The 144,179-nt window shown below is 38.3% G+C and overlaps 2 protein-coding genes and 2 long non-coding RNA genes across 5 annotated transcripts; 1 reads left to right on the forward strand and 3 right to left on the reverse strand.

The window, feature by feature from the left end:
• Nucleotides 1–41,279: 41,279 nt before the first annotated feature.
• LOC129395578 (gamma-taxilin-like) lies at nt 41,280–60,392 on the reverse strand. Its single transcript, XM_063602018.1, is given in 10 exon segments — nt 41,280–47,285; nt 48,775–48,870; nt 51,250–51,342; nt 51,519–51,874; nt 52,436–52,523; nt 53,418–53,492; nt 54,952–55,071; nt 57,495–57,689; nt 59,125–59,295; nt 60,327–60,392. Coding segments are annotated over 7 exon segments (795 nt in total). The 3' UTR covers nt 41,280–47,285; nt 48,775–48,870; nt 51,250–51,342; nt 51,519–51,794.
• A 561-nt stretch (nt 60,393–60,953) lies between these two features.
• On the reverse strand, nt 60,954–63,674 carry LOC134728411 (uncharacterized). 2 transcript variants are annotated; one of them, XR_010111369.1, is made up of 4 exons: nt 63,554–63,674; nt 62,412–62,519; nt 61,456–61,547; nt 60,954–60,990 (listed from the first exon to the last, which is right to left on the reverse strand). It is a non-coding gene; the product is annotated as an uncharacterized LOC134728411 (long non-coding RNA). The 2 variants fall into 2 exon arrangements; XR_010111368.1 differs by lacking the exon at nt 63,554–63,674 and having other exon boundaries at nt 62,412–62,565.
• Nucleotides 63,675–63,720: 46 nt separating this feature from the next.
• On the reverse strand, nt 63,721–83,736 carry LOC134729866 (uncharacterized). Its single transcript, XR_010111367.1, has 3 exons — nt 83,496–83,736; nt 82,151–82,307; nt 63,721–63,851 (listed from the first exon to the last, which is right to left on the reverse strand). It is a non-coding gene; the product is annotated as an uncharacterized LOC134729866 (long non-coding RNA).
• A 164-nt stretch (nt 83,737–83,900) lies between these two features.
• On the forward strand, nt 83,901–95,748 carry LOC129395620 (protein fantom-like). The gene is made up of 3 exons (XM_055107084.2): nt 83,901–84,086; nt 92,976–93,092; nt 95,584–95,748. The coding sequence occupies exons 1-3, from the start codon at nt 84,005–84,007 to the stop codon at nt 95,676–95,678; spliced, it is 294 nt and encodes a 97-aa protein (XP_054963059.1). The 5' UTR covers nt 83,901–84,004; the 3' UTR covers nt 95,679–95,748.
• The last annotated feature ends 48,431 nt before the right edge of the window (nt 95,749–144,179 follow it).

The raw sequence follows: 144,179 nt of genomic DNA on the forward strand, positions 1-144,179 counted from the left end.
CACAGCATGGCTGCTCTACAAAAATATAGCTAGACTTCTTCTTTAAGTGGGTCTTAACTTCCATTTCTCCTCAATGGGCAGGACTCTCAATTCAGGCCTCCAGTCATCCCTGCCAGTGTCTTCAGCTTATGCACATTTGAAACTTCCCTGAGACCCAGCTCTCAGAGAGATGGTCTGGCTGCCATCTTTGCTGTTTGGGCAACTTACCCATTCCAGCTTTTGTGCTTTGGAGACTCCAAGTTTATCTCTTGTGGAAGTGATTTATCAGCACAGCACAGATGTTCTGTGAAAATGTGGCCAACCTGGTTTTTTAGGTAGGTCCCTGATTCCACGTTGCATTCACATTTTCAAGCACCTTTATAGCAATGCCCCACTTCTCTGGTACCAGCTTCTCTTTTCTCCTCTCCAATAGCATGACCATATGGGTGATTGGAAAGTCCTTAACCTTTTAGTTTAGTTTCCTTGGGGAAACTTGCCGTTTACTCACAATCATGCCTTTTTAATTATGCCTGGGAATCTCACTCCTTTACTAGGTAGACATATTTTAGTTAGTATTCCAGCTAGCCTATATGGGATATTCTAGCCATCATCCTTATGGCTCCAGGACAGACTCTTTGTCTTCCCTTAATAGAAACCAATATTAACCCAGAGGTGCAAGTCAACATAAAATTGGCCAGTCTGCAGCTGTTCCAGATTTACCTTAAGGATTCCACATTCTTCCATAACCAGAAGAAGTACCCCCCAAAGCCAAAGCTAGAAAAGAACTAGAAGCCATTATTAATCATTTTAAAGCACAGGACCTTCACAAATCTTGCAACAGCCCTTTCAACAGTCCAATATTAGGGTTACAGAAACCCGTTAAGGAATGGAGGAGACTAGTTCAGGATCCTCATCTCATTAATGACTCTGTAGCTCCAATTCATCTGGCCATTTCTAATTCTTATTCTTTGCTAACTCAAATACCCGAGGCAAATAAATAGTTCACTTTTGGACCTAAGGAATGCCTTTTTTTGCATACCATTGCACTTTGACTCTCAATACTTACTTGGTTTCAAGGATCTCTCCAACAATGCTATCCAGTTGATTTGGGCAGTACTGCCTCAGGGATTCTGAGACAGCCCCCACTTGTTTGGGCAAATATCATCAAATGACTTCTATGAGTTTTCTCATCCTCAGGTAGAAGTTTTACAATATGTAAATGATATTCTCCTCTGTTCCCAACTGAGGGAGTTTCTCAAAGACTCTGAGGCACTTCTTAACTTACTAGCAGGTAGAGGATATAAAATTTCCAAATCTAAAGCAAAGCTTTGTAAAACTTCAGTAAAGCACATACATCTCGCCTTGTTAGAAGGGAGCAGAACATTAGGAGATGAGAAAAATAAGCCTATTACCTCCTTTCCCCTTCTCAAAACCCTCAAACAGCTAAGAGAATCTTGGCTCATTACAGTTTTTGCAGATTGTGGATTCCTGGGTACAGTGAAATAGTTCATCATTTATATCACTTATAAATAAAAAGCTAAAAGTCATTTATTCACATGGGAACCTGAGGCTTGGAAGGTCTTTAATCAGCTAAAGCAAGCCTTACTTAAAAGACCTGCCCCCAGTCTTCCCATAGGAAAGGCATTAAATCTTTATGTCACAGAAAGGAAGGGAAGAGCCCTGGAGGTTTTAACTCAAGTGCAAGATTCAGCACAACAGTCAGTCAATTACCTATGCAAGAGCTTTATTTGGTGGCTACAGGATGGCCAGCTTGCCTCCAAGCAGTTGTAGTGGTGGCTTTACTGGTGCCAGAAGCCACTAAATTAACCACGGGGAATAACTTGACTATTTATGCCACCCATAATATAGCAGGGCTGTTATCTTCTAATGGAAGTCTTTGGCTAACAGATAATCACCTCCACAAATATCAAGCATTGCTGATGGAGGAATGTGCTGTTTACTAAAAGACATGTCCTTGCCTGAATCCAGCCACTTTCCTCTAAGAGGAAACCTAAACATAATTTGGAACAAATTGTGGTGCAAACCTATGCAGCCAGAGAGGACCTCAAGAAAACTTCCCTAGAAAATGCAGACTGGATTCTCTTTACAAATGAACTATTTAGTAGAATAAGAAACTCATAGGGTAGGGTATACAGTTATCACCCTGGATGACATCATTAAAAGCACACCTCTCTCATCAGATACAAATGCTCAATTAGCTGAAATAATCATCCTCACAAGGGCTCTTGAACTAAGCAAAGGAAAGGCCATTAACATACCTACTGATTCTACATATGCTTTCCTGGTTCTTCATAATCATGCCGTTATTTAGAAAGAAAGACATTTCCTGACTGCTAATGGGTCTCCCATTAAATACCATCAGGAAATAGATTGTTGTCTTAGTTTTACTTCCATAGGAAGTGGCAGTAATACATTGCTAAGGACACCAGAAGAGGATGGATGGAATAGTTGAAGGATATAGGTTAGCAGACCAAACAGCTAAGTCATTAAAAAGATAACCCGAAAGTTCAAGTGCATTTGAAGTCCTTCTAATTTGGGAGGTCTCTATAGGGAAAATAAATCCTCAGTATTCCCCAGCAGAGATAGATTGGGCCGCCTCTTGAGGAAACACTTTTCAATTCTTAGGATGGTTACAATCAGAGAATGGCAAACTATTTGTCAGCCTCTAGTCAGTGGAAAGTTATAAAATCTTTCACCAATCTTCTCATTTAGAAAAGGATAAAACTGGGGCCAGGCGCGGTGGCTCACACCTGTAATCCCAGCAATTTGGGAGGCCGAGGCAGGCAGATCACGAGGTCAGGAGATCAAGACCATCCTGGCTAACACAGTGAAATGCTGTCTCTACTAAAAATACAAAAAATTAGCTGAGTATGGTGGCAGGGGCCTGTAGTCGCAGCTACTCAGGAGGCTGAGGCAGGAGAATGGCCTGAACCTGGGAGATAGAGTTTGCTGTGAGCTGAGATTGTGCCACTGCACTCCAGCCTGGGTGACAGAATGAGACTCCATCTCCAAAAAAAAAATAATAATAATAATAATAATAATAAAACTAATCAACTAGCCGACAAATTTTTGGGTAACAATTTACCAAACACAAATGGATTGTTAATGCTTGTGAGACACGCCATGGAAACAATTCCCTCAACAGACAGCTTGTCCCCACCCAAGTCAAAAAATGAGAAGTTTCCCAGGGGAGGACTGGCAAATTAATTTTACCCATATGGCAAAGAGAAAAAAGATTCAGTATCTCCTGGTGTAGGTGGATATCTTCACTAATTGAATAGAGGAATTTGCATGTTGAATAGAAAAGGCCTCTAAGGTGATGAAAGCATGAGTCAATAAAATAATTCCTCACTTTAACTCCCTAAATACCTCCAAAGTGACAATGGCCTTTCATGTAAGGTGACTGTTACCCAGAAGGTCTCAAAAGCACTGGACATACAATACCATCTTCACTGTGCTTGGAGACCACAATCTTCAGGGAAGGTGGAGAAAACAAATGATATCACTAAAAAGCACCTCCAGAAGTTGTCTCAAGAAGCAGTCCCATAGACTACCCTCCTCTTTACAGCCTTAGTGAGTGTGAGGAAGACCCCTTTAAATTTGAGGTTGAGCCCTTTTGAATGATATATGGATGGCCTTTGCTTAGTAATGATTTTATAATAGATCAGGAAACTTCTGAATTGGTTAAACATATAACCTCCCTGGCCCACTTCCAGCAGGAATTAAAACAGTTATTAAAACTCCAACCCCAATAACTAGGATCACCTCCCTTTAATCCAGGAGACTTGGAACTGGTGAAGGCTCCTCCCTCTTTTTCCCCCTCTTGAGGTCGCAAGTGTTAGAGACCTTACACCATCCTTCTCTCCAACCCCTTGGCAGTGAAGATTGCAGGACTCCACTCTTGGATTAATCACACTCATAGCAAGGCCTGAAATGCAGAGGGAGAAAGAGTTGACAGCTCAGAGGAGCATCCCAGATATCAGTGTGAAGATGTCAGTGGTTTCAAACTGAAAATTACAAAAGATAAGTAAATGAATGAGAACTATCTGTTCAGCTCTACCCCATGCTTATCTTACTAATACTTTTAGTAAGATTTTAAATGAAACTTGATTATACCATACTTGTGGGAATTGTGGTACTTCGCACTTTGCAGTACGACTGCATGTTGTGGCACCTTCTGAGTAAAACATCCGGCAAAACGTCTCAATTGTCATAATTTTTTGCTTAGTTATTATTCTTATAGCAGGCATAATAGTCACAGATAAAAGATAAAAATGACGGTTTTGTTACTATCGTGTTTATTAACATTCACTGTTAAATGTAGCAATGCCTCCCATCATTTTTCCCTTACAATATTAGCCATTGCCCAGATGGATTGCTGGGTTTTCCCTAAATGATTTCCTCAGTTTAATAACATCAAAGGACACTTTGATGACCCAGAACTCACTAATTTAGTGTTCCATTTGCTGGCTTTACCTTTAACCATTAAGTAACCATTAAGGATTTAATAGGTGTAAATGGAACATGGTATGGGTCCATTTTTAACCTCACCCAGAGAGACACACTCCCTGAGGGTAAAACTCCCACCCTTAAACTAGGTAAATTTAATAGAATGATACCAAATGCTTTAATCTGCTTTAACAGCAGAGGAAAAGGACTATACTTGGGAAACCTTAAATATTGTAACATTATGCTCATAATTGGTAAAGGCACAGAAATCTGGAGACTAAACAGGAACAAGATTAACACCAAACATTGGGAAAGACCATGGAAAAAATTTAACAATCTAGGCAGACCTCCTGGGTGGAATTCCCAATGGGAATAGCTACCCCGGGCAAAAATGTTGCCACTTGACAACTTCATTATCAGGTAATAAATAATGCATGGTCCTTCCCAAACATCCCCATACATGGAATTCCAGAACTTTGTATAATATTTAACAATGGCAGCTATCTGCAAATTTGTAGACAAACAAGGAATTTCTGGACCAATAGCCCCTGTAAGGAGGGTTGTCTAAGATACCTGCCAGGACCTATTGTGTCCCTAATTTTTGAAACTCTTTTTGTCAAAAAAAACTCTTCCCATCCAGCATGTAAAGTTCTAAATGGTACTGGGGATGACTACAATTAGTATCAATATCATTATCCTAAAGATATTCCCATTAGATGTAGGGAAGGCAACCTTATAAGGCCTAGACTAAATCTAGCTGGAACTCTTATAAACTACAACTATGAGAACCATCCCTTCAGGAGATGGGGACTTACTTTCTCTGTGGTTCCTGGCTACACTAATATTCCACAGACACTGGAAAGAAACATGCACTATAGTAGCAGTGGTACTAATCTGTTATTTTAAAACCCCACTGACATGATAACATCATCAAGTGACATCTCCAATTTGGGCTTTTTTGAAGAATGTATTTTCTTATGCACACCAGGAGATTATATCCCATGCATGGCTCAGTGGGTCCCATGTCCATGGAACTTTGCTCATTGCTAGTCCCAGATCAAACTGCAAGGCGGCAAGCCTGACTGTGGGAAGGGTGTCTGCCATTGCTGAGGCTTGAGTAGGTAAACAAAGCAGTTGGGAAACTCAAACTGGGTGGAGCCCACTGCAGCTCAACTAGTCCCACCTGCCTCTGTAGATTCCACCTCTGGGGCAAGGCATAGATGAACAAAAGGCAGAAGAAACTTCTGCAGACTTAAATGTTCTTGTCTGACAGCTCTGAAGAGAGCAGTGGTTCTCCCAGCACTGTGTTTGAGCTCTGAGACTGGACAAACTGCCCCTTCAAGTGGATCCCTGACCCCTGTGTAGCCTAACTTAGAGACAACTCCCAGTAGAAGCTGACTGACACCTTATACAGCCAGTTGCCTCTCTGAGATGAAGCTTCCAGAGGAAGGATCAAGCAGCAATATTTGTTGTTCTGCAATATTTGCTGTTCTGCAGCCTCTGCTGGTGATACACAGCCAAATAGAGTCTGGATCAGACCTCGAGCAAACTCCAACAGACCTGCAGCTGAGAGGCCTGACTGTTAGAAGGAAAACTAACAAACATAAGAGAATAGCATCAACATCAACAAAAAGGACATCCACACCAAAACTCCATCTGTAGATCACCAGAGACCAAAGGTAGATAAAACCACAAAGATGGGGAGAAACCAGGGAAGAAGAGCTGAAAATTCTTAAAACTAGAGTGCCCCTTCTCTGCCAAAAGATCGCAGCTCCTTGCCAGCAATGGAACAAAGCGGGACAGAGAATGACTTTGGTGAGTTGACAGAAATAGGCTTCAGAAAGTCGGTAATGATGAATTTCTCTGAGCTAAAAGAGGATGTTCAAACCCATCACAAGGAAGAAAAAACCTTCAAAAAAGATTAGACAAATGGCTAACATTTAAGGTCTTCTCTACACCTGATGGAGCTGAAAACCATGACATGAGAACTACATGATGATGCACAAGCTTCAGTAGCTGATTCGATCAAGTGGAAGAAAGGGTATCAGCAACTGAAGATCAAAATAATGAAATGAAGCAAGAAGAGAAGTTTAGAGAAAAAAGAGTAAAAAGAAACAAACAAACCTAATAGATATCTACAGAAGTTTTCACCCCAAATCAACAGAATATACATTCCTTTCAGCACCGCACTGCACTCATTCCAAAATTGACCACATATTTACAAGTAAAGCACTCCTCAGCAAATGTAAAAGAACAGAAATCACAACAAGCTGTCTCTGAGACCACAGTGTAATCAAATTAGAACTCAGGATTAAGAAACTCACTCAAAACCACATAACTGCATGGAAACTGAACAACCTGCTCCTGAATGACTACTGGGTAAATAATGAAATGAAGGCAGAAATAAAGATGTTCTTGGAAACCAGTGAGAACAAAGACACAAAGTACCAGAATCTCTGAGACACATTTAAGGCAGTGTGTAGGGGAAATTTATGTCACTAAATGTCCACAAGAGAAAGCAGGAAAGATATAAAATTGACACGCTAACATCACAATTAAAAGAACTAGAGGAGCAAGAGCAAACACATTCAAAAGCTAGCAAAAGGCAAGAAATAACTAAGATCATAGCAGAACTGAAGGAGATAAGAGACACAAAAAAACCTGCAAAAAAATCAATGAATCCAGGAGCTGGTTTTTTGAAAAGATCAACAAAATTGATAGACTGCTAACAAGACTAATAAAGAAGAAAAGAGAAGACTCAAATAGATGCAATAAAAAATGATAAAGGCTATATCACCACCAATCCTACAAAAATACAAATTACCATCAGAGAATATAATCAACACCTCTATGCAAATAAACTAGTGAATCTAGGAGAAATGGATAAATTCCTGGACAAATACACCCTCCCAAGACTAAACCAGGAAGAAGTTGAATCTCTGAATAGACCAATAAAGACTCTAAAATTGAGGCAATAATTCATAGCCTACCAACCAAAAAAAATTCCAGGACCAGACAGATTCACAGCCAAATTCTACTAGAGGTACAAAGAGGAGCTGGTACCTTTCCTTCCAAAACTATTCCAATCAATAGAAAAAGAAGGAATATTCCCTAACTCATTTTATGAGGCCAGCATCATCCTGATACCAAAGACTAGCAGAGATACAACAAACAGAATTTTAGATCAATATCCCTGATTAACATCCATGTGAAAATCCTCAATAAAATACTGGCAAACCAAGTCCAGCAGCACATCAAAGAGCTTATCCAGCAAGATCAAGCTGGCTTCATCCCTGGGATGCAAGGCTGGTTCAACATATGCAAATCAATACACGCAATCCATCACATAAAAAGAACCAAAGACAAAAACCACATGATTATCTCAATGGATGCAGAAAAGACCTTCAACAAAATTCAACAGCCGTTCATGCTAAAAACTCTCAATAAACTAGATATTGATGGAATGTATCTCAAAATAATAAGAGCTATTTATGGAAAACCCACAGCCAGTATCATACTCAATGGGTTAAAATTGGAAGCATTCCCTTTGAAAACTGGCACAAGACAGGAATGCCCTCTCTCACCACTCCTATTCAACATAGTGTTGGAAGTTCTGGCCAGGGCAATCAGTCAAGAGAAACAATAAAGGGTATTCAGTTAGGAAAAGAGGAAGTCAAATTGTCCCTGTTTGTAGATAACATGATTGTATATTTAGAAAACCCCACCGTCTCAGCCCAAAATCTCCTTAAGCTGATAAGCAACATCAGCAAATTCTCAGGATACAAAATCAATGTGCAAAAATCACAAGCATCCTTATGCACAAATAACAGACAGAGAGCCAAATCATGGGTGAACTCTCATTCATAATTGCTACAAAGAGAATAAAATATGTAGGAATCCAACTTACAAGGCATGTGAAGGACCTCTTCAAGGAGAACTACAAATCATTGCTCAACAAAAATAAAGGAGGACACAAACAAATGGAACAATATTCCATGTTCATAGACAGGAAGAATCAATATCATGGAAATGGCCATACTGATTTATAGATTTATCAATTCAATGCCATTCTCATCAAGCTACCAATGACTTTCTTCACAAAATTGGAAAAAACTACTTCAAAATTCATATGGAAACAAAAAAGAGCCTGCATTGCCAAGACAATCCTAAGCAAAAAGAACAAAGCTGGAGGCATCATGCTACCTGACTGCAAACTATACTACAAGTTTACAGTAACCAAAACAGTATGGTACCAGTACCAAAACAGAGATATAGACCAATGGAACAGAACAGAGGCCTCAGAAATAACAACACATCTATAACCATCCGACCTTTGACAAACCTGACAAAAACAAGAAATGGGGAAATGATTCCCTATTTAATAAATGGTGCTGGGAAAACTGACTAGCCATATGTAGAAAGCTGAAACAGGTTCGCTTTCTTACACCTTATACAAAAATTAATTCAAGATGGATTGAAGACTTAAATGTTAGACCTAAAACCATGAAAACCCTCGAATAAAACCTAGATAATAGCATTCAGGTCATAGGCCTAGGCAAGGACTTCATGACTAAGACACCAAAACAAATGGCAACAGAAGCCAAAATTAATAAATAGGATTTAATTAAACTAAAGAGTTTCTGCACAGCAAAAGAAAGTACCATCAGAGTGAACAGGAAACCTACAGAATGAGAGAAAATTTTTGCAATGTACCCGTCTGACAAAGGGCTAATATCCAGAATCTACAAAGAAATTAAACAGATTTACAAGAAAAAATCAAACAACCCCATCAAAATTGGGCAAAGTATATGAACAGACACTTCTCAAAAGAAGACATTTACACAGCCAACAGATGCATGAAAAAATATTCATCATCACTGGTCATCAGAGAAATGCAAATCAAAACCACAGAGATACCATCTCACACCAGTTAGAATGGCAATCACTAAAAAGTCAGGAAACAACAGATGCTGGAGAAAACAACAGATGTGGGGGAAAAGGAAGGTTTTTACATTGTTGGTGGGACCTGTAAACTAGTTCAACCATTGTGGAACACAGTGTGGCGATTCCTCAAGGATCTAGAACCAGAAATACCATTTGACCCAGCGATCGCATTACAGGGTATATACCCAAAGTATTACATATCATGCTACTATAAAGACACATGTACACATATGTTTATTGAGGCACTAATTCACAATAGCAAAGACTTGGAACCAAGCCAAATGTCCATCAATGATAGACTGGATTAAGAAAATGTGGCACATACACACTGTGGAATACTATGCAGCCATAAAAAAGGATGAGTTCATGTCCTTTGCCGGGATATAGATGAAGCTGGAAACCATCATTCTGAGCAAACTATAACAAGGACAGAAAACCAAACATTGCATGTTCTCACTCACAGGTGGGAATTGAATAATGAGAACACTTGGACACACGGCAGGGCCATCACACACTGGGGCCTGCATGGGTTGGGGGAATAGGGAATAGATAGCATTAGGAGAAATACCTAATGTAAATGACAAACCCACATGGCACATGTATATGTATGTAACAAACCTGCACATTGTCCACATGTACCCTAGAACTTAAAGTATAATAATAATTAAAAATAAATTGACAAGAAAGAATTGTCTGTATGGCATACAAAAACTTATAATAATCATAATTATAATTGATAACATATAACAAGACAAAGTAATTTTCGGAATCTTTTACAATTTTGGAACACATGCTAATGACGTATTTGTAGAAACATAAGTCAAAAAGTTAAACATTTTTTTTATTTGAAAAGGCTTTCCATATGATTTTAACATACCAAGTAAGACTAACATATCTCTTTTGGACTTTTAGGAGCCCTAATATATAAGAAGCTAATTTAAGGTTCACAAACATAAATGTATAATTTGAAATTTCATTTTGAAAAGTTTGTCAGATATCAAAGGTTTAAAACACTTGCTAAAAATTGTATCACAGGTAACTGTAAAATGATTGTCATTTAACCAAAATGATAAGTTAAAGATTTTGAAAAGCATAGGCATTTACACTTTGATAACTAAGAGGTTCAGTTTCTCAACAAAAGATTTAATAAAGTGTAGTGACTAAATGTATCTCTTCCTATCTCTCCTCATTTTTTTTTTTCATTTAACTCAAAAGTTTTTAAAAAAATATTTCCTAAAGAGAGGGTCTGACTCTGTGCAAAGGCTGGCGTGATGCGGTACAATCAGGCATCACTGCAGCCATGAACTCCTGGGCTCAAGCAATCCTCCCATATGAGCTTCCTGAGTAGTTGTGAATACAGGCACGCTCCCTACACCCAGTTACTTATTTTTATTTTTTGTAGAGATGGGGTCTTCCTGTATTGCCTAGGCTGGTTTTAAATTCCTACGTTCAAGGGTTCCTTCTGCTTTAGCTTCCAAACATGCTGGGATTATACATATGAGCCACCACACTTGGACCAAAAATTTTTTCTAGGACAATTTTATTCTAAAGAGAAAAACAAATTTTATGTCCATATTAGTGCATTATTAATATATTAAAGGTAATTTCAATAAAACTTTATAAGCAAATTTAATCTCAGTTAGCTATTGACCACAAAAAAATTGTATAAATCTTTTAACCTCATCTTTTTTATTTTCCTACTTAATGTTTACTTAGTTTGAACCAGAATTTTCTTTTTATTTTGAAACATTTCTAATATCCTATGAACTACATTTTTAGGTTTCCAAGACGGTGCATTGAAAGCATTCTATTAGCATGCCTCTCCAACACGGAAAGACAAAATAGTGTATAGATATTCATGCTGAATTTTTTTTTCTAGAAGTAACACAGGAATTTAACAGAAAAACTGAATAACACCACAAAACCTTGGGAAAAAAGTGGTGGGCCTACATCATGAGCCACGAAAAAAACTTTGAGTCTCCAGAGGATAAGAGGCAGAGGGACTGTCACCATAACACACTCCCAGTGGTGAGCTTGGCAATCCAGACCATGAGAGAAGGCCTTAACACTACCTAGTCCTGAACCTTATTTAATGAGTGGTGGGGAATATGTGAGGAGTGGCATCAGCACATGCTTTATGTGCACTCACAGACTTCAATGAGCACAGAGGGAAGCCACTCCTGATCCTAACTATCAGGGAGCCTAATGGAAGTTTGCCGGCTAACTCGGGTAGTGGTCACAAGTTGAGCGAAGCCTTCAACTAATACTGATAATATAATCTTGAGTAGGAATGAACTCCCTTTGCAGAACCAGGGGGTGAGTAAATAGTGTGCTACAGCCACAGGTACAGATGCTGGGCACCCCTGCTTCATGGGTGAAACAGGAGGGCATGACATAAAAGCTATGGTTTTAGTCTTAGTTGGAGTGACTTATAGTCTGGGGAAATTTTGAGTTCTAAGGATAGATTGCCTGGATGGAGCTCAGCTAATTGTTGCTATGGAAACATTATGAGTCTAAGACCTGCCGTGACAACTTCATTGCAGCTGACTTTGGCTTACTGCCACCTGCTACCCCACTTCCTTGTGTGACTTCTTTTGTGCAGCAGAGGCATCTGTGATGCACATTGGAACATTTCCCTCACAGTCAGTTGTACTGTCCTCTGATTCCCAGTGGAACTGGTACTTGCACCTGCACATAGGGAGCCAGAGTACAGACTTTATGGCTCCATCTATTGCTTGAGACACCAAAGTATATACACTGAGTAACATAACAAACAGAAATTCCACCATTATTATCACAGGTGGTGCTGTTTCGCAAGGGCCATCTCCTGGTCGGATGCCAACCAGCAAAGTCCATTACACCTGCAGGGACAGTAACACAGAACCAAAGTGCTGGGATTATAGGCGTGAGCCACTGCACCCTGCTGTTAGAAATTTCTTGCAGCAGAGGCACAAGTGCAGTGCGGGGATTGGTGAAGAAAGTCTATGGCGTTATCCCAACAGGCAGCCCTGATGCTTGTGAAAGGTCTTGGAGAAGGAGACTTTTCCCCGTCACCCGCCACTGCAGTCAGAGCTGGAACTTCTTCCATAGGAGTTTGGCGTGGATTCACTTGTAGTCAGACTTGCTGAAACATTTTAGGGTGACTGCATTGCCATAAAAGGAGTGCTATAAAGATTCAGGCTTGCATGAAGGTGAGTCGCAATCCCTCTCGACATGGAAAATTAACATGTCTGCAGATAAAAAGAAGTACCTGTCTGATTTGAAAAGCTGGAACACTGGGTTAGGAGTGTGACTGGGAGGTGGACTGCATTCTTGCTGACTCAACACGGGAGTTGAGGTGCCTTCCTTTTTTGTTTCTGAGAAGTCCCCATTGTGTTTCACTGAGAGCTCCTCTGGCTACCTCTGTCAACTGGGACTTCTGCCCACCATTTGGTATTGCATTTACCCACCTGCTTTAGATGCAGCCGATTCTTACCCATGGACACTTTCTACTTTCCTGAAGCCTAAACTGTTTCACCCAGTAAATGAAACACTGGGGGAAAAGGAAAAAAATTAAAAAATAAAACTATTGTGGAGCTTCAAGAGACCTCTGTTATTTCAGCCACAGAGAAAACAGTAAACCTGCCCACAAACTGAGCACATCACTGCTATAACCAGCATCTGAGAAAGCCATCACAAAAAGATAATCTATAACCAAGAAACTCATATAGAGTCTTTACCACTGAAAGCACCCAGAGCTGAATCTAGGTGATGGTAAGTGGAAAACATTAAAGGCACAGCCTCAATGGGAAAAAAAGAAATTTAAAAAAACACAGTTGAATAAAAAATAAATACAAAAATAATTATAGAAAAATGAGAAGAAAACAAAAAATCATTCTGGGAATATGAATAAACAGAGTTCAATAACATCCATTATAGGACACATTAGTTCTTTCACAATGAATACAAACCAAAAGGAAGTCTTTGAAATACCAGATAAATAATTCCAAAGTTCATTTATAAGTTACATAAGGAGCTACAAGGGAAAGATAAAAACTAACAAAAGAAATTTCAAAGGAATTCAGAATATTAGTAAAAAAGTTTCTAGGTATAACTATTTTAGAGAAAAACCAATCAAAACTTATAGAAATCAAAGACACATATCAGAAATTTTAAAATGCTTTGGAAATTTTTAACAAGTAGAAGAAGGAATTTCAAATCTTAAAGAAAAGCCTTTTAAATTAGCCCAGATTAAATGAAGAAAAAATAAATTTCTAAGAAATACAGAATTATGTAAAATGGCAAATCTAAGACATATAGCTATTCCTGAAGAAAAAGAAGAAGAAAAAAGTTGGAGCAACCCACCTGAGAAAATAATTAAGAAAATCTTTTCTGGCTTTGCTAGAAATTTAAACGTAAAAATACAAGCAGCTCAAAAAACTTCTGGGAGATATATTGCAAAAAGGGCATTAACAAAGCATGTATTGAATACACTATTTAAATGCAACACGAAGACAATAATTCTAACAGCAGTGAAATAAAAGCATTAGGTAATATAAAAAGGAAAGTTTTTCAGACTAACAGCAAAATTTTCAGTGGAAACATTACAAGCAAGGAAAAATTGGGGTCCTATCTCAAGTCTTCTTAAGCAGAATAGCTAATCAGCCAAAGAATTTTGTATCCACCAAAACTAAGCTAATAAATGAAGGAGAAACAGTCCTTCTCTGACCAGCAAAAGTTGAGAGGATATTGAGGGAGTTTGTCAATATCAGGCAAGCCCTGTTAGAAATGCTGAAATGAGTTCTAAATCCAAAACAAAAGTTTGGTATGAAACAGAGTGGAAATACCTCAAAGCATAAAATTCAAAAGGCTTAAAAAATAAAATGCTATGAATAAAACAAAGTCACTAAGTAAGAATCAATGCAATGAGTGGAACAGTACCTTGCATTACAGTATTGATGTTGAACGTAAATTATAATAATGCTCAATTTAAAATATATGAATTTACAGATTGCATAAAAAATTTACAAACCAACTATCTGCTGTCTTCAGGAGACACACTTAACACGTAAAAATTCTAATTCTTATAGACCCAAGGCAAAGGTGTGGCAAAAGATACGTTATGCAAATGGAAACCAAAAATGTGTGGGAGAATCCATTCTTAGATAAAACAGACTTTCAAGAAATAGTGTAAAAAGACAAAGAAGGTTACCATATAATGATAAAAGAATCAACCCAATGAGACAATATTACAGTTCTAAATAAATATACTCTGAACTATGGAACTCACAAATTTATAAAACAATTAGTAATAGACCAATTAAAATAGACAGACAGCAATACTATAATATGGGAAGACTTCAGTGCTTCACTGACAGCACTAGACAGATCATTGAGCCAGAAAATTAACACAAAAATATCTGGCCTTAAACTGCACTGTACAACAAATGGATGTAACAGGTATTTACAAAATATTCACCGAAGTAGAAAAAAAGGATTCAACATGTGCAATTAGAAATTCGAGACCATCCTGGCTAACACGGTGAAACCCCGTCTCTACTAAAAATACAAAAAATTAGCCGGGCGTGGTAGCGGGCGCCTGTAGTCCCAGCTACTCGGGAGGCTGAGGCAGGAGAATGGCGTGAACCCGGGAGGCGGAGCTTGCAGTGAGCCGAGATCGAGCCACTGCACTCCAGCCTGGGCGACAGAGCGAGACTCCGTCTCAAAAAAAAAAAAAAAAAAAAAAAAAAGAAATTAAAATAGAGGCCATACAGCCAACATTACAAAATACAAAGTATTATTAGAAGCTACTGTGAACTTATTTTGCACACAAACTCAAAAATCCAGAGGAAATAGATACATTTTTGGAAACATACAACCTTCCTAACTTAAAATCTGGAACAGAAATATACTTTCTTCTCATTAGTAGACATAGCATTCTCTGAGATAGACCATATGATGGGCTAGTAAATGTCTCAATAAATTTTGAAAATTGAGATCAGATCAAGTTCGCACACCACACTGGAAAAAAAAAATCAATTCCAAAAAAGAAATACCTCTTAAAACTACACAAAAACCTGAAAATTAAACAATGTACTCAAATATGATTTTGGGATAAACCATAAAATCAAAATAAAAATTAAATTTTTTTTCAAAATGAAGAATAACAGTGACACAAGCTACTAAAACCTGTGGATGCTGCAAAAGAAATGCTAAAAGGAAAGATTATAGCACTAAATGCCTACATCAAAAAGTCTGAAATATCACAAATTGACAACATAATACCACACCTCATGAAAGTAAACAAAGAATAACAAACCAAATCCAGTGCTAGTAGAAAAAAAAAGAAATGACAAAGATCAGAGTGGAACTAAATACAATACAGAAAGAAAAACCAAAAGACAAATGAAAAAAAAAAGGTTTTTTTGAAAAAAAAAAGAATAGAATTAGTAGGCTACTAGTTAGACTAACAAAAAAAAGATTCAAACAAGCTTCATTAGCAATGAAAACTGTGACAATACAACAAACACTATAAAATACAAAATATCTTTAGAGACTACTATAAACATGTATTTGCACACAAACTCAAAAATAGAGAAAATTGATAAATTTCTGGAAACATTCAAAATTCTTAAATTAGGAATAGAAATTCTAGACAAACCAATAATAAGCAGTGAGTTAGAATCAGTAATGAAAAGGAAAACCCAACAACAATAAATGCACATGTCAAAATGAATTCACAGCTAAGTTCTATTAAGATCAGGCTTTTGGTGGAGCCAAGATGGCCAACAAGGAACAGCTCCAGTCTAGAGCTCCCAGTGTGGGCGACGCAGAACACAGGTGATTTCTGCATTTCCAATTGAGGTACTGCGCTCATCTCACTGGGGAGTGTCAGAAAGTGGGTGCAGGACCATGGTTGCAGTGCACCCAGTGTCAGCAGAAGCATGGCAAGGCCTCACCCAGGAAGTGCAAGGGGTCAGGGAATTCCCTTTCCTAGTCAAAGAAAGGGGTGACAGATGGCAACTGGAAAATCAGGTCACTCCCACCCTAATACTGCACTTTTCCAGGGGTCTTAGCAAATGGCACACCAGGAGATTATATCCTGCACATGGCTCAGAGGGTCCTGTGCCCACGGAGCCTCACTCATTGCTAGCACAACAGTCTGAGATCAAACTGCAAGGTGGCAGCAAAGCTGGGAGAGGGGCGCCTACCATCGCTGAGGCTTGAGTAGGTAAACAAAGTGGCCAGGAAGCTCAAACTGCGTGGAGCCCACCTCAGCTCAAGGAGGCCTGCCTGCCTCTGTAGACTCCACCTCTGGGGGCAGGGAATAGCCAAACAAAAGGCAGCAGAATCCTATGCAGACTTAAATGTCCCTGTGTGACAGCTTTGAAGAGAGCAGTGGTTCTCCCAGCACCAAGCTGGAGATCCTAGAATGGACAGACTGCCTCCTCAAGTGGGTCCCTGACCTCTGAGCAGCCTAACTGGGAGGCACCCCCCAGTAGGGGCAGACTGACACCTCACACGGCTGGGTACTGCTCTGATACAAAAATTCCAGAGGAATGATCAGGCAGCAACATTTGCTGCTCACCAATATCTGCTGTTCTGCAGACTCTGCTATTGATACCCAGGAAAATAGGGTCTGGAGTGGACCTTCAGCAAACTCCAACAGACCTGCAGCTGAGGGTCCTGAATGTTAGAAGGAAAACTAACAAACAGAAAAGACACCCACACAAAAACCCCATATGTACATCACCATCATCAAAGATCAAAGGCAGATAAAACCACAAAGATGGGGAAAAAACAGAGCAGAAAAACTGGAAACTCTAAAAATCAGAGCAGCTCTCCTCCTCCAAAGGAATGCAGCTCCTCATCAGCAATGGAACAAAGCTGGATGGAGAATGACTTTGAAGAGTTGAGAGAAGGCTTCAGACAATAAAACTACTCTGAGCTAAAGGAGGAAGTTCGAACCCATGGCAAAGAAGTTAAAAACCTTAAAAAAAATTACATGAATGGCTAGCTAGAATAACTAATGCAGAGAAGTCCTTAAAGGACCTGATGGAGCTGGAAACCACAGCATGAGAACTATGTGATGAATGCACAAGCCTCGGTAGCCAACTTGATCAACCGGAAGAAAGGGTATTAGTGATGGAAGATCAAATGAATGAAGTGAAGGAAGAAGAGAAGTTTAGAGAAAAAAGAATAAAAAGAAATGAACAAAGCCTCCAAGAAATACGGGACTATGTGAAAAGACCAAATCTATGTCTGACTGGTGTATCTGAAAGTGATGGGGAGAATGGAACCAAGTTGGAAAACATTCTGCAGGATATTATCCAGGAGAACTTCCCCAATCTAGCAAGGCAGGCCAACATTCAAATTGAGGAAATAGAGACAATGCCACAAAGATACTCCTTGAGAAGAACAATTCCAAGACACATAATTGTCAGATTCACCAAAGTTGAAATGAATGAAAAAATGTTAACAGTAGCCAGAGAGAAAGGTTGGGTTACCCACAAAGGGAAGCCCATCAGACTAACAGCTGATCTCTCAGCAGAAACTCTACAAGCCAGAAGAGAGTGGAGGCCAATATTCAACATTCTTAAAGAAAAGAATTTTCAACCCAGAATTTCATATCCAGCCAAACTAAGCTTCATAGTGAAGGAAAAATAAAATCCTTTACAGACAAGCAAATGCTGAGAGATTTTGTCACCACCAGGCCTGCCCTAAAAGAGCTCCTGAAGGAAGCAGTAAACATGGAAAGGAACAAGTAATACCAGCCACTGAAAAAACATGCCAAACTCTGAAGACCGTCGAGGCTAGGAAGAAACTGCATCAACCAATGAGCAAAATAACCAGGTAACATAATGACAGGAACAAATTCACACATAACAATATTAACCTTAAAAGTAAATGGGCTAAATGTGCCAATTAAAAGACACAGACTGGCAAACTGGATAAAGAGTCAAGACCCATCAGTGTGCTGTATTCAGGAAACCCGTCTCACGTGCAGAGACACACATAGGCTCAAAACAAAGGGATGGAAGAAGATCTACCAAGCAAATGGAAAACAAAAAAAGGCAGGGGTTGCAATTCTGGTCTCTGATAAGACAGACTTTAAACCAACAAAAATCAAAAGAGACAAAGAAGGCCATTACATAATGGTAAAGGGATCAATTCAGCAAGAAGAGCTAACTATCCTAAATATACATGCACCCAATACAGGAGCACCCAGATTCATAAAGCAAGACCTTAGAGACCTACAAAGAGACTTGGACTCCCATACAATAATAATGGGAAACTTTAACACCCCACTGTCAACATTAGACAGATCGATGAGACAGAGGTTAACAAGGATATCCAGGATTTCAATTCAGCTCTGCACCAACCGGACCTAATAGACATCTACAGAACTCTCCACCCCAAATCAACAGACTATACATTCTTCTCAGCACCACACCACACTTATTCCACATAGTTGGAAGTAAAGCACTCCTCAGCAAATGTAAAAGAACAGAAATTATAACAAACTGTCTCTCAGACCACAGTGCAATCAAACTAGAACTCAGGATTAAGAAACTCACTCAAAACCGCTCAACTACATGGAAACTGAACAACCTGCTCCTGAATGACTACTGGGTACATAACGAAATGAAGGCAGAAATCAAGATGTTCTTTGCAACCAACGGAACAAAGACACAGCATACCAGAATCTCTGGGACACATTCGACACATTCAAAGCAGTGTGTAGAGGGAAATTTATAGCACAAAATGCCCACGAGAGAAAGGAGGAAAGATCTAAAATTGACAACCTAACATCACAATTAAAAGAACTAGAGAAACAAGAGTGAACACATTGAAAAGCTAGCAGAAGGCAAGAAATAACTAAGATCAGAGCAGAACTGAAGGAAATAGAGACAAAAAAAAAAACCATCAAAAAAAATCAATGAATCCAGGAGCTGGTTTTTTGAAAAGATCAACAAAATTGAATTGACACACTGTTAGCAAGACTAACAAAAAAGAAAAGAGAGAAGAATCAAATGGACACAATAAAAAATGATAAAGGGGATATCACCAAAGATCTCTCTTTTTTTTCCAAGTCTGGTTAAAGATTAGACAACTCCATTTATATTTTCAACACAACCAACTTTTTGTTTCATTGATCTTTTGCATTTTTTTCATTTCAAATTCATGTATTTCTGCTCTGATCTCTATTATTCCTTTTTTCCACTGATTTTGCATTCTGTTTGTTCCAGCTTTTCTAGTTTTTCAAGATGAATTATTAGATTATTTATTTGAGATTTTCTTATTTTTTGATGTAAGCACTTAGAGCTATAAATATGCTTCTTAGTACTGTTTATTGCTCTATTTACTTTGCTGTCTTTATTGACCCACTGATCATTCAGAAGTATGTTGTTTAATTTCCATGTGTTTGCATAGTTTGAAAAATGTTTTTGTTATTCTAGTTTTATTCCATTGTGACAGATAAAATTCTTTATTACTTTAATGTCTTAAGACTTTTTTGTGACCCTACATATAATTTATTACTGAGAATAATCCATGCACTGAAGAAAAGATATGTATATTCTACAGCCATTGGACAAAAAGTTTTATAAATATCTATTACCAAAATTTGTACTAAAGTGCAGATTCAGATCTATATTTTTTCTTCATTATTTTTCTTGGAGATATGTCCAAATGCAATGTGGGGTGTTGAAGACTCTAGTTATTGTACAAATTAAGGTGTATCTCTCTTTCTCTGTAGCTCTGCAATACAAATTAATACAGGTTGAAATCTATCTCTCTCTTTAGCTATAATAATATTTGCTTTATATGTCTGTGTGTTCCGGTGTAGGATACATACATACTTACATATACATGTATAATATAGGTGCAATTATAATATTCTCTTGCTGCATTGACCCATTTATCAGTATAAAATGATTTTCATTGTCTCTTCTTAGAGTTTATGTCTTAAAATATATTTGGTCTAAGTATAGCTATTCCTGCTCTTTTTTATTTTTTGTTGCCATAAAATATCTTTTTTATTCCTTTATTTTCAAAGTATGTGTATGACTATAGGTAAGTGTTTATTGAAGACAACAGACTATTGTATATTGTTTTTTCTTCTATTCAGTCACTCTATGTCTTCTACTACAGCATGTGGTCTATTTACATTCAATGTTATTATTATAATTAAGAACTTACTCTTGCAATTTTGTTGTGAGTTTTCAGGTTGTTTTGTGGTCTCTTCTATCATTCCATTCTGCATTCCTTTTAGTAAAAGTGATTTTCTCTGGTGGCATGCTGTAATTTCTTGCTTTTAATTTTTTGTGTATCCATGGTATGCTTTTCAATTTAAGCTTATTGTGAGGCTAGTAAATTGTTAAAATTTTTAATTTAAAAATATGTATTTAATTTAAATTGCACTAAGTAAACAAATTTATTTTTTATAAATTTAATCTTATTAAAATTTATACAAATTATTTATAAGACTTATTTATGAGGAGGTGCTAAGATGGCCAAATAGGAATAGCTCCAATCTGCAGCTCCCAGCGTGAGTGACACAGGTGATTTGTGCATTTCCAACTAAGGTACCCGGTTCATCTCCCTGGGCTTGTGAGACAGTGGGTGCAGCCCACGAGCAGGGTAGGGCATCACCTCAACCGGGAAGCTCAAGGGGTCAGGGAATTCCCTTTCCTAGCAAAGGGAAGGAATGACAGACAGTAGCTGGAAAATTGGGACACTCCCACCCTAATACTGTGCTTTTCCAATGGCCTTAGCAAATGGCACAACAGGAGATTATAGCCCATGCCTGGCTAGGAAGGTCCCATGCCCACAGAGCCTCACTGACTGCTAGCACAGCAGTCTGAGATCCAACTGCTTGGCAGCAGTGAGGCTGGGGGAGGGGCGTCTGCCATTGCTGAGGCTAGAGTAGGTAAACAAAGTGGCCAGGAAGCTTGAACTGGGTGGAGCCGACATGAACTCAAGGAGGCCTGCCTGCCTCTGTAGACTTCATGTCTAGAGGCAGGGCATAGCTGAACAAAAGGCAGCAGAAACTTCTGCAGACTTAAACGTCCTTGTCTGGCCGCTTTGAAGAGAGTAGTGGTTCTCCCAGCACAGTTTGAGATCTGAGAATGGACAGTCTGTCTCCTCAAGTGTGTCTCTGACCCCTGAGTAGCCTAACTGGGAGACATCTGCCAGTAGGAGCCAACTGACACCTCATACAGCTGGCTGCTTCTCTGAGATGAAGTTTCCAGAGGCAGGATCAGACAGCAACACTTGCCATTCTGCAATATTTGCTGTTCTGCAGCCTCTGCTGGTGATACCCAGGCAAACAGGGTCTGGAGTGGACCTCCAGCAAATTCCAACAGACCTGCAGCTTAGGGTCCTGACTGTCAGAATGAAAACTAACAAACAGAAAAAACATCCACACCAAAACCTCATCTGTACACCATCATGAAAGACCAAAGGTAGATAAAACCAAAAAGAGGGGGAGAAATCAGAGCAGAAAAACTGAAAATTCTAAACATCTGAGTGTCTCTTCTCCTCCAGAGGAATGCAGCTCCTCGCCAGCAACAGAACAAAGCTGGACAAAAATGAGTTTGATGAGTTGAGAGAAGGCTTCAGACAAAGGGTAATAACAAACTTCTTCAAGCTAAAGGAGGGTGTTCAAAACCATCACAAAGAAGCTAAAGACCTTGAAACAAGATTAGATGAATGGCTAACTAGAATAAATAGTGTAGAGAAGCCCTTAAGTGAACTGTTGGAACTGAAAATCATGGCACAAGAACTACATGACACATGCACAAGCTTCAGTAGCTGATTTGATCAAGTGGAAGAAAGGATATGAGTGATTGAAGATCAAATGAATGAAATGAAGCAAGAAGAGAAGTTTAGAGAGAAAAGAGCAAAGAGAAATGAACAAAGCCTCCAAGAAATATGGTACGATATGAACAAAGCCTCCAAGAAATATGGGACTATGTGAAAAGACCAAATCTTTGTCTGATTGGTGTACCTGAAAGTGACGGGGAGAATGGAACCAAGCTGGAAAACACTCTGCAGGATATTATCCAGGAGAACTTCTGCAACCTTGTGAGGCAGGCCAACATTCAAATTCAGGAAATACAGAGAATGCCACACCTCGAGAAGAGCAACTCCAAAACACATAATTGTCAGATTCACCAAAGTTGAAATAAAGGAAAAAATGCTAAGGGCAGCCAGAGAGAAAGGTCGGGTTACCCACAAAAGGAAGCCAATCAGACTAACAGCAGTTCTCTCAGCAGAAACTCTACAAGCCAGAAGAGAGTGGGGGCCAACATTCAACATTATTAAAGAAAAGAATTTTCAACCCAGAATTTCATATCCGGCCAAACTAAGCTTCATAAGTGAAGGACAAATAAAATATTTTATAGACAAACAAATGCTGGGAGATTTTGTCACCACCAGGCCTGCCGTACAAGAGCTCCTGAAGGAAGCAATAAACATTGAAAGGAACAACAGGTACCAGCCACTGCAAAACATGCCATTGTAAAGACTATCGATTCTAGGAAGAAACTGCATCAACTAACAAATAAAATAACCAGCTAATATCATAATGACAGGATCAAATTCACACATAACAATATTAACCTTAAATGTAAACGGGCTAAATGTGACAATTAAAAGACACAGTCTGGCAAAGTGGATAAAGAGTCAAGACCCATCACTGTGCTGTATTCAGGAGACCCATCTCACATGCAGAGACACATATAGGCTCACAATAAAGAGACAGAGGAAGATCTACCAAGAAAACAGAAAACAGAAAAAAGCAGGGGTTGCAATCCAATTCTCTGACAAAACAGACTTTAAACCAACAAAGCTCAAAAGAGACAAAGAAGGCCATTATATAATGGTAAGGGGCTCAATTCATCAAGAAGAGCTGACTATCCTAAATATATATTCACCCAATACAGGAGCATCCAGATTCATAGAGCAAGTCCTTAGAGACCTACAAAGAGACTTGAGACTCCCACGCAATAATAATGGGAGACTTTAACACCTCACTGTCAACATTTCACAGATCAATGAGACAGAAAGTCAACAAAGATATCCAGGAATTGAACTCAGCTCTGCACCAAGTGGACCTAATAGACATCTACAGAACTCTCCACCCCAAATCAACAGACTATACATTCTTCTCAGAACCACATAACACTTATTCTAAAATTGACCATATAGTTGGAAGTAAAGCACTCTTCAGCAAATGTAAAAGAATAGAAATTATAACAAACTGTCTCTCAGACAACAGTGCAATCAAACTAGAACTCAGGATTAAGAACCTCACTCAAAACCACTCAACTACATGGAAACTGAACAACTTGCTCCTGAATGACTACTGGGTACATACGAAAATGAACGCAGAAATCAAGATGTTCTTTGAAACCAATGAGAACAAAGACAAAACATACCAGAATCTGTGGGACACATTTAAAGCAGTATGTAGACAGAAATTTGTAGCACTAAATGCCCACAAGAGAAAGCAGGAAAGATTTAAAATTGACACTCTACCATTACAATTAACAGAACTAGAGAAACAAGAGCACACACATTCAAAAGCTATCAGAAGTCAAGATAAAACTAAGATTAGAGAAGAACTGAAGGAGACAGAGACATAAAAAGCCCTTCAAAAAATCAATGAATCCAGATGTTTTTTTGAAAAGATCAACAAAATTGATAGACCACTAGCAAGACTAATGAAAAAGAAAAGAGAGAAGAATCAATTAGATGAAATAAAAAAATGATAAAGGGGATACCACCACCAATCCCACAGAAATACAAACTACCATCAGAGAATAATATAAACACCTCCATGCAAATAAACTAGAAAATCTAGAAGAAATGGAAAAATTCCTGGACACATATACTCTCCCAAGACTAAAAAAGGAACAAGTTGAATCCCTGAATAGACCAATAACACGTTCTGAAATTAAGCCAATAATTAACAGCCTACCAACCAAAAAAAAGTCCAGGACCAGATGGATTCATAGCTGAATTCTACCAGAGGTACAAAGAGGAGCTGGTACCATTACTTCTGAAACTATTTCAATCAATAGAAAAAGAGAGGATCCTCCCTAATTCATTTTATGGGGCCAACATCATCCTGATACCAAAGCTTGGCAGAGATACAAAAAAAAAAAAGAGAGAATTTTAGACCAATATCACTAATGAACATCAATGCAAAAATCTCAATAAAATACTGGCAAACCGAATCCAGCAGCACATCAAAAAGCTTATCTACCATGATCAAGTTTGGTCCATCCTTGAGATGCAAGGCTGGTTCAACATATGCAAATCAATAAACATAATCCATCATATAAACAGAACCAAAGATAAAAACTGCATGATTATCTCGATAGATGTACAAAAGTCCTTTGACAAAATTCAACAGCCTTCATGCTAAAAACTCTCAGTAAACTAGGTATTGATGGGACGAATCTCAAAATAATAAGAGCTACTTATGACAAACCCACAGACAATATCATACTGAATTGGAAAAACTGGAAACATTCCTTTTGAAAACTAGCACAAGACAGGTATGCCCTCTCTCACCACTCCCATTCAATATAGTGTTGGAAGTTCTGGCCAGGGCAATCAGGCAAGAGTAAGAAATAACAGGTATTCAATTAGGGAAAGAGGAAATCAAATTGTCCCTGTTTGAGGATGACGATTGTATAATTAGAAAACCCCATTGTCTCAGCCCAAAATCTCCTTAAGCTGATAGGAAACTTCAGCAAAGTCTCAAGATACAAAAATGCAAAAATCACAAGCTTTTCTATACATGAATAACAGAAAAACAGACAGCCAAATCATGAGTGAACTCCCATTCACAATTGCTTCAAAGAGAATAAAATACCTAGGAATCCAACTTACAGGGGATGTGAAGGACCTCTTCAAGGAGAACTACAAGCCACTGCTCAATGAAATAAAAGAGGACACAAACAAATGGAACAACATTCCATGCTCATGGATATGCAGATTCAATATTATGAAAATGGCCATACTGCCCAAGGTAATTTATAGATTCAATGCCAACCCCATCAAGCTACCAATGACTTTCTTCACAGAATTGCAAAAATCTACTTTAAAGTTCATATAGAACCAAAAAACAGCCCTCATTGCCAAGACAATCCTAAGCCAAAACAACAACGCTGGAGGCATCACGCTACCTGACTTCAAACTACACTACAAGGCTACAGTAACCAAAACAGCACAGTACTGGTACCAAAAGAAAGATATAGAACAATGGAACAGAATAGAGCCCCTGGAGATAATACCACACATCTACAACTATCTGATCTTTGACAAACCTCACAAAAACAAGAAAAGGGGAAAGGATTCCCTATTTAATAAATGGTGCTGGGAAAACTGACTAGCCATATGTAGAAAGCTGGAACTGGATCCCTTCCTTACATCTTATACAAAAATTAATTCAAGGTGGATTAAAGACTTAAATGTTAGACCTAAAACCATAAAAACCCTAGCAGAAAACCTAGACAATACCATTCAGGCCATAGGCATGGGCAAGGACTTCCTGACTAAAACACCAAAAGCAATGGTAACAAAAGCCAAAATTAACAAATGGGATCTAATTAAACTAAAGAGCTTCTGTACAGCAAGAGAAACTACCATCAGAGTGGACAGGTAACCTACAGAATGGGAGAAAATTTTTACAATCTACCCATCTGACAAAGGGCTAATATCCAGAATCTACAAAGAACTTAAACAAATTTACAAGAAAAAAATCAAACAACCCCATCAAAAAGTGGGCAAAGGATATGAAAAGACACTTCTCAAAAGAAGACATTTATGCAGCCAACAGACAGGTGAAAAAACGCTCATCATCACTGGCTGTTAGAGAAATGCAAACCATAATCACAATGAGATACCATCTCATACCAGTTAGAATGGTGATCATTAAAAAGTCAGGAAACAACAGGTGCTGGAGAGAATGTGGAGAAATAGGAATGCTTTTACACTGTTGATGGGACTGTAAACTAGTTCAACCATTGTAGAAGACAGTGTGGTGATTCCTCAAGGATCTAGAACTAGAAATACCATTTGATCCAGCTATCCCATTACTGGGCATATATCCAGAGGATTATAAATCATGCTGCTATAAAGACACATGCACAAGTATATTGATTGTGGCACTATTCACAGTAGCAAAGACTTGGAACCAACCCAAATGCCCATCAACGATACACTGAGTTAAGAAAATATGGCACATATACACCATGGAATATTATGCAGCCATGAAAAAGGATGAGTTCATGATATACCCCATGTAAAGGACGAGTTAATGGGTGCAGCACACCAACATGGCACATGTATACATAGGTAACAAACCTGTATGTTGTGCATATGTACCCTAGAACTTAAAGTATAATTTATAAAAAAAATTTATAAAAATCAAAATAATTAAATTAAATTAATAAAATTCTAATTTAATATTATGCAATTAAAATTTTAACTTAAAATTGTTAAAATTATTTTAAGCTGACAACTTAATATTCATTGCATAAACAATCATGCAAAAAGTAGTCTAACAATAGCTGTACACTTTATCTCCTCACTTTTCTTTTTTGTTTGTTTTTGTTTTTCTTTGTCTTATTGTAATGTCTATATTTTGGAAAGTTGTAGGTATTATTTTTTATTAGTTCATTATTTACTATTTCCATTTAAGATAAGAGTAGCTTATATAGCACAATTACAGTATTCTAATGTTCTCCATCTTTCTATTCTATTCCACGTGTGCTAGCTACTACCAGTGAGTTTTGTTCCTTCTGTTGGTTTCCTGCTCATTAACATCCTGTTCTTTCAGATTAAAAAGTCACTTTTAATATTTCTTTTAGAATCTGTCTGCTGTTTATGAAATTCCTCAGCTTTCATTTGTCTGGAAGTCTTTATTTGTCTTTCATGCTTGAAAGATTGTTTTAACCAGATACAGTATTTTATGTTATTTTTTTTCCTTCATCACTAAATATGTTACAAGTTAAACATGTAATGGCTTTCCTGCTGTCCTGTAAGGTTTCCACTCAAAACCTATCAGAAATATTAAAGGTCCATTTTGTGTTATTTGTTGTTGTTGTTTTTTTTTCAATCTTGCTGCTTTTAGGATACTTTATCCTTTTTAGCCATGATCCTTGAGATTTTGCCTTTTAAATATCTTGACGTAGTTTGAGTTAAGATTTCTTGGTGTTCTATAATCTTATTTTTCTTTAATATTGATATCTTTCTCTAGATGTGCACCATTCTCTGTTATTCCTTTGAATAAGCTTTCTCTTCTTCTTGCTCTACCTCTTTTTTAAGGCTAATAACTCACATATTTGCCCTTTTGATGCTATTTTCTAACTATTGTAAGCACAGTTTCTTCTTCTTTTTTTTTTTTAAATCTCTTCTGACTGTGTGTTTCTAAATAGGCTGTCTTTAAGCTCACTAATTCTTCTGCTTGATCAGTTTTTCTCTAAAAGGCTGAGGAATTCATCAATATGTCAACTGCATCTTTCAACTTTATTATTTTTATTTTTGCTTGATTCTTTTTAATTATTTCAATCTCTTTGTTAAATTTATCCAACAGAATTCTGAATTTTTTCTTTATGTTATCTCAAATTTCTTTGACTTTCCTCTAAAGGCTATCAAATTCTGTCCAAAAGGTCACATATCTCTGTTTCTCCAGGATTGTCCCTGGTAACTTTTAACTCCTTTGGTGGTGTCATGTTTTCATGCTTCGTCTCAATGCTTGTAGATATTCATTGGTCTCTGGACATTAAATAATTAGGTACTTATTGTGGTCTTCACAGTATGGGCTTATTTGTGTGCCTCCTTCTTGAGAAGAGTTTTCAGGTATTCAAAGGGACTTGGGCCCCAAGCCCAATAATGTTGTGTTTTTTGCAGATTCATAGGGGTACTATCTTAATGGTTTTAAATAAAATTGGGAATAATTATTTATATTATCCAGCAGAGGTTGTTCTTTTCTCTCACTTTCTACCAAAAAACTGATGGCTTTCTCTCACTGTTGAGCACCATAGAATTGTGGATGTAATGACACAAGCACTCCTGTTGCCACCACCGCTGTGACAGCACTGGGTTAGACTTGAAGCCAGTACAGCACTGACTCTCACCCAAGGTCTGCTGTAACCACTACCAGGCTACCACCTATGTTTACTCAAGTCCCTAGGGCTCTATGATCAGCAGGTGATTATGTCAGCCTGGTTTGTGTCCTTCCCTTTAGGGTAATAAGTTCCCTCAGGCTGGTCCAGTAATGCTTTCAATCCAGGCATTGGAGTATAAAACCTAAGAAATTTTATTATATGGCAACTAAGCTGGCATGGAAACCACAAAACCAAGTTCGCTCTGCTCTTTTATTTCCTTTTTATAAGCACAGAAGCCTCTCTCTTGGACCACCAACACCACAAGCCCATAGGGGTCTTTGCCAGGCTACTGAAGATGTTCAGTTACAGACCAAGGGCTCTTTAGTCAGCTTGTGGAGAACACTTCCAGGACTGGGACTCATTCTTCAGAGAAGTGGGTTCCCCGCTGGCTCAGGGCAAGTCCAGAAATGCTGTCTGGAAGCCTACACTTGCCCTCAGGGACCCCAAGAGCCTACTTATTTCTCTACTGCACTGCAAACAACCTGATACCTAAGATAAAAGACAACATCCCCTTTATTTTTCTTTCTGCTTTTCTCAAATAAAGAAATCTTTCACCATAGCCATTAGAGCTGGGAATGTGCTGAGTCACACCTGAAGGCAGTACATTTCAGATCCCAAGGTTTATGGTGTACTATTTGAGTATCTCTGCTGGTTATTCAAGGCCCAAGGGCTCTTTAGTAAGCAGGTGATGAATCCTGCCCCTACAATGTGTGATTCATGACTCTGCTTCATGTACTATCCTACTGTGCCTGAGCTGGTATACAGGTGCAAGACAAACTCCTCTTTACTCTTTGCTCTCCTTTTCTTAGGCAGAAGAAAGAACTCCCTTTCCTTGCTGCAAGCTGCTGTACCTGAGGTTGGGGAAGGGGTGGCATAAGCACTTCCTTAGTTGCCTCAACTAGTGTCTCTCTAGCTTATGTAGCTAGTCTGCTAGCTCTAAGCTCAACTCAGAGCTTTATGTGTTGCCCAGGAATGGCAGTCATTGTGTCCTAGACTGCCTTTCAAATTTACCCAAGATCTCAGAACCCTTTGCCCACTGGCAAGCCTTTCCTAGAAACTGAAGCTCTAACTGCTAGAATGAAAAATACCTCTGTCTGGTTCAAATCCTCTCTCCTTTTATTGGTGCTGGTTGAGCCCAGCATAGCTTTGCTCTCCACTGTGACAAGGTAGCACTGAGTTTAATATAAAGTCCCCCAGTCACTGCTCTTTTTTTTCCCCAAGTGTGCAGACTCTTTCTGTACTGCTACTGGGTCATGGGGAGGACTGGTGTCAGTGATACAAGACTGTCTTTCTTACCCTGTTCAATGCATTTTTCAGTAATATGAGGTTAAAACCAGGTACAGTGGTTGCTTGCCTAATATTTTGGTTCCTGTGAAAGTGCTCTGTTCTTGTGACAGTACAGATTGTTGTGAAAATTTGGTGTTCCTGGGGGGAGACAAATAGTATAGGCTTCCATAATACTATCTTTCTCCACCCTCTCTATGTAATTTTGGAGACTAGAGATCTGAATATTCAGGCTGGTAGTTGGTAATTAACAGGTTGAACTGATGAGTGGCAAAGTACTACAGAATTTAATAAGAAATTGAGAAAGGTATTAGTGACAGCCAGAACTCCAATTTTATCTAGGGAACAAACTGACCTGACAGCATTACCAGTGCCTCCTATAATCATAAAGGAAACTAAGAGGGCCATACTGGTGAGTCAGAGGTGAGGAAAGGAGTATTTGAGACAGATCTAAGTATATGGAAGTTGAGAAAGGGGATGGAAGTATTGTAGGAGAAAGAAGAGCTTCGATGGAAGGAGTTAAGAAAGAGAACAGGTAGAAGAGGTAGTCCAAATGAAGAAAGAAGAGTCAACTCCATACATTTTTTGCATGTTCCATTTTCTCTTTTTCATTTATTCTCTTTCAGAGAAGCTAGAAACAATTCTTGGTTTCTTTTAGAAAGCTCAAAGTACAAATTGTAAAATGACATTATATTTGTAAGGTTCAATATCTTCCATTCCATTTGAGCATGCAGACAAATTCACCTAGTGATATCATAAGATCACCATCATGGCCAGCAATATTTGGGGTCATTTTTGCTAATTTTATTCCAGAGCTTAAGTAATTTCATAGTATCATGACCATGAAAGTTAGCCATATAATAATCAGGGGTGCCAGAAAGAAGTTGAATATCTGAGCAGACCAATAAAAATTTCTGAAATTGAGGCACTAATAAATAGCCTACCAACTTAAAAAAGCCCAGAACCAGAAAGATTTGCAGTTGAATTCTACCAGAGTTATAAAGAGGAGCTGGAACCATTTTCTCTGAAATTATTTCAAACAATTAAAAAGGAGGAACTTCACCCTAACTCATTTTATGAGTCTAGTATCATCGATAATACCAAAATCTGGCAGAGATACAACAAAAAAGAAAACTTCAGGACAATATGCCTGATGATCATCAATGCAGAAATTCTCAAATAAAACACTGCGAACCAAATTCAGCAGCACATCCAAAAGCTTCACCACCATGATCAGTCAGCTTCATCCCCAGGATGCAAGGCTAGTTAAACATACGCAAATCAATAAGTATAATTCATCACATAAATGAGTGAGTTTCCTTTTGGGCCCATCCTTATGTGTAAAAGGGCTATGGCTAGGAGGGAAACCCAGGCCTCTGAGGTCTCCTTACATGGCTTTTCTAATGTCCTTTTAAAACATGATTAGCTTTTCTACCTTACCTGAGAATTGGGAACTCCAGGAGGAGTGAAGATGATAGGTACTGCTTAAGGATGAAGAAAAGCTGCTGGGTCACTATAGGTGTGAAGAATGGTCCATTATCACTCTGCAGGCATTTAGATAATCCAAACCTTGCAGTGATCTCTTTAAGTAAAAACTAAACACTTCTAATGCCTTGTGGGGTAAATCTCAACCCACTTGGTGAAAGTGCCTATAAATATTAGCAAATATTATCATCCCCTATAAGGTAGTATCTGAGAAAAACCTATTTGCCAGTTGTCCCAGGGCAGGTACCTCAATGTTTTTAAAATTTGAGTAGAAGTGGAGGTATGGAGTGGCTTCCTGGATCATGACAGGAACAAAGTTCACAGGACCTGGTGACCCTCCTTACAGTCTAGACTAGTTTGTTTCCACAGAAGATTTGGAAAATTCAATTGAATAGTGAAAATTCAATTGACTCCACTCCAAATGTAAGGAATCATGAAAATGCTTAATTATTTTTCATTGGTCAGCCTCAGGGTACAAGAGTTAGTTGCATTTTAGTAACCATCCTGATGAATCCTTGTATAAACCTTTCTGTTCTGCCCATTTAAATTCCTCAGGGGTATATAGTGTGGTGTTCCTGACATGGGTGCAGTACCTGGCATTAGTCAGTGACCTATTACACTGGTATCTCTTTAGCTGTAGTCTTAGCTGCTCTTTCTGCCAGAGCATTTTCTTTAATAATAGAGGCACTTCCCTTCTGATGTCCTCTACAGTGAATAATTGCTACCTCCTTTTGGAGCTGGACATCATCAAATTTAAGTGATGTTGTATTGGGTATCCTTTAGCTGTTAGTTCTCTCATTTCTTTTCATATAACAGCATGAGCATAGAGCATAAGAAACCCATATTTGGAATCAGGAAATATATTGACGCTCAAGTCTTTCCTAATTGGAGAGCTCTGATTAGAACAATTAATTCTGCTTCTTCAGCAGAAACCTGGGGAAGTAAAGTTTTTGCCTCAGTGACCTCTTGTTGGCTAAATACCGCAAAACCTGCCTTTCTTATTCTCTCATGTATAAAGCTACTCCCATCTGTAAACCACTCATCAGGAATAGACAGAGGCTAATCTTTCAGGTCAGACCTGCTATAATTTCCACACAGGAGGGAAGTGAGTTGGGAGTCTGTTTATTAGGATGTGAAGTGTAGCAACAGGATATCAGAGTTTAATACTCAACATATTATAAGGGTTACATCTGGGGTGTCAAGGAGAAAAACCTGTTATTAAATAAGTGACCTCCTGTTAGCCATTGATAACCTTTTGCTTCTAAAACCCCCTGTACTTGGTGGGGGTTATGACATCTAATTATTATCCCAAGGTAAACTTACTGGCTTCTTCTACTAATAGAGCAGTGGCTTCCACAGAACACAAGGATCCTGGCCTTCCAGCTGCCATCTGGTTTCACTGTTTAGAAAGGTAAGCCACTGGTCTAGGGCTATTCCTGGGCCTTCGAGATTGGACATTCAAACCATTCTTTGTTTTTTGGGCACATAGAGGGTAAAGGTTTTTTGAAGTTACAGAGTCCAAAAGCAGGAGATGTTTTAGGTTTTATTTTAGGGTCAAGAATGCCTGTTGGCAATTTTCATCCCAATTCAAAGGATCATGATCACTCCCTTTTAGAGCCTCATGGAGTGGCTTTGCTCTAAGACCAAACCAGGGAATCCAGATCTCACAGAATCTTGCCATTCCCAAAAGGGTTCTTAACTGTTTCTTAGTCAGAGGGGGTTGGGGGACCAAGAGGGTCTCACTTGGGTCACTTTGACCCAAGATGTTTTCACTTTGGGGTCAAAGTCCTTGTCCCAAGAATGAATACATATTCCAAATATTTAATCCTTTCACAGAGATCTGGGCCTTGTGGGGGTACATTATATTCTTGCTTTTCCAGAAAATTAAGGAGATGAATTGTGGTCATGGCAGAGTATTTTCTGGTAGATCTAGATATTCATAAGTTATCTACATATTGCAAGAGAGCCCATTAGTTAACTGCAGTTTCCTTAACTCCTTGGCCAATGCATTGCCAAAGAGATAGGGAATGTATCTAAAACTCTGGAGAAGAACTGTTCAGGTAAGTTGAGATGTAGCATGAGTGTCTGGATCAGTCCATTCAAAAGCAAAAAATATACTGGGAGTGCGGGTATAAAGATAAACAAAAGAAAGCATCCTTCACATCTAACAATGTGAATCAATGAGCATCTTCAGGGACTTCAGTCAGTATTGTACAAGTATTAGGAACTAATGGGTGAACCAGGACTACTGTCCCATTTAATTCCCTTAGAGTCAAAATAAATTTATATTCCTCAGTTGATTTCCTTACAGGTGGAATGGGGTGTTACATGGAGACTCACAGGGCTGTTATATTCATACCTTTAGGCTATCATTATTGAGGGCTGGATGTCCCTCTGAGCCTCAGGATTCAAAGGATGCTGTTTTGTTTTGTTTTGTTTTTTTCCCACGGGTAATTAACACTGGGTTTTAGGACAGTCTGGACTGGGGGTACATTAACAGTTCTACTAGAAACTTCCATGTCTCAAACAGAGGGGTCTACTAGAGAAGCAATATGTCATGGAAGGCAGTTCTTCTCCATATCTGTGTAAAGGCAAGTATTTGAAGCTAGGAGAACTGTTCCTTCTGGCCTGTTGCCCTCTCACAGAGCACTTTAAAGTGAGCTGTGATGTGTAACTTGGAAAACAGGTCTCTCATAATAGGATAAAACACTCAGGTATAATATTAAAAACCTATGGCAAAATATATGGTCCTTTACGAAGCAACAAAGTGGGTGGGTGAATCTCCTCATTCTTGGCTGGCCATCAATTCCTGTTACTGTACAGGAGTGGGAAAACATTAGCCCTGGGAAATGGATTAAAACTGAGTAGGCATCTCCTGTGTCCAATAAGAACTCAATATTTTTGTCTGCTATATCAAGGGTTACTTGAGGCTCCTCTGTGGAGATGGTAAGGTGTCCAGTGGGAGATATAGAGAATGTTAGGCCTTATAGGTTCTCTACTTTTTTGGCCATTATGAGTCTGAATGTCTCAAACTCCCTTTTTATCCTGGTGCAATCCTTCCAGTGACTTTCTTGCAAACAGAAGACAAGTGCTGTTTTTGACCTAGAGGCTGGTAAGTGAGGGACTCTCATCTGAGCACCCTAGATGCCAATGTCACACATTTCTTTGAGGAGGGTAACTCTGAGGCAGGAGTGGGCCTAAAGTTGCCAGTAACAGTTGTGATGTCTAGACAGTTCTTTTGATTTTTGCCTCTTCCTCTGCCCTATCCCTATTTTTGTAAACCCAAAGGCAATGCCTAGGAGTGTCTCAGGGGTGTTAGGGTCAAACTGCTACTTCTTGCTTTATCCAAATGTCAGGGGGCAGACTGAGTAATAAAATGCACCCCCAGAAGAGCTCACACTTCCAGGGAGTCAGGGTCTATATTGGTATATTTCCTGACTGCCTCAACCAAAAAGCCCTGAATTAGACTGAGATTTTCCTCTTTTTCCTGAGTTATTTTTCTTACTTTATCATAATTAACTGGCTTAATTGCACACATTGTCTTATAACTAAACAAGTTAGTATGTGATTTCTGCATTTGAGATCTTGAAACCTTTACTGGTAATCCCACTTAGGTCTAGATCTGGAACTGCCTCTCCTGCTACATTATAAATGGCATGGCCTGGGTTACACACAGCCATTCTGTATGTATGTTTATAAGTAGTACCTGGAATTCTTTGTTATTCATCTACAGTACAAGTGGATAATAATATTTGCATGCCAAGCCAAGTTAAATCAGAGGATACTGTCAACTTCACAAACTCCTCTACAAAATTCCCTAAATCCTCTGAAAACTGAGCAATTTATTCCTTGCATACAGCCAGATCAGACGTGAAAAAAAGCACATATACTTCTATTGTTCATCTATCTCCATCAGCTACTTCCCACAATAGACACAAGTTTGATTTTGGGGACTAATGTGGGACCTCAATCCTGGCAGTACTGGTTGGGCTTACTTCATTAGACAGTGGAGGATATAGGCCAGGGCTTGTTGGATAAGGTGAAGGAGTGACTTATGACCTTGTGGTGAAATCCTGCACTTAATAACTAGTGTGCTCCCTCAGAACTAGGGCACTGAGGAGACTCTGAAGGGAAGATCATACACATACCAGGGGAGCAGCTACTAGGAGGTCCTGTAGCATATCTAATGCAGCTTCTGGATGTCTGAGAGTATCACAAGCCAGACACATTCTACAGCGAGCCCTTAGGTTAAGATCCCGATAGAGGGCCAAAAAGCCTGCACATAATAAAGTTCTTCCCATCTTATCTCCTTTCTACAAAGCAAATATGATTGTACAATATCATTATAATATAAAGAACCATGCCTAGGCCAAATCTGTTGGATTGCAATTTTGTACTGAACCCAAACGTTATTGAAATAGTAAATGGAATTTATCGTTTTCAACTTATCTAATAATTTGCATTTACTCCATTTGTCTAAAAAACACTCTAGTGCCAAATTCTTCAGGATGGTTGCTGTCGGCCCTACGTCTAGTAAGAATCTCTTACAGATCACCTGTAAAGATCTACAGGGGGTTTTAGTTAGCTTCTCTTTAGCAAATATTTCATTGCTTTTTCCTTTTAAATTCCCACTTTCCACAAAATATACACAGCAAGGCATCATGAAAGTGGACTATGAGCTACTAATGGGCAATTGGATGTTGAACCTAAATTCCACAGAGAGCAAGGGTTGGGCAGAGAGCATGGCTAAACAAATGTGACTGAAGAAGGGAGGAAGACAAGGGTAAACAGTGTTGCCCAAGGGAAGACCTCAAAGGCCCATACTTGCCAGCAAATCTACATACTTGCCAGTGAATCTACCCCATAGCAGAGATACCATAAAAATATTCAGATGGCCACTTGTATACCACTGTAGGTAACCATACATCAGGCAAGGGAACTGGAAACTCCCAATGCCTTTGACCACGAGGGGTTTGAGAAAGACAGCAGTAAGCAAACAAAAAGGCGCCTGCAACTGGCTTTTATAAAAATAACTTCTAACTTCAGAAAGAAAAAGATGAGATCAATATTCCCCCAAACAATGTCTACAAAACTCACAATCCTACATGGAATGTCAATGCTGAAAATCCCAGGGCATGTGAGAGGGCAACCAATATCAAAACTGAAAACACAGAGCCTGAATTTCTGCCAAGGAGTGTCCCCAAATGCCAAGAACTCTGGGGCACCAGTGGGGTAGCAAACAGTGAACCCAAGACCAAGTTGGGGTCACTGAACAACATGACTCTGGCATCCCAGAGTCAAAACAATAGGGGACCTCATACAACCAAGTGTCCTGCCTTGGACACTTGCACAAACAGTTAATAGAATGTCAAAAGCAAATATAACATTGCAAAGAAAATATCCATTTTAGAACTGAAAATAAAATGTCTAAGGAAACAATAAAATGGAGTCAGAGAAGAAAGGATTATGGGGAAGAGGTGACTCCGGGGCACTCTAATGATGAGGAACTTCTAACTGACCACTTAACCAAAGGCTTTTATTCTGTAGTTATGTCGATACTATAGAGGGGGTGGCATGCAGAAAGAATACTTACCCATCCACAGAAGCCAAGATGGTACTGACTGATCTATGTGGAACCTGGGTTAAGGTCTCTCCAGGATCCCTCAGCTTCATTATAGGCCACCAATAATGAAGTTTGGGAATTTTCTAAATAAAAAACTGAGTGGGAACAGGTGCCACTGAGGGAGGGGCCAGTATGAGGACTGGTAACCCAGAAGCCTGCCAGTTAGAGCAGTGGGTCCCACATGAGGTAGCAGCATTGTTCCTGTCTCACTAGAGACAGCAGCACTATGCCTGTCCACTTGGCTCTGCTGCCTGCCAGGGAAAATGATTGTTCTACAAAGAGCCTTTGGTTTTTGTTACAGGTTTTAAGTGTTAACAGAGAGCTTTTGGAGACTCAATCACCAATTGCTTCACCACATCTCACTGTTTTTCTTCTCATAGTCTCACTGATTGCCTTACTCTCACAAATTTGCCTTCTCTTGACATCACCTCACTGATGATGCCATCACCAACTTTCACACTGTCATCTTCTTTTTTGTCCCATGTTGCACACCAAACTGATACAATGCAGGTGAGCCCCAAATTGGGGCTTAGTCTGGGAGTGTTCTTTGCTTTGCCCAGAAAAGAATTCAAGGGTAGTAACTTTTGGGTCGTCAGGTAATTGCCATTTTGTTTGTGCCCTGCCCCCAGAGGTGGAGCCTACAGAGGCAGGCAGGCCTCCTTGAGCTGTGGTGGGCTCCACCCAGTTCGAGCTTCCCGCTGCTTTGTTTACCTAATCACACAACGAACTCGGCAATGGCCGGCACCCCTCCCCTAGCCTGGCTGCCGCCTTGCAGTTTGATCTCCGACTGCTGTGTTAGCAATGAGTGATGCTCTGTGGGGTAGGACCCCCCAAGCCAGGTGCGGGATATAATCTCCTGGTGTGCTGTTTTTTAAGCCCGTTGGAAAAGTGCAGTATTAGGGTGGGAGTGACCCGATTTTCTAGGTGCTGTCTGTCACCCCTTTCTTTGACTAGGAAAGGGAATTCCCTGACCCGTTGTGCTTCCCGGGTGAGGCGATGCCTCGCCCTGCTTCGGCTCACGCACAGTGCGCAGTACCCACTGTCCTGCACCTACTGTCTGGCACTCCCCAGTGAGATGAACCTGGTACCTCAGTTGGAAATATAGAAATCACCCGTCTTCTGTGTCGCTCACGCTGGGAGCAGTAGCCCGGAGCTGTTCCTTATTCGGACATCTTGGCTCCTCCCTCCTGAAAACGCTTTTTCAAAATGTTGTATGAATAACAAATGAAAGTAGTGCATGGGTTGCTGATATATATGTTATTATACACTTGCAAATAACTTTTGAAGATACCTGCCTTGCCTTTTTCTCATGAAGTTATTGAAGTGCTGGGAGAAAAACAGAGAAGTGAAATGAGTAAATACATTCCCCTCCAAACAAGTCCACAAGTCCAAACCAAATTTCCAATGCTAGCATCATTTTTGAATCAATTTTAGTGAATAATTAACCAAATAATTTTGGAACAACTAATCAAAAATATGATTATACACAGTTGTTATATGCTGTATTTAATCTGGACAAACATTCAAACCGCATTGCTCTTGAATTAATTTTATTATCTCTAGGCTGAAAATATTTACAAAGATGAAGAGCCAGACATCAGAGGATTGGAACCGGGTTATCAAATATCTTCAACCTAAAGTACAAGGAATTATTTCTCAGTGTTTGGAATGACTTGACTTCTTTGAAAATATTGTTGCAGAGTTGGGGACTACTTTTAAAATATCCTCCATTGAATGTAATTCTACATGAAAGCTTTATTTTTCAAGTGCAAAATGCAAGTGAGAAATAAGGCACATCATTTATTAAACCCTAATTCCAGCACTTTTAAATGAGCTACTTTCTTGTATAATATTTTAGCTATTAAGGAACAAATTGTTGCTTAAGAAATATATCTATCTTAAAAATGCAAGTAGCAGGAAATTCCCCATTAAGTTAACCATTAAGGTCCTTATTTTCTTAAAATTCTTGTTTGCAAATATTCAAGAATAACTTTTATGTTTGTTCTCTTGAGTAGTTCTTGATTGTCTTTGCAAGAAATAAAATATTAATAAAAATATTATTTTCATTTGCATTTTCCTAATGATTACTAACATTGAACATCTTTTCATGCAGATTTTATGCAGAAATCTTTCAAGTTATTTTTTCCAATTTGGTTTTTGTTGTTTTTTATATATATACCATATTCTTATTACATACATAACACAGAAATATTGTCTAATTTTATAGAGGAGACATAAATATTTTGAGACATAAATCTATAAAATGAGACAAAATATTTACAAATATTTATCTACTTACTTTCTAATTTTTTGATGCAATAAACTTTTTAATTTTGAGGTCCAATTTTATTATTATTATTATTTGCTCATGCTTTTGGTGTCATAACTAAGAATTTAATGCCAAACTCAAGGACATAAAGATTTTATTCTTCAAGTAGTTTCCTATGTTTAATTCTAAATTGTATAGTTTTAGCTGTTGCATCTAGGTTTTTGAGCCATCTTAATTATATAAGAAACAAGCATGATGTCATTCTTTTACATAGAGCTCTTCTTTTCTTCCAGCACCATTTCTAGATTGCCAACGCCCAATCAAATTATCTTAGGCACCTTAGTTGAAAATCAATTAGGCATAGAGAGACAAGTTTGTCCTTAATTATCAATTCTATTAAATTGATTTATATGACTATTTTTATTCTATTGCACTATTTCAATTACTGGCTTATAGTAGGTGTTGAAATCAAGCAGTGTGAGTCTTTCAACTTGATTATTTGGGATTCCTTGCAATTCTATATAATTCTGAGGATGGGCTTTTCCATTTTTGCATTAAAAGCCTTTAGACTTTTAATAACACATTTTATGAATATGGCATATCTTTCTATTTACTTAAGAACTTCTTTAATTATTTTCAGCACTATTTTGTAGTTTTCTGTGTACAAGTAATTTACCTCTCAATAAATTTGAGTATATGTTACTCTCAAAACATTGTAATTAAAATTATTTTCTAAATTTTCAATTTTGAAAACTTGCACCAATTTCATTGCTGGTATATAAAGACACAAATACCTGTTATATGGTAATGTCATGTCTTTTTCTGGCCTCTTATGGCTTGTAAGTCTCGTAAAATACTCATAAAATACTGTATGTCTTATAAAACTTAAAAATGGGTATCCTTTACAGGAGGCTCCTCTGGGGACTGAGAGGGTGAGGACAGGAGAATGATAACAATTTTGTTAGTTACATTTTTCACTTATTGCAGTAATAGTGATTCTTATAAAATCATGTAGTGTTTGTGTAATTTTTAAAACCTTGAAAATCAGTAAAATACTAAAAAATAAGAGACTTTTCTTGTTCTTAACCTCAGGGGAAGACTGTTGTTCAAGTACTTTAATTGTGGTTTTTACATTTTTTTTTTGTTATTGCGTAGTAGGTATATATATTTATGGGGGGTACATGAGATGTTTTGATATAGGTATGCAATTCACAAGGTACCTATAGTTAGTAATAACTTAAATGTTAATTGTGTTTTCTAAATGCTCTTAGCCAAGCATGGTGGCTCAGGTCTACAATCCCAGGATTTGGGGAGGCTGAGGTAGGAGTGTCACTTGATTACAGGAGTTTGAGACAAGCCTGGGCAACCAAATGAAAGCCAGTCATGGTGGTGCATGCCTGTAGTCCCAGTTACATAAGAGGCTGAGGCAGGTGGATTTTTTGAGCCGAGGAGGTCAAGGCTGCAGTGTGGCTTGTTTGAGGAAGTCCTTTATCATGTTAAGAAAGTTCCTATGTTCCCCTTATTTCTAATTTTTGAGTGTTTTTAGTCATGGAAGGATGGTACTTTAAAATGACTTTTCTGTATCAGTCTATATGATCATGAAGATTGTTTTTATCAGAGTAGTGTTTTATAGAATGAGGTTGGAAGTGTTCACTCTTTTTCCATTTTTTGGACATTGAAGCTATCAGGTCTTAGTTTGTGTAAGGAGTATTTTTTGTTTTTTGTGTGTGTATTTTTGTGAGAAAGGGTCTCACTCTGTTATCCAGGCTGGAGTGCAGTGCTGTCATCTCAGCTCACTGCTGCCTCATCCTCCCACGCTGAAGAGATCTACCCACCTCAGCCTCTGAAAAGGCTGGGATTATAAACATGAGCCCCGGGGCCCAGAAGTGTGAGTGTTTTGATTACTGATTCAGTCTGTTTCTTATAGCTCTGTTCCAGATTTTCTGTGCTAGATCATGTGGCGATTCCTCAAGGATCTAGAACTAGAAATATCATTTGACATAGCAATCCCATTACTGGGTATATAACCAAAGGTTTATAAATTATGCTACTATAAAGACACATGCACATGTATGTTTATTGTGGCACTGTTTACAATAGCAAATACTTGGAACCAACCATCAATGATAGACTAGATAAAGAAAATTTGGCACATACCATTCAGGACATAGGCACAGGCAAAGACCTCATGTCTGAAACACCAAAAGCAATGGCGACAAAAGCCAAAATTGTCAAATGGAATCTAACTGAACAACAGATCTTCGGCATAGCGAAAGAAACTATCATAAGAGTGAACAGGCAACGTACAGGATGGGAGAAAACTTTTGTAAGCTACCCATTTGACAAAAGTCTTAATATCTAGAATCTGCAAGAAACTTAAATTTACAGTTAAAAAAACAAACAATGCCATCAAAAAGTGGGCAAATGACATGAACAGACATTTCTCAAAAGAAGACATTTATGCAGCCAAAAAACAGAAAAAAAGCTCATCATCACTGGCGATTAGAGAAAGGCAAATCAAAAACACAATGAGATACTATCTCACACCAGTTAGAATGGCAATTATTAAAAAGTCAGGAAACAACAGATGCTGGCGAAGCCACTGAAAAATAGAAATGCTTTTATGCTGTTGGTGTGAGTGTAAATTAGTTCAACCATTGTGGAAGACAGTTTGGCAATTTCTCAAGGATCTAGATGCAGAAATACCATTTGACCCAGCAATCCCATTACTGCATATATTCCCAAAGGATCATAAATCATTCTGCTATAAAGACACATGCACACTTATGTTTATTGCAGTCCTATTTGCAATAGCAAAGCCTTGGAACCAACCAAAATGCCCATCAGTGATAGACTGGATAAAGAAAATGTGGTACATATATACCATGGAATAGTATGCAGCCATGAAAAAGAATGAGTTCACGTCCTTTGTAAGGATATGGATGAAGCTGGAAATCATCATTCTCAGCAAACCAACACAACAACAGAAAACCAAGGCCAGGCATGGTGGCTCATGCCTGTAATTCCAGCATTTGGGGAGGCCGAGGCAAGTGGACCATCTGTGGTCAAGAGATCGAGACCATCCTGACCAACATGGTGAAACCCTATCTCTACTACAAATACAGAAATTAGCTGGGCATGGTGATGCAGGCCTATAGTCCCAGCCACTTGGGAGGCTGAGACAGAGGAATTGCTTGAACTTAAGTGGAGGTTGCAGTGAGCTGAGATCGTGCCACTGCCTGCTTGGTGACACACTGAGACTCCACCTCAGATAAAAAGGGAGGGAAGGGAAGTGGAAGGGGAAGAGGTTCTCACTCATAAGTGGGAGTTGAACAATGAGAACACATGGACACAGGGAGGGTAACATCACACACCAGGGCCTGTTGTGGGGTGGGAGGCTAGGTGACGGATAGCATTAGGAGAAATATCTAATGTTGATGATCGGTTGATGGGTGCAGCAAACCACCATTCCATGTGTATACCTATGTAACAAATCTGCACATTCTGCACATGTACCCCAGACTTAAAGTATATAAAAAGAATGTATACATTTCATCAAAATTATCTAATTTGTTGGCATACAATTGTTCACAGTATTTTCTGTTTTGAGACAGTGTCTCCCTCTGTTGCCCAGGCTGGAGTGCACTGTCAGGACATGACTCACTGTAGACTCCAACTCCTGGGCTCAGGGGATCCTTCTGCCTCAGCCACCCAGGTAGCTAGGACAACAGGCATCCACCACCACTGGCTAATTTTGTATTTTTTTATAGAGACAGGAATTTGCTATGTTACCCAGGCTGGTCTTGAACTCCTGAACTCAAGCGATCCACTTGCCTCAGCATACCAAAGCGCTAGGATTACAGGTGTGAGCCACCACACCTGGCTCCATAGTATTTTCTTATAGCCATTTTTACTGTGGAGTAGTAATGTCCCGACTTTCATTTCTAATTTTACTTATTTACATCTTCTTTCATTTTCGGGAAGTCCAGTTAAAGGTTTGACAACTTTGATCTTTTTCCAAGAAGGAACCATTGGTTTCATAGATTCTATTATTTTTATCTTATCTGCTTCACATATCTATACCCTAATATTGATTTCCTTCCTCTGGTAGCTAGTAGTTTGCTTTTTCCTTTTTCCTTAAGGTATGAACATGTTATTAATTGAAGATCTTTCTTATCTTATAATGTATTTACAAATATTCATTGCTCTGAGTTTCCTTTTACTACACCCACAAATTTTGATATCTTTTTTTAAAAAATTAACTTCAAGTTATGTTCTTATTTCATTCATATTGTTAAAGCCAGTATGCTATACCAGTAATGTGGGGCTGCTGTCTCCACAACTATTGCCAAGGTGGACAATATAGGATAATAGGCAGGTAGTCAAATGCCACAATCCTTAGAGAACTTTAGCAGCCTCTTCATTCTAAACTAAGTAGTACCCTGGGGTCTCTGTTTATATTAGATTCCAGAGTTCCAAAAGAGTTGATGTTTTTGCCTATTTAATGGCTGTTTCAATAGAAACTGATTCTTGGCTCTCCCTATTTCTATTTTCCATTACATTACTTCTTGATCTCTTTTAAAAGTGCCTCAACTTTTCCTTCATTGTTGTCTAGAACAGCAGTCCCCAACTTTTCTGGATGCAGGTACAGGTTTCATAGAAGACAATTTCTTCCACAGACAGGGCAATTGGGCTGGAGGGAGGAGGATGGTTTGGGAATGGTTCAATGCATAATATTTATTTTGCACTTTATTTCTATTATTACTACATTATAATACATAATAAAACAATTGTACAACTCACCATAATATAGAATCAGTGGGAGCTCTGAGCTTGTTTTCCTGCAACTAGACAGTCCCATCTTGGGGGACAGATCATCAGGCATTAGATTCTTATAAGGAGCATGCAAGATAGATCACTCACATGCATAGGGCACAACAGGGTTAGTGCTCCAATGAGAATCTAATGTTGCTGTTGATCTTACAGGAGGTGGAGTTCAGGCAGTAATGTCACAACGGGGAGTGGCTGTAATAAAGATGAAGCTTGACTTGCCCACTTGCTGCTCACCTCCTGCTGTGCATTCTGGTTCCTAACAGGCCATGATCACTACCAGTTGGGGGTTGGGAACTACTGGTCTAGAAAGTAAAAGCTATCTAATTGTTTACATAATGTTATATTAACTTTTGCTCACCCATGACTAAATAACAAGACACTGAAATTCTTTATACAAGTATCACCTGCTATTTATATCTATTCAGTTCCCAGTAAATTTGGATAGGCTAAGGTTAACTGATAGTAGAAAATTTCTTGAATACTGTGATTCTTAAAAGCCTTGCCAGAAGTTAAACTACAGAAATCTTAAAGTCACCTACTTTAAAAGGGGTAGGTCACCTATTTTGAATGGGGGTTTGGGAGTGGCCATGCTAACAGAGATCTGACTGAATGAAGTTATTTTTGCCAACTAACCAGATGGTAACGCATCTTTAAATTGTGCAATTAACTATGTTTTTTAAGACCTTAAAAATAGCAACTTTTTCCAACAGTTATTTTTGAACTTCACTGTTACACAGTTGAGGTGACATTCATTATAAAGAATACACAGAGGCTACTATATTAACCATTATATCTATATCTTTAGTTAACCTGAACGAAGTTGAGTAGATAAAATAAGATTCACATTAGGTAAAAAAAAACAAAAAAAAAAAACAAAAAAAACACAAACTCTACAGAAGTCTTGAAAAGCAAAAGAGAACTGCCTCTTATAAAATCATATCCTTAAAAAAGAGGTGAGATAAAAACAAAGCAGTGTTTTTATCAGTACTGCATCCTTTTTTTCACAGTTATTTTCATTTACAGTTTGAAAGAGGTAGATAATTCTGCAACAGACAAGAATTGAACTGTGATTATCAGGTGTAATAAAATAGTTCCATTAACTTAGAAATATTGGTCTCATCAAGAAATATATTAATACACATTTGAAGATGACACACTCTGTCATTCTAGACTCATGTTTTTTCTATAGCTTGGAATCCCCTGCCACTATACATATTACAACTCCAGAATGATACAACAAAAAAATTTAATTGATCTCAACATTTAAACATTTTCTTGGTCAGCTACAGTGTCCAGAAACAGGGCCAAAAAACAGGGTCAGATTGTATACATTTATGGACATGTTCAACTCTGCAGGCTTGGCAAACAGAGAGGTTTGCCAACTTCTATTCTAGAACATTGCAGATACTGGGCAAGCCACAGGGCCATTTACAAGGGAATCTTCTGCAAAGGGTTCCTTTGGGTTTTGTTGTTGTTGTTGTTTCCACTGCTAGCCAGAGCAATAATTCTGAAAGGAAACCAAATTCCAAAATACAATGCAGATCTTCGTAATATTGTATTGTAACACAGTGTATCTAACATAAACAGTATGCCGAAAACAACAGAACAAGTTCTGTTTTTCACATTGCTTTCTCCCCGAAATTTACCTTTCACACAAAACAAGTACCACAAAGAAGTGTCACAGACTAAGAAACTGCCTTAGTATAACATTAAGAGCTTACATCCAGCTTTACATCTGATAAAATATGACTGCTGGTATTAACTTTAGGGCATATAAGGTATCTTCATCTCTTCTGAAAGAAGTGGGTCCAGTATTTTGTTTGGTAGCTGAACTGAATATTTATAAAAAGTTGGGGGGTGAGCAGGGGAAGGTGAGTATTTTTGTTTTGCTAATTTTGGCAAAGTAATAAAATTTGTCAAATTTCATGTTAACTTATTTTCCTCTGCTATCTGCCCCCTTGATTATCACAGTCACTAGGGGAAGTGTATATGTAATTCACATCCTAGACTTCTTCCTAAGTACCATATTTCTAAGTACTGGGAAAATTTCCATTTTCTACCTCTAACAGACCACAAATCTGACAAGAGAATATATGTAAAACCATTTAGCTCTATGAGAAACTGAAATAAAAGAAAATTAAGGAATAAATAGTTCAAAATTTTCCATGCCAAGTGCAGAGATCTAGATACTGATTTTTTTTTCTTTAAACATAATTGTAACCTGAAACTAAAGCAGAACAATTGTCAGTTTCATAAATATTAAGCCTATTGGTCCAATGACTTGCCTGCATATGCTACTGTTTTGGTTTTTCTTAACATCATTTACATTTAAATGATCTCTGTGTGTGTGTGTACATATATATATATATATATATATATATTCTGTCAATTTTGAGGAATTCAAAGTTTACAGTCACATCAATTTGGAAAGTCATACAAATATTGTCAAAAAACTGATCTGAATCAAATATGCCATGCTTGTTTCTTAATCCATTGAAGTTTTACTTATCATTTAAATGACTTGACAATATTAGTCAGTTTATATTTTCTTTTATGTAGATATTATGGGCTCCAGAGTTTAAATTAGTATTTGATTTCACATTACGAAACCATTATAAAAAAGTCTCAAATTAAGATAATTTAAGGTGATGAACACACAAACGTACACTTTGAAAGGAGAAGGCAATGAAAACATGCATTCCAATAAAGGGGGAAAATGAAGCTGATGTGCAACATAGTTGGGGAAATTGGTAAGAAGCTTTCTGTTACCACACAGTTGAGTAGTTCTAAAAAAACAGAGATATGGTAGAAAAAGGAGAGGAAATTTTCATTACAAAATCAATAGTTACAACTAAAAGAGAAGCATGTACACAAAATATATCCATCAGTACAATGATCACACTTCATCTTAATCAATGCCTAGAGGAGATCCTGTGGAGAGGGCTTTTGAGTAGCATTTTACTTCATTCACTCCTTTGGGGTCAGCCTCCAGATGGACTCCTGGGGCTCTTTTAGAGGAAGTGTTCAGCATATTGGAAGAATCCAGGTCAGCACAGGAATGCATCACAGGCACTGCTAAATCTACATCAGCTACTTTCACAGAGACCTGCCCTTTCAGAATTCCCAGTTTCTCACTGAGTTCATTCCTTTCTATTTGAAGAGCCTTGTACAGCTTCTCTAACCGCTCCAATTTTATTTGAAAGACCTTATAATTTTTATCACGAATAGTTTTCTGTAAGAAAAAAAGATAAGATTTATGTAACCTTATTAAATATCATTAGGTTACTATATCCAAAATTGAGTAAATTGAGCCATAATTAAAAAAAGTTGCTTTGTTTTCATGTCTTAAACCTCACGATATAGTGCTATGTTAAATATTTAAAATTATTGTTATGCAATGTGATAAAAATTATCTGTCATTTTCCTTAAAGTAATCAAAATGGACCTTTTGACTTTAAGTATGACTTATGAAGTATGAAGAAAATCAAGGCTATTAATCAAAAATACCAGCAAAACTTTTCCTATAGAAGCAAAGATAATATGTTATAATTGTTAATTTCTTTTTTATATAAAATAACTCACCAAGGGAATGCACATCTATCAGCTTTCTGAAAAAATAATTTCAAACTGATAACTGTCAATTTTAATTATCTTAATTAAAATAAGCCATATTATGTTTTTCTATCATCTAATAAGTTCTTTAGTGAAGAGCTAAAAATATATATAAAGAACATAAAATCATATCCAACTATTAAGGGAAGATGCTATTTTCATCTACTTGCAGTTTTTCTACCCAAATATAAATAATTTGTTTTAGCCATATTATCTCATTACTGAAGTATCATAGGATGACTGAGTAGACTGCTCATTGTAAAATCTAACTGAATCAATTCATTATACATTATAATATCTACCATTAAATGATACTTATTGCTATACATATTATCATTGATATAATAAAAATAACTTGAGAAAATGTTTTAAAAATGCCAGCAGTAAGAGTTCATTAAAGTTATTTTTACATGGGTTTTTCTTCCTTTCTACCATTTTTGAGAAGAGAATGTTCCAACATTTTCTTATGAAATGTTATAATTAGTCCAATCAAGTTTACAAAATAAAAACTTAAGTGACTGCAAATGGTAGGCAACTCAGCTATATTTACAGCAAACTTGGTAAACTCTACTTAGTTGCCTTTTGGAAATGAATAAATCAAGGTAGAAAAGCAATTGAGATACTAACTCATGCTCTCAGGGGAAAATCTGAATAAAGCTATCTTTTCTAACACAGAGCAAGTGACTCTCAAAGTCACAGTATCTGAACTAGCAATATCAGCATCGCCTGAATACCTAGAAATGCAAATTCCTGGGCAACACCAGAATCCAACAAAGCAAAAAACTATGGAGGGAACAGGGAAGTCGGTTTAATAATACTGAGTTTGTGCAACCTCAACTTTGCTTTATAGGAAAGCAAAAATCTCGATATGATAAAGTTTTCTTCAACAAAACTCTGAGATAACTATGTTGAGGGAAAGAAGTTTATCACATGCAAGAAAATCTAACTCGCTGCAGGAAAGTGTATAAATAAAACTTGTTGTTATTAGGCACACATTCTGAAGGTAAAGACACACTTCCAGACGTTATTTAGTTAAGACTAAATAATGACTTAGTCTTCGTACTGAAATAAGTAAGTACTCATTATTTAGTCACGTAAAACCTTCTTACCTCTTCAGCCATTTGCAGAAGTGTTGTATTATTATTTTCCCATTTGGTACACCATATTACCATTTCTTTTTCCAGTTTTTAAATTTTCTTTGTCAGCTGTGAATCAACATAATCATAAACTTAAATTCTAAGTTTCACTTCCTGATCCACCACAGAAATCACTTCACAATGTTCTTCCCTTCCTCCATCACTGCATTCTTCTCAACCAGCTGACACTTGTGTTTTCTTTATAAGAGTAAGTGGTATCTTTCTTTTGTTAGTAAAGTTTATCTCAGAAGCTCCTACGGTAAAAGCAGCAGTAACCAAAGCAGAAGTTTCACATTAAAAGAAAACAAAGTTGTTGTCCTTAATTTCAAGGGAATCAGCACATGGTAGCTGAATTCTCTCAATTAAGACTGGTGTGTAGCTCAGCTCAGGTGTGGACAGTAAAGCTGAGACCTCCTGCTCCTGAAGTATATGAAAAAATGTCCAAGAGTTTTCTGGAGAAATGATAAATTACACTAATCCATCAGATTATTTTATATACTGTCAGCCCCAAAGTAGCTCAAGAATCTGAAAGGAAATCAGTGTAAGAGCTAGAGGTAGCATAATTTAGGGAACTAATCAGGAAAGAGGTATTAACATTTCTGAATCCTTAGTTTCATTTATCCTTTCAATTCACAAGATTGCTTTATTTCACATTTTGATAAAGACCAAAATGGTCCAAAAATAAGGGGAGGAAGAACCTATACTACAAGAACCGAATTCCCAGACACTCAGGATAAACTTTAGGTATATCCTTCAATCAGCTTTGTTCCAAATACAGGTAACGAGCCAGGCAATGTTACGGAAAATAAGGGTAAGATAGAGCAAATATCCTGTGCTTTGGTTAACAAACAAAACTGTATCACAAGTCAAACTCCTACAAAACCCAGGAGAAGAGGTCTGGAAGATCTGTTAGGTGCTGAACTACAGTCACCTTTACACCCACTATGTAGCATATGCTACAGTCCATCTAACACTTTCACTGTGCCTAACAGTTCTGCTTCCACTGCAGTCATAACTGAAAGGATAGGCAGGAAGAACTTATTTGTTACTCAATGAATTCTCCAAACTACTAAGTCTAAAAAGTAATGAAGGTAGTAATTTGAGTATTTAACACAACCAATTGACTTAAGTATATTAGATGTTTTTGCTGTTTTTATTTTTAACCATGAGAAAAGAAAGACATGGAAAAGTTAAATAACTTGTTCTATGGTCATCTATAGCAAAAAAAGATCTAATAATAATCAAGACTAACATATATTGAATGCTTATGAATTTCCCAGACACAGCTACTGTACTATCTCCAATCAGCACATTTTAAAGAAATCTCAACTTAAATAGGGAAATGCCAAGGTAAATGACTCACCCTAAGGAAGTCACGAAGTGCAAGTTAGAGATCTCAGTTTCAGAGTTTATGCTCCAAACCGCAGTGCTATGTGTTTATTTGGGGAGAGAGATAATTCTGCTCTTTAAAATTGCTATTTTAGCCTGTATGCTGAATGGGAATAACCCATAACATTTTTCTACATCTAATTTTAAAAAATGGTTTAAATTTTGTATTAATTAAGAATACATCTTGTATATTGTGTGAATACATATATAGTTTATATATAATATATATATCGTTTATATATAATTAAATTTTGTATTAAGAATACATCTTGTATATTGTGTGAATATATATATATATATATATAAACTATACATATATGTAGTTTAAATTTCAAAGAGTAAATATATTTCAGGTTTAGCTAGGTCCTCAGAAATAAAGCTATTCCTACCAAGATATATTATTACTTTCCTTGGCTTGGATTTTTAAAATAATTTTATATAAAATTTTTAGTTTACATAAGGCTATGTGAAAGAACTGGGTAATTAAAAGAGGTGACTAAACAAAAATCATCTACAAATAAACTGTCCTTAATGGAAGAATTCTCTTTAATTATAATAGAAGTCTCAGAATACCATGATAATTAGTATTCTGGGGCAATTTTAGGGCAAAATACCTGAATAAGCTGGTGAAAGAAAAAAAAAGATACTATCAGATTAATATAAACTCATATAAGTGCAATTATGTTTTTTGTTTGTTTGTTTTTTTCTTTCAGAGACAGGGTCTCCCTCTGTCACCTTGGCTGAAGTACAGTGACATGATCATGGATCACTGTAGCCTCGACCTCCTGGCCTTAAACAATCCTTCTACCTTGGCCTCCAGAGTAGCTGGAACTACAACTGCACACCACCCCGTATGGCCACTTTTTTTTTCCCACTTTTGTAGCAATATGGTACCCAGGCTGGTCTTGAACTCCTCTTGTCAAGCAATCTTCCTATCTTGGCCTCCCAAAATGCTGGGATTACAGGTGTGAGCCACGACGCCTGGCCACAGTTATGCTTAAAATAACCTCTTGTATCAATTACTTTTTACATAATATTCTATTAAAAATATGTAAATACCTTTTCCGTTTCCTGCTTGAAGGCTGTAAAAAGTTCATTGGTTTTTGCCATGGTAGTCTGGAATTCTTCAAACTTATCCATATAAAGGAAAAGCTATAGAAAAAAATGATCAAATATTCAGAGTTTCAGAAAAGCAATTTAAAACCCCAAAAGATTTTAAAATAACATAATAACTTTCAAAAAACTTAATATAATTAAACATTAGGTTTGATACATGACTGAAAAACAACAGAAACACACACCCAATCCCTGGACTGCAGAATACATACCTGAAATTTTTATAACACACTGAAATGCACTGAAACTTCACTCTCTTCATCATCTTTAACTGTAAATGTTAAAATGTAAGGCTGGACATGGAAGCTCATGCCTGTAATCCCAGCACTTTGGGAGGCCAAGTTGGGTGGATCACAAGGTCAGGAGTTCAAGACCAGCCTGGCCAATATGGTGAAAACACATCTCTACTAAAAACACAAAAATTAGCCGGGCATGGTGACAAGTGCCTGTAGTCCCAGCTATTTGGGAGACTGAGGGAGGGGAATTGCCTAAACCCAGAAGGCGGAGGTTGCAGTGAGCTGAGATTGCACCACTGCACTCCAGCCTAGGCGACACAGCGAGACTCTGTCTGAAAAAAACAAAACAAAATAAACAAAAAGTAAAATCACTTATTAGCTCTACTCCATCAGTTGTAATAAAAATTGAAGTACAGTGGTATAGCTGTGAATTTCATATAACCATAATGCTTTGGGTATTACTAAGTCTTCTTACATTTGAAAACCTTTTCTTGTAAAAAGGGCATCCCTTTAGAGTATTTAGTTTAGTTGAGGGTATCTAGTTCTTAGTTTAATTCTAAGGCTAACTCTTTGCTTTATGTATGCAGAAAAATAAACCAGAAGCCAAATAGTTTGATGGGGTATAAAATTAGTGGGAGTACAGTTAAGAAAAAGATAACCTAAAAGAGGTCGAAAAAGCAATTTTCTATTAATGCCATCATCATAGACTTTTTATTTTAGGTGGGAGAATAACGGCAGCAAGCCACGCAGAACATTACATTTAGTTACCTTTTTTCATAACCAGGATCACACTGACAATGGAAATGTTCATTGCAAACCCAATCTCTCTGCAATTTGTTAAATCTTGTTATATTTATTACACTAACATATCTGCATCCTTGGAATCTACATACCTTGTGCTGACCACAAGTAGTCACAGGTTCTGTATAGGTCCCTCATGTTTTGAACCATTTCTTGCATGTGCCGACAAACATACGTGACCTCCAAAGTAAGTATATTGTATATCAAAGTCTGTCATTGATACTGGTTCTGAATGTGTCCAGTGACGGACAATCTTTCCACAAATGATATCATAAAAATGACAACAGGAACCACATTTTCCAAATTTGTCATTTAGAAAATTCACTTCTTCTGTACACAGAAGATTAGCAGACTTAGAAAATTTTCCAAATAACTGTGCACACTGTCTATCCCTATCTCTACATACTCCTTTAAAGCAATAGCTAGTCTTATTATTGCAGTATCCTAAATCAGGAGCTTTCACATCAAGTACACAAAGTGCAGATGTTCCATTGCGATTTTCTGGAAAATCACAGATATCTATGTTTTTTCTGCACAACATTTCTGATATCTTTCCTTAGAAAGTGAACATACAGCATCTGTTTCCTTTATCTCAAACAATAAAAGCACACAAAGACTAGAATGGGACACTATAGGGGTCCAGACTGAAAAATGTAGAGAGCCCCAATATTTTTTTAGAAAGCATACACACACACACAAAATCTTATGGTGAAGTAGAACTGTCTGGCCATTTGTAATATTTTAAAATTCTATGTAGCTAGCCATAAGACAAAATTCTAAAGGTTTTAGAGAAAATATCTGGGACAGAGGAAAGCCAACTTTCAAAATAGCCATCACAACCAGCCATCACAATCAACCTGGAACTAGGGGTGCCAAAATGAATAAAAATCATTTATGGTTTTTATGGTGCCATAAAAATGCCAAAAAAAAAAAAAAAATCAAGGCAAATCAGAATTAATTGGTCACCCTAAAAGAAGAGAAAGTTTCCAAGAGGACAAGAATCAAATCCTCTGTTCTAGTCTGTGGCTGGGAACAAGAAGACACAAATTCTGCTATTCTCTGTTGTTAAGTTACCTGCTCTTTCAGTTGTGCTTCTTCTTGTTTCATTTATTCATATTTGTGCCTCGATTCTGTTGCTTCTTTTAATAACTAGAAAACAGAAACATTCTGACAGAATACTAACAACAATTATAAACATGGTCAAAATGTCTAACAGATAGGCTTAATCTTCCAGTAATTAACCTGGCAACAATGACAGGTCAACCCAATTATCTCAATTTCTAACTACTTCTATCTCTTATCTGTTCCACTGGTTAACACTTAGGAATGTAGGAATAATTGCTTAAAGAGAAAAAGTAACCTAGAAGCACAATAAAGTTTATAATACTCAGGGTTGAAATGTTGTGTTTTACATGAGGAATAACTAGACATCTACACTTTTAGACAGAAAACGCAGCTAAGAATCTTGACATTGTCTAGGTTATTTAGAAAGCCCCTCAACTCTGTAAAAGATAAAAGCAGGTTAAAAGAACATGCAGCAAAGCAATGAAAATAGAGACCTAGTTTCTGGTCACTTTTTTAAAACCACAGGAAAGGAACAGCTAAGGGAAGAAAAGAGATTGGTTAGTATTTGAGTTTTTCAGAAACATAGATAATAAAGATGCATGGGAAGCAGCTGTGAAATTCAGTCACTGAATTTCTGAGGTAAAATGTCACATATTATGTAGATAAGCCTTAAACCACAAAATACACACATAGATATACATAGATACATACAAAATTTATACTCCAAGTTGAAAGGTGCAATTAAGTTTCTTTAATTGTGCACTGATATCTGTCAGCTTGCACTGAAGAGACATGCTGTGTGAAACATCTCTCCAAACCCTAGACTCATTCAATATGAGAGGCTTGAATGAGAAAACACTAAGGAACTAAATATTCATAACATGCTCTACTCAGGGCCTACATTACTTGAATGAAGAAAATGTAATACACCACATTATTAAAATCATTTTTCATTCATAGAATATAGTTTCATTTCCATGGGGGTAAATGGGTATAGTCAAATTAGATTTTTTCTGTGTTCTCAATTATGGACAGACAAAATCCGAATACATATTCTAGCAACAATGCTGACCAAGACACAGATAATTTTGTCAGAAAATTATACCAGAATATAATCAAAGTAAACAAATCATTTACCAATTTTTAAATTGCTTATTTAAAAATGAAATGTAACACTAGGTAGAAGTCTCATGTTCACTAAGTTGGTGTAAAATTTAACTGTCCCTAAATCTCAAAGCCTATCTTGCCTAATAACTGGCACAATTCTTTAACTTGGTGACCACTACATAGAAAGCAAAATTATCTTGTTTTTCCACTAATTTAATCTTATCTCCAGTAAATTTCATAGGAAATTTCATCAGAAACAGAAAGCTTAATACACACACACACACACACACACACACACACTCACATATCCCACATCCAGAGAGTAAGAAACAAAATTGCATGCCCTGGCACTATGTTAAGTGAGGAGTTTGTTTTAAATGGCTTTGGTTACAATTTTGGCGATCTTTTTTTTTTTTTTCCAAGAAGTAGAACTTACAAACTCTCTCTCTCTCTGATGTCTTTCATCAGCTTCTTTTATCAGCTGTGCTGTTTGTTGAAGTCTGGCATCTACAAGCTGTTGTCGTAATTCCTTATGTTTGAACGCTTTATTAATTTGCTACAGGAAAACAGAATTTCTTGCATCACTAACCAAAGAAATAAATACAGTGGGGAGAAAATATAACACAAATTTCTAGAACCCTGCTTACCCTTCTTTTCTGCTGCTACCACTGTAGTTAAGAACACTGACTCCTTCTGTCCCCGTCACTGCAGAAGTGGCTACAACATATCATCTTGCAAACTATCCCACACTGGAAAGAGCACAACCCTCTAACTGCTGCCCCATGTCCCACCCTATCAGACGTGGGCTGTCCCCATCAAAATATCTGTACTTCTTGCTTCTGCCCTACATTGGAAAAAAAAAGCTGATATTTTATCAAGAAAAAGATGGATAAGGAGATCAAAATATCAAATTCATTTATTACACACATAATTCCGGGACATTTTTTGTTCACAAAATCTTCTGAAATTCCTTAATTGTAGGTAGCTTGATAAAATGAAAAAAATGGTCTGGAGCAAATCCTAGCTTATTGTATGATCCAGGACACTTTCTTCTCCTTGTGAAACACAGTTTCCTTATCTGCAAAGGTTCATGACCATACCTAACTTGCAGAGTTGCTGTCCAAATCTATGCAATAATTAAACTGTGTAAGGTGCTTGATGCCTGGCACATATTAAACATTTGGTAAAATCCTGTTATTATTTAAAAGCTATATCATTAAGTGCTATTGTACATACAATAAACTCATTAGGAAATCCCTCCACACATGGAGGTTCTATGTGAAGGAAGAAATGCTAGCTGAAAATAATGTACTTAAATTAAGTTTTGAGAAGACTACAACAGATAATCTGTCTTAATCTGCAACTGATTTTATCATTATTCAATTATTTTCTGATAAAAGAAAAAGACTGTAATTTCTAAACAAGACATACAAGTAGTACAACTTGAACACATGTCCTCTCCCAATCTGCTACTTCTATAGCAAATTTGGAGAGTTTAATACAGTTAAAATAATATAAATCCTAAAGAGTAAAATAATAAAAAATAAAATAAAATTAATCATTTTTAATACCATTATTTAAAACAATGGAATTTAAAGGATTCTTTTAAAAAAACTGATGATATTCATAATATGCTTTATAATATAAAACAAATTTAATTTTTATAAGTTCACTATATAGGCCTAAAAAATTTCTTTAATAAATACATTCCAAGGAAAAAAAAGAGGGGGGGGGGGGAAGCTTATATACTAAAAAGACTTGAGACATATTAAAACAATAAAATGTATAAACCTTATTTTGATCTTGATGTACAATCTGAAGGAAAAGGGAAGTAACAGATATTTAAACAGTACAGTGAGAAGGTATGTGATTACATAGCAATTGTTTAACCTTTTGGAGTAAAAATAGTACAGTGATTATGGCTTAAAAAGAATCTTATTTCATGATGCATATTTGAATAGTAATAAATAAAATGATATAATATCTTGGATTTGCTTAAAAATAGATGGAAACAAGAGTTGCTAGAAACAAAAGTAAATAATTGCTAAAGCCAAGTGATATATTCTACTATAAGTTTGCAGCTTCCATAATAAGTTTGAAATGTTCTTGAAACATAGAGGAAAATGGTTTAAAAGATACTCAAAATCTTAAAGAAAAATGTTTTCAAAAGTAGCATGAAAAGGTGTAAATTAAAATAACATTTTGATATGCATAAAGTAATATTTACTGTTTTATTAATTTTTAAATTGTCACTTTCTATTTCCAATTTTAATCTACTAAGTAAAGATTTAAATATATATTTTACTAGCTTAAAGCATAATAAAGGAAGGGGATGCATCCTTTGAAAATTGAAATCTTACCCTATGTATTGACCTCTAAAAGTAAAGAAAAAATAAAAACAAATAAGCAGGTTATCACCTATTTGTTTTTTATTTAGCCATCATACAACTTCCACATCAATTTATAAAATAACTCCAATGACTAGGTTCGACAACTATTGAGTCCTCCACAGACTTTTTACTTCATTGATTACACAAACAATGTGACTTGGTGATGGGTAATTAGTAGGTTCCTTATTCTCACAACTAGCACAATTCTCCTATTTATATTGTTCAGATTGTCACAGAAATCTGAGATACAGAGCATTTAGGGAACAAATCTGTATTATTAGATTGCATAAGAGAAAAATATCTGTATGCTATATTGACAATCTTGTAGCATCATATGGAAGACAAGTGGTACACATCTCCTAGAAATCCCTTTACTTATCCTACTCCACTGACACTTGGGCCAAGTGATGCTCCAATTTAGTCATTCTGTTTACAGGTTTCTACTCTTTTCCTAATAAACATGTAATTTCCACTGTGCATACACAAAAGTTCTAAAATACTGTCCTGTGAAAGAGTTTTTACTTTACGGTAGGGTGTAGCTTTTGCTACTTGTGAGCAGCTGTCTATAAACAAACCAAATGCCATTTACCTCTTCCCTCAGTGCATACTGGTCAGTGAGCTTCTTTAGCTTTTCTCCCATTTCCACGTTCTCCTGCTGCAGTTTGGCATTGCGTATTTCATGCTGTTCCAGTTGGGCTTGAATTTCAGTTAAAGTAATTTGGAAATGTGCAGTTACTTCTTTAAGAACTTCTTCCTCCTCTTTTTTCTGCTGCATATGTTCTTCCTTATTATCCAAAATAATGTATGTTAAAAGTATAGACCTACAGATAAAGCTCTCGAAAAAGAAGCTACTGCTATGTGAGTTCATTTATTGCTCCCATGAGGTGTTGCTTTTAAACTATAATTCCTCCCCCTTATTTATGACCAGAAATCTCTCATTTAAAAGCAAGCAGCTTTTTCTAAGTAGATAATTAGAGAAAAGCAAATGCCCTACTATAAAATAAGTATCATCTGCTGATCCAGATATTCACTGTACTATAATTAAATATAAGTAAGGTGCTGCTCCACAGTTAGTTTCTTCCACATTATTTTCCCAAAAGTCATCCTCACTGGTTAGGCAGTATACCATCCTACATCAGCCTGAAGATCTTACAGCCTACTTTCTGAGTTACACTTTCAATTTTATAAGAGGGAAGGGACAAACTAAATCATTATTTTACAAAGTTTACTTTCAAAGTCTTACTAGGATACAAGTGTCAAAAGACCTTTACCTAAACAGTTATCAGTACAGTCTAAATATTGACAGTGCTATCTGCTTTTATTATATTTAAATCCAAGATTTCAAAAGCAAGAAAAATAAATACAAACCTTACAAGTAAGAACGTATTTCACAAGCTGTCCTATGTTCTTGAGTTTGCTGTGATGAGGGTGATCCAGCACCATCAAAATAATACTCCAACTATACACCCCCTAGCAATACCACAAAGTCAGACAAATTCCTCTGATGGATGGCAGATTCTTTCCAGGATCTCTGCTTTTTACTTCCATTATTGAGACAAGCTGTCATACTTAATCCTTCTTCTGTTATAATCAGTCTAGCTGTAAGTAATATTCTAAAGTATTTAGCAACCAAATAGCCAAAGATGGCAGAATGTAGTTTAACAATCTATCCTATTAACTTTATAGTAGAGCTCTACAGTGTGTTTTCTTTCTCAAACTCACACTGACTATGGCTACCAGTTTCTTCATTTCAGCTAAGATTTTCACTCATTACCAAAAAAGGACATGATAACCAACTACACCAAAAGCCAACAAAAATATCTGGCAACTGTGAGCTTTTTAAGCAGGAGAGCTGTGAACATAAAAACCAATGTCATCTAGATTCCCTGTGATCAAGTATACAGTAGACTAAGGTAGAGCTTATCCTTGAATCTGAAACCAAAATTTACATAGAGTGAGTCTTTAGAGTTACCTCACGGGCAGCATCAGCTCAAGCAAAACAAAAAGCAAGGTATCTCTGTGTTAAGATGTCTACAAAGTTGTCTGCTTAGGAATCTGATCTACCAGCACAAGTGTACCTGAGCCAGTTAACAAGCAGCCATTATAGCAACTAATTCCCATTAAAAGACATAGAGCAAGAATTTATTTCAAGTAGATACAAGGCGATTATAAAAGCAGCCTAAGTAGTTCCTGAAATACAGTAAAATAAACCAACTAACCTTTAATGTCTTATTTTGACACTGAAGTTCCCTGCAAAGAGATTCTAGCTTGCTTCTTGCCAAGATGGTCTTGCTGTGTTCACTCTGCAAGTGAACTTTCTCTTTGACAATCTGAGCTTGCTTATTCTGCAGAATCTTCATTTGCCTCTTAACATTCCTGCTTTCCTCCAGCTAAAATTAATAACCACTTTACATTTAGGAAGTATAGTAATCTGAGTTATAGCTCTAAGCACTGCAATTACAGTCATGGAACATTTTATGTTCCCCTCTTTTCTAGTGACAGGAAAGTATGTAAATAATTTTGTGTAGCAAGAAAAGCAATCTTAATCTCCATTTTTTATTAACAGGAAAAAGTAACCTTTTAATCAAAAGCTTATTTCAGACTAAAATGATATAGTTTTCCTATTCTACAAGAGCTACTTTATTGAAACAGCTACCAAAATTAGAACACAATAAGCAGTGCTCAAGATTCATCAGTCAAGTCAGTTTCAGATTTATAATAAATGATTCCAAATTATACTACTAGATAACATAGTGGTCATCCTAATTCTTGAGTAAAGCTTTTATGAAAAATAAAACATTGACGAGGCAAACATTTCAAGAGAGAATGAAATATCAAGAAACCTATCAAACATCCTTGCAGGCAATATTCTTATAGGTATTAAAAACACCTATATTGGCCAGGGATGGTGGCTCATAACTGTAATCTCACTCAACACTCTGGGAAGTTGAGGTGGGAGGATCACTTGAGCCCAGGAGTTCACGACTCCATTTCTACAAAAACTTTTAAAAAATTAGCCATGCATGCTTGTGCATGTCTGTAGTGCCAGGTACTCAGGAGGCCGATACAGGAGAATTGTTTGAGCCTAGGAGTTCAAGACTGTAGTGAACTGTGACTGAACCATGGCATACCAGCCTTAGCGACAGTGCAAGACTCTGACTAAAATAAATAAATTAAATAAATAAATAATGCAGTATTTCAGTCACTTCCACCTCTACTGTGGCCAATTTTACAAAGTGCTTTTTCAGATCTACTAAATCCAAATCTTCAATTTGACAATTCTTGTGTGATTTCTATGTGTTTGAGGACCACCCTAGATGACCATGCTACAGTATGCAACCAAATTGCTCTTTCTTCCCTAACCCTTTCATGGCTGACAGCTAGGAAATCTCCTAACCTTCTAATACACTGCTTTTTCTACCAGAAATTCAATGCTTTTGTCAGTCTTTCTTTTATCTTCTTTGTTGCTGTCTTCTTTTTCTGGCATTTCTCACATGATTTTCCTCAGGCTGATGTAACAATTGAGACTGGCTTCCATATCCAATGGAAGCATTCCTTTCCTGAACATAGCAAGCAACAATTTTATTTTCTGCTGTCTTTGCTTTTGGACAGTTCTAAGCTATTTACATTTATGCTCAGGGATTCCTGCTTCTCAAAATATCAGAAGGTGCCAGGCTGCTGATAAGTATGTGGCACTTGAAGATGCCAGCTAAGTGGAGGTAAATATGGACCACATGAGAGAATAGTAACTATTATTGTTACAGCTTTATTCTTGGAGTTGATTATCAGCTAAATATTTGTTTTGTGCATTTACAATATGGAGTTGCTGCTTTAACACTATTTGAAAATGTACAAAAACTGTCAGTGATAATTCCCATAAATGTTTCACAAAACAGAATTTTAGCATTTATTTAATTATAAAAATTTCCCATGATTCTTCAAAAAGTTCTGTATCTTTTCCATTATTTGCTTTACAAAGTCTAGTAGGGTTTCCCTGTTGAGAATGTTTCCATAGTCTCCAAAAAGAATTTTGTTTCAAATCGTATAGTTCAAAACAAACTCTTCTATAGAAGAGGTGAATTTCCCTGGAAGATGGAAAAAAGAACAATGCTTGGCATATAGTAGATATTAAATAAATATTTCCTGAGCCATAGTACAATTTTACTAAACAATCTTATCTAACACAATTTTAATCAAGAATGGTTAGAGCTTGAATCTGCAGAATTCCTTCGGGAAATTTTAAATACAGAAACCACGTCCTCCCAATTGTCAGGCATCTTAAGCATACAAAAAAAAACTGCTGATCTAGCATATTAAGTTTTAGGAAATTTATTTCACATTTTAAAAAGTATTATTATGTTCTATATATCATTTCATAAGATGAAGTCACACACACCAATCATAAGTACTAAAGAAAGGAGATTGTTTTCAATTTTGAGATAAAATATCATTTTACATTTAAAGTTACATCAAAATAATATTTAAAAATCTTATCAAGCACACATATATTTTATTTTCCGTGTTCCTTGCTCCATTAAATAAATACTCACAAGATCAGCATATTTCTTACAGACAGCTGCCAGCTTCTCCTCTGGAGTCAAAAGAGTGTTTAGGGCTTGCATCAATAATAAAACTTCTTTTCCTGATGATTAATAAGATTTTAAAAAGTACCAGAAGAAGGCTGAAATCAATCCAATCTGTAAATTTTATGTAAACTTCTATTTTAAGACATTCAGAGTAAAATGATATAGCTCTAATTAAAAACAGATTTACCTATTAAATTCAGGAAACTTTTGAAAATTTAGCAGGTACTTCCTCCAGCCGTACAAATTTCTTCAATTATCAAGCACCACTACTAGCTATTTAGCCCTTAAATGTAGACAATTACTGCAAGTTTAAGAACTACTCTTGCCTAACCACTATTTAGACAGTAACATTCTAAGTTAAGATATGTAAAAGGGCAGGGAATAAGGCTTCCTGCTAGTGAAGGACAACTATAAAAGGATATTCAGTTACTATTCACTGCCTAAGATGCTCATAACTCTTTATAATATGTAACTTTTGTTATGAACAATTTAAACAAGTTATGATTGTTTTGGGATGATCTGCTAAGCATATTCTGGGTGTTAGGTTTAGATCAAAGAAAAGGAAGTCAAAATAGCTCTTCCCTTGAAGAAAAGTTTTAAAAGAGTACTATAATAACTTTGCAAGGGACAAGCAAGTAGCTGAAAAAGAAAGAGTCAAATGGTGCTTCAAAATACATACTAATGTTCTACTGGTAACGATGGAGATAGGTAACTTTTGATTTGTTCTCTCTAATATGTAACACACTTCTTTAAAGCCTTGACTTTTGGTATACTTTACAGAGTACTAGAGGTTGAGGGAAAACAGGCTGACTTCAAATAATGCTTCTGTATGCACATACAATTTTAGTACTAAATTCTTTTCTCATTCACACCAAAGCCAAATAAGAAAGAAACACTGGGCCGGGTATACTAGCTCACACCTGTAATCTTGACACTTGGAAAAGCCAATGCCAGTATAGGTAGCCAACATATACTGCTACAGGGCAGTATACCAAGACCAGCCTGGGCAACAGAATGACAGCCCATCTCTACAACAAAAGAAAAATAAAAAATTAGCCACGTGTGGTGGTGTACGCCTGTAGCCCCAGCTACTCTAGAGTCTGAAGAGACAGGATCACGAGCTCAGGGAGTTTAAGGCTGCCATGACCCATGAATGTACCACCGCACTCCAGCCTGGGTGACAGGGAAAGACCTTGTCTCTCTAGAAAAAAGAATAAATAAATATTGTTATTGAATGTGTATGTGTAAGAAACAACTGTAATACAACTGACATTTTCATAAAGATTTTCATTTAAAACTTTTTAAATAATTTTAGCCTCAAGCTATATTTTACACATATAATTGGGGCTATCAATTTTAAAGATATCTGTCTTATTTTCAAGGAATTACAATTACTTTATATATTACCATACTTTTTTTTTGTCTTCCAGGGTAACAGAAAATGGATTAAGAATAAAAATTCCAAGTTTCAGTGTCGCATATAAGTCATATATATCAATGTAAATGTTAGTATAAGGATGAAACACTCAGGGCAACTATTAAGGCATTTCAGATTTCAGCCGTGAAATTTGACATATCATATTCTTAATCCTAATTGTCAAGCTAAGAGTGGAAGGGATAAAACAAATTCTAAAAATCAGTCTTATTTAACTCTTTCTACACTACAGATAACATTATATCCTCTCTAAATTTCAGTGTATAATCTTTTAAGCAAAATTAGCATACATATTGTTTTCATACTATTATGTTGTTTTCAAAGGTACAAAAAGCAAGGTAAATCAAATACTAATTACATCATATTGGCCTCAAACTTTCTTAAAACATCAGTTCTTGTTACACAGAGAAATAATTAAGTTTCTTATAACTGGGCTTCGTATTTTGCTATTTTTGTTCCCTACACATAACTGGAGATGATAGGTGGACTAAACCAAGTGAAGAAACAAGTTTACTAGGCAACATTTACCTCCAAACAGGCCAAGTTCATAATCACTCATGCTGCAGAAAATGTAAAACAAAAAGACCAGTATGTGACAACATCCAACCACAGAGCAGAGATTATTACCTAAGACTTTTTCTTTGTTCCTGTTGCATTGTAAAGCTTGCTGACCAGACGGAGGGGCTACTTCTTGCTCAGGAAGCTCCTTTCTTGACTCTTGTGTGCAGTGCACTGGGCTCACCCAACTCCTATTCTTTGTTATAAAGTCACTGCCTTCTTCATCTTCCAATAAATGTTTATTACTTGTGGCACTGCAATTTGAGTCTTGATGTTGAAGAATATCATGTGATTCAGAGTTACACAACATATCTGCTTTCTCTCTTAACCCACAAAGTCCAGCTTCTTCCATTGTGCTATTCACAAACTAGAGGGAAGGAGAGTAAGCAAAAAGGTTGAAGAGAGAGTTAAATCAAATGTTATAAGGCAAAGAAAACTAAGCAGTGCTAAAAAGTACAATTTTCCATCCCTCTATGCTTTTGTACATTTTGTATATCTGACAATAAACAAACAGGTCATAAGGCTTAGCAGCTTATTTTGCTTTTCATAGTGGTTTGTAAAGTAACACTATTTTTCTTTTTTTTTTTTGAGATGGAGTCTCCCTCTGTCATCCAGGCTGGAGTGCAGTGGGGCAATCTTGGCTCACTGCAAGCTCCACCTCCCAGGTTCACGCCATTCTCTCTCCTCAGCTTCCCAAGTAGTTGGTACTACAGGCACCTGCCACCATGCCTGGCTAATTTTTTGTATTTTTAGTAGAGATGGGGTTTCACCGTGTTAGCCAGGATCGTCTCCATATCCTGACCTTGTGATCCGCCTGCCTCGACCTCCCAAAGTGCTGGGATTACAGGCATAAGCCACCACGCCCAGCCAAGTAACACTACTTCTTAACAATCTAAAGTAAATGTAATTTTTAATTTCACAAAGAGGTAACCTAATTGCAAAGTTTAAAGATATTAAAATTAGGAAGTTCCAAGATTGCCGAATAGGAATAGCTCGAGTCCAAAGCTCCCAGCATGAGCGATGCAAAAGACTGGTGATTTCTGCATTTCCAACATGAGCAACACAAAAAACTGGTGATTTCTGTATTTCCAACTGAAGTACCAGATTCATCTCACTGGGGCCTGTCAGACAGTGGGTGCAGCTCATGGAGCAGGGCGGGACATCGCCTCACCCGGGAAGCACAAGGGGTTGGGGAATTCTCTTTCCTATCAAAGGGAAGCTGTGACAGAAGGTACCTGGAAATTCGGGACACTACCACCCTAATACTGAGCTTTTCCAATGGCCTTAGCAAAGGGCACACCAGGAGATTATATCCCATGCATGGCTCGGAGGGTCCCACACCCACGGAACCTGGCTCACTGCTAGCACAGCAGTCTGAGATCGAACTGCAAGGCAGCAGGGAGGCTGGGGGAGGGGTGTCCACAATTGCTGAGGCTTGAGTAGTTAAACAAAGTGGCCGGGAAGCTCAAACTGGATGGAGCCCACCGCAGCTCAAGGAGGCCTGCCTGCCTCTATAGACTCCACCTCTGGGGGGCAGGGCATAGCTGAACAAAAGGCAGCAGAAACTTTTGCAGATTTCAACATCCGTGTCGGACAGCTTTGAAGAGAGTAGTGCTTCTCCCAGCACGGAATTTGAGATCTGAGAACAAACAGACTGCCTCCTCAAGTGGGTCCCCGACCCCCGAGTAGCCTAACTGGGAGACACCTCCCAGTAGGAGCTGACTGACACCTCAAACAGCCAGGTGTCCCTCAGAGACAAAGCTTCCAGAGGAAGGATCAGGCAGCAACATCTGCTGTTCTGCAATATTTGCTGTTCTGCAGCCTCTGCTGGTGATACCCAGGCAAACAAGGTCTGGAGTGGACCTCCAGCAAACTCCAACAGACCTGCAGCTGAGGGTCCTGATTGTTAGAAGGAAAACTAACAGAAACAAAGGATATCCACACCAAAACCCCATCTGTATGTTACCATCATCAAAGACCAAAGGTAGATAAAACCAAAAAGTAACCAAAGCAGAAAATCTGAAAATTCTAAAAATCAGAGCCCCTCTTCTCCTCCAAAGGAACGCAGCTCCTCGCAAGCAATGGAACAAAGCTGGATGGAGAATGACTTTGACAAGTTGAGAGAAGAAAGCTTCAGATGATGGGTAATAACAAACTTCTCCAAGCTAAAGGAGGATGTTCGAACCCAGCACAAAAAAGGTAAAAACCTTGAGAAAAGATTAGACGAATGGCTAACTAGAATAAACAGTGTAGAGAAGTTGTTAAATGACCTGATGGAGCTGAAAACCATGGCACGAGAAATATGTGATGCATGTAGAAGCCCCAGTAGCTGATTTGATCATGTGGAAGACACAGTATCAGTGACTGAAGATCAAATGAATGAAATGCAGGGAGAAGAGAAGTTTAGAGAAAAAACAGTCAAAAGAAATGAATGAAGCCTCCAAGAAATATGGGACTATGTGAAAAGATCAAATCTACATCAGATTGGTGTACCTGAAAGTGATGGGGAGAACGGAACCAAGCTGGAAAACACTCTTCAGGATATTATCCAGGAGAACTTCCTCAACCTAGCAAGGCAGGCCAACATTCAAATTCAGGAAACACAGATAATACCACAAAGATACTCCTTGAGAAGAGCAACTCCAAAACATACAATTGTCAGATTCACCAAAGTTGAAATGAAGGAAAAAATGTTAAGGGCAGCCAGAGAGAAAGGTCAGGTTACCCACAAAGGGAAGTGCATCAGATTAACAGCTGATCTCTTGGCAGAAACCCTACAAGCCAGAAAAGAATGGGGGCCAATATTCAACATTCTTAAAGAAAAGAATTTCCAATCCAGAATTTCATATCCAGCCAAACTAAGCTTTGTAAGTGAAGGAGAAATAAAATCCTTTACAGACAAGTAAATGCTGAGAGATTTTGTCACCACCAGGCCTGCCCTAAAAGAGCTCCTGAAGGAAGCAATAAACATGGAAAGGAACAACCAGTACCAGCTACTGTAAAAACATGCCAAATTGTAAAGACCATCAATGCTAGGAAGACACTGCATCAACTAATGAGCAAAATAACCAGCTAACATCATAATGACAAGATCAAATTCACACATAGCAATATTAACCTAAAAGGTAAATTGGCTAAATGCTCCAGTTAAAAAACAGTCTGGCAAATTGGATAAAGAGTCAAGATCCACTAGTGTGCTGTATTCAGGAGACCCATCTCATGTGCAGAGACACACATAGGCTCAGAATAAAGGGACGGAGGAAGATCTACCAAGCAAATGGAAAACAAAAAAAAGCAGGGGTTGCAATCCTAGTCTCTAATAAAACAGACTATAAACCAACCAGATCAAAAGAGACAAAGCAGGCCATCACATATTGGTAAAGGGATCAATTAAATAAGAAGAGCTAACTATCCTAAATATATATGCACCCAATACAGGAGCACCCAGATTCATAAAGCAAGTCCTTAGAGACCTACAAAGAGACTTAAGACTCCCATACAATAATAATGGGAGACTTTAAAATCCCAGTGACAACATTAGACAGATCAACGAGACAGAAAGTTAAAAAGGATACCCAGGAATTGAACTCAGCTCTGCACCAAGCGGACCTAATAGACATCTACAGAACTCTCCACCCCAAATCAACAGAATATACATTTTTTCAGCACCACACCACACCTATTCCAAAATTGACCACATTGTTGGAAATAAAGCTCTCCTCAGCAAATGTAAAAGAGAAATTATAACAAACTATCTCTCAGACCACAGTGCAATCAAACTAGAACTCAGGATCAAGAAACTCACTCAAAACTGCTCAACTACATGGAAACTGAACAACCTGCTCCTGAATGACTACTGGGTACATAACGAAACGAAGGCAGAAATAAAGATGTACTTTGAAACAATGAGAACAAAGACACAACATACCAGAATCTCTGGGACACATTTAAATCAGTGGGTAGAGGGAAATTTATAGCACTAAATGTCCATAAGAGAAACCAGGAAAGATCTAAAATTGACACCCTAACATCACAATTAAAAGAACTAGAGCAGCAAGAGCAAACACATTCAAAAGCTAGCAGAAGGCAAGAAATAACTAAGATCAGAGCAGAACTGAGAGAGATAGAGACACAAAAAACCCTTCAGAAAAAAATCAGTGAATCCAGGAGCTGGTTTTTCAAAAAGATCAACAAAATTGATACACCACTAGCAAGATTAATAAGAAGAAAAGAGAGAAGAATCAAATAGATGCAATAAAAAATGATAAAGGGGATATCACCACCGATGCCACAGAAATACAAACTACCATCAGAGAATACTATAAATACCTCTACATAAATAAACTAGAAAATCTAGAAGAAATGGATAAATTCCTGGACACATACACCCTCCCAAGACTAAACCAGGAAGAAGCTGAATCTCTGAATAGACCAATAATAGGTTCTGAAATTGAGGCAGTAATTAATAGCCTACCAACCAAAAAAATCCAGGACCCGACGGGTTCACATCCGAATGCTACCAGAGGTACAAAGAGGAGCTGGTACCATTACTTCTGAAACTATTTCAATCAATAGAAAAAGAGGGAATCCTCCCTAATTCATTTTATGAGGCCAACATCATCCTGATACCAGCAGAGACACAACAAAAAAGAGAATTTTAGACCAATATCCCTGATGAACATCGATGCAAAAATCCTCAATAAAATACTGGCAAACTGAATCCAGCAGCACATCAAAAAGCTTATCCACCACGATTAAGTGGGCTTCATCCCTGGGATGCAAGGCTGGTTCAACATATGCAAATTAATAAATGTAATCCATCATATAAACAGAACCAAAGGAAAAAACCACATGATTATCTCAATAGATGCAGAAAATGCCTTCGACAAAATTCAACCGTGCTTCATGCTAAAAACTCTCAATAAACTAGGTATCAATGGGACATATCTCAAAATAATAAGAGCTATTTATGACAAACCCACAGCTAATAACATACTGAATGGGCAAAACTGGAAGCATTCCCTTTGAAAACTGGCACAAGACAGGGATGCCCTCTCTCGCCACTCCTATTCAACACAGTGTTGGAAGTTCTAGCCAGGGCAATTAGGCAAGAGAAAGAAATAAAGGGTATTCAAGTAGGAAAAGAGGAAGTCAAATTGTCCCTGTGTGCAGATGACATGATTGTATAATTAGAAAACCCCATCGTCTCAGCCCCAAATCTCTTTAAGCTAATAAGCAACTTCAGCAAAGTCTCAGGATACAAAATCAATGTGCAAAAATCACCAATAACAGAAAAACAGAGAGCCAAATCATGAGTGAACTCCCATTCACAATTGTTTCAAAGAGAATAAAATACCTAGGAATCCAACTTACAAGGGATATGAAGGACCTCTTCATAGCCAGTGCTCAACGAAATAAAAGAGGACACAAACAAATGGAACAACATTCCATGCTCATGAATAGGAAGAATCAAAATTGTGAAAATGGCCATGCTGTCCAAGATAATTTATAGATTCAATGTCATCTCCATCAAGCTACCAATGACTTTCTTCACAGAACTGGAAAAAACTATTTTAAAGTTCATATGGAACCAAAAAAGAGCCCGCATCTCCAAGACAATCCTAAGCCAAAAGAACAAAGCTGGAGGCATCACACTACCTGACTTCAAACTATACTACAAGGCTACAGTAACCAAAATAGCATGGTACTGGTACCAAAACAGAGACATAGACCAATGGAAGAGAACAGAGCCCTCAGAAATAATACCACACATCTACAACCATCTGATCTTTGACAAACCTGACAAAAACAAGCAATGGGGAAAGGATTCCCTATTTAATAAATAGTGCTGGGAAAACTGGCTAGCCATATGTAGAATGCTGAAACTGGATCCTTTTCTTACACCTTATACATAAATGAATTCAAGATTGATTAAAGACTTAAAAGTTAGACCTAAAACCATAAAAACCCTAGAAGAAAACCTAGGCAATACCATTCAGAACATAGGAATGGGCAAGGACTTCCTGATTAAAACACCAAAAGCAGTGGCAACAGAAGCCAAAATTGACAAATGGGATCTAATTAAACTAAAGAGCTCCTGCACAGCAAGAGAAACTACCAACAGAGAGAACACACAACCTACAGAATGGGAGAAAATTTTTATAATCTACCCATCTAAAAAAGAGCTAATATCCAGAATCTACAAAGAACTTAAACAAATTTACAAGAAAAAAATCAAACGATCCCATCAAAAATTGGGCAAAGGATACGAAAAGACACTTCTCAAAAGAAGACATTTATGCAGCCAACAGACACATGAAAAAATGCTCATCACTGGCTGTCAGAAAAATGCAAATCAAAACCACAATGAGATACTATCTCACACCAGTTAGAATGGCAATCATTAAAACATCAGGAAACAACACGTGCTGGAGAGGATGTGGAGAAATAGGAACGTTTTTATACGCTGGTGGGACTGTAAACTAGTTCAACCATTGTGGAAGACAGTGTGGTGATTCCTCAAGGATCTACAACTAGAAATACCATTTGATAAAGCCATCCCATTACTGGGCATATACCCAGAGGATTATAAATCATGCTGCTATAAAGACACATGCACAAGTATGTTGATTGCAGCATTATTCACAATAGCAAAGACTTGGAACTAACCCAAATGCCCATCAGTGATAGATTGGATTAAGAAAATGTGGCAGATATACACCATGTAATACTATGTAGCCATAAAAAAGGATGAGTTCATGCCCTTTGTAGGGACACGGATAAAGCTAGAAACCATCATTCTGAGCAAACTATCGCAAGGACAGAAATTCAAATACTGCATGTTCTCACTCATAGGTGGGAATTGAACAATGAGAACACTTGAACACAGGGTGGGGAACATCACACACCAGGGCCTGTTGTAGGGTGGAGAGAGGGGGGAGGGATAGCATTAGGAGATATACCTAATGTAAATGACAAGTTAATGGGAGCAGCACACCAACATGGGACATGTCTACATATGTAACAAACCTGCACGTTGTGCACATGTACCCTAGAACTTAAAGTATAATAAAAATAAAAAGAGTGGTGGTTGGTAAACAAACCCCATAAAAGGCAAAAAAAAATTTTAAAGAAAAGAAAAGCAGATGCTAAAATTAAATCATTACAAGGTATCATCATATAATGGGGGCATATGAAAATCCAAAGCTCACTCTCCACAAAACAGCTGGAGCTGGCAAATCTGTCATAATAAACTTTTTCATACTTCTACAATCTTTTAAAAACTTTACAACACAGGGGAATGCTTGCTGAATAAAAAAGTTGGTTTTCCATAATAAGTACTGTAAGATTTTTCATTGCCTACATACCATTGCCATACCCTAGGGTAACAGTAGCCAACAGATCTCCTGGTGCAAACTGCTAGTGCCAGAGGGAGCAATGAGGACCTTATTCTCTAAAAACTGTGAACCTCAGTTTAAACCTTTCTGAGGGTTCCCTGAGAAGGCTTTGCATAAGGTTGCCTTTGTTTTGCCATATGGAGAGCTGGGGCTGCTTTCAGGAAGCGTCAGAAAAGTTAAAGGCAGGAGTACTGAATGCAGCAATACTGTCTCTAACATGACTTCTGCTACTTTAATGAGAATGACTAGGCATGGGTTCAAGTTTCCCTGTCGCTGAATGAAACCAAAGGCCATATATAGTTCTCCTGGCATACTAAGGAGCTGTGGTGAATGAACAACTAATCCATGCAGACTTTCGGAGTCTCTGCCTGTGTCCCAGTGTCCCAAAGGAAAATTGGGACACTGAGTATTGCTATCCATAGAAAGGGATCATGCCCTCTCAGTTTCCTCCTGAGTAATTATCAGGACAAAAAAGATGAATGATTATGTTAATATAAAACTTCTGAAAATTCAGCATTCTACTCTGACTGCTCTTTAGGCTTAATACTTCTCTTTTTCCTGGACAAATCCAGCTGCAGAATGAGGATAGGGGATCCAGCTACCTGGTTTCCCCTGTGACTGACCTAGTTCTAGATCACAAGGATACTGACCACAAAGTCTCCCTATGATGGCCCATACAAGCAAGAGAGGAGAACATAATGGAGTTCTGAAATGTTTACAGATACTCTCATTCCTTTAGCATCTCACATTTCTGGACAAACCATTTACTGTGAGTAGGGGATGACTGAATGGAAGTCAAAGTTATAGTTACTAGAAATACAGACTGTGGCAGTAGAAAACCCTAGGCACAAGGGAAGTAAAATATTAAGACTCTAAGGTATAAGAATAGGACATTAATGACACTTTTAAATCTGCTACTGAAGACTTACAGACACACACACACATCTGCACACCCTTGTGTGTCTTTCCCAAAGACAACAGGCCTGTTAAATTTGCTTTCCTAGCTAGTCAACTCAGATGATTTGATTGCCATTCACACGGAAATAGCAACGGATGTCCCAGAACCTGAACCTTCCCAACTAATTATCACTGGATGTCTTCCCTGACTCCTCTAGTCATTATTTAGTCATACCAGGGACATCCAGCTTGTGTTACACACAGAAAGGGAAAATTGACTGATTGATTGCTCTCAGTTAGCTCCTGCAAAAAAGACTCAGTTTAATTATTCGCTTAACAGCCAGCCAAGGAGCCATGCTAAAGCAAGTAACCCTGTGGCCACTTGAACATGGATACAGGTCCAGCTTGGGGGACCCCAATAATCATAAACACTTTATTTGCAGACACACCACATGTGCCTCCTGGGTGGAAGCCAGGCATTAACATGAGAAAACACTGTGACTACTATCTCAGATGTAGTTATAACAGATCTTCAAGTGTTTAAGGATACAGAGTAGACTATGTAACCCCAAAAACAACTGTGAAGTGCTCTCCACAATGAGGTTATCTTTGCTTATTTGTTGAAGCCCCCAAGAGAGACAACTAACTCATTTATATGCACATTGAAGTAGTTATCCTTATAATGGGAGTCACTCAGTTATAAAAGTATAATATGTCTGAGATTTAACTAGTAACTTATGAGATAAACTGAACAGATCTTGTCTCAGCCTATGATGGTCATATTAAACACCGTAGCCAATGAAGTTGTATAATCAAAGGAAAATTGAACAGAAGCCAGTATGCTGTCTCTACTATCTTAGGAGCAGAGATACAGAGCACCTTTGTTCCACTGTATTTTTTCAAGGATGCCTGTATAAAAAGCAGCCTTAGAAAAAAATAAAAATACTATTATATGTACAAGCAAAGAGCAGGTTTGCTTACTACCTGTGTAAGATTACAATAAGATTAGCGGCTTATCTCATTACCTTAGGTTTCTTCTGGAGACTCTATGGGAGCACCTGGGCCCTAGCCTCTTCCACAGGCTTACAATATTAGAAAACGAGATTTGTTAACATTAGTTAGAGGCTGCCTGCATTTCTTAGATCTCTGCTTCCTCTACCTTTAAAACTAGTAATGACAAGTCCAGTCCTATGCATAATGCCATGTCTCTGGTTCTGATTCTTCTGCTTTCTTTTTTCATTTATAAAGATTCTTGTGATTTCACTGGGCACAGCCAGATAACCCTACATAATTTTCCTCTCTCAAAATCCTAACTTTAAACAACATCTACAATAACACCTTTTCCCAAAATGATAATTCACAGATGTCAGGACTTAAAACATGGTCATCTTTGGGCAGCCACTGTTCTGTCTACCACACTGCCCAGTGTAAAAAGTTTCAGGTTCTGTAAGCTCATGATTTGTCTTCTATTTTGTATTGTCTGGTTCTCAACACATCAACCTATAGGAATCGAGGTTCAGGACAGAGGTGCAAATGTGGACACAGTGGTAGATGCCATTGTGAAGAACTATTGTTTCAGCTGGGCATGGTGGCTCACTCCTGTAATCCCCGCACTTTAGGAGGCCGACGTGGGCAGATCACGAGGTCAGGAGATCGAGGCCATCCTGGATAACACAGTAAAACCCCATCTCTACTAAAAAATACAAAAAAAAAACTAGCCAGGCCTGGTGGCGGGTGCCTGTACTCCCTGCTACTCGGGAGCCTGAGGCAGGAGAATGGCGTGAACCCAGGAGGCAGAGTTTGCTGTGAGCCCAGATTGCACCACTGCCCTCCAACCTGGAGTGGTTAATATTTTACTTCCCTTGTGCCTAGGGTTTTCTACTGCCACAGTTTGTATTTCCAGTAACTATAACTTTGACTTCCGTTCAGTCATCCCCTACTCCCAGTACATGGTTTGTCCAGAAATGTGAGATGCTAAAGGAATGAGAGTATCTATAAATCTTTCAGAGCTCCATTATGTTCTTCTCTCTTGCTTGTGTGGGCCATCATAGGGAGACTTTGTGGTCAGTATCCTTGTGATCTAGAACTAGGTCAGTCACAGGGGAAACCAGGTAGCTGGATCCTCTATTCTCATTCTGCACCTGGATTTGTCGGCGACAAGAAAAAAAAAAAAAAAGAGAGAGAAACTATTGTTTCAATAGCTCTGTCAACATCCATAAACTATGGCAATCTTATTAATTTGTAAATACAGTTTCTAATTCTTCATAGTTCTTTTCTTATTATTAAAGTTCTGGGGTACATGTGCAGAATGTGCAGGTTTATACATGTGTATACATAGGTATATGTACACCATGGTAGTTTGCTGCACCCATCAACCCATCATCTACATTAGGTATTTCTCCTAATATTATCTCTCCCCTAGGCCCCCACCCCTGACAAACCCTGGTGTGTGATGTTCCCCTACCTGTGTCCATGTGTTCTCATTCTTTAACTTTCACCTATGAGTAAGAACACATGGTGTTTGGTTTTCTGTTCCTGCGTTAGTTTGCTGAGAATGAAGCTTTCCAGCTACATCCATGTACCTGCAAGGGACATGAATTCATCCTTTTTTATGGCTGCACAGTATTCCATAGTGCCTATGTGTCACATTTTCTTTATCCAATCTAACACTGATGGGCACTTGGGTTGGTTCTAAGTCTTTGCTATTGTGAACAGTGTCTCAATAAACATACATGTTTTTATAATAATAATAGTATATAATATATGATAGTATAGTAGTTCTTATTACTATGGTTATCTTGATTAGGGTCAGACATTTTATAGAAAATGAACCAAATAAGTATGGGAGGATAAATAATACAGTTATTCATTGCAATGATAAAAATCAAGCTTTCTAGTGAAAATTAGAATTTTGGAAAGTTTCAATCTGCATTAGCCTGCCAGCTTCCCACTCTTTAAAGACTTTTCTGATAAGGCCAGTAATAATATTAACAAATCTCATTTTCTAATATTGTAAACCATCTGAAACATCTATACAACTCAGCGAACCAATATTTCCAAATGACAAATGTTACAAAATTACTGAAAGGCATAAAATTCACTTAAAACATAAAAAAAAAGGTGACGGAAGTTTAATATAACACAGAAAAGAGTTCACTGATTCCACACAAAGGTCTTCAATAAATTGTTTTTTTTTTTTCTCTGAGATGGAGTCTCGCTCTGTTGCCCAGGCTGGAGTGCAGTGGGGCAATCTTGGCTCACTGCAAGCTCCGCCTCCCAGGTTCACGCCATTCTCCTGCCTCAGCCTCCCGAGTAGCTGCGACTACAGGTGCCCACCACCACGCCCGGCTAATTTTTTTGTATTTTTTAGTAGAGATGGGGTTTCATTATGTTAGCCAGGATGGTGATCCACTGACCTTGGCCTCCCAAAGTGCTGGGATTACAGGCATGAGCCATTGCACCTGGCCAATAATTTTTAACTAAAAGTATCCTAAGCCAAAAAGAATGAGAAGTACTGCCTAAGTACAGCAGGGATATATAAAGAATCAAAGGAAAGACATCATCTAGGAAAGTCCCAATGTTGGCACCTATTGTCAGGCAAATCTAGGGAAATGTGAAAAGTTTCACTTTCTTCTTAGCGAACCATATCCAAAATATAGGTCTCAAATTATTAAGTGGTTGGTATATCAATTAACGCAAATGAGTGGTGACAAAGAATTCATATAAAGCATTTTCTCTTGGCCTTCATTGTTTGGCTCACTGTCATGAAGTCAGTTGCAACAGCATTTAATCTACTTTTTCATTTAATCTAGAGAAATAGCTTATAGGCAGGTATGATAAACAGACAATCTCAGTGATGAGCCAATTACAGTTTGTCCAGGGATACGAATCAAAGACATGGAAACATGAGAATAAGTGATTATCAATAACTACAACATTCCAAAGAGTATGGTCTTTCAAGAGCAGAGTAAATATGGAGTTCTGATGCAGAATATAAAACTCCAGCAAAATAACATTCTAGGAGTTAGTATAAGTACTACCTGTAACAGCAAAAGACCCTGCAGTGATTGCTGTGTTATACAAAAGAATACACAGAGCTACAGAGAGCTACTCACAGATAAATTCAAAGAGAAATAGTCATTGCTAAATTTAGAGATGAGGAAACCAAAAGAAGCCTAGAATTACTAAAACAGTTTCAGAAAGGGTAAATTATTACAGTCATGTTTAGCGTCATAATTTCTACATTACTAGTAGGTTCTCATAAGGTAATACTCTATCTTAGATCACATATGTTGTTGGCCTTTTAAAGCATGCACAACTTCACTGTATTTACATTTAATGCCTATGACTATTTTATTTATAAAACTGAAAGAGGTTACAACTAGTTCTAAAACTCTAACACAGTGATTATTTTCAAATGGAGATATCTCTATGAATCTAAATGCCAACCTTGGCAGCAAAAGAATCAGGAAATCCAAAAAAAGATTGTAATGCCCAAAGACACTGAAATATGCTTTTGCCTTACTTGTTTTGGAAAAGGCCAACAACTGGGTCATTCAATTAGTATCATCAAGTCATACATTTCTAGATGTCCAATCGTTCTCTACTTTTATGGATTACCTAAATGGAACTACTTGGTCACAATTTTATGAAGTTATACTTCCCCAGCTCCAATTAAACCAATCATAATAAGCTAAGAAACATCCAGCCTTGTTTTTTTACCCAGATCATTTTAACGTATGTTGACACTATTGCAAGACTGATAGGAAAAACTAAACTCTAAATCTCTTCTAAGTGTGCTCTTTTAAACTCTCAATTCAGAATATTTCATCTCTGATCACCGATAGGTGAGGATTCCTCTCCATTCTCGCCAATTCTGCAGAAGACAACAAATGGGTGGCCTAGGATTCAATTTAATTCTGGTCACTAGTCATCTAGAAAGAAAGAATGTTTCTACAAGTTAAGGGGTCAGGCCCACTAGACTGCCCCCACTTCAGATGTCAGAAACAGGGCTCATTTTGTAAACTATGCTGCCCTTAACCTCCTCCTTTGGTTCAATTAATTTGCTAGAGTGGCTCACAGAAGTTAGAGAAACACTGAGACTTACAGGTTTATTATAATGAACATTACAATGGATACAAATGAAGAGCTAGACAGGAGATGCAAATGGTGAGGTATGTGGGAAGGAGCATGAGGTTTCACTGTTCCAGGAACCTCTTGGACCCTTCACACTTCAAGCTACCTGGAAGTTACGTAAACCTCACTCACTAGGTTTTTATGAGGCTTCACTGCATAGGCATAACTCACTACATTACCGGTGGCTGGTGATCAACTAAACCTTCCGCCCCTGGTGCCCTCCCTGGAAAGCTTCGGGTAAGACTGAAAGTCCCAATCTTCTAATCACAAGGTTGGTTTCTCTGGCAACCAGCTCCCATTCTGGGACTAAGAACACACCAATAGTCACCTCATTAGAAAAAGATTCTCCTATCACCAGGAAATTCCAAGGGATTTAGGAGCTGTTTGTCAAATGCTCCTATTACTCAGGAAATTACAAAGGTCTTCAGAGCTCTATGTCAGGAACTGGAGGTCAAAGATTAAATATTGGAACAAAAAATTCTCCTAGTATCCCATCAACAAGGGTTTTAGGAGGTGTATGTTAGGAAAACAGGGCAAAGAACAAATATATTTATTATTTCCCAGAGGAGAATCTGTTTTGTCTTTTTCAGTTTACAGAGGTTGCCTCCATTATTTGGTTTATTTTCCTGCCTCCATCTTTAAGATCAACAGCAAAACATCCTCAGACCTCTCTCTTACTCTCTCTCTTTTCTCTCTTTTTCTCTGTCTCTCTCTGAGATCTCCTTACTTTTTTTTGGCAGGGGCAGTGGGGGCTATAAATTCTCCTTTTAATCTTATTTTTATTTTAAAATATTTTAAGAACAAATAAAACTTATATATTCCTAGGACATCTCTTTTTCTGATTGATCTTGCTGCCCTCCTCGTAAATGAACTCCTGTGACTGATTACACTGGTTCACTACATAATCCAAGATAATCTTCCAATCTTGAGATCCTACTTTATGATATCTGCAAATCAAGTATTGCCAAGCTGGACAACATATTCACAGGTATCAGAGATTAGGACATAAATATCATTTGATGAGTTGGGACATATTATTCTACCTACCACATATACATTATTGCCTTTAATGTGGTTCACACTTCAATTCTTAAAAGAGAAACTCTCTTCAAAACTAACAGCACAACTTCTAGAATCAGTTCTCCACCAAACAATACTGCCTTGTGTGAGAACACAAAATGTATCATCTTAGCAAGCAAATATTATCATGACATATTAAAGGGGGAGAAGTGTACCAGAGTGAGGATCATTGAAGGACACTTTGGAATTGTTACATTGAAACAAAAATCCAAGGCAATGAAGATAAATAAAATTATCTTGGTGGCACAGAGAGACAACACTGGATATTTTATAAGTCTGTCCCATCAACTAATCATCAACTCATAAAACTCACAGTTTTAAGTACCAACATAAATTCAACTAGAAAATGGGCTGAATCATAAAAACATAATCTCAGGGTCTGAGTGGATATTAAGGTCAACTAACATTTTTTTTCTTTTGAATATTCTACCTGGTAAAATTTTAACATAGTTCACATGCACTGCTTTGAATAACATATTAAATTTAAATAATACTTTATATGTCTAAATGCTGTCACAGATACTATAGTATCTAAAAGTTACTTTGTACATCACATTAAGATCAAGGAAAAAAGAACTGGGAAGAGACAGAGAAAAGAGACAAAGGGATTTAATTTGGACATTAGGTTAAAACTTACTTTATATAACCAAAAATTGTCCAAATAAAGTACTTTGAAACTCTGGAATCTAATCAGAACTTACAATAACCAGGGAAGTACTTGATTAAAAAAAAGAAGATACTACATTTCAGAAAGAGATCTGTGGCATTTTAATTAACCTGCCTACCATCCCTAATCTGTACCTTGAGGGTAACCATTAGGAAAGCAGCTAGTATTCCTGGTGTGAACTGCTGGTGCCAGAGTGGGGAATATAAACCTTGCTCTTAAAGAGCTATGGTGGTGGGGTTCACTTGTCTAGTGGTTCCCCAGGGGAAGGCCACAGAACCTTCTCAGGGCTGTTGTGTCCTGCTGGTGGTATTTGTTGAAGCCCCAGCCACTAGAAGTAAGGAGTAAACAGAGAAAAAAAGTAGTACGTAGGCTAAAAAGCCTTAAGGGGAAATAAGAGGCTGGGAAAGAGATACACAAAAAAGCTAAGGTTTTATAAAGGATTGACAAATACCATGGGACCTACAAGGATACATGCATGTCCAAAGCAGGATGCACATGTAGAAAACCCTAGGTTTCCTCCTCTGGCTGACCATCAGGATGCACACAACAAGGCACCATCCTCCTTTGGGGCATTCCTTGGTTCCAGGCAGACCCCCATCCCACACCACCTGCAAATACCAAAATCCAAGAATCTTCAAATCCCTTACATATAATGTTATAGTATTTGCACATAACCTACACACATCCTCCCGTATACTTTAGAGTACTCAGAATACCTAATACAATGTACATGCTATATAAAGAGTTGTTATGCTGTATGGTTTAAGAGAAATTACAAGAAAAAAAAGTCTACATGTTCAGTGCAAATGCAACCATCTATTTTTAATTTTTCAAATATTTTCAATCCACAGTTGGTTGAACCTACAAATGTGAAACTCACAGACACAAAGGGCCAACTGTACTACTTAAGGTAAGTTTTAAATTGCCCAGCTAAGCACTGAAGACACCCAATCTACAAAGACTGAAAGGTTTTACTGCTATTCTTGTTTCTCCAGGCTTTTCATAAAATTTAACTCACTAGGTGACCACAAACTGATGTAGAGACTTCTGAAACCCACACACAACAAACAGTCTTCAGAAAAATAGTTTGGCCACTTAACAAACCCCAAAATTCACTTAAAAAAACCCCGTAACAACCAGCAACCACAAACTCTGGTGAGTAGACAGAATCTCATTCCCAGTGTTACGACCAGGTATTCCCCAATACCATTTCAAGATAAGGCCAAAGGGTATCTATGCCTTCTTTTGACCTAAGATTAGTCAGGCTTTTCTTTCATCTACAGACCACAAATTTTGTCTTACCACTGGTCATGCACTAAAATAAGAGCACACACTCACTTTAATAGCCCATCTGAAGAACTGGTTTACCATGTGAGATACATTTCCTGCTCTCTGTTCTCCCCATTTGCTTATTCAATTTGTCCTTAAGTTTCTACTAATCCTGCTTATCCTTCCCTAGGAAAGAAAAATATTTGTTTGATTTTAAGGTGCTTAAGCTTCCTGAATTCAGTGTTATCTCTACTAGAATAATCTCTTTAATGTCTAAATCTGAATTTGACAGTTACCATATGGTAATATTCAAAGCCTTCGGTTTCAAAAAAAAATTGTAAGTCATGCAAAAAAAAAAAAAAAAGGAAAAAAAAGAGGAAAGTATGGGCAATGAACAGAAATTAAAAAAAAATAAAAGAAAACACTCTGGAGGAAGCCTAGGTTTTAGACTTATTAATGGTTTTATAAACCAACTGTCATAAATATATTCAAAGAGCTAGGTGGGAAACCACAAACAAAGAGCTAAAGAAAATTAGGAAAACAGTAAGTGAACAAAATAATAACATAACCAATCAAATGAAATTCTGAAGCTGAAAAGTACAACAAACTGAACATTTTACTAGACAGGCTCAACAGCAGATTTGAGCAGGCAGAAGAATGAACAAACTGGAAGCTAAGTCAACTGAAACTATACAGTCTGAGGAACAGAAAACAAAAGATAAATAAAAATCAAGAGCTTAAAAGACCTTTGATTCTCTCCAACATACAGAGACATGCCTATTACCCACAATAGGAAGAGGCAGCAAAGGGGTGGTAAAGGATATCTGCAGAATAGCCGAAAACAACTTCACATTTGATGAAAATCATTAATTTACACATCCAAGAAGCTCCAGGATCTGTTAAGTAGGAAAAACTCAAAGACTATCCTTCAAAATAAAGGAGAAACTGAAATATTCCCAGATACACAAAAGCTGAAAGAACATACTACTAATAAATCTGACCTACAGAAACAATGCAAAAGAGGGCCCTGTAGTCAGAAATAAAAGGCCACCAGACAATAATTCAAACCTATAAAGAAAAACAAAGAACAATGGCAGAGATAACTATGTAGGTAAATATAAAAGCCAGCATTATTAAACTTGGGGATTGTAAGGCTTTTTTTCTATATGACTTAAAAGAAAAATTTACAAAACTAATTTTATAAAATAAATTTATAAAACAATATGATATCGACACACACTGTATAAAGAGGTAACGTGACAATCAGAAGGCAGAGTGCAAAACTATAAAGGAGCAAAGTTTCTACACACTACTGAATCTAAGATTCAAACTAGTTTATCACAAACAATAAACCAATTCAAACTACTTTATTATACACTTTATTGTAAGTGTTAAGAACAGAAAAAGATATTCCATCAAAATAATAAGCAAAAGAAACTAAGACAATTATGCTAATATTACACAAAATAAACTTTTTAAAGAGACAAAGGACGCTATCCATTAATAAAAGGGTAATCCACCAAGTAGATTTAACAAATATTAACTTATATGCACTTAAGCCCAAAATATATTAAGCAAAAACAGGCAAAACTGAAGGGACAGAAAATCAGTATGAGAATAACAAAACCTAAAAAAGCCCATCTTCTCTAGTTTCTGACTTAAGTATTGTAACTTACCAAAGAATGACAGAGTCATTTTTCTTTTTAATTCATCTAAGATTTTTAAAACAACACAAATATTATTTCTGCATCCTGGAAAAGAGGGGCAGAGGTTCGGTTAAAATTAAGTAATTTTTATTTCCCAGTCAGTGACATACAGGAAATAAAAAAATAAAGGTGATAAGGAAGTAACCTAAAAGTGAATTTGGAAATACAAAATATTCAGCAATTTTTAAAAATAAAAATTAAAAAAAAATTTAGATATGTATTTCAATCCTATCTCAGTTAGTTGAATAACGAAAGAAAGAAACCCAAAGTAAAAAGATGGCCAGAAACATGAGCAAAGAAGAAAGGAATATGAGGTAAGTACAGAAAAGTAAGACAGAAACAGAAGTAAATTCTCATTATTCACAACTAGCTATTAACTAGAGCTCTGCTCTTCAAAGGGTCATTAACTTAACTTTAGTTGTAACACGGTCATTAAAAATGCTATTTGATTAAACCTTTGTTTCTAATTGAAGGACTTTTTGTTTCATCACAAGGAGCATAAACAGGAACTTACTGAGCTTATGTATTAAATTGCAATGCTTTTTTATTACAGCTCTCTCCAGGGGGAAGCAAATACTGAGGATAAGTGACATGTCCAAAATGACAATGCTGAATCCCCCAGTAAGTTCAGGCAACAGCTTCTTTCCCAATTATCCAAGTTCTAAACCTTTCTGTTAGAATACAAGGAGAGAGGGAGGGAGAGACAGAGAGATAACTCAGCAGTAACATATTCATGCACAGACCAAAAAAAAAAAAAAAAAAATCTGACCCTAAGCAAATCTCCAAAACCTAACTTTGCTCAAGTGTAAATGTACTGTAAATGTTAAGTAAACATAAATCCGCTTAAAAAGAGGCATTTTGCTGAAATGTAAACTGAATCTTTTTTCCTCATTTTTGAAGCTCGTGAAACAGATTAGAAAAATATTTCAACATTTCAGAAAGGAATTTTTTTTGAGTATTGAAATGCATAATGAAGTAAGCGCTACCTTACTTACATAACTAAGTATGTAGGACATTGAACGTTTGAACATGTCTAAATTAAAGAAAAATAAAGAGGATTCAACCATCTTAGGCCGTTTCTTTGCAGTTCTGTATTTCAGGGTCCTGAAAGTTTTATATGCTGCAGCGAATACCTTGCGCAAACTTTTCTAATCTTTAGGCATCAAACCCCAGAAGAAAAGGGATTTCGATTGTTTTAAACGCCGTCTTAATTTTGCGGTATTCAAAGGAACGAGTTGAGTAAAGTAAGGAAAATGTTCCTGTGTCTCCAGGATTGAGAGATCAAAGACGCCGCACTTCAGCTTCTGCTTTGGCGTGCACAGGACAGAGAAAGAGCAATGAAAGAAAGAAGAGAGAAACGAAGAGAGAGAGAGAAAGAGAGAGACAGAGAAAAGAAGAGAAAAGAGAGAAGATGTTTTGCAAGAGAAGCTGTCATACGATAATGGTGCCCAATTTAGATCGAGGTCCTCTGGCATCACCTCTCATCCTTGGCTGGAGATGTAGCCATGTAGGTAGCGTCAAGAACTGAAGCCCCAGAGCTCAGTCGGTCTCACCGACTGGCTGCGGCCACTTGCCATCCGGTCCTGTGACTGAGAAGGAAAGGAGACTGCGTAGCTGGGGGTGCAATGCGCAGCTGCAGCTACAAAGCCCGGCTTTCATACTGTGTAACAGCTTCACCTCAACTGGCGTAGCGCACCTCAACACATTCTGCTCAATAGCTTCAGGAGAGAACTAGCCTGTGTCCCAAGTAAGCCCTAGACGGTGGTGACCAGCACCGGGAATAAGGCGACGGCAGGGATTGGAAAGGGTACACATGGTGCGTGGGTCCCCGCGGTGCCAGCCACACGTGGCTTTCATACCTAGCGCGCCCTCGGGGTCGCACTCTTCCCGCTGAGACCAGGGCGCGCCCTCAGCCACTCTTCTCTACCCCTCTGGACAGGAACCCACCCCAGAGCTGAGTTGCGTTCTGCCCTGTTTGGCACCAATCGTCTTGGCGCCACCGCCGCTGCCTCTTCTCGGTGTTACCTCTCCCCTACTTCGCCACGAGGTGACTTCAGCAGCAAAACCGGCAGAGTAGCATCACGGAAGCTCATGGACTTAACGCGGGGCCCTATAACTCTGGCGACCAATCGCTGCATGCCAAGTACCACACGTGACCGGAGGAGGTTGACTCCGCCATCCACTCTTCCTAACACTGCCAACCTATCTTGGGGAGTGCGGGAGGGTGGGGAATATTAAATCCTGGGCTCAGCCTCAGGCCGACAGAGCCGAAAGTGGCCTCGGGAACCTATGCCTGTTAAAAAAGAACTACAAGTCCCAGCAGGCTGAGCGGCTACGGCTCCCTGGACCTGCTCGGGATTGGAGCTTAATGCAGCGTTCTAGGAAAGAGAGTATTTCTTCTGGGTGTGGCCAACCCGGATTTTTAGTTCCCAGGCCGGTGTTCCCGTATGGTAAGGTACTCATTACCGTTCTGGAAAGGTTTAGATTTTTATTCCAACCGTATTCTTTTGTTAGAGAATGTACGAAATTAACGACAAGTGAGAGTACACATAAAGTCTATTTTCTTATTGCTTAATCTTATGAGGATGTTACCTGCTGTTCCTAGCCATCAATGATGTAGGGATAAAAAGTACATGACGTTAAAGGGTAGGTGCATTGGCTTTCAGCATACCAGTTTTTAAGCTCTGACACCGACCCAGACTCCAGACTGTCCAGTGCAATGGGGTCCACGTACTGTTCCCCGCTGACCCACGCGGGCTTGAAACAACTATCAGCAGCTATTTTGCACCTAGTACAGGTTAAATGGACTCCACTTTCCCGCTATCCGTTTCTTACTTACATTTATACGTTTGTTAATCCATTTATTTTCCTTGATATGATGGAGGCGAAGGGGAATTCTCTGAAAAACATCACCTATTTCTTTTAGATGCAATTACGGTTCCAGTCATCAAAACTTGGGAGATCAGGATAATTCATACACCATGCATTGCCTTGTTTTTAAATGCACAATTTACTAACTTTTCATATATATGTATATATATATGTGTGTATATATGTGTGTATATAAGTGTGTATATATGTGTGTATATGTGTGTATATATGTGTATATATGTATGTGTATATATGTATGTGTGTATATATGTGTGTGTGTACGTATGTATGTGTGTGTGTATATATATATGTAATCCTGACGTAAGTGGACTTTGCGTCTAGCTTCTTTTGCTTATAATAACGGTTTTGCTTCCAAGGTCGTAGTATAATATCAGTACAGTTAGCCCTTTGTACTAGTGGATTCTGAATCCCTAGACCTCTGTAGATTCAACCAACCACAGATCAAAAATATTCAGGAAAAATAAATGAATGGTTGCATCTGCGCCAAACGTGTACAGACTTTTGTCTTGTCCATATTCCCTAAGCAATATAGCAACTATTTACATAGCAGTTACTTTGTATTAGATATTATAAGTAATATATAAATGATTTAAAATATACAGAAGGAGGTGCATCGGTTATGTGCAAATACTACATCTTTTTGTCAGGGGATTGGAAGGACAGAATCTGACCCTGTCACCTATCCTGAGTGTGACATACAGTCTTGGCTCATTGCCACCTCTGTTTCTGAGGCTCAACCAATCCTTCTGCCTCACCGTGTAGCTTGGACTACAAGCTCACCATCATGGCAGGCTAATTTTTGTAACTTTTTTTGGTAGACACAGGTTTTCACCATGTTACCCAGGCTACACATTTATATCAGGGACATGAGCAACTATGTATTTTGGTATCTTGTGGACGGGTGCTCCTGGAAACCAGTCTCCCTGGATACCACAAGACAACTGGACTTCATTTATTTTACAGCTCTAATATTTCATTGATTGGATATACATTTTGTTTACTTTTCCATCAATAAACAGTTGAGTTGTTTCCACTTGTTGACTATTTTGTATAGTGGTGCTTTGAACATTCATGTGCAAGTATTTGTTTGAGAATCTGTTTTGAATTGTTTGGAATTGCCGGATCGTGTAGTAATTTGATGTTTAATTTGTTTGAAGAACTGACAAATGTTTTCCACAGCAGCTGCACAATTTTATATGCCTACCAACAACATATAAAAATTCTAATTTCTCTACATCTTCACCATACTTGCTTTTCCCATCTGTTTGATTAGCCACTTCACTGAGTGTGATTATATTGCTGTAGCTTTACACTTTATAGTTGTTATTTTAATTGACAAAATCATAATTGTGTATATATATATTGTAGTTTTAATGTACATTTCCTTATAGGTTAATGACAATGAGCATCCTTTTCTGTGCTTATTAGTCATTTATATGTCTTCTTTGGGAAAATGCCTATTCAAATCTTTTGGCTTTTTAATATTTGAGTTGTTGGTCTTTTTCTATTGACACTTAAGGTTTCCTTATACATTCTGATATAAATCCCTTGGTAGATATGGTTTGCAAATACTTTCTCTTATTCTCTGACTTTCCTTTTTACTTTCTTCATGGTATCCATTGCCTCATAAAAGTTTTTAATTCAGCATATCCAGTTTTTATTTTGCCCTTGTACTTTTGATGTCACATGTTAGAAGCCATTGGCTAAACCTTTGTACATGATGATTTAGGACTATTTATTTATCTAAAAGTTCCATAATTTTAGTTCTTACATTTATAACTTTGAACCATCTTAAATTAATTTGGTAGGATCCAACTTTATTCTTTAGTTGTTGATATTTGTTATCCTAACACCATTTGTTTAAGGCTACTCCTTCCTGCACTGAATAGTTTTCTCACCTTTGTGAAAATCAGCTCATCACAGATGTCAGAGCTCAGTTCTAGACTATGAATTTTACTCTATTCACCTATAATCCTGTCCTTACACCAGTACCACACTGTTTTCATTATTGTCATTTTGTAGCCGGTTTGGAAATTGGGAAACCTAATTCGTTCAACTATATTTTCAAGATTGATCTTCGTTTCTGGGTTTCTTAAAACTTCATATATTGGGAGGCTGAGGGGGGTGGATCACAAGATCGGGAATTCAAGACTAGCCTGACCAACATGGTGAAACCTCATCACTACTAAAAATACAAAAATTAGCTGGGTGTGGTGGTGCATGCCTGTAATCCAGCTACTCAGGAGGCTGAGGCAGGAGAATCACTTGAACCCGGGAGGCAGATGTTGCAGTGAGCTGAGATTGCACCACTGCACTCCAGTCTGGGTGACAGAGCAAGACACCATCTCAAAAAAAAAAAAAAATCATATGAATTTTCAGGTTGTCTGTTCATTTCTAGGAAAATAACACAAACAAAAAGCTGGTTGCAATGTTGACAGAGATCTCATTGAAGTTGTAGATTAGTTTGGGGACAATTGGCATTTTAATGTTATTAATTTTTCCAATCCATAAATACAGATACCTTTCCATTTTTCCTTAGGTTAATTTCTTTTAACATTATTTGTAGTTTTCTTGTACAAATCTTATATTTCTTTTGTTAGATTTGTTATATGTATTCATTATTTTAATGATATAAATTGTCTTCTTTTCACTTTTGAATTATTCATTACTAACGTATGGAAATACAACTGGGTTTTATATGTTGATATTATTTGCCTCAACGTTTCAGAATTGACTTATTAGCTTTGATAGATAGGTGGTGTATGGGTTTCCTAGTATTTGCTATATGCAAGATCTTGCAAATACAGCCATCTTCCACATAACACTTCAGTCAACAACAGGACTACATAGACAATGGTGGCCTCATCATATTATAATAATTTTACTGCACCTTTTTATGTGTAAGTGTGTTTAAGTAGACATATATTTACCATTGTGTCCTAATTGCCTACAGTATTTAGTTTAGCAACATGCTGCACAGGTTTGTAGCCTGAGAGCAATAGGCTATATCATATAGCCTAGGTGTGTGGTAAGCTAAACTATCCAGGTTTCTGTGGGTACGTCTATGATATTTGCACAATGACAAAATCACCTACATATGCCATTCTTAGGATGTATCTCTGTTGTTAAATCACCTACGCGTGCCATTCTCAGAATGTATCTCTGTTGTTAAGTGACACATGAGTATATACTATTACATCTTCCTTTGCAATCTGGATACTAACAGTTGTACTGTTTCTCAACTGTTGTGTCCTCAGCATTGGGAGGATGTTTTGAGCCAAATAACTTGGGCCCAGCTTTCCAAAGTAAAACTAATCTGCTAACTGAAGAAACCTTAGGGCTGGATATTCAGCCCTTAATTTGTAAAAGGATATTTGCATAGCCCTTTGCTGGGTGAAGGAGAAGTAAGGGAAAGACTTCCAAAGGTCAGTTTCCCAGCCAGATTACTGAGGAATTCCAATTGCTAGTGACCACAGGGTGGGCGACACAGTGGTACACTGGGTACACTGCCAGCTGACACTGGCCACATCTACACAGTATCTCTGAATGCATGTGGTTAAAATTTCCTGGTGAATTTAGGATCCAAAAAAGAATTCTAGGTCTTCTGTCCAGGTAGAAGCATCTAGTTCTGGCTTGTTGACTCTGGCCCTGCTTCATCTTATATTTCTACCTCATGCGCATATACAATCAAATGTGTTGAGTCTGGGAAGAGTAGAGAAAAGGTGGTACAATGCCTGTCTCCCTAGGTGCAGTGGGTTAGCAGACCCTCTGGATATGCGACCAGATCAGAGACCAGGCCTATGCGTCCACCAAATAGGTGATGGTGATTGTTCAGGATTTGTGCTCTGTGCTTGGTATTTCATCTTACTACAGAGGACAGATGAAAGAGCTGTGTATTGGAGCCTGCAGATGGATGGGGATGGATATGACAGTAAATTTCTTCTTCTGAGAATACACTTTCAACCTCTTGTTAACACAATGGCAGTCTTTGCTCTTCACTTCCTTAGCTGACCCTGTGAGCATTACCTAATGCTTTCCTGAGCCTCTAGATGCTTCGTAGTCAGTGAAGGAGATGGCTTTCACCCTTAACGTCTCCAGAAGTAACTTTAGTTCCCAAATACTTACTAATTTGCATTGGTTTCAGGTAGGCTGGACTCACACACCATCTCTGCAGTGCAATGCCATGTTCACTTCTGAAATCCCAAAACCCGAAAGGATGGATTCCCACTGAGACCTATAGAGGAAAGCTGCTGAAGAGAAAGGACAGCAGAGATACAATTGCCTATGTTGAGAGATGCTCTTGAGTCCCATAACATACAACCTACCAGTTTTCTGCAACCCGAAAGCCCAGGGCTGGCACTATAATCTTAACTAGTCACTACATAAGGTTTTTGTTTTTATGATGTCTATCCATAGTTATAGTTCTTCATTCCACAAATGCGGAAAAACTGTGTTATCCTTGAGAATTTGATATCTCAGGACTGTGCAATGTGGATGTCCTCTGTCTCCCAGTATGGTGTCCCACTCTGATGGTAGACTGACATCCAGCACCATACAGCTGAGTTTACCCAGCCCAGGCAAAAACCTCAAAAAATTGAAAAAATAAAATAAAAATCAAAATAAAATAGTAGAGAAACAATTTTTTTTTTTTAGGCAAAAAGTATTATCACCTAAATTACCAACAGTCCTCATCTTATTCTCCACAGGAAAAATATCTAAACACAGGACCCTGCCTGCCCAGTGACTAATCTTACTGACCCTCCTAGATTTAACTAGGCTCACAGATTCCTAAAATTCTTCCAGTATAAGAAGAGGTCAGCCTGCAGAAATGCTTTAAAATTGTTCTCGAGGTTTAGATACAAAATTAATTGGGTAAAGTGAGAGAATGGAAGATTTTAAGAGACAATTCCTTCAGATGAAATATTGGGCTGTGCAAAGGAGCTGCCTAAAACATGACCTGCTTGAGGTGCTAGTGTTATTTCAGCCTCAGTAGGAAGATCTCAGAAGATCTCACTTATTAGCATTTGCTAAATGACATTGACCTGCAGCATAGGTGGGAGCAAAAAGAGGCAGTTTCACCTGGCTGCTAGCCCCAATTCAATAAGAAATATTTATTACCAAACTGAAATTCTTCTGAGAAATCTCCTAATCTGTAATGTGGGAACAATAACACCAGCTTGTGTACCTCACACAAGTTTCAGAAGATAGAACATGTTCAAGTGCTGTGCATATGTGTCCTAATAATTCACTGTAATAAAAATTGGGTCACCCCATTCTAGAAAAGACACTCATTTGCTGATTTATTTTATAAGTAAAGGTCAGCTCTTCTACAAATCCATGTAGGAATGTAGGAGAAAAAGAGAAACTAATATTTTGTATTTCTGTTTCTTTCACTTCAAATTGTATTTTGTAACTAATGTAAAAACTTTACAAGTGCTATAAGATCATTGGGAATAAACAAAAAAATTCAGAGATTCCTCTTGTGGAAACTAAGCAATGATGAGCTCATACTCTGTAGTTACCAGAGAGTCTCTCCCTTCATTGTCTTGAACTATTTCACAACTTTATAAATTGCAGGTAACTTATAGCAATGCAAAATAATTCTTGTTTATTGATATACAAATGAATTATGTGCAGTGACATTTCTAGGGACTTCTCTCCACCTGCGCTGGGTTTAATCCTGTTTCTGAAAACTTAGTATCTACCTGGAATCTCAGAATGTGCTCTTATTTGGAAATAAAATGATGGCAAATGTAATTAAGTGAAAATGAGGTCATCCTGGAGTAAGGAGGTCCCTAAGTCTAAAGACTGTTGTTCTTAATAAGAAGGCCATGTAAAAATGAGGGCAGACATTGTAGTGACGCAACTTCAAGTAAAAATACTAAAGACTACCGGCAAACATCAGAAGTTAGGAGAGATATGAAACAGATTTTTCTCAGAACTCACAGAGGAACCAACTTGGCAACACCTTGATTTCAGAATTCTAACCTCTAGGACTGTGAGACAAGAAGGTTTTTCTGTATTAAGCCACCCAGTTTATGGTGATTTCCTATAGCAGCTCTAGATAAAAGCACATTGACACCATTTACAAATTTCATTTATATAATTTCACCATTCCTATACTTCATGTTAAAACTGAGCTTCATTAACTTTTTAAAACTGCTTATAACATGTTACTGATTTTTTCATTTATAATTTATTAAATAAATTTTAATGTTTTATGTTAAATAAAATTTTAATATGTATTTTTGTATATTTGTATGAGCCATGATTTTATCCAACCACATTTGCAAAAAATATAACAATGAGAAAATTATAACAGTAACAGAGAACTGATCTAACCGTCTTGCCCTTAACCTACCTACTGCGCTTGTTCATTCCTGGGCATAAACTAACCTAACTTTGAGAAAAATTTAGTCTATAGTTTAAAGGAGAATAGTCCTTCCCAAAACTAAATCACCTTTGTAAAACAATGAAAGACCACCAGGTTAGGACAATGAGAGGGGCGTGATCCTGCTAAGATGTAGATGTAGTTAAATGATTACTGGTCATTATTCTGGAGTTGCAAATTCCCCAATTACTCCTGTAATTAACATCACTTTTGTAGAACTTAAGACTGGCCTTTTGATGTGTTTTTTCAAGTTTTGTCATTTTTAACTACCAAATGGCCCAACTAGACAGGCGACTCTAGACTCAGCCAGTCCTGTTTCTGCCTACCAGAATTGAACTAAGCACAAGAGGACCACTTTCCACATCCCTGTGATTCCATATGCAACCTATCAGAAGCACCCATTCCCTAGCCCCCACCTGCCAAACTGTCTTTGATAAACCCTAGCCTCCAAGTTGATAGGAAGGCTGAGTAATAATAAAACCCTAGGCTCCTATTTAGCCAGCTCTATGTGTATTTAATCTCTTCCTCTATTGCAATTCACCTACTGAAAAATCAGCTGTCTCTGGGCTCTGGACAAAATGAACCCATTGGGTGGTTACATCAAGAGTTGGAGGTTAAAAGACAGAAAAAAGAGCATCTCAGTGTTGTCAAAACTCATTTTTGAAAAGAAACCCTTGTGAAGAATATTAATGTAAAGTAGCTTTTTGATTATGTACTCTTCTGTTATTCTGGAGATCAGATGCTGGTGTGTGTGTCTACTATTTCCTGCTCTGGATCCCTGAACTGTCTCTGACTCATTCTTGGTCAGCTAAGTATGAGGTAATATTGGCATGTAGGGAAAGGATGGTGGAAAAGGATAATAATTTGTCTTTTTTTTTTTGAGACGAAGTTTCACTGTGTTGCCCAAGGTGGAGTGCAGTGACGCTCTCTTGGCTCACTGCAACCTCTGCCTCCTGGGTTCCAGTGATTCTCCTGCCTCAGTCTCTGAAGTAGCTGGTGCCCACCACCATGCCCAGCTAAGTTTTGTATTTTTAGTAGAGACAGGGTTTCACCATTTTGGCCAGGCAGGTCTCAAACTCCTGACCTCAGGCTATCCACCCATGCTGGCCTCTCAAAGTGCTGAGATTACAGGTGTGAGCCACTGCGCCTGGCCAATACTTTGTCTTAAATGAACTTTGGAAAAAAAAGACCTATGCTTTTTTCTCTCCTTGAAGATACAGAGATGTTAAAACTGGGGTAGAAAGGTGCAAGATTTTGAGCCCAGCATCTGTTAGGATTGGGTACTGGCTTTTGTCTCCTATCCCTGACCTAGGAACTTCTCTGCCCAAGGATAGCATCCATTGGCCTGCTGTCACTGGTGTTGGGGCTTAGGACATATTATGCCAAAATATGACATCATGGAGGTCACTCACTGACATTTTCTTTTTTTGTTGTTTTTCTTTCTTTTTTTCTTTTTCGAGATGAAGTTTTGCTCTTGTTGCCCAGGCTGGAGTACAATGGCACAATCTTGACTCAGTGTAACCTCCACCACCTGGATTCAAGTGATTCTCCTTCCTCAGCCTCCTGAGTACCTGAGATTAGAGGCAGGCAGGTGCCACCATGCCCAGCTAATTTTGTGTTTTTAGTAGAGATGGCATTTCACCATAGTGGTCAGGCTGGTCTTGAACTCCTGACCTCAGGTGACCCACCCACCTCAGCCTCCAAAAGTGCTGGGAGTACAGGCATGAGGCGTCACTGACTTATTCTAACCTTTCTGTGTGAAAGCTGTCCATAAAATTATTGTCTGACATACCTCCCTTGAAAGTAGTTCATAAGACTCTCATGTGGCATATGTCCTGCACCATACACAAAGGGAAAGAATACAATAGAGAGAGGCTAAAAAGAATCTGAACTCCCAGGCCTTAAAGTTTACCCAATTTATTATCATTATATCATAAATTATTTTGTCCTATAATACTTCTACATTACCTGTCCATTCTATCTTTTTTCTTTCTCTTTCTTTCTTTTTTTCTTTTTTTTCTTTCTTTTCTTTTTTTTTTTTTTTTTTTGATACAAGGTCTCACTCTGTCATGCATGATGGACTGCAGTGGTGCAATCATGGCTCACTGTAGCTTCGACCACCCTGGCTCCGGTCATCATCCTACCTCAGCCTCCCAGGTATGTGGGATTACAGGTATGTGCTAACATGCTCAGCTAATTTTTAATTTTTTGTGGAAACAGGATTTTGCCATGTTGCTCAAGATGATCTCAAACTGCTGGCCTCAGGGAATCCTTCTGCCTCAGCCTCCCATCCTTCCCCCACATACTGAGGCAAAGATACAGGTGTGAACCACTGAAACGATCAAAAGGGAAAATTACAACACCTTTACTTATACAGATAATTGGCTTTTATTTGCAAGTCATGAAGGAGCATCCTCCATTCTACAAAATGGAGTGATAGATCCCACTGGCAAGTAGTAGAACAGTGGATTTTGTATGGTGAGAGCAAAGATATGAAACAACAGAAAAGTGACTAGTTGACATGAGGTTACTTTTTTGAAAGGGATAAAGCAGAGTATGGTTCGTTATTGCACTGAATTGGGTAGACTCTAATCTCTTGTTTTCAGAAAAAAAAGATGGCTTTCAGCATCTATCTCTTTCCCTCATATTTCAGATTAATTTACCTGATATTATGTGAAACTTAGCATGAGTGACTCCATTTTAGTTTGACCTCGTCTGTTGCTGCCTAATTTTGGAGCTCAATACAAAACCATGGCCCCATCATTTTTGTTTGGCAGCACTGAAAACTAAAATACACAATTTTCACTGGTTCTCTGAGTCTTTATTTCTTAAGGCTCTTATGTCACCTGAAACTTCATTGAATAAATTTGTTATGTTTTTCCCTTGTTAATTTGTCTTTATTCATAGTGGTGTCAGTCATGAACCTTGTGATCACTGAGGAAAAGATACAATAATCCTTGCCTATCTGTGAGTTCTGTCTATATGTATTCAACCAAGTTTAGATTGAAAATATTTTGGGGAAAAATGGAAGGGTGCACCTGTACTGAACATGTTCCAACATTTTCTTGTCATTGTTACTTAAATAATACAGTATAACAACTATTTACATAGAATTTACACTGCTTTAGTAATTATAAATAATCTAGGGATGACTTATTTAGATAGTCTAGGAATGATTTAAATAATCGAGGATGGTGATATATGGGAGGATGTACATATGTTATACATAAATACTACACCATTTTATATCAGGGTCTCAAACATTCATGTACTTTGGTATCCAACAGGGATTCTGGAATCAATCCTCCAGAATAGCAAGGGATAACTGTATTAGTTTTTCTTTTCTACACTGTTTAATGGATGCTGCACCCTTCCTACTCTAGGACCCAACCAGGATCCTGAGGCCTCACTTTCTTCCTGCGTTCCTCATGATCCATTTGACTATAATGCAGAAAGTTCGTTTAGCTACTGGCTGGTATCTGTAACTCCTATGACAGCTCACACTCCTTGAAGAAGAAGAGAGAAAACAGAAGATTTGTCCTGTGGATAGATTATTTCTTCTTCTGTTTGTTTGTTCTTTGTATGCTCTCGACAACATCCATATACACAAATGCACATACATAAACACAGAAACTTTTTCTTAACATGGACAATCTGAAAGAGAAAGCAGCACAACAACCATTTTGGATGATTGAGACTATTTTTATATTATTACAGTACAATTGCAGAATGAATTCAAAAGGGCAAGCCCCTAGCAATGATAATGCTAAATGGCTGGTGGATGTAAATAATTAGTGGTCAATATATTATCCATGATATGTGGCAAGTTTGAAAGTTGGAAATGCAGAATCCCTGTTCTAGACATATTATTGTACTTGGATCTGCTGGGAACCATTTGATACTCTGGGATTCTCATTGAGAATCCAGTGATAGCTAATGTTGAATATTGCTTGCTGCTGGGCAACAGTGACTGTCAAAACATTCCATCACCATTTTTTTTTTCAGTTTAGAAAAAGGGTCTTGGATGTTGCCTAGGCTGGCCGGAAACTCCTGAAGTCAAGTGATTCTCCTGTCTTTGCCTTTAGTTCTGGGAGTACTGGGAGTGAACCTCTGCACCAGGATTTCCCTCACCATTTTCTGTAAAATGGCTTACTACAAAGAACATTTCTGTAGTATATTTTTATGTATGTATGTATTATGTATTTATTTATTTATTTATTTATTTTTGAGACAGAGTCACAATGCTGGCCAGGCCCTAGTGCAGTGGTGTGATCTTAGCTTACTGCAACCTCTGCTTCTGTGTTCAAGAGATTCTCCTGCCTGTACTCCTGTGGAGTAGCTGGAATTACAGGCGCACACCACCAAGCCCGGCTAATTTTTATCTTCTTTGGTAGAGACCGTGTACACACACACACACACACACACACACACACACACACACACACACACATATACATTTAGGTAGATACGAGGTCTCCTCACAGCAGCTTCAGCAAACACAGATTTCTGGTGTTGGAGGACAGATTTAACTACAGAAAATTCTGTTGGGCAATCGGAAGCCTCAATCTATACAGACTTTTAGGAGGAGCCTGCCTGTTTGGTTCAAATTTAACCAAAATATTTTTTTTTTTACCACTGATTCAGTAAATCTCCTAACTTTGCAGGAACTGGGATCCTAAAAATTATGGAACGAATTGTAGAAACTCAAGCAACTCTCTCCAAAGCCCAGGGTTCAGCAAGAGTAAGCAAGAGGCACTGAGCCGCTGGAGTCTGCACATTGATAAATTTACTTACAGTCGTAAATAAATTGCATCATCTTCAGCTAGTAACACAGAGTCTAATTTTTATAGCGGCATACTTGCCTCCACGACTTTCCTAGACACCAGAAAGAAAGGCGAGAGCCAGCCTTAGCCTAATCAAGAACCATGATCCAAAAAGGAGTGGGAGGAACCTAGCGGCCACGTGGGAATCCCAGCCCTCCTATTAAGCCAACCCTCTTTGCAAATTGTGACTGTGAGCTCCTGGTTTACAGAAATATATCCCAGAACTCAAGCAACATGAGCCACTATAATTGTCTCTGGAAGGTGACCCAATTGCAGATAGGGACTTCCCTGAAGGTTGGGGCCCTCATGAGCTATGCTTTCCACCAAGTTGTCTCTATAAGGACCAGTTCCAGGACCTCAGGGAGGAAATTTCACTTTCTGCCTTGGTGGAATGTGAAGTGAGTGGCTCCCTGGCCACACCCCACCCTCCATAAAATAGAAGGTAAATCCCAACTGCCAAAAGCTTTTTGTCCTCCTCTCAGGGATAGTAAATAAAGCAGTTGGGCTACTTTTTCATGCATTTCATCTCAAGTTGTCTTTCTGCCTATCTCCTGAGCCCAGCGAAAGAGTTCCTTAAAATAACCCTCAAACTTCTGTAGTAAAGGACCACACAAATAACGAATGCCATGAAAAAACAGGGCTAGAGGTTTCAGAGGACGAGAAAGGAAGAGCAGCCAGAACACTGGCTGTCTAGGTATGCTACTGGTGCCTGACTCTGCACCTGTGTGTGTCTGTGTGCTGTGTTCCAATGGCAGAGCATCGGGGCCACCAGAACTCTCTCAGCTACCGCACATAGAGGGAGAGGGAGGAGTGATAAAGAGAAATCCAGAAACTCAGTTTCTTTGAAATGGAAATCAATAAACTCAGTTTCCTCAAAGTTCAAAATACATGAGACTGCCTACCCTCCTTGGAAAGCAAGGTGGGGCCTTCTGAAGCAAACACCTGCTTTAAAAAAAAATTTTATATATATATGAAGATATATACAAAAAAAAAACTTTCCCCACAACCAGACAATCAGAATCATCAAACCCAGAAGGGTTAAAAAAAAAGAAAAGGCCCAGGAAAGTATGATTGGTGGGCATCAAAAGTATCTCTCCACAGTGGTAAATGAGAATTCTCAAAAAGAAGTAAAATTATAATTCTCATGCACATATAAAATAAATATGTATTACAGATTTTACTTAAACCATATAGCTCAAAATTAGCTAACAAGGAAGACATTATAACCTGTTCAAAGAGAAACCAAAGAAGGGAAATTTATATGCTGTAAAGAAATATTTAAAGGAATATGGCAAAACTGACTCTTAATAGGAGATGCCCTATGTGGTACATAATTTGTTTGTGTATCTACACACATGAATTATTTCGCACTTGTATCACTATCTACAACTTACACTGTTGTAAAGTAACTCCCACACAATCAGAATCATATAACCCAAAAAGGTATCTTCCCTAACCAAACAAGGTTTTCCAATAAAGCACTATTTTCTCTCACATTGCCATATTTTAATGGCCTTTGAAAATATTATTTCTAGAAAAGGGTTTGCAGGAAATTTGGTTGGACTTGACTTTTGTACCCTTTGTTATCATTATCATTATTATTAGTGGTAATTGTAGTTCCCTGCTGAGACTAAGCACTCAGCTCTTGAAATGCCAATCTCAAGACTTTTTCTTCCAAAGCTTCCAGAAATAATGGAAGAATGTGTAGGCTGCATGCACAATGAAAGCCAGTAAGTAGAGGAAGACTCTACAAAGTTATGTTTGTTTCAGAAACAGTAGTAGTGACAAAAATATGTGAAGATATGCAATAGGACTAAGTTAAAGTAACATGCAATTATTTCTAAAACTCAGAATTGTATTTTACCCATCTGATTCTGCCAGGTTTTGTTTCCATGAGACATGGAGTCTCATGGAGAGATAAATGCAGTCTTGGGTTGGCTGATGATGTTTTGGGGACAGCCACATTATTTTAATATTAATTTTATTCTTATTTAACATAGTTTTAGTACTGCTGATGTGGAATATTCTTAACAATGTCTGTTTTTTGGGAAATAATAAGCTTAAAAGCTTGATAACTGCTTCTGGGGCAGCAGTCAGGGCCTAGCTCCTCTCTGAGACTCCAGAGGTCATGCTTATCCAGTCAAGGCAACTTTTCAAGGCAAGTAGGATCCAGGATTCCTGTCAAGTAAGTGGGCTCAGTCCTGTCTGACAAACAAACAAGCACAAAAACAACCCCTTCCCACAAAAAAACACACATACAAGCTTGGGTGGAAAGCCAGTATACAGTACCTGAGGAAAGACAAGAAGAGCAAACTGAAAAGAAACCAGAGAGGCTAAGAAAATAGCCTAGATAGAAGGAAAATGGTGATGAAGATATTCAAAAGTACCTCTCTGATAGTTACACCATCCTGCATTCAGAGTCCATGTTTCATATTATAATCTTCTCACTGCCTTTGTCTTTGTTTTTTTTTCTTGTGTGTGTTTACAATTTTTTTTTTTTTTTTTTTTTGTGATGGAGTCTTGCTCTGTCTCCCAGGCTGGAGTGCAGTGACATGATCTCCGCTCACTGCAAGCTCCCCCTCCTGGGTTCATGCCATTCTCCTGCCTCAGCCTCCCAAGAAGCTGGGACTACAGTTACCTGCCACCACACCTGGCTAATTTTTTTATTTTTAGTAGAGATGGGGTTTCACCACATTAGTCAGGATGGTCTTGATTTCCTGACCTCATGATCTGCCCACCTTGGCCTTCCAAAGTGCTGGGATTACAGGTGTAAGCCACCACACCCAGCATACAATAATTTTAAAAACATAATAAAGGTCAATTTAGAGCAGAGAAATTATTCTTTTAAATTACAAATGTTTGCTGTTCAGGCAAATTACACAGAAAGTTAAGAATAACCCTTTAAATGATAGGAAAATGTATTAGTAAGATAAAATGTGATTACTATTGAAATAAATATTTGCTATAAAAATAATTCAATTTGGTTAAACACAAATTGACTTCTGAAATAATCTTAAACATTAAGTAGAAGTAATTTTAGCGTATCAGTAAATTTGAGAAAATGTACACTTGTAGAATAAAAAGTGTGTTTGTATTACACTTTACAGTAATTAATCAGATACAAAGTTGTTTTCATTAAACCCAAATATTCACTTTTACTTCAAAAATTCCAACATTGAGTTAGTTTCTGAATAATAGCTTTTTTATTGTATTTAAAATTTAGAAGTTTAATTTTATTATTTTCTGGATATTTTAGAAATATTTAATGTAAAGCTCCTTTATAGTAAGTCAAATTTATTATATATTTCTGAAATATTAAAAAAAGAAACATAAAATGAGAAGTAAATTCTGAATTACAGACACAGAAACACAGAGTAAAATTTCCTACCTTCATTTAAAGGATTGCAGCTACCAGTCAAATACAGAAACACACCACCCCCAACCATATGACATTTCAAATAGTTATTCTGTTTGTTTACTGTGCAGAAAACTCAACAGATTTAGGTTAGGCTCAAAATAGACAAAAGAACACAGATTAACAAATAAGACTATTTTTCATCTGATAAGATCTCCAAAAACTTTAAATCAATTTGTAAGGAAGGATTGTCATGAGACAGTGAGGTTATAACCTGGATTCCCCATCATTGCCATAGCTAATGGAAAATAATTCCAGGAGCCATAAACAAACAAAAGCTAATCTAAAACAAAATATAAAATTAGTAAGAAGAAAAAATGAACAATAGAGAAACTTTGGGGCAATAAATTTGAACCTCTTGTGCCGCTGGAGTTGCATATGGGGAAGCCAAGAATAGATGGTACCAGGCATTAAGCCGTCCACTCTTGGCAAGAACAGTGGTCTCGCTCTGTCGCCCACGCTGGAGTGCAGTGGCGCCATCTCCGCTCACAGCTCCGCCTCCCGGATTCACGCCATTCTCCTGCCTCAGCCTTGCGAGTAGCTGGGACTGTTTTTTTGTTTTGTTTTGTTTTTTAAGTGGACAGAGGATTTCACTGTGTTAGCCAGGATGGTCTCGATCTCCTGACCTCGTGATACACCTGCCTCGGCCTCCCAAAGTGCTGGGATTATAGGCGTGAGCCACCGCTCCCGGGATCTCTTTTGTTTTGTTTTGTTGTTTGGCTCTGTCCCCCAGTCCCCCCAGGGCAGTAGTCGAATCATAGCTTGCTGCAGCCTTGAACTCATGTGTTGTAGCTACCCTCCTGTCTTACCTTTCCGAATAGAAATTTACCTTATTCTGTCAGGTTTGAATTCATTAAATATCTCTTAGGAACCTCCAAAACTGTGAAAAGATTGTTTTTAAAAGGCTATAACAGTGACTTTCAGGTGAAGACTTGGACAAATAGATAATTTCTGTACCCATTAAAATCAGGGGCTGTTACTATGTTTGAAGACATTGTCGCCACAGCTTGAAGTCTGTAAGGAAAACCTGTAAAATTAGTGGGTGCCCACTCTAGTTTTAATCATTTGAGTTTCCACTCCTCATTGTGGTTGAACTATTTTATAACTCTGCAAAATCTAGAAAGTTGAAAAGAAACCAAAGATACTTTCCCTTTTCTTCCCACTTCTCCTACCCTTGGCCCACCTCTTTCTCCACCTACTACTCCACATGGAACCTGGAGATTTGAGTCGGGGAGTGATGTAATACCTGCGGCACGTTGGCCCTTTACACACCTGTCAGCCATTTCAAGGCCTGAAGGGGCTGCTTTAATCTGCAATATTCAAAACTGGAATAAAAGGGTTAACTTTCCTTAACAGGTAAACTGACAGCTTGACCAGAGTGCTTCAGTGATGCTGCGCTGGGGTTGAGGGTGGTTGGTGTGTGTTGGTGGTGGGGCAGGGAGCGGGGTTTGAGGTGGAGGGTGGGGTGGGGCCTGGCGATCCCGACTCGCGACTGTTCTGCCAGAGCCCTGGATCCTCTCCTTGATACTTGAGGTACTTTTCTTCCTGCGCACAGACGGACACGGACACAAGGTTGTACTAGGAAAGCTTGAAAGGTCCAAAGACACTAACAATGCAGTGGACGTCGATGTTCCTGATGTTTTCTGGTTTGAAAAATTAAGACAGATGGAAGAGTACATCTGCAGTTGGAAGACCAGTTGGAGCAGGGAAGGCTGACAGCAGGGTATTTTGCCCGAGCTCGCTAGTTCCCCTGCAGTCGGCCACAAGGCTAGCTCAGTCTAGCTACTGTCTGTCCCTGTGTCTTCGCGTCCCTAACAATGAGCAGAGGCGATGGCTGCCGTAAGCCCAGAGCTCCAAGTCGCTCAGGGGCCTTCACCTGCCTCTCCTCGCAGCTGCACTCTGATGCTAACGTCCCCACATGTGGTTATTTCACACAATAACAGCTGCTTCCTCTCAGCTCCTCTCCTCCGAGCTTTTTGGTGAAATTAGAGATTTAGCAGCAGTTTAGAAACACAGCGAGTCTAGGGGAAAGGGAGGAAACCCTTGATCTCAGCCTGACCTTCGGAGGCAGAGGGGAGTTCCCTGTGAAAATCCGTGGCAGGGGCTGGGGGCTTTCCTTCCTAGGATTCCGAAAGGGCTAAGTAAGGGTTAGAGGTTGTGCAGGAAAGGCACCTGGTGAGCCAATTTCATGTTTACTTTTGCTTGTTCCCTTGCCTACTCATAATGCCCAGGGTAGCACTTGTCCCCTTACCTGCTCATATTACAAAATATAAAATTAGACTCATAGTCCAGGACATTGCAGAACCTGGATGGCATGCAATGGAACAAGGAATCATAAAATGAGAGCAAAGTTACCTCAGACTATACTGACCCTTCCTTGCCATCCATCTCCCTGGAACTTTGCCTATTCCCACTTCTTCTCCCCATGGTTGAATGCTGTCTCCTGGAAAATATCATTTAAGCAATCGGTTAATAATAGAAAGCTTGGTTCATAATCACAGCCATAGGGAGAGCATTAACTTCAACGTGGTCTTAGCAATAATGTGAGAAGCAGATCTGGAAAGACTAAGTTAAGATGAATTTTTCAAGATTTGAAGTTTGAATTAAGACTTATCTTTTAATACATGAAGAGAAGAAAGGAGCTTCTTTAAGAAAAGATAAGGATCTTAGTTCAATAATGTGGGACTAATGGGTACTGACGAAAATTTTAACTGGAGAGATTCGAAGAATGTTTGGGATATTATTATCGGCTGTTTGTGTCCTCTTTCTCCAATTCATATGTTGAAGTCCCCCCACCCCACTACCCACTACAGATGAGGTTTTTGGTAGGTGGTTAGGTTCAGATTAGGTCCTGAAGGGGGGACCTCATGGTATTAGTCTCCTGTAAGAAGAAGAAGGAAGATCTATCTCCACCTGAAGGCCTAAAGAAAGGCCAAGGGAACACACAGGAAGAAGATTCCTGTGCCATCTGCAAGCCAGAAAGCTACTCTCACCAGAAACCAAATCAGCAGACCTCTTAATCTTGGACTTTCACCTTCCAGAACTTTGAGAAATAAATTCCCATTGTTTATAGATCCTTCAATCTATGTATTTTGTTATAGCTTCCTAAGAGGCAAATGGACAAATAAACTTATTTGATGCTTTCAATGGAAGCATCTTTCAGTGACTGTCTATAATCAAGTTAATTCGCCAGATTTATCTTTTCAGGCAGGTTTCCTGGAATAGTAAATTATGTGGAGCAAGACGATGAAATAATACAAACCCAGATGTGAAAATACCTAGCTGGGTGCAGTAGCACACGCCTATGGTCTGAGCATTTTGGGAGGCTGCAGTGGGCAGATTGCTTTAGCCCAGGACAAAATGGCAAAACCATGTCTGTATAAATAATAGAAAAATTTTCTGGTCATTGTGGCATGCACTGTAGTCCTTGCTACTCAGAAGCCTGAGATGAGAGGATCACGTTAGTCCAGGAGATTGAGGCTGCATTGAACCATGATCACATAACAGAGTGAGATCCTGTCTGTAAAAAGAAAGATAAAGAAGAAAAGAAAGAAAGAATGAATGAAAAAGAAAGAAAAGAAAAGCAAAGAAAAGGGAGGGAGGGAAAGAAAGAGAGAGAGAGGAGGGAGGGAGGGAAGGAGGGAGGGAGGAAGGAAGGAAGGAAGGGAGGGAGGGAAGGAAGGGTCTCAAAACTGCAGATCATCAGAAGTGTTTGCTGTGCTGTATGTAAACATGCAGTTTTCACAAATACAGTCTCTCCTCTTCAGTTTTTTAACTTTTCAGAGAACAATAATTCCTGATCATAAAACGAGGCTAGTTTCATTAGGTTCAATATGACTATATTCCTAAGTTTAACATGAATGGCAATTTATGATACAGACATGTCAAAGCAGATATTCTTGAAGGTTTTATAAAGACTCTTATAGTGGACTTTTTAAAGCTTCTCTGTCTAGGAAGACAAGGCCAAGAACTCTGCATCAGATTTTTCTTGCAGCATCTCTATGTTGGAGTGATATATTAGTCCACTTTGACTATAAAGAAATACATAAGGCTAGGTAATTTATAAACAAAAGAGGTTTATTTTGCCTTGCAGTTCTACATATTGTACCAGAAGCATAGTGCCAACACTGTTTCTGGTGAAGGCCTGGGAAGTTTTCACTCATGGCAGAAGGCATGCCACATAGTGAGAGAGAGAACAAGAGAAAGAATAGAAGATGGGGACTATTTTAAAAACTAGAACTTTCTGTAACTAATAGATAAGGGATCTGCCCTGGTGACCCAAACACTACCACTGAGTCCCACCTCCAACATTGGTATCACATTTCAACATGAAATTTTGAGGGGACAAACACCCAAACTATATCAGGGGAATCCATCTATTTTTGAAGTTCTTAAAATACCATGTCTCTCAGGAAGTGACCCTCCTTATTAACTGTACAGCTAGATCCTTAAGCCTGATATCATATCAGTTTTTCCAAGAGAGTTCTGTAATCATTGGCTCCCCGCTGTCAGCCTTAGCTCCTTGAAAGTATCTGGTCATATCTAAGTAAACGAACATTATTTTAAAACACAGTATTCAACAACCTTGGCCAACATGGTGAAACGCCATCTCTACTAAAAATATGAAAATTAGCTAAGTGTGGTCGCATGGGCATGCACTGTAGTTCTAGCTACTTGTAATCCCAGCCACTGGGAAGGCTGAAGCAGGAGAATAGCTTGAACCCCAGAGGCGGAGGTTACAGTGAGCCGAGATTGCACCACTGCACTTCAGCCTGGGTGACAGAGGGAGACTCCATCTCAAAAAACAACAACAAAAACAGAAAAAAAAAAAAACCCACAGTATTAAAAAAAAAATTCATTGTGTTATCAATGTTTCCAGTTATGTTCTCTTACCAAGAATAATGGGTTATTTTTAAGCCTGAGGAAATACTATATAGACATGAGTAAAATAATATTTTTGTTAATTTTTTTGAGACAGAACTTCACTCTGTCACCCAGGCTTCAGTGCAGTAGCACGATCTTGGCTCACTGCAACCTCTGCCTCTTAGGTTCAAGTGATTTTCCTGCCTGAGCCTCCCAAATAGCTGGAATTGCAAACATGTGTGACCACACCCGGCTAATTTTTGTATTGTTGGTAGGGACAGGGTTTTGCCAGGTTGGCCAGGCACACCTTGAACTCCTGACCTGAAGCGATCTGCATGCCTCTGCCTCCCAAAATGCTGGGACTGCAGGCATAAGCCACCATGCCCAGCCAAGAAACTCTTAATAAGAGTGTAAATTAGTTCAACCATTGTGGAAGATAGTGTGGTGATTCCTCAAGGATCTAGAACTAGAAACACCATTTGACCCAGTGGTGCCATTACTAGATATATACTCAAAGGATTATAAATCATGCTGCTATAAAGACACACGCACATGTATGTTTATTGCGGCATTATTCACAATAGGAAAGACTTGAACCAACCCAAATGGGCATCAATGATAGACTGGATTAAGAAAATGTGGCACGTATATACCATGGAATACTATGCAGCCATAAAAAAGGATGAGTTCATGTCCTTTGCAGGGATATGGATGAAACTGGAAACCATGTTTTTCAGTAAACTATCAGAAGGACAGAAAACCAAACATTGTATATTCTCACTCATAGGTGGGAATTGAACAATGAGAACACATTGTTTCATTGAACAATGAAACAGGGCGGGGAACATCACACACTGGGGCCTGTTGGGGAATGGTGGGCTAGAGGAGGGATAGCATTAGGAGAAATACCTAATGTAAATGACGAGTTGATGGGTGCAGCAAATCAGCATGGCACATGTATACCTGTGTAACAAACCTGCGTGTTGTGCACATGTACCCTAAAACTCAAAGTATAATTAAGGAAAAAAAAGAGTTTTCAATTTCTGAAGCCATCAGGCAAGGAGGATAAGATTTTATTTACGAAAGCTTAATTTCCATTTTAAAAAGCATAATGAACCTACTAGATTGTTATACATTACAGATAGCTTAAAAAGAAAGAGAAACGACTTCTTATGTGTCCAGATCTAAAGACTTAAAATAAAGTCAAGAATATTTCAAAGAATGTTTCCTTATTTGTTCATTCAGGTATTTGTAACCTGAATATAATTCTTATATTGCTAGACCTTGAATTAATAGTGTCCTGAACCCAATTACTTTTCTACTAAAAAGAGTTTTGAGCCAGGTGTTCAGTGGGACACGTATCTGTAGTTTCAGCTACTCAGTAGACTGAGGTAGGCAGATCCTCTGAAATAGGGGTTTGAACCAGCCTGTGCCATATAGTGAGACCCCAACTCTAAAGAATAAAAATCAGAGAAGAGACTGGAAATCCTGACTCTGTCTCAAAATTGTCTAAGCTATGTCATCAGAAGAATGTAGCCAAGGCTTTATTTGAAGTGTCAATAATGTAAAGAACTATGGGGCTCTGAAATAGAACTTCCGTGTTGAAGATGAAGTACTCTGGCCTGTAGCTGATTGCAAGAGCTTGAGCTTTCATAGAAGCAAATAAAAAGCTATCTTTAGATAAACAATGCTTAAAATGGCCATAATTAACTTATTACTAATCACTTTTAAACATAAAATATCTGATGAGTTAATAATAAAAAAAATTGGAACTGACAGGGAAATAATTGCATTTGTGGTTTGCAAAACAAAGCTAATTCAAAAAAGTTTAAAAACAATGTCTACAGAGATAAGAATGACTATTTTCAAATAATGTACTGAATAACATACCTGATACAAAAATAGATAAATTTTTCCCAGACGGGAAAATATCTTGAAATTTTACACTTTTTTAGGAGAATGTGCATACTTATAATGAATATAGTGAAAATGTGTTAAGAACATAGAAACAATGTATTAAGAATATACCAAGAATATTAAGTGAAGAAATTTAGTGAATCTGGAGAATATCCTAACCATATATATATTTTGTTTTTGTTGTTGGAGAGGCAGGATCTCACTATGCTGCCCAGTGATCTCACTATGCTTCTGGATTCAAGGAATCCTCCTGCCTTGGCCTCCTAAAGTGCCAGCCAACCATATGAGCGTGACAGCCTCCTAAAGTGTGTGCCAACCATGCTCAGCCAGTATTTTAATACACCATCTATATTTTAATAAAACTTAAGAGATGCATTCCAATAGAAATTAGTGGGCCAGAAGATGGTGTATTAAACTGAAAATGTAAAGTTGTGACAAAGTTAATATCTTAAAAAATTATTACTGATAATGCCATATTGTTTTGGCTTAATATCAGGCTATGTAACCACAGTATTCTGATTAAAAAAAAAACATACTAGAGAGCAAGTTTATTGACAAATCTTTAGGAACTTCAGGTATAGCGTATGATTTCTGAACTATGTGTGTAAATAAGGTTTTGTTTATTCAAATTTAACACAGGGTAGTCTGTGTATGGCTTCTGATTTGATAGCTCTAATAAAACACTTTAATAGTACCATATCAAATAAATTTTATCATCATCATCGATTTTCTTCTTAATATGAAATAACACATATTTGTGATTTTTCTAAGAGTCAAAATCTCAAAAATCATTTTAGGTATAAAATATACCCCAAAAGTTTTATTTTATTCCATTTTATAATTAATCTGACTTGGAAAGGGGGAAAAAAAAGTCAAAGGGTATGTGAACATTTCATTAAGATAGGACCATTGGTGTCTGAGAAACAATATTTGGTTACCCACTTAAAGCAGACAATAAAACATGTAAAAATAAATACAGAAGTGAAGAAGTTAATATATGATTTTGAAAAATATTACATTCAAAAGTGGAAAACTTTTTTTGTATTTTTTCCTTCAAAAAAATGAAGACAAATAATGAGGAGAAAATTATTCTACTAAGGCACAGAATCTTTTTTATCTAGGCAATAAGGGAAAAAAAGAATAATCCATCATATTGCAGGGGAAGGTAAATAAGAAACCAAGGAAATGTGTCCATCAAAACTGATCAAATTTTGCCAGTGTGGTATCTTAAAATACATTTCATAGCTTTTCAAACTCAAATATGAAAACAATTTGTTTTTTAGATTTTTTTTTCTTTTTACTTCAAGTTCTTTATATTCTAGACAAACTAACACTTTAGGGCAGATTTTGGAGGGTGTGTCTCTCTTGGTGCAACTATTGCCTTTGCTTCAAATGGTGGCATATGGAGGAGGACACAACCTGTAGGAAGTGTTCAAGGAGTCTGGTAGTGACACCTGCTCAATATTGCTAGTGATAAAACTGTAGCCACTGTATAGCAATATCTGCCTGTAGAATGTCATTTCCTTTGAGGGGTACATTTTTTTTAGAGTTTCCTATAAACTCTAGAGCTGAACTTCATAAAAATAGGTAAACGCTGGCCTTAAAAAGCCTACATTACACACTTTCAGGATGCTAGACCTAATAGTAAGCCAGGGATGAATCTGTAGAAGGCTCAGGTATCAGCTTTATTTATATATGTTAGTTCTGAGAAGAGTAGAATATTTTTTTCTCTGTAATGGCTCCAGCTATTAGGTTTACAAAGAGCTGTGGCCCAGATATTATTAACTGTCATCTTCAACAGTTCCTTTCCAATGTATCTCTTACTAGAAATAGTATTACATGATGTTTTTTCTGAAATGATTACTCAATAGGTTGTAATGACAGCAAGATCTCCAACTTAGTTCATACTGATATTAAGATATAATAAAAATAGTATGTAAAATAGATAATATAACTCAACATAAAGGGTAGAGGAGAGCACTTCAATTTGTTAACATAACGTAATTTAACTTGATTAGGATCCAAAATCCTTCAACTCAGTTTCTCTCATGTTTCCATACTGGAAAATGAAAACTGAATATTTCAGAGATGTGCATTTATTCCCTTTTGTCCCTACTCCATTCGTTTATCACAATTTTCTTTCTCTGTAAGGACAGAACAAATCGTGTTTTTATGCCTTGATAAAGAAGAAAATATTTTTTTCTGGACACATAATTATCTGAAAAAGCAACTATTAACTTGGGAACTTCCTCTCCTTCTGAATTCTGGTTCTTGCAGGAGTGTTTAGACACCTTAATATCCTCTTGTCCTCACCTTTGTAAACTAGAACAAAACAGATTATTTGTTCTCCCAGAAGCCTGTTGGGAAATAAGAAGAGTTAGAATGACTCGATGTGTGTGGGTGGTGGTGGTGGTGGAAAGGAATGGGTGAGGGGAGGGGAGTGGATAGCGTATGGGCACAGATAGCCCTGTAGGAAAAGCAGTTTGCTTAATGTCAAGTTTGAGCAGCCTGCTAAAAAAGAAATAGTGGGAAAGGGAGTGACTGTGATTGAGCCAGAAAAGAACCAGAGAACCTCAGATTGGGGATTTATTCTTGCATTGTACTGTTTCTTGTTCTGCAGGTTGTACTATAAGTTTCTTTCTGTTGATGACTAGGAGTGGAAAATGCATACAGAGAAAGCGCCAGTCCCTATTGCACCATCGAGTTAAAGATGACTATTGACTTTAGCCACCAGGACTGAGACAGAAGGTAAGCAACTGCTGTGCTCATGCCTTGAGAAAGTGCCACTACTTGTGTCCTCAGCCCAGGGAATGGCAGGCACCAAGGGGTCCAGATCAGTGAAGACCATGCTGTAGGCTCTGCTACTCGCTGGCAGGGCTTAAACAGACAGACAAGTAGAGGCTGCAAATCCCGGTGCTGGTGACTGGGTGGGCTAAATGTGGTATGAGATGCAAGGCTCATATATATTGGCTACTCCTATAGCGTCAGTGACTTGTGCACACACTTCCTGATCTCCAGTATTTTGGTTCTAGCCTTTTGCCTGCGCTTGCCAATCTTTTTGGTCGACCTGAAGTGTTTTGCTTTGCTTCTCCCACTTTGGTTCTGTCTTGCGTGTGAGCACTTCTTGGCCTGATGTCCCACAGCTTGGGCTTAACTTGGTGCGAAGAATTTACGCACGAAGTTCGGCCGCTGACTCAAAAGTCTGTCTTTCCCTGCCTGAGATATTTCACTTAACATAATGTTCTTCAGTTCCCTTTATGCTGTTGCAAATTACAAAACTTCGAGGCGGAATCTGGGTTCCACTCTAAAGAAAACTCACTGCAAGTGGCAAGGAAAGCAAAGCAAGCGGGTTTGGGAGGGTGTCATGAAGGTGAGCAAGGCTAGTGTGAAGTTTCAGTCACCTGTGATAGCGTGGCAAATTGCTAACGCTTTGGGAATTGCAACCGCAGAGATGGATGCAAACGACCGCGCCCTAGGCTTCTCTAGCGAAGCCCCAGAGGCAAGGCGCTGGCTCCTACCCAGGGAGGCAGGATGTGGGTTGGGACAAGTTAGAGGTGGGGAATTAGGAGAGCCTTCGGAGCAGAGCAGAATGCAAGCAAGGTTCGAAATCCATTTAGGCACTGAAGGGCTTGCAGAGTTGCTGATGTGCTGTTAGAGAGACTCGCGGCTGAGCTAAGTAGGGACCGGAAACTACTCGTCCGCGAGTTAAAATAGGACTCCTGAGATTTCACGGCTCAGAGGTTTTCAGGTGTGTGTCTTTCTCGCTTCTTGTTGAACATCTTTAAATAAATCTTGTGGCCTTCCCTCCCTCCTCTATCCTGTGCACCTACAGCTAATTTCCCGACTTGTCCCGCGTGTGCATTGAGCAGCTTCTCACCCTTTCAGGAGCCAGCCTGGTAAAAGATGGGATCTCCAGGGGCGGTGGCTCACAGCTGTAATCCCAGCACTTTGGAAGGCCGCGGCGGGTGGATCACAAAGGTCAGGAGTTCCAGCCTGGCCAATACGGTGAAACTCCTTCTCTACTAAAAATAGAAAAATTAGTCGGGTGTTGTGGAGGGTGCCTGTAGTCCCAGTTACTCGGGAGGCTGAGGCAGGAGAATTACTTGAACCCGGGAGGAAGAAGTTTCAGCGAGCCCAGATCACGCCACTGCACTCCAGGCTGGGCGACACAGCGAGACCCCTTCCCCCACAAAAGGATGGGATCTCCAAAAGAGGTGGAGATGCCGTTGATTCAGGTTGCAAGCCTCGGCCGAATGGAGTATAGAGTCCAGCTTCTGTACTGATAAGATGGGTTTGTCTAAAGTGCAGAAATATTTTAACAATATTTCGAACTCTCTCGCGTGGCGGCAGTAAAGGCTTTTACAGTCAGAATGTGTGCTGACAATAAAGTGCAAGAGTGACTTGGGTTCGGTATTAAAGAAAAAGCGTAGTCGTTCCTATGTCTTCCCTGTGTCCCAGCGAGTAAGGATTTTTCTATTTTTAGCTCTGCTATACTCCTCTGGAACCTACTATACATACAGGGCATTAGTCCATAGAGACTATGCATGTGGTAGGGCGAGGGAGGTCCAAACGAGATGATTCCTAGGCTATCCTTTCCTTCGAGGTCTTCCAAAGTCGTCGTATAGGACTGGCCCAGACTCCCAGTCCCAGCTTTAATGTACCTGGAAAGAAAGTGCTTTCTAACCCTTAGTTGAATATGAAAGCCTACTGTAGACGAGTGCAAACTGAGGGGAGGATGTTGAGTTAGGGTAGCTCACAAATCCAGGGAGGATCATACATTAAGTTGAAATAACCTTTGCTTCTCTGGCTAGCGTCCTTACTGCAAGCTCAGCCAATTGTGGGCCAGCACTGGGTGTGGGCGGGATGAACTTGCTGTCTTCGTCAAGATCTCTCCCAGGAGCACAGATGTGGGCAAAAAGATGTGAGATGGGCTGGGTCAGGCAGTTGAGAGCTAGCAAGAAGGTAGGAAAGGTGAAGACACCAGATTAGGGGTGCACCAGAGACACCCCAGTTCTGTTCACTCAGGTTTTTGTTTTTGTTTTTGTTTGTTTTTTCAGATGGAGTCTGGTTCTGTCGCTCAGACTAGAGTGCAGTGGTGCGACTTTGACTCACTGCAACCTCCATCTCCTGGATTCAAGTGATTCTTCTGCCTCAGCCTCCAAAATACCGGTGCCACTATGTCTGGCTTATTTTTTATTTTTTATTTTTTTGTATTTTTAGTAAAGATGGGGTTTCACTGTTTTGGCCAGGCTGATCTCAAACTCCTGACCTCATGATCCGCCCACGTTGGCCTCACAAAGTGCTGGGATTAAAGGCCTGAGCCACCACACCCGGCCTCACTCAACTTTTTAATGAAGATTTCTGGAAAGGGGTTTTCTCCCTTTTTGGCTGTCTCCTGTGAAACTTCTCATAAACCTATTGATTTATTACCCCAAATAAATGCTTAATTTGTGAATAACAACATAAGATGGGAGGAGTTATGGGCTTAAGTTCAGCATAATTTAACGATGGACCCTAATTAGCCCCAACGGTGTTTCTTCTTTGTTGATAGTTTCAGATTCAGGGAGAGAGCCAGCCAGAATGGTCAAAATGTCTAATCTTCAACCTGAATACTTGGCTATGATCCAAAGGAGGTGAGCTGCAGAGAGAAAAGACAGCACCAGGCAAAGTAGTCACAGAAACTGAGCCCTGTACCTGATAGATTAGAGGATGAGGACTGGTCATAAGGTCAAAAGAGGCTCAAGTTCTACAAGGCAACTATGAAGAACAAAGTAGAAGGTCTATTAAAATTTAATTCTCTAAATACATGATAAAATAAGAAAGATAAAAATTTCAACTTAAAATTGCGAAGTCAAAAATAAATTATTATTACTTTTTTTCATATCTTTATGACTTGAGCTGAAAAGTAAAGGATGTTGGATGTTGGCTTAAAAAGTGCTCAGGTGCCTGCAGTGATTCCCTAATACAGGCCTTTCTTAAGCACCTTCTCCCTTTGTAAAGACCCCATGTGTACAGGCAGTGTAGTTTGCCAATTTTAGGCAACTTCACAAATCAAAGAAGGGGATGTTCTTTACAGCTCCTTGATTCCAGCTGCCCAGTGAAGCAGATACAATTTCTAAAAATTGACCATCTCCTCTGGGTTTTTGTTTGTCATCACCTTATGATATTACTGAATATATTAACACCCTATATCGTTTTCTCCAAAGTGTGAGGAAGGAAACTATTTACTGGAAGTCAGGTCAAGGGAAGGCTCTTGTGTTGTGCAATAGTAATGTGCATTAGCCTGAATATATCAAACTGGTGAAACTCCAGTGGAGTTCTGCTGATTCTTTGTAGCACTTTTCTTCTCCAGTTTTTGATAACAGATATCATACAAACAGGACATTTCCGGATACTTTATAACTGGAAGGAGATTAAGAATAAGAAATGAAAATATTTATTTTTAAGTTAATAGATTTTTTGAAATTTCACATTTAAAGAAAAATTAGCCTGAAATTATAGAATGTTCTCACATATCTTCCCTCACTATGTTTTTATATTTGTCATCTTGCATTAATTAGTATAGAACATTTTTTCCAACTGATGAACCAATATTGATACATTACTATAAACCCAAGTCCATAATGTACATAAGGATTCACTCTTTTTTTTTTTTTCTGAGATGGAGTCTCACTCTGTCACCCAGGCTGGAGTGCAGTGGCCTGATCTTGGCTCCCCACAAGCTCCGCCTCCTGGGTTCATGCCATTCTCCTGTCTCAGCCTCCCAAGTAGACTACTGGCGGCCACCACCATGCCCAGCTAATTTTTTGTATATTTAGTAGAGACGGGGTTTCACTGTGTTAGCCAGGATGGTTTCCATCTCCTGACCTCGTGATCTGCCTGCCTCGGCTTCCCAAACTGCTGGGATTAGACGCGTAAGCCACCGCACCCAGCCAGTATTCACTCTTTGCATTATACATTCTACATTTGTTCACACATGTGTAACGAAACGTATTCATTATTACTATATTATACAGAATACTTTCGCTGGCCTAAAAATACTCTGTGCTCTTGACTATTCATTCCTTCCTCCCTCACGTGGCAACTTCTGATCCTTTTACTTTCTCTATAGTTTTGTCTTTTCCAAAATGTTATATAGTTGTAATCATACAGTATGTAGCCTTTTAAGATTGGGTTCGTTCACTTAGCAATATGTTTTTCGTGGCTTGGTAGCTCATTTATTTTTATTGCTAAAAAATATTCAATTGTGTGGGTGGACCACAGTTTATTAATAATTCACCTATTGAAAAACATCTTGGTTGCTTTCAAGTTTTGGCAATCATGAATATAGCTGCAGTAGGTATTCGAATGCAGGATTTTATATAAACATGAGTTTTCAGCTTCTTTAGGTATATACCAAAAAGTGTACTTGTTGAATTAGATGGTGATATTATATTTAGTTTTATAAAAAACTGCCCAGCTTTCTCCCCAAGTGGCTTTATAATTTTGCATTCCCACCAGAAATGAATGAATGTTTCTGTTGCTCCATTTGGAGCATCCTCAATGGCATTTGGTATTTTCATTGTTTATCTACATTCCAACAGATATGTAGCTATATCTCATTTTTTAAATTTGTAATTTCTTAATAACGTATGACATAAAGTAATTTTACATGCTTATTTGTAATCTGTATATCTTTTTTGGTGAGGTGTCTCTTCAGTTCTTCAGTTCTTTTACTTTGCAGTTGTTGTTGTTTTTTGGTGCTCCATGTGAGGATTTTAGCTATTTTTAATAAGGTTGTTTGTTTCCTTATGTTAAGTTTTAAGGGTTCTTTGTATGTTTTAAATACTAATCCTTTATCACTCATGTATTTGCAAATATTTTTTGCAGAATGTACTTTATCTTTAAATTCTGTAACAGTGCATAACGGAAGTTTTAAAATCATAACTAAGTCCAACTTATTATTATTTTTAAATGGAGCATGTCTTAGGTGTTGTATCTAAAAAGTCAATTGTTGGCTAGGCATGGTGGCTCACTCCTGTAATCCCAGCACTTTGGGAGGCCAAAGTGGGTGGATCACGATGTCAAGAGATGGAGACCTCATAGCCAACATTGTTAGACCCTATCTCTACTAAAAATTCAAAACTTAGCTGCGTGTGGTTGTCCGCACCTATAGTCCCAGCTACTCAGGAGGCTGAGGTAGGAAGTCCCAGCTACTGGAGAGCTGAGCCAGGAGAATTGCTTGAACCCAGGAGGCAGACGTTTCAGTGAGCTGAGATTACACCACTGCACTCCAGCCTGGCGACAGAATGAGACTCCATCTCCAAAAAAAAAAAAAAAGTCAATTGTCATACCCAACATACCCAAGGTAATTTACATTTACTCCTGTGTTATCTTCTTAAACTTTTAGGTACTGTACAAGTTTATTTATAAAACTTATATGTTTATATATAAAGTAAAAATATATATTACATGTATTTTTAAATATAAAAATTTTGTTATATACATAACTTACATTAAAAGTCTAGGATTCAAAAATCCTAGAATTTTATGGTTCTGTTTTATATTTAGGTATATAATTCATTCTGAGTTAATTTTTGTGAAAAAAATTTATTTTTTACTGTAGATGTACAGTTCTAGGATCATTTGTTAAAAAGACTATTCTTTCTCTATTACTTCTATTGCCTTTGCTTGTTTCTTAAAGACAAGTTGACTTTATTTATATGTGTCCGTGTCTGACATTCTATTTTGTTTCTTTGATCTGTTTATTCTTTTACTAATGTCACATGGTCTTAAATAGTGTAGCTTTTTTTTTTTAATTATAAATTCCATCTTTATTTCTTTCCTCTCACATCTCATTGCATGCAGTTAAAAACAGCCACACAGCAGTCTGAATGCTTTGCTGCTTAGATATTTCTTCCACTAGATATCCCAGTTCGTCACTCTCTTTTTTTTTTTTTTTTTTTTAGTATTCATTGATCATTCTTGGGTGTTTCTCAGAGAGGGGGATTTGGCAGGGTCATAGGACAATAGTGGAGGGAAGGTCAGCAGATAAACATGTGAACAAGGGTCTCTGGTTTTCCTAGGCAGAGAACCCTGCGGCCTTCGCAGGGTTTGTGTCCCTGGGTACTTGAGATTAGGGAGTGGTGATGACTCTTCACGAGCATGCTGGCTTCAAGCATCTGTTTAACAAAGCACATCTTGCACCGCCCTTAATCCATTTAACCCTGAGTGGACACAGCACATGTTTCAGAGAGCAGGGGGTTGGGGGTAAGGTTATAGATTAATGGCATCCCAAGGCAGAAGAATTTTTCTTAGTACAGAACAAAATGAAGTCTCCCATGTCTACTTCTTGCTACACAGACACAGTAACAATCTGATCTTTCTTTTCTCCACATTTCCCCCTTTTCTATTTGACAAAACCGCCATCGTCATCATGGCCCGTTCTCGATGAGCTGTTGGGTACACCTCCCAGATGGGGTGGCCACTGGGCACACGGGCTCCTCACTACCCGGACGGGGCAGTGGCCTGGCAGGGGCTGCCCCCCACCTCCCTCCCAGAGGGGGCAGCTGGCGGGGCGGGGGCTGCCCGCCACCTCCTTCCCGGATGGAGCAGCTGCCGGTCGGAGGGGCTCCTCCCTTCCCAGACGGAGTGGCTGCCGGGCAGAGGGACTCCTCACTTCTCAGATGGGGCGGCCGGGCAGAGACGCTCCTCACCTCCCAGACGGGGTGGCGGTCAGGCAGAGACACTCCTCAGTTCCCAGACAGGGTGGCAGCCAGGCAGAGGCTACAATCTCAGCACTTTGGGAGGCCAAGGCAGGTGGCTGGGAGGTGGGGGTTGTAGCGAGCCGAGATCACGCCACTGCACTCCAGCCTGGGCAACATTGAGCACTGAGTGAGCGAGACTCCGTCTGCAATCCCAGCACCTCCGGAGGCCGAGGCAGGCAGATCACTCGCGGTGAGGAGCTGCAGACCAGCCCGGCCAACACGGTCAAACCCCGTGTCCACCAAAAAATACAAAAACGAGTCAGGCGTGGCGGCGCACGCCTGCAATCCCAGGCACTCGGCAGGCTGAGGCAGGAGAATCAGGCAGGGAGGTTGCAGTGAGCCGAGATGGCGGCAGTACAGTCCAGCCTCCGCTCGGCATCAGAGGGAGACCATGGAGAGGGGGAGGGGGAGGGGAAGGGGAAGGGGGAGGGTAGCTTTATAGTAAACCTTGAAGTCTGATATTGTCAGTCTTCTGACTTCATTCTTTTTTATTGTTGTACAGGATATTCTGTATCATTTGCCCTGCCATATAAACTTGAGAATCACTTTGTCAATTCAGCAAATAACTGTTGAGATTTTTACCAGGATTGCATTTAATCTGTAGATCAACTTGAGAAAAACTCACATCTTAACATTATTGGGTCTTCTCCCTGAATATAGAATATCCATCTATTTGACTCTTATTTAATTTCTTTCACCACAAGTTTGTACTTTCCTCATATATTGTTTCTAAAAATGTTTATTGATACATAATAATTATACATATTTATGGGGTGCATGTGATATTTTGATATGCCTAAACAATGTGTAATGATCAAATAAGGGTTTAAATGTCTGCCATTTCCTTGTGTTGGGAATATGTCAAATCTCTGCTCTATCAATTTAGATAAATGCAAATAGATTATAATTAACTGTAGTTAATCTACTGTACTACTAAACACTAAAACTTATCCCTTTTATCTAACTGTATGTGTGTACCCATTAACCAACCCGTCTTAATTCTCCTCACTGACCTTACCAGACACTAGTTATAATCTACTTTCTATTTCAATAACAGCAATGCTCTGAGCCCCTATATATGAGTGAGAACATGTAATATTTATCTTTCTATACCTGGCTTATTTCAATTAACATAATGACCCCGAGTTCTGTCCATGATGTTGAAATCATAGGATTTTATTTTTTATGTCTGTGTAATATTATGTATATGTATCACATTTTAAAATCTATTCAGCTGTTAATGAAAATAAGTTGGTTTTATATATTAGCTATTGTGACTAGTGCTGCAATAAAGACTGGAGTGCAGGTATCTCTTTAATATATTGATTTCCTTTCTTTTGGATAAATACCTGTCAGTGAGATTGCGGGCTCATATTGTAGTTCTATTTTTAGTTTTATGAGAGACCTCCATACTGTTTTTCATAAGGACTGTATACTAACTTACATTGCCATCAACATGGTATAAGTGCTCAATTTTCTCCAAATCCTCTTCTTATTTTCTCCACACACATTTATTACTTTTTTCTTTTAGATAAAGCCATTTTTACTAGGGAGTCTATTCATTGTGATTTGGATCTGGATTTTCCTGATTAGTAATGTTGAAAATTTTTTCATATACTTGGCCAAATGTATGTTCTCTTTTGAGAAATGTCTATTGAGATCCTTTGCCCACATGTTAATGAAATTATTTTTATTTTTACTGTTGAGTTGTTTGAATTTCTTGTATGTTCTGAATGTTAGTCTCTTGAAAGATGAATAGTTTGTTAATATTTGATCCCATTCCATGTTGTGTCTCTTCTTCCTGTTAATAATTAAATTTACAGTGAAGAAGCTTGTTAGTTTAATATAGTCCTATTTATTTTTTGTATTGTAGACTGTGCTTTTGAAGTATTTGCAATCTTAGCTATAAAATAGTTTCCTAGATGAATGCCCTGAAGCGTTTTCCTTGTATTTTGTTCTAGTTGCTTCATAGTTTTAAGACTCACATTTAAGTCTTTAATACATTTTGACTTGGTTTTTGTGTATAGTAAAATTTAGGGGTCTTATTTTATACTTCATCTGGGTATACAGTTTTCTCTGAATCATTTATTGAAGAGGGTGTCCTTTCCCCTATGAAATCAGTAGACTGTAAATATGTTTTATTAGTTTATGTGTCTGTTTTTGTGCCAGTATCACACTATTTTATTATATCTTTGTAGTATATGTGGAAGTCAAGTAGTGTGATGCTTTCTATTTTTCTCTTTGTACTCAGTATTGCTTTGAATATTTGGGGTATTTTTGGTCCAATACAAATTTTAGAATTGCTTTTTCTATTCCTGTGAGAAATGTTATTTGTATTTTGATAGGGATTGTATGAAATCTATAGATTGCTTTGGGAGATATGGTCACTTTAACAATATCAATTTCTTCAGCATGAGATATCTTTCCATTTGTGGGGTGTGTGTGTGTGTACTCTTCAGTTTACTTGATTAGTGTTTTCCAGATTTCCTTGTAGAAATTTTCATATACTAAGTTAAATTTATTCCTAGGTATTTTTGGTAGCTATTATTAATGTGATTGGTTTTTAATTTCTTTTTCAGATAGTTTATTACAGGTAAATAGAAATATTACGGATTTATGTATGTTGATTTTGTAACTTTCAATTTCAGTGAATTCATTTATCAGTTCTGAGAGGTTTTTCATAGAGTTTTTAGGGTTTTTATATGTAAGATCATGTCCTCTGTGAAAAGGAAAAATTTGAGATTTCTCTTTACTAATATGAATGATTTTTCTTTCACTTGCCTGATTGTCCTGGCTAAGAATTCTAGTACTGTACAGAATAGGTGTGAAGACTGTGAGTATATTTGTCTTGTTCCAGGTTTTAGAAGAAAGGCTTGTAGCTTTTCACCATTTAGTATGATATTAGTTGTGGGTTATGTTGAAATCTGTTCCTATGCCTAATTTGTTGAAAGTGATGGCATGTTGAATTTTATCATATGCTTTTTCTGCATCTATTTAGATAAACATATGCTTTTTGTTCTTCTTTCTGTCAATGTGATATATCACATTTATTGACTTGGGTGTGTTGAAACATCCTTCCCTACCTAGAATAAAGTAGATATATTGATCGTGTATTATCTTTTTAATGTGTTGTTGGATTTGGCTTGCTAGGTTTTGCTGAGAATTTTTGCACTGATGCTTATTAGGGATATTGGCCTGTAGTTTTAATTTTTAGTTGTGTCCTTGTCTGATCTTGGGATTATGGTAATGTTGGTCTCATAGTATGAGTTAGGAAAAATTCCCATCTCTTCAAATTTTCAGAATACTTTAAAAGGAATTGGTTTTAGTTTTTTACTATAAATTGGATAGAATTTAACAGAAAAACCATCCAGTCCTAGGATTTTCTTAGTTGAGATACATTTTGTCACTGGTGTCATCTCATTACTTATTATTGGTCTGTTAATATTTTCTTTTTCTTGGCCAGGCATGGTGGCTCATGCCTGTAATTCCAGAACTTTGGGAGGCCAAGGCTGGCAGATTGCCTGTGGTTGGGAGTTCAAGACCACCTGACCAGTATGGAGAAACCCTGTCTCTACTAAAAATACAAAATTAGCCAGACGTGGTGGTGCATGCCTGTAATCCCAACTACTTGGGAGGCTGAGGCAGGACAATCGCTTGAATCCAGGAGGCACAGTCTGTGGTGAGCCAAGATTGTGATGTTGCACTCCAGCCTGGGCAACAATAGCGAAACTCCATCTAAAAAAAATTACATTTCTCTTTTTTTGACTCTTGGTAGGCTTTATATGTCTAGGAAAGTATTCATTTCCTCTAGGTTCTCCAATTTGTTAGCATATAGTTATTGATGATAGTCTCTAATTATAGTTTATATTTCCGGAGTATCAGTTATGATGTCACCTTTTTCAATTCTTGTCTTACTTACTTGAGTCTTCTTCAAAATAATCTCCTTTGACCCCACGTTCCACTTCCAGGGCACTCTGAGGGAAGTGGTGGTCTCCCAAGGTTTTAGGCAACTCCGCCTTGTGGCTTTGCTGGGCTCAGTCCTGGTGGTTGCTCTCAAGGACTGGCATTGAATGCCTTGTGGCTCTTCCAGGTGCATGGTGCAAGCTTCTAGTGCATCTATCATTCTGGAGTCTAGAGTTTGGTGACTCTTTTCTCATAGCTCCAATAGGCAGTGCCCCAGTGGGGCCTCTGTGGGAGATCTAACCCCATATGTTTCTCTCACATTGCCCTACTCGATATTCTCCATGGGGGCTCTGCCCAATAGTAGGCTTCTGGCTGCATATCCAGGCTTTTGCATGCATGCTCTAAAATACAGGTGGGGGCTCCCAAGCCTCAAATATTGAACTCTGTGTACCCATAGATTTAACACCATGTGGAAGCTGCCAAGGTTTATAGCTTGCAACTTCGGAAGAAATGGCCTAAGCTATACCTGGGCCCCACTAAGCTACCCATGGAGCTGCAGTTGCTGAGCTATGGGGGGCAGTGGCCTAAGGCTGTGCAGGGAAGTAGGGTCCTGGGCCTGATCCATGATACCATTCAGTCTTCCTAAGTTTCTGGGCCTTTGAAGAGAGAGGGTTCTGCAAGTGTCTCTGAAATGCCTTCTAGGTCTTTTCCCCATTTTCTTGTGTATAACCATTTGGCTCTTATTTATTTATGCTAATTTCTTCAGCCTGCTTGAATTCATCCCTAGAAAGTGGGCTTTTCTTTTTTACCCCATGGCTAGGATGAAAACTTTTATGCTGTTTCTTTTTAAAATATAAGTTCCAATTTTAGGTCATTTCTTTGCTCATGCACATGAGGCTAGGTTTTAGAAGCAGCCATGCCATGTCTTGAATTATCTGATGCTTAATTTCTTCTGCCAGACACCCTAAGTCATCACTCTCAAGTTCAAAGTTCCACAGAATTCTAGGATAGGAGCACAATGCAGCCAGGTTCTTTGCCAAGGCATAACAAAAATGACCTTTGCTCCAGTTCCCAATAAGTTATTCATCTCTATGTGAAACCCCATTAGCTAGGACATCTCTGTCCATTTTACTATCAGCATTTTGGTCACAACCATTCGATAAGTCTCTATGAAGTTCCAAATTTTCCCTTTTCTTCCTGTCTTCTTCAGAGCTCTCCAAACTTTTCTAGTTTCTGCCCATTACCCAGTTCCAAAATCACCTCCACATTTTCAAGTATCTTTACAGCAATGCCCCATTGCTTGGTGCCAATTTCTGTATTTATTTGTTCTTTCATTGCTAGAAATAACTACCAGAGACTGTATAATTTATAAAGAAAAGAGGTTTAATTGGTTCATGGTTCTGCAGGCTGTTCAGGAGACATGGCAGCATCTGTTTCTGGGGAGTTCTCAGGGCGCTTCTAATCATGGCAGAAGATGAAGGGGAAGCAGGCCCATTTAATATGCAGGAGCAGGAGCAAGACAGAGTGGGAGGGGGCACTATACAATTTTAAACAACCGGATCTCATGAGAACTCACTATTACTAGAACACCACCAACAGGATGGTGTTAAATCATTCATGAGAAACTGTCCCCATGATCCAACTACCTCCCATGGGGCACCACCTGTAACATTGGGGATTACAATGCAACATGAAATTTGGGCAGGCACACAGATTCAAACTATATCAATCTAATAATATTTGCTTTATATATTCTGATTCTCGCATGTAGAGTACATACACGTTTAGACTTGTTACATGCCATTGCTAAACAAATATCTTTATCATTAATGACATTCTTTGTCTCTTTTTAACAGTTTTTAACTGAAAATTTATTTGGTCTAATATAAGTGTAGCTACCTTTGCTTGGTTTATGTATCCATTGTGTGAAAGTGTCTTTTTCCATCTCTACATGTTTGGACTATGTGTCTTGACAAGTGGAGTGAGTTTCTTGTGGGAAGCATATAACTGAATCACGTTCTTTTTTTAAAAAAAAAAAGTCATTTATCAGATCTATTTCTTTTAAATGGATAATTTACTTTTTAGTCACTTATTTTTTTTTAGGTCGAATTGCACTTTGCTGCCCAAGCTAGGGTGCAGTGCTGTGATCATGGCTCACTGCATCCTCAACCTTTGGGGCTTAAGTGATCCTTCTACCTCAGCACCCCCAGTAGCTGGGGTCACAGGCATATGCCACCATGCCCAGTTAGGTTTTAAAATTCTTTGCAGAGATAGGGACCTCCTATGTTTCTCAGGCTATATTGAACACCTGGGGTCAAGAAATCTTTCCACCTCAGCCTCGCAAGTGTTGGGATTATAGTCATGAGCCACCATGCCTAGCTTAAGTGCAAAATTTAAATTAGTTACATTCAAGGTTATTAGGAATAGGTAGGTGATTTATTTCTTTCATTTAAAAAATTGTTTTCTAGTTGTTTTGTATTCTCTTTATTACTTTCTCCCTCTCATTGTTTATCATTGCAGTTTGATGGTATTCTAGAGTAGCAATATTTGAGTACTTTCTCTTTTTCATTTGTCTTTTAATTTTTTATTAGTGAGCTTTATAATTTTGCCTGTTTTCATGATGGTATGTATTGTCTTTTCACCTCCACACTTACCTCTTTTTTAAGCATTTTTTCTTTGTAGAACAATCTAGTGGTGATGTATCCCCTCAGTTTTTGCTTGTGTGGTAAGAACTTCCTTTCTTTTTCATTTTTGAAAGATAGTTTTTCTGACCATAATATTTTAGGCCAGGAGGTTTTTTCTCTTTTAGCATCTTAGTATATATCACCCCATTCTCCTCTTGCCTTTAATGGTTCTGTTGAATAATGTGCTCTGAGTCTGATGGGGATCTCCTTATATGTGACTTGACACTTTTCTCTTGCTGTTTTTAGAATTTTCCCTTTTTCTTTAACTCTTGACAGTTTCACTCTAATGTGCCACCAGAAACACCATTATGGTTTAAACCTATTTGGGGAAATTTTTTGTTTTCTATATGTGTATATATCTATCTCTTACAATACTTTTCAGTTTTCAGCTATTATTTTGTCAGATAGTTGTTTTATGTCTGTGTCCCTCTCTTATCAGAACTCCCGAAATTCAAAAATATATTCACTTTATAGTGTCCCATATATCGCATAGTTTTTCTTTCTTCTCTTTCATTTTTATTTTTTCCTGACTAGATGAGTTTAAAAGATGTGTCTTCAAGTTCAATTTTTTTAATTCTCCTTGATCTAGTCTGTTTTTGAAGCACCTGATAGTATTTTGAATTTTCATTCAAAATTTTCAGTTGTAGAATTTTTATTTTGTTCTTTTAATGCTACCTCTTTGTTGAATTTCTCATTCAGATAATTAATTATTTTTCTTATTTTTTTATTATGAGTCTTCTCCTGTGTTTCACTGAATCTTCTTGATACTATTATTTTCAATTCATTTTTAGCATTTTATAGATATTTTTCTCATTAGAATCTGTTCATGGAGAATTGTGTTCTTTTGGAGGTATCAAGTTTCCTTGATTTTTAAAATTTTTTCTTGTGTCCTTACATTGATATCTATACACCTGGTGTAACAGTCACATCTTCCAAATTTATGGTTGTCTTTTATCGAAAAAAACTTTTGCCGTAGATATATGTATGGTGTTTGTTGATTCAGGTGCTTTGGCTTTCATTCTAAGTGCATGCAGTAGTATAGTCTCCATATGATTTCTCTGTAATCAGTATCAGTGGTGTCTGTGAGTTTCTTATTGGCTTAGGCTATGGTTGTTTGTGAAGCCTGTGGTGAAACTTTCCTGCAGAGGGAACACCAAGTTAGCTGGTCCTTGAGCCCCAGTTGTGGCAGCAGTGATCTAGGCATGCCTGTCCTGGAACCTCTAGGGGTTGTACGTGGGCATTAGTTTTAGTGGGATCAACATATTCAATCCATAGGTCTTCAGGTGGCTTACTTGGATACCAGCAGTGGCAGCAGTTGGTTAGACTGGTAACTTGACATCAGGCTTTCTGTACAGCATGGATGATATCACCAATGGCAGTAATGGCAGTGGCCCAACCCTTGGGTTCTGAAATGTCTTGCAATGGTGTTGGCAGTCATGGAAGTTCAGTTCTGAGGCCCCCACATAGCATATATGGCTGGAAAAAGTTACTGGGCATAGTTGGTGGTGGTGATGGCAGACTGGGCAGACTTATCCTCAGGCCCCCAAAGAGGCAGAGGGAGAGTTCAGTCCCTAGACACACAGCATGCTGTGTGCTGGCACCAGCATGCTGAGTGAGCTCATTCTTAGGCCCTCGGAAAGCATAAACAGGCACTGGTGATTGTGGGTGGCTGATCCTCTTTTTCAACCTACTGTTGGTGCCTACAGTTAGCAGTGGGGCTACCTGCAGCAGGTGGGATAGTTTGATCTCCAGACCCTTGAACAATGTGGGGGCACTGGTGACAGCAGTGGGCAGGTGAGTCTGAACTGCTCAGTAGTGCACATGAGTGCTGGCTGTAGTGACTGGGCAGATTATCATTAGGTCACTGGACAGCACACTCAGGTGGTAACAGTTTTTATGATGTGTCTATTCTCAGACCCTAAGATGGGCCAGTCCCCAGTCCCTGGGTGGGCCAGTTCCCAGTCCCTCTTAAGGTGTGTGAGGTGCATAACAACTCTTGCTGGAGGCAGTGGGCTTACTGTGAGTTCGTGCCTCCAGGAAGGTGTGGACCCAGGATGAAAACTAAGTGGGCAGTCCTAAGTCCCTCTTATGATGTGTGCAGGTGCATGGCAGCACTTGCTGGAATGAGGGAGGTTGCTGTCAGAATTAGCAGCCTCAGGAACATGACTCTCAGGTTCTTGGAATGTGTGCTTTGGCTCAGTTTGTCTCTGGAGGAAGCCTCCCTGGTACACTGTACTGCCCGTTCTCTAACTGTAGGCCACATGTGCACTACAGCGCTGGTGACTTTTCTGTACCACTGGGCCCTCCTAGTGTCTATCCCTGTGGGTGCGTGTGGAAGGAATGTCAGTGGGCTCCAGGGATGTGGAGGTTCAGGGACTGTTTGAAGCTTGGTGCAATGCAATGTGGTGGGTAATGGGATCTCAAAATGTTGTCATGGGTCTCAGTGGGTGTGAATAATCTTGTGTGAATTCCGTCTCTGGAGCTGTGCTCAGGTCCCAGGCAGCTCCCTATTCTAGTCTGAGGCCCTGAAGGGCTGAGGGGATCTCCTGTGTTTAGAATTGCAGGAGTACACCAGTGGAAAGTGGACACCTGGGAATCTCTTGCTTACGTTTTATCTGCATTGCAGTTTCTCCTAACTGCAAGTCAATCCTGGTCAGTCTGGCTGCTTTACTGCTTTATCCTCTTGTACTTCAGAGGTTCCCTGTCACTTTCCTACTGAATTCCAATGTTCTTTCTTAAATCTTTTTTTCTGTGTGTGTATCTGCTGGCTGTTTTGTCCTTCTTTGTAGAGAAATATAATGCTTGGTGCCTCTAGTTAGCCATCTTGAAGCCCCCTCCCTCCTCAGGTATTCCTGTACATACTTTGTTAGAATATCAATCAAGAAGTCTCTCTTTCTCTCTCTCTCTCTCTCTCTCTCTCTGTCTCTGTGTGTGTGTGTGTGTGTGTATGTGTTTTGGTGCTTTGAATATTTCTCTCTTCCAACATTTATGTAAAAATCCTAATTTTCCTGGCATTAAATGAATTATGACAATGAGACCTTAGTGGCTTTATAAGAGGAGAAGGAGAGACATAACCCAGCACAGTTAGCTTCCTTGACATGTAATGTCCTGTGATGCCTTAGGACTATGCAGAGAGTCTGCGCCAGTACGAGGCCCCTCATCAGATGCAGAATCTCAATCTTGGACTTCTCAGCCTCCAAAAATATAAGAAATAAATTTATTTTATTAAAAATAAATTATCCTGTTTCAGGTATTAAGTTATAGCAATCAAAAATGAACTAGGACAGGTGTTAATTAAATGTTTTTTTGTTTTAAGTTCTAATTATTCACTGCTGATACAAATTGAGTACCCCTTATGTAAAATGTTTGGGACCAAAAGTGTTTCAGATTTCAGTGGCTTTTTTTATTGGAATATTTGCTAATATTTAACCAGTTGAGCACCCATAATTCAAATGTGAATACAAAATGCACCAATGAGCATTTCCTTTGAGTTTTACGTTGGTCCTCAAAAAGTCAGATTTTGGAGCATTTTGGATTTCATATTTTTAGCTTAGTGGTGTTTTACCTGTATATAGCAGAATGATTAACTTTTCTATAACTTTGTACCCTGTAATGTTGCTATGATTACTTAGGTACAGTAGTTTAGTGTCATTGTTGACTTTTTTTTCTTCAGATTTTCATTTTGTCTTTGAACACAGGCAGTTTTATTTCTTCCTTCCCAGTCTGTGTACCTTTTATTTTCCTTCCTTGTCTTACTACATTAATGAGGATTTCTACTATGGTGTTTAGTAGGAGTGATGAGAGACAATATTATTTTCTTCCTCCTGATCTTAGAGGGGAAGCTTGTAGTTTCCCACCATTAAGTATGATGTTAGCTGTATGTTTTTCTAGATGTTATTTTTCAACTTGAGGAATTGACCCCTCTTTTCCCAGTTTGCTAAGAATTTTATATTATTATTATGAATGGATGTTAAATTTTATCAAATACTTTTTCTATTTTTATTGAAATCATCATATGGTTTTATAAAAAATATGTTACTGTGATATATTACTGATTTTTAAATGTGGAATAAGCTTTGCATGCCTAGAATCCATCCCACTTTGACATGGTGCAATACTTTTTATACACTGTTGGAATCAATTTGCTAATATTTTGTTGAAGATTTTTGCATCCATGTATATTGGTCTATTGTTTTATTTTTTCATAAGTCTATTTGAATTTGATATTAGAGTAATGCTGACTTCACACAATGAGTCAGGAAATATTCTCTCTGCTTCTATTTTCTGAAATAAATTGTAGAAAATGGTATGTTTTTTAAAATAAATGTATTTGTAAAACTCAAGCATCATCTTCCTGTCAATAGGAATGCATACAGAGTTTAATGTTTTTTAATGCATACACAGCTTCAACTTTGCAAGGAAAAGAATTCTGGAGACTGGTTACACACAAGAATGTATTTAACTCATACAATGGAAAATGACTAGCATAATAAATCTTACACTGAATATATTTTGTCACATTGTTTTTAGAAAACGAATACTCTCTTTGAACTTTGTACCTTCCCCAATTATTTTTATTCACTTTTTGCCTTTACATCCTCTTTCATTTTATTAAAGTTGGTTATGATTCCTCTGTCTTATCTTCAGAAAGGCAAAGGCCCAAGGAGACTTAAAGAGTATGTTAATTATATTTCTAATAAACTGAATTATATATCCCTAATGCATTTAATTAGGTTGGTGTTTAGTTTAACACTCAGTTCTTGCAATTATGTTGTTTTGAAATGCTTTATTTATTAAAACAAATACATTAATTAAAATACTAATTTCAACTCTGGTGGTCTAATAACAGAAGAGAGCAAGAGAAAATGGGAAAAAGAAGGAAACAATGGAGAGGGAAGAGAAGGAGACCAATGAACACACACGCACCCACATATGCACAGGTGTGTGTACGTGTGCGTGCACACACACCCCATTCCTTTTGCCATCCCTCCCACATCGCTATTACACTGGTCCATACATTTGTCTCTGGTTGTGCCCTGTATGTCCTCAGCCCACATGGATTTTCCATTACTTCCTGCTTCAGGCAGTCAATAGCTAGGAATAGGCATCTCTACCTGCTAGCAGCCCAGCACTTAACCAGTTGTGAGAGGCTGGCTGCAGGCTCCTGCATTGGGCTTAGGCCTCACTGCCCAACTGGAGAGGAAGAGTCTTTGACTTTGCCTTTGGGTACATTGACTAATTAAACTGTGTTCAGGATAAGTTGCACTGAATGTACCCATGCCGAGAGAATGAAAAGGATGCTACGGAAAAGTCAGTCATTACTTAGGCAGAGAAAGTGAAACTTCTGAAACAGAGGAGTAAGGGATGTGTATCTGTGATGGCACTTTCTGTTTCCTTTTAAGTAGAGATTTTGAGTGCATGTTAACACTCTTGCTGAAATGAAGGAGATAAGGATATCAATGGGAAAAATTCACAGCTCATACACATTTAATTAAGCAGGACCTGTGTCATCACTAGGCAAGGGAGAAGTCAGTTTACATTAGATCTAAACAGACAATGCTGGCAGCAGATAAATAACTCAGGTATCCTTGACATACTAAAACTATTATTGCTTTTGTGCTGTGATTCCACAGCATATAGGAACACAGGAAGAATGGCTGTAGGGACAAAAGGAACCCAACGACCAGAGATGTATCATTAAGCTAAATAGAATTAAGAGGAACCAGGACAGAATCCTCAGCTTTTACCACTGCCTGTGAGCAGAGGGGAAGACAAGGAACCTCAGTAAGCCATGGACCCAGGAAGGAGCATAATAGCTTCACCTGGGAATAATTTGCCAGCAAGTAAGAGTACATACTAGTTCATTGAACACAGGTTTAATTACGTCCATATTTCACCCATCTGAGTAAGGTGTTTTCGAGTGGTAGAAACACTAGTTCAAGGTCACAGAACAAACCAGGCAAGAACCTAGATCTCACTACTTCAGTAAACAGAGTCAGAAAACAAAAGCAACTTCCAGATAGGGAGAGATCCAAGATACTCATGATTACCCAAGAGGCTTGATATTTTAGTCAATTAGCAAGCATCTACTAAGCATGTACTGTGTACAAAGCAACATGCTGGGAATCTGGGGGCCACAGTGGTGTAAACCCTCAAAAGATGGAGCAGGGAAACAGTCTTTTTTTTTGTGCCTAGCAAGGAAAGCTATGAAAGAGAGTGAGGGGCTATAGAAAGAGAAAACAAAATCAATCTCTTCTAAGGTCCCACTTTTAAATGCACCCTACAGTGGAGTTTACGGAAAGTCATCAAATCACTCTCCTGTATCCAACCTGAAATAAAGAGATAGCAAATTGATCTCCTGTCATTAGGAGTGGAGGTGGGAGAGGCATCTTTTTACCTTTCGCGAAGGGTTAGACCTCATTTTCTAATATAGGCTGGGAAAAGTGTTTTAATACAAATTAAGGAGGCAACATAATCTCTTAAGCCTGAGAAAGAAACCTAGACAAAGTTGTCTTGGATGTTTTTCATATACAAAGTGCTTATTCGTGGATATCTTAAAAACCTACAGGAAACAGAATACTGGGAAATAAAGAAGTTTGTTTAAAGATGTACTTTTCTCTATGCTGCAAAATATTGCATCTAATTTTAGGCTTCAGTGGCCATAATGTCTGACCTTGACATTGTGGTCTTTCTGCTATATAATTTTAGTGATACATACTGTTGGAACAATGCCAAAGTCAAAGATTCTGACATCTCTTTGAAGACATATAAGTCCCCTTAAAATTTCTGTCCATGCAGTGACTCACAGAGAAGGTTAACAGAAACCCTGTTTATAGCATACAGAAACTTTGTGGCATGGTGGTGACATTGGATGACACTGTCTAAGCTACTTGCTGGCATTTTTGTTTTCACAGTTTTGGTATTTCCCAACCACAGGGAGGCAGTCTTGGAGAAGAATAACTCATATCTCATCAGGGACAATATTTGGATGTTTCCTCTTCTTATATTTTTCTCCATAAGTCTTCTCTATTATCTTTGCTGCTTCCCAACTTACTGAATTGCACACAGAAACAAAATTAGATAATGGATGTTGAAATAATGAGAAAAATTGACTATGTAATATATTTATTCCATGCATAATTATTTGACAACCACTAGTGCCTACCAAGATGATGAGCATTTATACAGGAAATAAACACTATCTCAGACACAATGAAACTCTTGGGAAGAGAACAAGAATAAATATATTAAAATATATGATATCCTAGTTCACAATGAATACTCCAAAAAATTAAGATGATAAAGGGGATAGAGAGAGAGGACATTATTTTAAACAGCAAATTATTCATTACAAATCTTGCATCGACAGAATAATATGCATACTCGTGAATCAGTCAGCTCTTTCACAGTACTGCTATTTAACAAACTACCCTAAAACTTAATACTATGCATCAGTAAACATTTATTTCTCAATTATCTATGACTCATATATCTTTGGGTCAGCTATGGTGAGCTAATCTATGCTATGCACAATTGGACTTAACTCCAAGTGTCGGCTGGAGTCCAGGTCTGCTTCACATGTCTGCTATCTTTCATGAACGAGTTGAATATCTAGGACATATTATTCTTATGGCAATAGCAAACATTCAAGAGGATATAATGAAAATGCAATGACTCTTAAGACGTAAACTCAGAAGGGACACGTTGCTACTTCTGATGACATTTTATTTCCCAAAGCAATCCTGTAGCCTGATCTCAAGAGTAAGAAGGTACGCTCATAAGATGAACTGCAAATTCTCATGACAAAGGATGTGGAGACAAGATAGGATGTCTCCTATCTTGAACCTGGGCAGATGGGCCATATGCCATTCCAATGCTAAGAATGAAAAAATTTGTTTGAAAAACGTTTTTCTTTCCTGAGCTTGCCAGGAAGTGAAAGAGGCAGGTAGGGAGTGTGAGAAAAATCACCAGACACAGCAAGTTTGCTTTGAGTGGCACAAACGTAGAGTATGGTCCATAGTGGCCCAAAGAGTCATCACTTGGCCTCACTGTGCTAACAACGACATCTTTAGTGAATCTGACCAGCTATGTGTCATCTGGTGTGTAAAGTAACTGGACTCTGATAAGCAGGTGAGATTTTAAGCTTTTTCTTGAAATTCATGTTTCTCTATTCCCAGTCCTGTCCCACATTTTTCAGGCCATTTTGTTGTATAAGATGGGAAATATCCCCAATAATCCTTTCAGATAATGATGATTTTTGAAACCCTGCCACCCCTCAGTAAACTCTCCAGAGCTCTTCAGTCAGTCAAGTACCACAATCTGGCTCATACCTGCAGATAGGAAAGCTGATTTTTTAGTTCATCATCATGGTTAATGAAATCTAATGACCATTATCCAAACTGATACCAATAGAAGAAATTTATTACATAATGCAAAAATTCCAGATTGGAACATCAAGACATGTTTTGTAAGTAGAAAGGATAGAACATTGGGAGTGATAGGTTTTTGTTGTTGTTATTGTTTGTTTGTTTGTTTTTTGAGACGGAGTCTCGCTTCATCACCAGGCAGGAGTGCAGTGGCATGATCTTGGCTTACTGCAACCTCCACTTCCTGGGTTCAAGCAATTCTCCTGCCTCAGGTTCCTGAGTAGCTGGGATTACAGGCACATGCCACCACAACCAGCTAATTTTTGTATTTTTAGTAGAGATAGGGTTTCACCATGTTGGTCAGGCTGGTCTCAATCTCGTGACCTCGTGATCTGCCTGCCTTGGTCTCCCAAAGTGCTGGGATTACAGGCGTGTGCCACTGCACCTGGCCGGGAGTGATATGTTTAATGGTGAAGGTCAATAGAAATTTAAGCCATCTTTACGTAGGAGAGTTCTGATGTGAGGTACCCCAAATTCTGTAAATAATAGTAGGGTAGAATTGGAAGTAGGACAAGCTAGATGTAACAATTGTTCTTTTTCTTTCTTCTTCTTTTTTTTAAATTTACTTTAAGTTCTGGGATGAATGTGCAGGTTTGTTACGTAGGTATACATGTGCCATGGTGGTTTACTGCACCTATCAATCCATCTTCTAGGTCTTAACCCCCTTAAACATTAGGCATTTGTCCCAGGGCTCTCCCTTCCTTTTGCCTCCTGTCCTCTGACAGGCCCCACTGTGTGATGTTTCCCTCCCTGTGTCCATGTGTTTCTCATTGTTCACCTCCCACTTATGAGTGAGAACATGTGGTGTTTAGTTTTCTGTTCCTGTGTTAGTTTGCTGAGAATGATGGCTTCCAGCTTCATCCATGTCCCTGCAAAGGATATCAACTCATTCTTTCTCACAGCTGCATAATATTCCATGGTGTATATTTGCCACATTTTCTTTATCCAGTCTATCACTGATGGACATTTGGGTTGGTTCCAAGGCTTTGCTATTGTAAATAGTGCTACAATAAACAAAAGCGTGCATGTATCTTTATAGCAGAATGATTTATGATCCTTTGAGTATACACCCAGTAATGGGATTGCTGGGTCAAATGGTATTTCTGCTTCCAGATCCTTCAGAAATTGCCACACTGTCTTCCACAATGGTTGAACTAATTTATACTTCCACCAACAGTGTAAAAAGCATTTCGATTTCTCCACAGCCTCATCAGCATCTGTTGTTTCCTGACTTTTTAATAATCACCATTCTAACTGATGTGAGATGGTATCTCATTGTGGTTTTCATTTTCCTTTCTCTAATCATCAGTGATGATGAGCTTTTTTTCATGTTTTTTTTTTTTTTTGGCTGCATAAACGTCTTCTTTTGAGGAATGGTTGTTCATATCATTTGCCCACTTTTTGAAGAGATTGTCTGCTTTTTTACTTGTAAGTTTGTTTAAGTTTCTTATAGATTCTAGATATTAGACTTTTGTCAGATGGGTAGCTTGTAAAAATTTTCTCCCATTCTCTAGGTTGCCTGTTCACTCTGATGATAGTTTCTTTCACTGTGCAGAAGCTCCTTAGTTTAATTAGATTCCATTTGACAATTTTGGCTTTTATTGCCATTGTTTTTGGTGTTTTAGTCATGAAGGCTTTGCCCATGCCTATGTCCTGAATGGTATTGCCTAGGTTTTCTCCTAGGGTTTTTATGGCTTTGGGATTTACACTAAATCTTTAATTTTTGTGTAAAGTGTAAGGAAGAAGTTCAGTTTCTCTTTTCTGCATATGGCTAGCCAGTTCTTCCATCACCATTTGTTAAATAGGGAAACCTTTCCCCATTGCTTTTTTTGTAAGATTTGTCAAAAATCAGATGGGTGTAGATGTGTGGTGTAATTTCTGAGGTTTCTGTTCTCTTCCATTGGTCTATATATCTGTTTTGGTACCAGTACCATGCTGTTTGGTTACTGTAGCCTTGTAGTGTAGTTTGAAGTCAAATAGCATGATCCCTTCAGCTTTGTTCTTTTTGCTTAAGATTGTCTTGGCTATAAGGGCTCTTTTTTGGTTCCATATGAAATTAAAAGTAGTTTTTTTTCCAATTCTGCAAAGAAAGTCCATGGTGGGTTGATGGTAATAAAATTGAATCTATCAATTACTTTGGGTAGTATGGCCATTTTCATGATATTGATTCTTCCTATCCATGGGCATGAAATGTTTTTCCATTTGTTTGTGTACTCTCTTATTTCCTTGAGCTGTGGCTTGTAGTTCTCCCTGAAGAGGTCCTTCATGTCCCTTGTAAGTTGTATGCCTAGTTATTTTATTGTCTTTGTAGTAATTGTGAATGGGAGTTTACTCATGATTTGGCTCTCTGATTGTCTGTTGTTGGTGTATAGGAATGCTCATAATTTTTTCACATTGGTTTTGTATCCTGAGCCTTTGCTGAAGTTGCCTATCAGCATAAGGAGTTTTGGGACTAAGACAATACGTTTGCTAAATATACAATTGTGTCATCTGCAAACAGAGACAATTTGACTTCCTCTCTTCTTATTTGAATACCCTTTATTTTTTTGTCTTGCCTGATTTCCCTGGCCAGAACTTCCAATATTATGTCGAGTAAGAGTGGTGAGAGAGCACATTCTTGTTTTGTGCCAGTTTTCAAGGGAATGCTTCCAGCTTTTGCCCATTCAGTATGATATTGGCTGTAGGTTTGTCACAAATAGCTTTTATCATTTTGAGATATGTTACATCAACATCTAATTCATTGAGATATTTTAGCATGAAGGAATATTAAATTTTACAGAAGTCCTTTTCTGTTTCTATGAGATAATCATATGCTTTTTATCATTTGTTCTATTTGTGTGATGGATTACATTTACTGATTTTCATATGCTGAAGCAGAATTGCATACCAGGTATGAAACCAACTTGATTGTGGTGGATAAGCTTTTTGATGTGTTGCTGGATTCTATTTGCCCGTATTTTATTGAGGATTTTCCATCGATGTTCATCAGGGATGTTGGCCTGAAATTTCCTTTTTTTGTTGTGTCTCTGCTAGGTTTTGGTATCAGGATGATGCACTTCATAAGATGAGTTAGGGAGGAGTCCCTCTTTTTCTATTGTTTGGAATTGTTTCAGAAAGAGTGATACCAGTTTCTCTTTGTACCTCTGGAATAATTTGTCTGTAAATCTATCTGGTCCTGGGTGTTTTTGGTTGGTGATGTCTGTTGGTGAGTTCTGTGGATGTTGATTAGGTCTTCTTGGTCTAGAGCTGAGTTCAAGTCCTGAATATCCTTGTTAATTTTCTGTCTCGTTGATCTAATATTGACAGTGGGATGTTGAAGTCTCCCACTATTATTGTGTGGGAGTCTAAGTCTCTGTAGTTCATTAAAAACTTGTTTATGAATCTAGGTGCTGCTGTATTGGGTGCATATATATTTAGGATAGTTAGCTCTTCTTGTTGCACTGACATCTTTAACATTATGTAATGCCCTTCTTTGTCTTTTTTTATCTTTGTTTGATTAAAGTCTGTTTTATCAGAGACTAGGGTTGCAACTCTTGGTTTTTTGATGGGTCTCCTGAATACAGCACATTGATGGGTCTTGACTCTTTATCCAATTTTCCAGTCTGTGTCTTTTAACTGGGGCATTTAACCCATTTACTTTTATTGTTAGTATTTTTATGTGTGAATTTGATCCTGTCATCTTAATGCTAGGTGGTAATTTTGCACATTAGTTGATGCAGTTTCTTCAGTGTCATTGGTCTTTATATTTTGCTGCATTTTTTCAGTGGCTGGTACCAGGTTTTCCTTTCCATATTTAGTGCTTCCTTCAAGAGCTCTTATAAACCTGGCCTGGTGGTGACAAAATCACTCAGCATTTGCTTGTCTGGAAAGGATTTTATTTATCTTTTGCTTATGAAGCTTAGTTTGGCTGGATATGAAATTCTGGGTTGAAAATTCTTCTCTTAAAAATGTTGAATATTGGCCCCCAATCTATTCTGGCTTGTAGGTTTCTGCAGAGAGATCCACTGTTATTCTGACTGGCTTCCTTTTGTAGGTAACCTGACCTTTCTCTCAGATGCCCTTAACATTTTTTTCTTCTTTTTAACCTTGGAGAATCTGATGATTATGTTTCTTGAGGTTGCTTGTCTTGAAGAGTATCCTAGTTGCATTCTCTGTATTTCCTGAATTTGCATGCTGGCCTGTCTTGCTAGTTGGGGAATTTCTTCTGGGTAATATCCTGAAGTGTGTTTTCCAACTTGATTTCATTCTCCCTCCCAGTCACCTTCAGTTACACCAATCATTCGTAGGTTTGGTCTTTGCACATTGTCCCATATTAATGGGAGGCTGTTCATTACTTTTCATTTTTTTTTCTCTAAACTTGTCCTCACACCTTATTTCAGTAAGTTGGTCTTCAGCCTTTAATATCCTTTCTTCTGCTTGATCAATTTGGCTATTGATACTTGCATATGCTTCACAAAGTTCTTGTGTTTTTCAGGTCCATCAGGTCATTTTTGTTCCTCTCTAAACTGATCATTCTAGCAAGCAGTTCCTCTAACCATTTATAAAGGTTCTTAGCTTGCTTGCATTGGGTTAAAACATGCTCCCTTAGCTCAGAGGTGTTTGTTATTACCCACCTTCTGAAGCCCACTTCTGTCAATTTGTCAATCTCATTCCCCATCCTGTTTTGTGCCTTTGCTGGAGAGAAGTTGTAAGCATTTGGAGGAGAAGAGGCATTCTGGTTTCCAGAATTTTCAGAGTTTTTGTGTGGGTTTTTCCTCATCTGCATGGCTTATCTATCTTTGATCTTTAAGGCTGATGACCTTTGGATGGGGTTTTCTTGTGGGGGTCCTTTATGCTGATGTTTATATTATAGCTTTCTGTTTTGTAGCTTTTCTTCTAACAGTTAGGCCCCTCTTATGCAGGTCTACTGCAGTTTGCTGGAGGTCCACTTCAGACACTTTTCACCTGTGTATTACCAGCAGAGGCTGCAGAACAGCAAAGATTGCTGCCCATTCCTTCCTCTGGAAGCTGGCCCCAGATGGGCACCAGCCTGATGCCAGCCAGAGCTCTCCTGTATTAGGTGTCTGTCGACTACTGTTGGGAGGTTTCTCCCAGTCAGGAGGCACGGGGGTCAGGGACCCACTTGAGGAGGCAGTCTGTCCCTTTGCAGAGCTGGTGTACTGTGCTGGGAGAAATCCCTCTGTCAGGATCAGCTGCTCTCTTCAGAGCAGGCAGGCAATAATGATTAAATCCGCTGAAGCTGCTCCCATAGCTGCCCTTCCCCCAGGTGCTCTGTCCGAAGGAGTTGTGGGTTTTGTCTGTAATCCCATGACTGAGGCTATTTCCTTTCCTTCAGAGATGCCCTGCCCAGTGAGGAGGAATCTAGAGAAGCAGTCTGGCCACAGCTGCTTTGCTGGGCCCAGCCTAGACCTCCCAGCCTCCTTAGCACTGTCAGGGGAAAACCACCTACTCAGTAATGGTGGATGCCCCTCCCTGAACCAAGCTGGATTGTCCCAGGTAGACTTCAGACTGCTGCGCTGGCAGCGAGAATTTCACGCCAGTGGTTCATAGCTTACTGGGTCCTATGGGAATGGGATCCATTGAGTGAGACGGCTTGGCTCCATGGCTTCAGCCCCCTTTCCAGGGGAGTGAATGGCTTTGTCTCACTGGGGTTCCAGGCACCACTGGGGCATTAAAAAAACTCCTGCAGCTAGCTCAGTGTCTGCCCAAACCATGCCCAGTTTTGTCTTTGAAACCTAGGGCTCTGGTGATGTAGGCATACAAGGGAATCTCCTGATCTGCAGATTTCAAAAATTGTGGGAAGAGCATAGTAACTCACATGGGTAGCACAGTCCCTCATGAATTCCCTTGGTTGGGAGAGGGAGGTACTCAGCTGCTTCCACTTCCTAGATAAAGTGAAGCCCCACCTTGCTTCTGCTTACCCTCCATGGGCTGTGCCTCCCTGCTTAAACAGTCCCAATTAGAAGAACTGATTACCTCAGTTTGAATTGCAAAAATCACCCACCTTCTGCGTTGACCTCACTTGGAGCTGCAGACCAGACCTGTTCTTATTTGATCATCTTGGTCCCTCCTGGTAGGCTCTTCTAATAGTTGTTCTTTAGAACAATACAATATGGAGAGTGTGGAGCATTCTGGAAACTGCAGCATAGCCTCAGATTTTATTGGCAACTTTGTCAAAATTCCCATGATTCCTACTCTGGTCTAAGAGACCCTTCTTGGGCCCTTCTCTTGTATTGTATTGTACTGTACTGTACTGCACTGTATTGTATTGTATTGTATTGTGTTTTATCCCCAACTACATTAACTTTTAACATTTTTATTGAAGTGAAACATACAGACACACAAGTATACACATAGTTAGTTCACAGCTTGCTGAGAAACAACATCCATGTAACCAGAACTCAGTTTAAGGAATAGAAAATCACCACTTCCCTAGAAATTCCTGATTCCCTTGCTGTCACTATCAGAGTGATGATATTCTATCCCTAAACTGGGTTCTGGTTACATGGATGTTGTTTCTCAGCAAGCTATGCATTAATTATGTGTAAATTTATATGTCTGTAACTCAACTTTTAACAACATTGATTGGCTTTATATATTGTGTATTTTATAAAAATAAAGGTTGTTTTTGGTTGGCTTCTCTTGCCTAACATTATGTTTATGGAATTTATTTACTGTTGTATATGATTGTAGTTCATTAATGCTCATTGCTGAATATTCCCTTGTGTGACTATACCACAATTAAATAATCTGTTCTACAGTTGAAGAACACTTGGCTACTTTTGGTTTTGTCATTAAGAATAATGTTTTCATCTATATTTATGCACATGTGCATATATTTGGAGGCTATACATATTATTTATGTAGACATGTAAAATACGTGTGCAAAAATATAGCCTCGTGAGTGGCTGGGACCACAGGTGTGACAAATTTTATCAATTTTTTTTCACTTCCACTAGGCATATATGAGAGTTCCCCTTGCCAGCCCTCAGAATTTTCTCACTTTTATGTTTTAGCCATTTTAGTAGCTAAAAATGGTGGAATTCTTAAAGTTCCAAAATGGCAGAAACAAATTATTTTTTCCTTTAAAAATTCTTCACAGTATCTCCTGTAAAAATATCGCAGGGGAAAATGTTAAATAATCTGCTAAGAAAATTCTATTAATTTATTTTTATTTTCAATAAAATATAGAGTTCAGTACTTGATCTTTAATAACACTAGAATTTGGAAATGGAAAAAATAAAAATCTGAATTCAGCTTCAAGCCTTTCCCCATTTCCCAAGTCTGCTTTATCTCTCTCTTCTACTTCTAAAGCTATCTTAAATTACACCGTGTAAACTGTTCCCTTCCCACTGAATACATTTCTTCTCCTCTCTGCCCTTGGAGCTTAAGCTCCTAGGCTCTACCTGGAGTAATCTTTTTGCTTTTCAGATCTCATTAGACATCCAGCCCCAGGTAAAATTTCCTCCACTGGGCCTCATTTAAACTGATACTTCTTAGCATATTTGGGTATAATTCTTTCCATTCCATTGGGCTTATGGTCACAAACACTTGTCATTTGATGTTCTGAAGTGATTTTACATTTAGCTCCTCATCCTAATGCTTCATTCTTAGAAGACAATGACCCCAAAATCTAGGAAGGCGTTGCCACACTTGAGTTGCTCAAAAAACACTTTTTGGCCAGATACAATACCATTAGCTTTTGTCTTCTAGTTTTAGGGGTCAAGAAAATAGTGCAGAAGTTAGGGCTCATAAAGTCTAAATATAACCAGATAAGCACACAACTGAGTAATTGTCCAATGCTGAAAATATTTCAAAGGAAATCTTGCTAGTCACTTTTAATTAGTCCAGAATATCCTGGCTGAGCAGTAGGATCTACTGATAGCTTCACAGACTGCCTCAGGGTCACCTGGGGTGCCACTTTAGGATGCAGATTCCTGGTCTCATGCCTTTAAAATCTGACTCTATAGAATTGGAATGGCAATCTCTATCGTAACCTTTACACAGTTAACTCTGATGTGCAGACAGGTTTGGAAATCAACTGAGTCTGAAAATAAGGTTCTCAATAGAAAGAAACTATCAAGAGATGTTGAGAAGATACTGTGATAAAATAATTTGGATTTAGCATTGAAGTTTAAGTCTTAGCACTAACCCTTAGGTATGAAACCATGGGCAAATTATCAACCCCTTTGCACCCTGGGACAACTGTTTTACTTACTTTACACCAGGGATCTGTTTTACTTACTATTTACTGACTAACATATTACCCCAAACATCACATATTAAAACACAGCTTATTTTGCTCACAATTCACTGGGTCAGCAATTGTTAGAAGGGCCAAGGGTAGTAATTCTCTTTCACCATAGTAAAGACTTGGATGGGTTGCTGTCAGATATCACTTCAGGTCGTAGTTATCCAAAGGATGTCAAAAATGGCACACTCACATGGCCAGTTGACGGCAGCTGTTGGCTGGAGGATTAGGTGAGCTGTCTACAGGGGCACCTCTGATGACTCTTATATGGCAATTAGAGTTCTTTTTTCAATTTTTAATTTTTTAATTTTACATGGTGCATAGTAGAGGTATATGTTTATGGAATATGTAGGCTCTTTTGATACAGGCATACAAAGTGTAATAATCATACCTGGGTAAATGAGGTATCAATTGCCTCAAGCATTTATCCATTATGTTACAACAAACCATTTGTACACTTATAGCTATTTTTAAATGTGTAATTAAATTATTATTAATTACAGTCATCCCGTTATGCTATAAAATAATAGATCTTCACTATTTTTTTGTTCCACTAACTATCTCCACTTCCTCCTCCAATGCACTACTACACTTCCTAGGTTCTCATACCCATCCTTCTACTCTCTATCTGTGTAGGCTTAATTGTTTTTATTTTTAGCTCCCTCAAGTAAGTGAGAACATGCTAAGTTTGTCTTTCTGTTCTGGGATTATCATATTTGACTACAGTTCACTCTGTTATTGCAAATAACAGGATGTCAATCTTTTGCATGGCTGCATTATACTCCATTGAGTATACTTATATTTTCTTTATGCAGTCCTCTATTGATTGACACTTAGATTGCTTCCAAATATTGCCTATTGTGAACAGTGTTGCAACAAACATGGGAATGCAGATACCTCTTCCATATACTGTTTTGGTTTTTGTTGGGTATATATCCAGCAGCAGGATTGCTGGATCTATTTTCAGTTTTTTGTAGAAACCTCCAAAATGGCCTCTATAATGATCATCCTATTTTACATTTCCACCAACATTGTTTGAGAGTTCCCTTTTGTAACTGCTTATTTGGACAAAAGTTATTTTAATGGGGGTGAGATGATATCTCATTGTAGTTTTGATTTTCATTTCTCTAATGTTCAATGATGTTGATCACCTTTTCATAAGCCTATAGGTCTTCTTTTCAAAAATGTCTATTCAGATTTTTTTGGCTAATTTTTAAATTGAATTATTAGATTTTTAAAAATACAGTTGTTTAGCTTCCTTATATATTATGGTGATTAATCCCTTGTCAGACAGATATTTGGCAAAGTTTTCTCCCACTCTGCAGGTTGTTTCTTCACTCTGTTAATTGCTTTCCTTTATTGTGCAAAAGCTTTTTAGCTTCCTGTGACCTTATTTGTCTAATTTTGCTTTGGTTGCCTGAGCTTGTGGGGTAGCACTCAAGAAATTTTTGCCCAGTTCACTGTCCTGGAGAGTTTCCCCAATATTTTCTTGTAGTAGTTTCATGGTTTGAAGGCTTAAAATTAAGTGGTTGAGCCATTTTGATTTGATTTTTGCATATGGTGGTAGATAGGGTCTAGTTTTATTTTTCTGCATAAGAATATCCAATTTTTGCAACACCAGTTATTGAAGAGACTGTCCTTTTCACCAACTTATGTTCTTGGCACCTTTGTAAAAAAATGAGTTAACTACATATAGGTCTGTGGATTTGTTCCTGGGATCTGTATTCTGTTCCACCAGTCTATGTGTGTGGTTTTGTGCCACTACATCATGCTTTGATTACTATACCTCTGAAGTATAATTTGAAGACACGTAAATATAATTCTTCCTTTTTTGTTCTGTTTGTTCAGGATTCTGAGTCTTTTGTAGTTCCACATAAACTTTCAGATGTTTTTTCCTATTTCTGCAAAGAATAGAATTGATATTTCAACAGAGATTGCACTGAATCTGTAGATTACTTTGGATAGTATGGACATTTCACAATAATGATTCTTGAGAATTCTAAGCATAGACTATCTTTCCATTTTTTTGTGTCCTCTTCAATTCCTTGCACCAATATTTTACAGTTTTCATTGTAGAGATATTTCAGCTTTTTGCACAGGAATAAGTTAATCAGGGTGGAGCCAAGATGACCAAATAGGAACAGCTCCAGTCTACAGCTCCCAGCGTGAGTGACACAGAAGATGGGTGATTTTTGCATTTCCAACTGAGGTACTGTGTTCATCTCACTGGGGAGTGTTGGACAGTGGGTGCAGGACATTGTGTGCAGCGCACCGAGTGTGAGACGAAGCAGGGAGAGGCATCACCTCACCCAGGAAGCATAAGAGGTCAGGGAATTCCCTTTCCTAGCCAAAGAAAGGGGTGACAGATGACACCTGGAAAATCGGGTCACTCCTGCCCTAATACTGCACTTTTCCAATGGTCTTAGCAAAAGGCACACCAGGAGATTATATTCCGTGCATGACTCGGAGGGTCCTATGCCCACAGAGCCTTACTCACTGCAAGAACAGCAGTATGAGATCAAACTATAAAGTGGCAGCCAGGCTGGGGGAGGGGCGCCCACCATTGCTGAGGCTTGAGTAGGTAAACAAAGCTGCCAGGAAGCTCGAACTGGGTGGAGCCCACTGCCGCTCAAAGATGCCTGCATGCCTCTGCAGACTCCAACTCTAGGGGCAGGGCATGGCCAAACAAAAGACAGCAGAAATCTCTTCAGACTTAAATGTCCGTCAGACAGCTTTGAAGAGAGTAGTGGTTCTCCCAGCACGATGCTAGAGATCTGAGAACAGACAGACTGCCTCCTAAAGTGGGTCTCTGACCCCCCCAGTTGCCTAACTGGGAGGCACCCCCAAGTAGGGGCAGACTGACACCTCACACAGCCGGATACTCCTCTGAAACAAAATTTCCAGAGGAATGATGAGGCAGCAACATTTGCTGTTCACCAATATCCGCTGTTCTGCAGCCTCTGCTGCTGATACCCAGGCAAACAGGGTCTGGAATGGACCTCCAGCAAACTCCAACAGACTTGCAGCTGAGGGTCCTGACTGTTAGAAGGAAAACTAACAAACAGAAAGGATATTCACACCAAACCCCCATCTGTACGTCACCATCATCAAAGACCAAAGGTAGATAAAACAACAAAGATGGGGAAAAAACAGAGCAGAAAAACTGGAAACTCTAAAAATCAGAGTGCCTGTCCTTGTCCAAAGGAATGAAGTTAGTCACCAGAAATGGAACAAAGCTGGATGGAGAATGACTCGGACAAGTTGAGAGAAGGAGGCTTCAGACGATCTAACTACTCTGAGCTATGGAGAATGACTCAGACAAGTTGAGAGAAGGAGGCTTCAGATGATCAAACTACTCTGAGCTAAAGGAGGAAGTTCGAACCCATGACCAAGAAGCTAAAAACCTTGAAAAAAAATTAGACAAATGGCTAACTAGAATAACCAATGCAGAGAAGTCCTTAAAGGACCTGATGGAGCTGAAAACCATGGCATGAGAACTATGTGATGAATGTACAACCTCAGTAGCTGATTCGATCAACTGGAAGAAAGGGTATCAGTGATGAAAGATGAAATGAATGAAATGAAGCAAGAAGAGAAGTTTAGAGAAAAAAGAATAAAAAGAAACGAACAAAGCCTCCAAGAAATATGGCACTATGTGAAAAGACCAAATCTACATCTGATTGGTGTACCTGAAAGTGATGGGGAGAATGGAACCAAGTTGGAAAACACTCTGCAGGATATTATCCAGGAGAACTTCCCCAATCTAGCAAGGCAGGCCAATAGTCAAATTCAGGAAATACAGAGAACACCACAAAGATACTCCTCGAGAAGAGCAACTGCAAGACACATAATTGTCAGATTCACCAAAGTTGAAATGAAGGAAAAATTGTTAAGGGCAGCCAGAAAGAAAGGTCAGGTTACCCACAAAGGGAAGCCCATCAGACTAACAGCTGATTGCTTGGCAGAAACTCTACAAGCCAGAAGAGAGTGGGGACCAACATTCTCAAACAAAAGAATTTTCAATCCGGAATTTCATATCCAGCCAAACTAAGCTTCATAAGTGAAGGAGAAATGAAATCCTTTACAGACAAGCAAATGCTGAGAGATTTTGTCACCACCAGGCCTGCCCTAAAAGAGCTCCTGAAGGAAGCACTAAAGATTAAAAGGAACAACCGGTACCAGCCACTACAAAAACACGCCAAATTGTAAAGACCGTCAATGCTAGGAAGAAACTGCATCAACTAATGAGCAAAATAACCAGCTAACATCATAATGGCCAGATCAAATTCACACATAACAATATTAACCTTAAATGCAAATGGACTAAATGATCCAATTAAAAGACACAGACGGCAAATTGGATAAAGAGTCAAGACCCATCAGTGTGCTGTATTCAGGAAACCCATATCATGTGCAGAGACACACATAGGCTCAAAATAAAGGGACAGAGGAAGATCTACCAAGCAAATGGAAAACAAAAAAAGGCAGGGGTTGCAATCCTGGTCTCTGATAAAACAGATTTTAAAGCAACAAAGATCAAAAGAGACAAAGAAGGCCATTACATAGTGCTAAAGTGATCAATTCAACAAGAAGAGCTAACTATCCTAAATATATATGCACCCAACACAGGAGCACCCAGACTCATAAAGCAAGTCCTTAGAGACCTACAAAGAGACTTAGACTCCCACACAATAATAATGGGAGACTTTACACCCCACTGTCAGCATTAGACAATGAGATCAACGAGACAGAAAGTTACCAAGGATATCCAGGAATTAAACTCATCCCTGCACCTAACGGACCTAATAGACATCTACAGAACTCTCCACCCCAAATCAACAAAATATACATTATTTTCAGTGCCACACCACACCTATTACAAAATTGACCACATAGTTGGAAGTAAAGCACTCTTCAGCAAATGTAAAAGAACAGAAATTATAACAAACTATCTCTCAGACCACAGTGCAAACAAACTAGAACTCAGGATTAAGAAACTCACTCAAAACCACTCAACTACATGGAAACTGAACAACCTGCTCCTGAATGACTACTGGATACATAAGGAAATGAAGGCAGAAATAAAGATGTTGTTTGAAACCAATGAGAACAACGACACAAAATACCAGAATCTCTGGGACACATTCGAAACAGTGTGTAGAGGCAAATTTATAGCACTAAATGCCCTCAAGAGAAAGCAGGAAAGATCTAAAATTGACACCCTAACATCAC

This window comes from Pan paniscus, chromosome Y, assembly GCF_029289425.2.
Source record: "Pan paniscus chromosome Y, NHGRI_mPanPan1-v2.0_pri, whole genome shotgun sequence".
Classification (NCBI taxonomy): domain Eukaryota; kingdom Metazoa; phylum Chordata; class Mammalia; order Primates; family Hominidae; genus Pan; species Pan paniscus.

What these genes read in the sequence shown, in the direction of transcription:
- LOC129395620 (XM_055107084.2), top strand. Translation starts at nt 84,005, where the DNA reads ATGCAGCGTTCTAGGAAAGAGAGTATTTCTTCTGGGTGTGGCCAACCC. An exon ending in CAGGCCGGTGTTCCCGTATG is followed by an intron (nt 84,087 to 92,975) that starts GTAAGGTACTCA and finishes TTTTGATACAAG; the next exon opens with GTCTCACTCTGTCATGCATG. An exon ending in CCAGGTATGTGGGATTACAG is followed by an intron (nt 93,093 to 95,583) that starts GTATGTGCTAAC and finishes CTAACTTTGCAG; the next exon opens with GAACTGGGATCCTAAAAATT.